Source organism: Giraffa tippelskirchi, chromosome 2, assembly GCF_054371585.1.
Source record: "Giraffa tippelskirchi isolate mGirTip1 chromosome 2, T2T-mGirTip1v1.2.pri, whole genome shotgun sequence".
In the NCBI taxonomy this organism is placed as follows: domain Eukaryota; kingdom Metazoa; phylum Chordata; class Mammalia; order Artiodactyla; family Giraffidae; genus Giraffa; species Giraffa tippelskirchi.
In genome coordinates, this window is record NC_137276.1 from 159,464,115 (window position 1) to 159,608,293 (window position 144,179).

The following is a 144,179-nucleotide window of genomic DNA, read 5'->3' on the forward strand; positions in this document are numbered from 1 at the left end:
CTTTCCAAGTGTTTGTTGAATCCTGAAGCTTGGATTTTTACACTACAGGAATAAACAAAGATTTCTTGTTGGCAAAAATACGTTGATTGTAATGGTTCCTATTTTGATTAATAAAGATGTGTTTAAGCCTAGTTATAATGATTTAAAACTCATGGTCTAAAACTGCAATTACTTTTGTACCAATCTAATATCATCCTATCTTAAGAAATATCAAGTTTATATAGATTCTGTGTTGCCTGAGGATATGTAAAGATTGCTTTGGAGGGGCCTGTTGAAAATTTTTACAGAGAAAGAGAATAGAATGTACAGAATTCCTCTGAAAATAGTTTAATTTGTAACAGAAAAAAATAGAAAATTATTTGATCTCAGAATAATGCATGAGGATCTAGAATTATATAGATTAGGAGCAGTGTCAAAAAGAATAGTTTGAGATTAAAGGACAACTAAATTATATACAGAAAAGAAATGAATGGAATAGAGAAGAATTTCAAAGAAACTAAACAAACACAGCAGAGATGATTCAGCACTGGACACGGTGAAAATCAGAATTTATTCTTGGAGTATATGCACCAGTGATATGAAGTACAAACTTTGAAATTTTTTCTAAAATATTCTAGGAAAACAGAATAATAAAATTATGAGAAATAAGATAATTGCAGGAAATTTACACTGAAATGCTCACACATAGATTTGGGCATTTTTGAATGAAAGCCTCTAATAAATGGATCAGAAGCAATAGCAGAAGACCATTTCTTTGACATAAGACCTGACAATGTGAACCAAAAGAACATAATACCTTCAAAGCTAAACAATAGACAAGATATTAGCACCAGGACATCCTTAGACAAATCTTTTTATTTACATTGATAATTTTAAAAGTATAAAACATGAAACATAAATATACACTTTGATTTTTAGCAATACTAAATACTAGGGGGAACTATCATCCATTTTGAGGGAAAATATTGACATACCAGACTTTTATATGTTGCCAAGTTTTTCTATATAAAAAAAAACAGAAGGCCCTCAAATATTTGCTGGCTCAGAAAAGATGCCACTTGCAAATCCTTCTTTTTATTCTTAAAAAAAAAAAAGCTTGAAAAATTACTCCAAATAACTGATCAAGCAAACTTAAGAGTCCAGTATAGGGACACTTCTGGCATAAATTCTGATTATAATGGTGAAGATACAGGCAAAGTTTAGAATAAGTACAGGAACAAAATTTGTAATACAATTTAAAAAAACCACAGTATTTTAGCAAATAATTAAAACCCAGTGAGGGAAAGGAGATGGGAACATTGTAGCCAACTCTTTGCTGAAATAAAGGAGAGCTAAAAACAAACTCTTAAGCTTATTCCTGTTAGATTTACTGTCATCTAGCAAATGCATATGTTAATACTAATTATTTGTTAAATTTTGTCTCCTGTGTTTTTTCACATATTAACTCATTTTATAAAAAGATTATTTAGATACTATTTTTAGAAAAATTGAAACAAATATTTAGTGAAATAAATAGGATGTATAACTTTCAAAACTCTAGGGGAAATAACTACAAAGAGAAAGATACAAAAGAAAGTAAAAATATGTAACAAATATGAGAAAGAGAACATGATGTCATAAAGGAAAGCTAAATATTTTACTTCAAAAGGTAAATGAAAATGAAATTAATCCTAAAATAAAAGCATAGACTAATTGGATTAAAATTATTTGTGGTTATGAATCATGCTAAAATAGTTATGAATACAAGTTATGCATGCAAGGGATAATGAATACTGTTAACAGAAAGAAGGATTCAAAGCAAAAGATAGTCAAATGATCTCAAAGATAGTCATATCAACAAAACATAAAAGTAGCAATGAAGATTTATTCAAACTTAACATCTCACATTTGACAAAGGCAAGTGCTCTTTCTACAAGAGGTCAAAGCCCTGGCAACACATTTGCCTGTGGTTTCTCTGCAGTTGTTCTAGGACTTCTTGAAACTATAAGTAATCTAGACCCTGACTGACTTCCTGAGAGTCCTCAGCCTTATCCATGGGCCAGGAATTTGCTGATGTTAAATTTTGGCACCTGTCTAATCAGTTAAGCCTATCATGCTATAACTAGTTTTCTTCTGTGCAGTATTCTCATCACCATCATATTCAAGCTTCTTTTAAGACCTTTGATTCAAACACTCACTACACTTTTAATCTTTCAGGCATTACAACTGTATTCTCTGGGCCATGTGTTTTAGGTAACCAATTCTGCTACTTCTTGCCCTTTACTGAAAATATACTCTCTTCTAAGAACACTATTTCCATTGCATCTGTCTTAAACATATGTTGCTCATTTCTCTCACACCCCTTAGTAACCAGGGTAAGGGAGTGGTACCTGCCTTTTCCTATAAGCATAGTGGTATTTCTAGGGCATTGCTATTTAACTCATTTAAAAACTCTGTTCCTTTCAGGCATTTGACCTTCGAGCATTGTTTTTTTCCTCTTATTACTACTACCTTGTCAAAGCCAAATTTGACCAAGTCAGTGGATCATTGTTCAGCCTAGATTCCAACGCTAATCATTTCAACCATTTCTTGGCCCCAATTCTCATCTTTGTGTCCTTCTATGTGCTTTTACCTAAACATATTTACTCCAGATTCATCCATATGTCATTTTCTTACTGCTATATTCTAAACTAGATTGAGACCTTTACAGGCACTAAAGTTAAAATACTTCTGCTTTCCCTCATACTTCACCATATGCAATTCAAAATAAACAGAATTCAAATCATAAAATAAATGTAAAGCATCCAAAAATTCTGACCTTTTCATCAAAACTGCTTCCATGATTTTTCTCAAAACATGTGCCAAGTATCCACGTTGGATAATTCAGTACTGATTAGATAAAAATTCCTGGATAATGTAGAGAAAAATCATACCTCCTTCAAAGTGGTGCTTATTACAATTCCTGTTGCTGTATAACAAATTATAACAGTTCAGAATCCTAATACCACTATTTTATTATATTCATAAATTCTGTAGACCAAGCATCCAGACAGGGCACAGCAAGAATGGCTTATCTCTACAGTTTCAGCAGGAAAGACTTAACAGAAGAGGAATCATTTGACTGTTGGGTAATGAAATCATATGGAGATACTTCCACTTATTTGTCTGGCTATTGACTTGGACCTCAGTTTGGACTGTCAATCAAAGCATATGATCTTTCATGTAGTCTGGGATTCCTCACAATATGGAAGCCTCCATGAAATTGGACTTCTTCTCTAGTAGAAGATCAAGACTTCAAAAGTAAGTACCCTAGCCAAAAAAGCAAAATCTAATCTTTGTTCTGGCTTAGAGACCTGGAAGTCACTAAGAACCATATGACAAGTTCTACTGATTACAAGTGAGTCTTCAGCTTATTCAGATTCAAGGAAAGGGGCATAGGCCCCATCTTTTGATGGAAGGATTTGCACCATTCAAAAAAAAAAAAAGGCAAAAACCCACAACATTTCGGTGCCGTTTTAAATATAGGCGGTCTCCTTTCTTAGATGAACCTATAACAATGACCCAAAATAATACTAAATGGTTAATCCTCCCTAACATTCTTTGCAGTGACTGACTGATTCAAAATCTTTACCCTTGTCTTAAAACTCCAGGGCTTCTCTCATTGTTCAGTAGTTAAGAATCCAGCTTATACTGCAGGGGACATGGGTTTTGTTCCTGGTTAGGGAACTAAGATCCCACATGCTGTGTAGCAACTAAGTTCATGCCACAGCTACTGAGACCAAGCACCTTGGAGTCTACATGCCACAACTAGAGAGCCCACATGCTCCAACTACTGAAGCCCACATGCTCTGGAGCCTGTGTGCCACAACTTCTAAGCCTGCATGCCGCAACTAGAGAGTCTGGGCACCACAATGAAAGATCCCACATGATGCAACCAGGACTCAACACAGCTAAATAAATAAATAACAACCAAAAAAACCCCCTCCTATACTGCTTTTAGTGGCCAGAATATTGAGATGATCCCTATAATGATCTTATATAATCTATCCCTCTGAGTGTAGGTAGCACCTGTAACTTGTTTCTAACCAATAAGATATAGCCAAGATGAAGGACTTTTCTAGGCCTGATTAAAATCTATAATCAGTTGACTCTAAGTTAACCAAAGAAAAATCCTGAATGAGCCTGACCTAATCAGGTGGGCCATAAAAAGAGCCTAGAAATCAAAGAGATTTTCCTGATTGCCATGAAGAAGTCTCCAAGAGTTATACAGATGTAATAAGATGTATTTGACTAATCACTTGAATGAGATTAGAAGACAGTTCTTCCCCAGGAAATCCTGAAAATGGCTAGGACCTTGATTTAAGCCTTGTAAAATCATGAATGGAAGATCCAGCTAAATCACATTCAGATTTCTAGCCCACAGAAACTTCAGGATACTAAACATGTGTTTTTTAAATTGTTAAATTTGTGGTAATTTGTTAGAGAGAAATAGATAACTAATACACTGCCATAACTTAATGACTCTCAGACAATGTTTTTGCTTCCTATTTTCCCCATAAAATTGAAATCATCCAGTGGAAACTGATAAATCTCTGACTACATCCAAAATGTACTTTTCCACCATGATAAAATTTTGTTTCTTTTCCTTCTGTGAAGGTGAAAATACTTCCTTTCTTCATGATTTGACAGTTCCCTGAGGTAGAATTTGTAGCAGTCCTAATTCTTGAACATAATAAAATAATACTAGAAATTATAACAAAACATTTACCAAAACAGCAAAAAGCTTATCCTCTTGGGATTTATAAGATTCCCAATAATACTGGGGATTTTAGTGATTCCTAATATGTAATTCAGAAAAAAGTGAAATATGTAATTTGGGAATATCTTCTTCTTCCTATGACAAAACATTTTGCAACTGACCAACACTCACACTGAGAACAAGTAGAAAAACAACATCAGCAACACTTCTGTGCACAGATTGGATAGTTTCAGAGGCACCAGGGCTTGAAGGGACATGAGTCCTTTAAAAAAGGAATTCCACTAATGTGAGCTCTGTCACCAGTTACACCTTAAATTCTAGACAGTGACAGCCTATAAAGCTGTAGAGAAGGAGTCTGATAAGGGACTAAGGAAATAAGAGAGATGTATGTGATTTTATTAAACTGGAGACAATTAATATTGGCAGTTAGAATTTGAGGAACAAAGACTTTGGAGAGAAAGAAGTATATAGAAGTAAGTCTACAGCTCTGAGCTCTATTTTTCTTTGGAGCTTTTGAAAATTCTTAAACTGTACTGGATACTAAAGTCATAGGAAAATAGAAAACTCAGAAGGACTTTTGGAAGCCTTAAAGTGTCAGTGAGTTCTGGCTCTCCTAAAGTTGAGAATCATGATAAAAACCCCACCCATTCACTCTCACAATCCTAGGAAAACTAATCATTAAAAGTAGAGGATAAATCAAAGGTATTTAGAATCTTAAAAACTAGAAGAAATACTTAAAGATGCTCCTGTTACAGCAACCTGCCAGAGGACAAGAGAAACTGACCATGGAGGAAGCCTGTACAAATTTTATACCTATTGTCTGGAATTCAGTAAAAAGTCACCAGGTATACCCAAAAGTGATGAAAATGGAAAGAAGAAATAGATCTGCAGGTGACCTGTAGAAGTTTTTGGATAACTATTTCAGAACAGCTGTGATAAATATGTTCAAGGAGGCTCTACTACAAAGCCACAGGCATCAAGACAGTATGGTACTGGCACAAAGATAGAAACATAGATCAATGGAACAAAATAGAAAGCCCAGAGATAAATCCACGCACCTATGGACACCTTATCTTCGACAAAGGAGGCAAGAATATACAATGGAGAAAAGACAATCTCTTTAACAACTGATACTGGGAAAACTGGTCAACCACTTGTAAAAGAATGAAACTAGAACACTTCCTAACACCATACACAAAAATAAACTCAAAATGGATTAAAGATCTAAACGTAAGACCAGAAACTATAAAACTCCTAGAGGAAAACATAGGCAAAACACTCTCCGACATAAATCACAGCAGGATCCTCCATGACCCACCTCCCAGAATATTGGAAATAAAAGCAAAAATAAACAAAGGGGACCTAATTAAAATTAAAAGCTTTTGCACAACAAAGGAAACTATAAGCAAGGTGAAAAGACAGCCTTCAGAATGGGAGAAAATAATAGCAAACGAAGCAACAAACAATTAATCTCAAAAATATACAAGCAACTCCTGCAGCTGAATTCCAGAAAAATAAACGACCCAATCAAAAAATGGGCCAAAGAACTAAACAGACATTTCTCCAAAGAAGAAATACAGATGGCTAACAAACACATGAAAAGATGCTCAACATCACTCATTATTAGAGAAATGCAAATCAAAACCACAATGAGGTACCATTTCACACCAGTCAGAATGACTGCTATCCAAAAGTCTACAAGCAATAAATGCTGGAGAGGGTGTGGAGAAAAGGGAAGCCTCTTACACTGTTGGTGGGAATGCAAACTAGTACAGCCACTATGGAGAACAGTGTGGAGATTCCTTAAAAAACTGGAAATAGAACTGCCATATGACCCAGCAATCCCACTGCTGGGCATACACACTGAGGAAACCAGAATTGAAAGAGACACATGTACCCCAATGTTCATCGCAGCACTGTTTACAATAGCCAGGACATGGAAGCAACCTAGGTGTCCATCAGCAGACGAATGGATAAGGAAGCTGTGGTACATATACACAATGGAATATTACTCAGCCATTAAAAAGAATACATTTGAATCAGTTCTATTGAGATGGATGAAACTGGAGCCCATTATACACAGTGAAGTAAGCCAGAAAGAAAAACACCAATACAGTATACTAACGCATATATATGGAATTTGAAAGACGGTAACAATAACCCTATATGCGAGACAGAATAAGAAACACAGATGCATAGAACAGTCTTATGGATTCTGAGGGAGAAGGTGAGGGTGGGATGTTCTGAGAGAATAGCATTGAAACATGTATATTATCATATGTGAAACAGAACACCATTCCATGTTCGATGCATGAGACAAATGCTCAGGGCTGGGGCAATGGGATGACCCAGAGGGATGGGGTGGGGAGGGAGGTGGGAGGGGGGTTCAGGATGGGGAACACATGCAAACCCATGGCTGATTCATGTCAATGTATGGCAAAAACCACTACAATATTGTAAAGTAATTAGCCCCCAACTAAAATAAATAAATTTATTAAAAAAATAAAATAACATAAAATAAAAAAAGACTGAAAACTGAACTGAAAAAAAAAATATGTTCAAGGAAATAGATGGTTAGAACTTTTACCAGAAAACTGGAAGCTCTTAAAAGAATGAAATGGAAATCATAAATGTAAAAATGCAATCATTGAAAGTAACAATTCAATAGTAGATAAATTCTTAGTAAGACAATTCCTATTCTAGACCAGTACTACCAAAACATTAGACACGTTCGAGTTAGAGACGTGACTACTTAGCCCTTGGAAAGTGGCTATTTCAATTTGAGATGTGCTGTGAATAGAAAGTACACATTGGATTTCAAAGGCTTCATACAAAAAATAATGAAAAGACCTCATTAGTATTGTTATATTCATTGAATATTAAAATTCAACTGTGGTTAAATACAATGATTTTTTAAATTAACTTTAGCTGCTTCTCTTTTGCTTTTTAAAATATAGCTGAAAGAGGATTTGAAATTATATATGTGGTTTGAATTATATTTCTTTTGGACAACACATTTAAAAGGTAGAGTTACAGAAAATAATTAGATTGATGTATACAGAGAGAAAAGAATGGAAAACCTACGAGTTTAAGATACATATAGGACATGAGATAATGTCAAAATGTGTGTAATTGGAAATCCCAGAATGGTAAGTAAAAGAGAGAAAAAAAAATGGTGCAGAAACAATACTTGAACAGATAATGACTAAGAATTTTCCAAAACTAGTGAAAGAAATTTATAGAATCAAGAGTTACAGGAAACCCCTAGAGAGAAATAAATTACTTAGGTGCATCATAGAAAAACTATTTGTGACTGAAAATAAAGAAAAAAATTTTAAAGCAAGTAGAATTAAAATACTTTTAGAGGAGCTACAGTGGACTGATGGCTCACTTTTCAGTAGAGATAATGGAAGCTAGAAAACAATAAAATCATATCTTTAAAAATTGCTGAAAAGGTAACTGCAAACCAGAATTTTATATCAAGCAAAAATATTCTTTAAAAAAAGAGGGCAAAGTAAGGACATTTTAGCAACAGTTGTAAGCCAAGTTGTATTAAAAGAAGTACTATGGGGAACATTTCAAGTAACAGAAAATCACAGAAATGTAGAAAGTAATAAAGATCAACATAAAAGGAAAAAATATGAAAAAACTAAACATTGACAGTTGAAAAAAAACAAGCAGACTAGCTTATGTGATTTAGTTTCAATATATGCAAAATTAAAATTCATGACTATAGTGATATGAAAAATGAAAGCTGGTAAACAGAATTAGAAAGTATGAAAAGTCCTAGCATTGTTTGCAAAGCGTATTATAAATTAATACTAAATGATCAGACCTTGATAAGTCAAGGATGAGATTGTTATCGCTTGGACAGTTGCAAAAAGTACAGCAAAATAATGTATAATTAACAATATTATCTAAAGTGAGATAATAAACAATACTTGATTAGCCCATCAGATGGCAAGAAAAGAAAACACAATGAAGAATATGTATGGTTAAAAGAAAAGTAATAAAATATTAGATATAAAATTAACATAGATCAGTAAATTCATTAAATGTTAATGGAATGCATACCTTAATTAAAAGGCAAGAATTGTCAGATTAATTTTAAAAGTAGTCTGTGTATTTTTTCTTATAAGAGTAAACAAAAAGATTGGAATGAACAGATAGAAAAGATATATTTTAGGAACACCAACCTCAAGGAATCTGGTGGAGCTATACTAATATATAGGGCTTCTATGATGGCTCAGGCAGTAAAGAATCCACCTGCAATGCAGGAGACCTGAGTTCAATCGCTGGGTCAGGAAGATCCTCTGGACAAGGGCATGGCTACCCACTGCAGTATTCTTGCCTGGAGAATCCCATGGACAGAAGAGCCTGGCGGCCTACAGTCCATGGGGTCACAAAGAGTCGGACTTGACTGAGAGACTAACACTTTCACTTTCTTTATGGTAACAGTACAAGGTAGCCTTTAGCAAAAAAGCGTTAACTGGAATAAATAGAATGCTTCATAATGAAAGAATTTTAAATACATAAGAATGATGTAAAATTTTATTTACTTAAAATGATGGCTGCTTAAAATGAACAGGAATAAAAGTTGAAATAGACATACCATCCATCAGTGGAAAATGCTAAGACCCCTAATTGCAGACAAAGAAGAAGGGGACGGCAGACGATGAGATGGTTAGATAGCATCATTGACTCAATGGACATGAATTTCAGCAAACTCCAAAAGATAGTGGACAGAGGACCCTGGTGTGCTACAGTCCATGAGGTTCCAAAGAGTCGGCCATGACCTTGTGACTGAATAACAACAACAAATTGCAGAAAATATATAAATCCTAAAAAAGGTATAGCATCATCATGCTATTTTCAAGTTTCAATCTTTAAAAAACTGAATTTGACCACTTATTAAAGTTCTGATAGGAATTTTGGGTGCAAAATCAAAATGATTATCTCCAGCAAAAAATTTCTGCTTACTAAACTCCACTTCACCTTTTATAAAATTTTCTCAAAAATTTACATATAGGTACAAGAAATGAAGAAACTAATTTCCATGAGTTAGGTACATGATTCCAGCTTCTTGGCAAAATTAACACAAAATATGAAGCAGGTAGATCTTGAAAATTCCTAGTAGAGCTTTAATAATATTTGGGTAATGACTAACTTTAGATATATTTTTACTTTTTAGAATTAAATTGTGGTATACAGATTTTTTTGTAATTTTTCACCATTATTACATGGTTACCTTTATTATTAAAATTTCTCTGGATGCTTATATTGTATTGGCTGACTTGAAATTAATGTTCTTTTCTAAAATTCTTTCTCCTGCCTATCGGTCTACAAAGATTGACTTTCTTGACGCAAGTATTGCAATCCTCTGAATCATCTCCTTCTTCATTGTTTAGCATAATGCCTAAAAATGGCAGATATTTCAGAGCTTTTTGAAGAATAAATGAATTATATGTTGTAATGATTAAGTGTGAAATAATTCATTGTTTTGATATTATAGTGAAGTCGCTCAGTCGTGTCCGACTCTTGGTGACTCCATGGACTGTAGCCTACCAGGCTCCTCTGTCCATGGGATTTTCCAGGCAAGAGTACTGGAGTGGGTTGCAATTTCCTTCTCTAGGAGATCTTCCCAACCCAGGGATTGAACCCGGGTCTCCCGCATTGTAGGCAGATGCTTTACCGTTTGAGCCACCAGGGAAGTCTTATTATTATATTATATTGTATTATGATATTATAAGTATCTTAGTAAGTTGTTGTTTAGTCTCTAAGTCGTGTTTGACTTTTTCTGACCCCATGGACTGTGGTCTACCAGGGTCCTCTGTCCATGGGGTTTCCCAGGCAAGAATACTGAAGTGGGTTGCCATTTTCTTCTCCAGGGGATCTTCCCTACACAGGGATTGAACCCACATCTGAGCTACATTAATGCCATGGGCCCTTCCCAGGTGACTCCATGGTTGAGAATCCACCTGCCAATGCAGGAGACATGGGTTCAATCCCTGCATTGGGAAAATCCCCTGCAGAAGGAAATAGTAACCCGCTCCAGGATTCTTGCCTTGGAAATCCCATGGACTGAGGAGCTTGATGGGTTACAGTCCGTGGGGTTGCAAAGAGTGGGACACGACTTACAACTAAACAAAAACAGTGTTAATGACATATAACTTTTTGAAAAATTCTGATCCACTGGCATTAGTGTTACAAAAGAATTTTGGTCAATCTGTGAATTGCTGATATTAGGATTAAACCTCAAATAATTGGTTTTTATTGATAGTCTTTGTTTTTCATTTAAAGGCCTTTTAAGAAAGCACATTGATATCAAGAGGGAGAAAACTCACAAATTCCAAAACATTGGTCAAGACCAAAGCAACTGGCTGCTTTGATATTAATGTTTTATGGCAATTATCTTAGTGGTAGCCTATTGTCATATTTTAGACTCTTTTCAGGGAAAACATCATTTAATTTACTCAGAAGAGAATCTTTGCAGATACCAACAGATGTTTAAGTGCTAACAGAAAAAAAAAATGTTTGGAATATTTTTAGATGTAATTAACACAGCAAATGTTACAACTAATTTGTACCTTTAAAAATTGCTTGCAGCAGTTTTCTTTTTTATAAATAATTTGACCTTGAATAACACAATTTCAGGGGTATAAAAACTTATAAATTAATGGAAGATTTAACATTGGGTTTCTCTATGCATTTTTTTGTTTGTTTTCTTTGCTGTACAAAACAGCTACTCTCAAAAATGATGACAATTCATCACAAGAGCAATTTACAGCCAAGGAAAAGTTTCAGATCTTTTAGGTAATTAAAGTTGATAGATTATTATTGCTGCTGTTCAGTTGCTAAGTCGTGTCTCACTCTTTGCAACCCCCTGAACTATAGCCTGCCAGGCTCCTCCATCTATGACATTGCCCAGGCAAGAATACTGAAGTGGGTTGCCATTTCCTTCTCCAGGGGATCTTCCCAACCCAGGGGTTGAGCCCATGTCTCCTGTATTGGCAGGCGTGTTCTTTACCACTACTCCACCTGGGAGGCTCCCAATTAATTATTAGTTTTAACCAAAGTAAGCATTCAAACTCTCACTGTTGCTCTAGTACATTGAAAAAAAAACTAAACCGGTGTCAGACACTGTGCTCTTATATATGCCAAAAAGGCACAAGAGGAATACACAATCCCTGATAATAAAGAGCTGTTTTGGCTGAAAGATGGATTTTGAAATACTTGTTTTAACTTTAAAAATATCTTTAATGGGATGCTATGACTTTCGCCCCTTACACAAAATGCTATGTCTCAATTCATGAGTAATCATAAAATACAAATTCACCTTCAGAAGGAACATACTGATGTTCAGTTATCAGTCTAAATTGTATTGAAAGTTTTATTACATTTTGTATTTGTAGACAATCTTTGAATCATTTGTGATACCTGAAATATATTTCTATAGGTCAAAAGTATTTACTGCTGCTAGTAAACACAGTAAAGACTAATATGTGTGTTCTCTTTACCTACTTTCTCACTCAAAATATTTTTTAGGAAAAATAATAAAGATACAAATTTAGTCATGCTCTGGACAATTCTGTTCATGATACTGATGCAAGTCAAACTCTGGAAAAATATGTCTTTCTAGAATTGCCTGTTTGTTTTTGGATCTAGTTCTCAATATACCAGTTTTTAATATTCTAGTTGTTCCTAGTAATTGAGCAATCAGGGATGCAATCTCAACCTGCTTATTTTACAGATGTCTTTGAAGTACAAAGGGATTGTGGACATTTGGGGTGAAAATATTTAATCAATAAGTTAAAAATCACTAAGATGTATTGAATTAATTTGGCTTATCTGCTGAGTAAAAGTTAATTTAATTCCCATAATAACTTAATCAGTCAGAAAGAGCACTACAAATTATTTAAGAAAACTTAAAATCATAATTTATTGTTGAGAAATACAAGCTTTGGTGACAATTTTTAAGTAATAGATGTCTCCGGGTCAAACAGCTAGATAAAGGAAAATAACAACTTGAAACCATGTTTCTCTTTTATAGGTCATGTGTTTTGAAGGTTGACCTAAAGTGAATAGACTACCAGTTACTTCTCTAGCAAAAAATGGGTTTATTCAAGATCAACAAAGAACTGCATCATAGGGTCTGCCACCAAGTTGAACCACATGAAAGTCTTCCTGCATGGCAAGGGAAGGAGAACTCTTCTACAGAGGGGAAAAATAAGTTGAGAGGGCTGTAGTAAACCAAGAATCTGTGACTTCATTGACTGAGTTGTTGCCAGGAAGAAGAGGTCTTTCTGTTGGGTTTGGCTGTCCTTGCTTGGTGAGGCTTGTGAGGCTTTTCCTTCTGGTCTCCCAATTCTCTTTTTACTAAGGTTTCTGCTTATCAATTTTTTGTGAAGTATAACTTAAATGCAGTTAAATTAACCCTTCTTTAGATATAAATGTTCAGTTCAGAGTTTTGACAAGTGTATTCAGTTATGTAGCCATCACCACCATTCAAGATACAGACTATTTACATCACTGCATAGTTCCATAATGCCACTTTAAATCAGTACTCTATCCCTCCATCCTCTCCTCTAGGCAATCTCTGATCTTATTTCTGTGTCTGCATTTTTGCCTTTTTCAGAATGCCATGTAAATGGAATCACACATTATAGCCTTTCATGTCTAACTTTTTTTATTAAGCATAATTATTTTGTTATGAATGAATGTGTTGTTGCATGTATAAATATTCTTTTTTTTGATAATGAATATTATTCCATTGTGAGGATGTACCACAATTTCTGTATCCATTTACCAGTTGATAGACCTTCCCTTTTTTTGCTCCTGTGAATAAAACTTCTATAAACACTGTGTGGAAGTACCTTTGTATGGACATATGTTTTTATGTCTCCTGAATTCATATTGAGGTTTGTGATTGCTGTATTTTAGGATTTAACTTTATTAAAATAACTGCCAAATGGCTTTCCAAACTGGCTTTTATATGTTGCATCCTCACAAGCATGTATGAAATATTCAGCTGTCCTACATCTTTGCTAGTGCTTTGTATTGTCTTTTCTTTTTCAGCTTTAGCCACTCCACTAAATGTGTATCTTGGTTCACTTTTAGTTTCACTTGTATTTTTTCTGATGGCAAATGACATTATATCTTCATATGTTGTTGTCTTACATATCAATCTTTTTAAAGTACTTATTTAAATCTTAATCTGTGATCCACTTGTTTATTGGGTAATTTGTAACTTTATAATTGAGTTGCCGAAGAATTGATGCTTTTGAAGTGTGGTGTTGGAGAAGACTCTTGAGAGTCCCCTGGACTACAAGGAGATCCAACCAGTCCATCCTAGAGGAGATCAGCCCTGGGTGTTCATTGGAAGGACTGATGTTGAAGCTGAAATTCCAATATTTTGGCCACCTCATGTGAAGAGCTGACTCACTGGAAAAGACCCTGATGCTGGGAAGGATAGGAGGTAGGAGGAGAAGGGGACGACAGAGGATGAGATGGCTGGATGGCATCACCGACTCGATGGACATGAGTTTGGGTAAACTCTAGGAGTTGGTGATGGACAGGGAGGCCTGGTGTGCTGTGATTGATGGGGTCGTAAAGAATCAGACACAACTGAGCAACTGAACTAAACTGAACTGAACTGAAGAATCCTTTAAAATATACGTATACAAGCTCATTATTAAATACATGTCTTGCAGATACTCTTCTCCAGTATGTAGATTGTCCTTATGTTTCTATATGTGTTTGGAGAACATTTAATTTTAATGAAGCCAAATTCATCGATTTCTTTTTGCATGGTTATTACTTTTTATGTCCTAAGATATTTTGCCTAAACCTGTTTCATAAATATTTTCTTCTCTCTTTTCTTCAGGAATTTTATAACTTTAGGTCTTACATTTAGACATAATATAGTTCAAGTTGTTTTTAATGTGGTGAGAGAAATGGTTCAAAAATATTTTATGATGTTGAATATGATGTCCAATTCTTCCAGAATCTTTTATTGAAATGTTATCTTTTTTCTATTTAATTATTTGGACACATCTGTCAAAAAAATCAGTTGACCACATATGTATGGGTTTATTTTTATGCTCTCTATTCTGTTTCATTGATACGTATTTTACAATAATATCACATCTTGTTTATGACTGTAGTTTTGACTACAGTAAATCTTTTCAAGAGGCAATATGAATTTGCCAACTATGTTCTTCAGTTTCAATATATTTTGCTTATTCAAGATAATTAGTATTTTCATATAAATTTTAGACTAAACTTGTCAAATTTTACCAAAGAGAAAAGAGTGAAATTATGATTTGGAAAAACCAAGTTTTGACTGTATGGACCTTTGTAGGCAAAGTGATGTCTCTACTTTAGAATACGCTGTCTAGGTTGGTCATAGCTTTTCTTCCAAGGAGCAAGTATCTTTTAATTTCATGGCCACATTCACCATCTGCAGTGATTTTGGAGTCCAAGAAAAAGTCTCTCACTGTTTTACATTTTTTCCACATTTACTTGCCATGAGATGATGGGACAAGATGCCATGATCTTCTTTTTTTGAATGTTGAGTTTTAAGCCAGCTTTTTCACTCTTTTCTTTCACCTTCATCAAGAGGCTTTTTAGTTCCTCTTCTCTTTCTGCCATTTGTGTGGTATCATCTGCATATCTGAGGTTATTAATATTTCTCCCAGAAACTTTGATTGCAATTTGTGCTTCATCCAGCTTGACATTTCACCTAACGTGCTCTGCATATAAGTTAAATAAGCAGGGTGACAATATACAGCCTTGAGATACTCCTTTCCGAATTTGGAACCAGTCCATTGTTCCATGTCTGGTTCTAATTGTTGCTTCTTGATCTGCATACAGGTTTCTCAGGAGGCAGGTAAGGTGGTCTGGTATTCCCATCTCTTTAAGAATTTTCCACAGCTTGCTTTGATCCACACAGTCAAGGGCTGTAGCGTAGTCAATGAAGCAGAAGTAGATGTTTTTATGGAATTCCCTTCCTTTGTCTATGATCCAACAGATGTTGGCAATTTGATCTCTGGTTCCTCTGCGTTTTCTAAATCCAGCTTGAACATCTGGAAGTTCTTGATTCTTATATTATTGAAGCCTAGCTTGTAGGATTTTGAGCATGAATTTGCTAGCATTTGAAATGGCTGTGATTGCGCAGTAGTTTGAACATTCTTTGGCATTGCTCTTCTTTGGGATTGGAATGAAATCTGACCTTTTCCAGTCCTGTGGCCACTGCTGAGTTTTCCAAATTTGCTGGCATATTGAGTACAGCACTTTTACAGCATCATCTTTTAGGATTTGAAATAGCTCCACTGGAATTCCATCACCTCCACTAGCTTTGTTCATAGTGATGCTTCCTAAAGCCCACTTGGCTTCACATTCCAGGATGTCTAGCTCTAGGTGAGTGATCAGACCATCATGGTTACCCGGGTGATTGAGACCTTCAGGTACTCTATCAGATCTAATTCCTTGAATCTATTTGTCACTTGCACTGTATAATCATAAAGGATTTGATTTAGGTCATGGCTCAATGGCCTAGTGGTTTTCCCTACTTTCTTCAATTTAAGTCTGAATTTTTCAATAAAGAGTTCATGATCTGAGCCACAGTCAGCTCCCAATCTTGTTTTTGCTGACTATATAGAGCTTTTCCATCTTCAGCTGCAAAGAATATAATCAGTTCGATTTTGGTGTTGACCATCTGGTGATGTCCTTGTATAGGGTCATCTCTTGTGTTGTTGAAAGAGGGTGTTTACTTTGACTCTTGGCAAAACTATGTTAGATTTTGCCCTGCTTCATTTTGTACTGCAATGACAAACTTGCCTGTTACTCCAGGTATCTCTTTACTTTCTACTCTTGCCTTCCAGTCCCCTATGATGAAAAGGACCTTTTTTGCGGGTGTTAGTTCTACAAGGTCTTATATGTTTTCATATTGTAAATAGAATTTTAAATTTATTCTAATTTTTCAATGCTAATAATTAGAAAGAAAATAGAAGTTAGTATACTGATTTTATTCCACCAACTACTAAAGTCAGTTATTGGATCTAATAGGTGTTTTGGTGGAGATTCCTTAGAGGTTAATCATATGATTTATGAATAAATGAAGTTCTATTTTTGTCTTATCTATCTATATACTACATTTATTTATTTATGACTTATTACTCTGGCTAAGATCCAAACTGTGATACCAAGTAGAAATGATGAGAAGATATTGCCAGTCTTAGAAAGCATTCAGTCTTTTGTAATTAGGTATGATATTAGTTGCAGGTTTTTAGTAGATACTTTTTATCATGGAGGCAGTTTTCTTATATTCCTAACTTGCTAAGAGTTTTTATCAGTAATAAATAGTGCATTTTAACAAATGCTTTTTTTGCATCTATTGATATGATCATGTGATTTTCTCTGAAGGCTTGTTAATATGGTGAATTTCATTTTATGTTCTTGAAATTATGGGTTGGATAAATGCAAAAGAATTCTGTCATCTTGATGAATTGACTTCTTTATAATATTAATATATCTGATAATAGTCCTACTTTGTCTGACATTAATGTAATCTCTTCAGCCTTCTTTCATTAGTATTTGCATGGTATATAGTTTCCAACCCCTTTCCTTGAAACCTATTTATATCTTTATATTTAAAGTAATATAGGTTTACTGTATATAGTATAGACTTGAATTTTGGTTTTTTTGGTACACTCTGATAATCGCTGTCTTCTAATTGAAGTGTATATGCACCATTTACAGTGAGAATTATTATTTAGTATGTTGGATGTATGTATTTATCTTCTATTTATTTATCTTGCTAGTTGCTTTCTATTTGTCCTATTTTTCATTATTTTTAAAAAATCTGTTCCTACCTTTTGCTAAATTGAGTATTATTTATGGTAAATTTTATCTACACTATTGATCTATTTGTTTATGTCTTTTATAAAAGTGTTTTAGAAGTTGCTCTCAGGTTTATGATATATTTCTTTAATATATCATAATCTAAACTAAAGCAGTATTTTTATTTTTTGAATAGTGTACGTACTTTACAAGAAATGGTATGTCACTTCTACCATTCTATGTATGATTACTGTTATACCTTTATTTCTATAAAGAAAGTTGATGGTGCAGTGTAAGAATTTTTACCTTATACACAAATATCTCTTAAAACAATTAGAACAATTTTTACTATTTCTGGTTGTCTTCCTTTGTGTAGATCAAAATTTCTGTTGCTACTATGTCAATACTTCTGACTGGATAACTTTCTTTACCATTTTCTTTTCTTAAGGACTGCTGGTAATGAATAATCTCAGGTTTTGTTTTCCTGAACTTTCTCTGTTTTGCCAATTCCTGAAAAATATTTTGCCTGTTTATAAAATTGATTTATTATTATTTTTTTCTTTCAATAATTTAAATATGTTGAACCATTGTCTTCTGGATTTCATAGCTTTTATGAAATGTCTATTTTAATTCTTGACTGTTCTTTTATATATAAAGTTAGAGAATATTAATCTGAGGATCCCTAGGATCTGATTTTATAAGTTTTGTTCATTGTAAGAAAAAATTCTGTAGCATAATTTAACCACTGTTCTGACTACCTTGCAGTAGTGACAGATTAGACTCTGAATGTTAAAAGCATTGTATGAATTCTATAATACAGGAAAGGGAAGGTCTAGTAATCATGATTCATATGCAGTTTCTGCTGTCAAGACTACACTTATAATGGGGGGGGTGGAAGGAAGTGTAAGGTAAATTAATCAGAGAACACGAGTAAAACATATAGCAGTTAAGTTGTAGGTTGATTCATGTTCTTTGTGGAAGAGCAGAAGAAAGAAGAAATCCTTTCTTAAGGTTAAGGAATAATTCCCATGAGTGGACTTTGCAGGAGCATTAGGAGAGCAATCTGAGGTGAAGCTCTATCAAGCCACAGGAGAAATGTATGCTTTTCTAATGTTTGCTCTTGTTTTCTTTAACCATTTTTCCTCTGCTCTTAAACATTTGTCTCCTTATACTGAGACTCCTTTTCTCTATCACATCGTGCTTTCAGAGTGGTTCGTACTCACCTATTGCTATAGCTTCAGTTATTCAAATGACAAATTCGTATCTTCAAGATAAATTTCTCCTTTGAATACCTGTTCTCTATATCCAAATATCTATAAAAGAGTTTCACAACAAAGTGTCACAGGCACTCCAAACAACTCAAGCTCAGTAAGTTACAAACTGACCTAATTATCTCTCTAATAGTTTGTATTTCCATGAATGACATCACCATTCACCCAGTTTTGCAGGCCAGAAATATGAGCATCTTGTTAGTCTCCTCTATCATTTATTTCTCACCACCCAAATTCAGTCAGTCATGAAATCTGAATCCCCCCTGAATCTTCCTCAATCTCTCTCCTCACCTTCCATTAGCATTTACCGCAGTTACTGTTTTCATCACCTCTCACAAAAATTATGCAGCAGGCTCCCAACTAGTTTCTCTAGTTCTATTTTTGTTGCTTCTAATGTGTTCTTCACTTTCTAGGTGACTTCTTAAAAACTGCAAAACCAATTGTGATGAGATAAATGTGAACAGTTCATATATGGCCCTAGTCTTTTAACAAGCTAATAAAGAGAATTCAAGCTTAAACACCCAGACTATATCTTTCTTCCATCCTCTGTATTTAGAAATAAATGTTACTGATTTTTAGATTATCAATTAAAACTTTAATCTGTAAAGACATTCCGGCAATAAAAGCCAACAATGCAAAGATGGTCCAAATTTTAGAATCATATCAAGCTCCTAGGGAAAAATAAAAGTCTAAAGATTAAAAGTCTCTGAAAGTTAAAGACATCAAAATTTCAAATAAGGTCCTGAAATACAATTATTTTGCCCTACAGAATTAAATGTCCAAAGAGATTTCAGTGCTCTTAAATACGTGATTGAACTCAGTCTCATCTAGAAGTGTTCTTGATGCCTTTTCAAAAAAAAGATGAATGTTTTTCCTTTGCAGCTACATTTAGGATGTGCCTTTCATTAGCTTCAAGGTCTCAGAAGTTGTGCTGATTCAGTGCTTAGTCTCTGATGTGCCTAATTTTTCATAAGTCCTGAGAGTTAATGGGACATCCAATACTAGCAGGGCATTAACTCAGTAACTCTTCCAATCAGGCAGTAAAGGCATTAGTAGTACCATGGCCACTTATCAGGAAAAATTTTCTTCCTAATGTTATGGACCAAGGTTGTTGACTTTCTTACTCTTTAAAAGTTGATCAGAGGCCAGGCAGGAAATTAAGGCAAGGCTTTATTGAGAACCCTTCTACAACATCAGGGAGTGAGAACAAACAACAATCTCCCTTGTCCATTCACTGACTCAGGGGAGGAGCGAGCTGGTTCCTTATATAGAGTGAGAGTAGGTAGGGGTGTGTCCAGGGGTCGGACCAGAGGGGTGGCTTAGGTGGTTTGTCCACCTCTTTGGGGTGCAGGAGGCATGCACAGTACTCTGTTTTTTCTCCCAACCCTTTGCTTTTGCTGGCAGCTCTTCAGAAGTGGCAGTCAGGTTGTTTTGGTCTTTTTGTATCTTGTTGTCCCCAATTTGCCCCAACTGTGAATGCACACAGTTATTTTTAGTTTTATAGTTTCTTTGTATTTTTATTTTATAGTTTCTTTGTATTTTGCTGCTTGAGGAGACTTCTGTCTAAGTGCAAGGACTGCAGCAAAGGGTCTCAGTCTCAGCTTGTCTCACTAGAACCCATTACCTGAAGAAAGAGAGTAGATGAAGAAATTTTGCTTTTAGCTCCATGGATGCTAGTTGACTCCAGTGGTCTGGTAAATATGAACCTCAGAACACAAGCTCATCCAGGATAAATTCACCTAGTCACTTCAGTGTTGATTTAGGAAGACCATCCTGTAATACCACTACTTGGTCTCACCCCTGGAGAAGATTCCTCCACATTAAGAAAGTGTAGTAATCATATTTAACAGCATACCAAAAGAAAAAAATGATTGTCAAATAAAATTTTATTTTTGTCTTGTCCCTGGATTAAAAACTCCAGCAAAGTCATGAATTTTCTGCCACGTGTTTGAAAACAGTCCTGCTGTCCCTTTGAACCACAGACATCCTCACTTGTGTTAAGTCTTCCCCCTTTTCCAGTTGAAGGCACTGCAGACTGTGGTGGGAAATTAGAACACAGTAGGCATCTCTTAGTCCTCTGTGCTCACCTCCTTCCCTACTCACTCCCTGCTGTTTAGCTCTCCCATCAAGGTTAAAGTGGGGAAAGGTAGAGGAGACAGTTCTTACTTGAGCTTGTGCTTTTGCATGCAGCTTTGAGTTCTATGTGAGTGCCAGATGTTTACAGATGATTCTTTCTCTCCTGAAGCCTTTTAGTGGCTTTCCACAGGTTTCCTGCTGAGCTCTTTTGCCTTCAGTACCTTGACGCTTCTTTCTTCACAGCAGTAGCTTGTAGTGGTTCCCTCTGAAATTGGGTACATAATGGGGAATAATTTCAGTTACTTTCTTCTTACATTTCCTAGACTCCCCCAGCCAACCCATTGGATAGGACTCTAAGGCAATGAAGATTTGGAGACAGCCCCCGAATCTTCATTCCTTACTCAACAACCTCTGGTGTGAAGAGCAGTCCCTACATAATCACACTTTCCTGCTCTGCCTCCAAAGCAGGAAGTTAGCCTTTCTCTTGCCCTCAAGATTCTCCCAAAAATGTTACAGCCCAGGCTGTATTCTGTTTTAGCTTTTTCTTACTTAACTTCCATACAACTCATTTGTCTGTATTATGAGTTTAGGGACTCAAAGTCCTTGCCTTCTGCCAAATGTCCACATAGATTGTCAAATGGCAGATTGTCCTTAAGTACCAAGTTTCTGTGGAGAAAACCCATACCCAAGAACAATTCTGAGTTCCTTCTATCTTTTTCCTCATACTACCAAGTCTAATCTTGTACTGCTCGCTGAATGACAGGGCAGTAAATCAAGAGACAAGTTGTTGGAGCAAAGAATAGTGATTTTATTTGGAAAGCCAGCAGATGAAGAAGATGGTGGACTAGTGTCTCAAAAAAGCATCTTACCCAAGTTAGAATTCAAGCTTCCTTTATACTAAAAGGGGAGGGGGTATGATTGGTAGTTGCAAATTTCTTGATGTCAGAAACCTTTGTTCTTGCAGCTGTTCTGGTAGGTCAAGTTTTAATGTTCCTGTAAACCTCCAACAAGACAAATATTATTCTCTGTTCTGCAAATTTTTATCTCTGTATGAATGGCAGAATATTATACATTGAGAATGGGCTATACTGTATATTTCAGGTATAGGCAACACTCTTAACTTGTGGCAAAAGCAACAGAATCCAAAGGTAAAAGTAAAAGAAATAGATCTATATGGAATCAGATTTGTTCTTTCCTTTTACGCTCTTTACCCAGGCCATCTTCTAATTTCCACTTGTCAATAAAAGGTACACTTCACTTCTCTCTCCTTTCCTCTAGTTCCAGGCTTATATGGAACATTCCTTTTAGGAAATTATATATATATATATATATATACACATATATATATATATACAGATATATTTACAGATATATATACAGATATATATATATGCATGTATGTTATAAGCAGGATTCTTCATTGTCACTTAGATGTTTATAGTTGAGGTGAGGGATTAGTTCTTTGAAGTTCTGTTTTTGCTTTCCAGTGACTTAAAGAATAGAGAAGGCTCTTCACTGAAGAAGAGAGAAAGAAAGAAGGGAATGTGCAGAGAAAAACTAGATCTATATTTTGAGTTATAACCTTGTTACATAATCTCCCATTCTAAATTTTGCATCCTTCCAAAGAAAGTTCCTTTCTATCTAGGAGCTTTTCCTCTCCCAAGAATGTAGGAGTCAGGGTGCTCTGGACTATGTTTTAATAAGAGTAATTTCTAAGTGACTCTTTGCAAGCCAATGAGCTGTGTGGGTGACAAACTTTCTCCTGACTTCCCAGGCAAATTCACACACCAAAATTCCTATTTTTTTGAAAAAACAAAAAAAAACCTTATTGAAATATAGTTGATTTACTATGTGTGTTAGTTTCAGGTGTACAGCAAAGTGATTATATATAGATAGATAGATATAGATAGATATATTCTTCTTTAGATTCTTTTCCATTATACGTTATTACAAGATATTGAGTATAGTTCCCTGTGCTATACAATAGGTCCTTGTTAACTTTCTATATGATATATATATATAGTATATATATATATTTTAATTCCAAACTCCTACTTTATCCCTCCCCTCCTTTCCCCTTTTATATCCATAAATTTGTTTTCTATGACTGTGAGTCTATTTCTGTTCATTCGTTTCATGGATGTTTATGTTTAAACCTGCCTTCTCTCACAGGAAGGGCACAGTTACCTATTTTGCCAGGTAGAGTCCCTTCCGAAAGAATTGGGATCATTCACCTTTCTGACTCCCACCCCACCTCTACTTCTTACACACACTTGTAACTTCCAAAATGTCATCTTCTTTTTCTTTAAGTGAAAAATCCAACCATACAAAATTTCCTTGATTCTAAGGTACACTTAATTATTTAGCTCCTAATATCTCTAAGGTTGGAATGTAGCTCACAGTTGATGATGATCATAGTTTAATTCTTGCCTGTTCTTTAGTGGTGCATTGGCTAGCATCTAAGATTTGATAGTGTACAACACATAAAATTAGAGAGAATAGACTATGTTCAATAATGATCCTCTATGTTTAACAAGTATCAGTGTCTCATTGTGTCAGTTCAGTTCAGTTCAGTCACTCAGTCGTGTCCGACTCTTTGCGACCCCATGAACTGCAGCACACCAGGCCTCCCTGTCCATCACCAACTCCCTGAGTCCACCCAAACCCATGTCCATCGAGTCCTTGATGACATCCAACCATCTCATCCTCTGTCGTCCCCTACTCCTCCTCCCCTCAATCTTTCCCAGCATCAGGGTCTTTTCAAATGAGTCAGCTCTTCGCATCAGGTGGCCAAAGTATTGGAGTTTCAGCTTCAACATCAGTCCTTCCAATGAACACCCAGGACTGATCTCCTTTAGGATGGACTGGTTGGATCTTCTTGCAGTCCAAGGGACTCTCAAGAGCCTTCTCCATCACCACAGTTCAAAAGCATCAGTTCTTCGGCGCTCAGCTTTCTTTATAGTCCAACTCTCACATCCATACATGACCACTGGAAAAACCATAGCCTTGACTAGACAGACCTTTGTTGGCAAAGTAATGTCTCTGCTTTTTAATATGCTGTCTAGGTTGGTCACAACTTTCCTTCCAAGGAGTAAGCGTCTTTTAATTTCATTGCTCTACCTTTGTGTACCTTTGTCTTTTTAAACTCTTTTTATTACTGTGAAAATTTTTAATAACTATCTTACTAATTTCACTGCATGTTGACCCTAAATACTATAGTTTTATCTTTAAAAATCTGAGTACAGTTTATTATGTAGCACCTTTATTATAACACCAGCAAAACTTATTTTTTAACATATTTTTATGTGTTAATGTATTCTAATGCTAAATGCTTTTTAAATTTTTCTCAGTTGACCTCAAAAAAGTTTTTATATGTAGTTTGTTTGAATCAAATTTCAAATAAAGTCTCTTTTATTTATGTTCACTGCTGCCATTCATTTTTTTCTGTCATTGACTTTTGAGGAAACCACATCATTTGACAGAACGCCCCAATTCAAGATTTGTCTGATTACCTCCTTATGGTACAATTACTATTCTGTCCACTCTGTTTCCTGTGAATTAGAAATTAGAGATAAAAGCCTGATGATACTCAGTTCCAATATTTTTGGCCAGTATACTTCAGAACTAGTACTGTGTACTTTGTATTGTAGCATGTCAGGGGGAACACCATGCCTGGTTGTACCACATTTAGAGATGATAAATTTTAGAATTGATCTTTCCTTAGCAGTCTATTTTTGTTTTCAATGAATGAAATTGACTCTCAAATCTTTCCAAGGATATGAGACACATGTTAATGTTCATCTCTTTCTTTCTTTGAGTTCTCTTTCAAACTCTTTTTCACAAATCATGGCCATCCATCCACATAATGTATGAATGCCTATTCTACAGAACGATAGGTCAATAGCAAAGGACTTCTTCCTTAAACAGAAAGACTGATTAGAATTCCTGTATAAATGTGTGGGTTATGGTCATATATATGTTTCTATTTTAGGTCCACAAAGGCAAACTGGAATATGCTAATGTCAAAATGAACCTGGGAGTGGAGCACTTTAAAATATTTCCTCCAAGCTGGAGATGTTCTTTATCTTTCCTCGTATGAGGAAGAACGAGGAAATGACTCTGGCCTGAGATATCTAGATAAATTACTTCAATGAATATAACCAGAAATTACACAGAAAGAAATTTATTTAATCTTTTCTGAAATTAAATAGGAAGTTACTTGATATTTGGAATTTTCTGCATTCATAGTAACTTTCTTAATTCCACATTTCTTAAATAATAACAAGCTAAAATATATTTCCTATCTTTAAAAGCTAAGTGCCTTTTTTTTCTTTCATAGAAATATCTAATTTTGTTTGCTTACTTGTTCTTGTTTATATTTTAGAAGTTTGAGTTAGAGAGGCACCCAGAAGAATTAATATTCATAATTCATATGCATGGTCCCCAAAGCATTATAAACAGCAAAAAAATAAAGTTTCAGAGGAACATAATGTTCTCCCTGGTAGGAGGAAGTAATAATGAAATTAGGCATGAAGATGCAAAATAGAGCAGTTAGTAGCTCTCTGAGGAACCCTTGTTTAAAATTCAATGATCATTTTATTTTAAATGTGATTAACATTGTATCACTAATGTAGTACTCTGTGGTGTTTAACATTTTGGAAAGTTCAGATACATTTCAGAGATATAAACACAAAATCTTTGGGTTAGAAATTAATAAGCGAAACAGAAAATATGTAGGAAATTTTGGTACTTTTTGATAGAAATGATTCAGTAGATGTGCCCATGATAGGAAACTCTAAAGACAGGGTCACCCATTTGCATATGATGTTTCTGGGAGTATGCTGCTAACTTGATATATTTTAAAATATTTTTTGGAGAGACACTGCAAACTTACATCTTTTACTAAAACATATTACCCAACTAACATGATTATTATACGTTTTAATTTGTGAGAGCTTTGTTCTCAAAGTATTCTTCAGAATATTAAGTTTCCCTGATGATTTTTTTTAATCATGAAATAAGTTTGGGAAATACTGAATTAAACAACATTAAGCAGATTTCTGTAAACTTCAGAGAGTTTTCAGCATGTTTTACACATTATGATTCCTCAAAAATGGAGTATAGCATGTGGTGATTTTGAAAGTTATTTGATCACTTTCCTCCAGATTTTTCTTATTCCTCACATAAATAGTAGTTTTTTATTGTATGCTGGGCATTGTGAGTGGTAAAGTGTAGGCACTGAATTCTGTTTATTAAAGGTATTGTGTTTTATAAGTTTTACTCCAACAAACAGTTAAATGACTGGCATATCATATTGTTCTTGTGGAAGACTGGCTTTAGACATTATTGTAGTAAATCTATTCTTGTTAGTGTTTTTTAACCACTTGTCCTTATGTTTTTAACCCCTGTGGTATGGTCTTCGTTATTAAAATATGAGTCCTCCATGGAGGACTTTCACTGAAGTTTGAAAGGCTTACCAAGCCCCTATTTCAGGCTTCTAGGCGTTGCTCTCCTTGGAAACATCACTCATGCATAGTATTTTAGACGTTACCTCAATGTGTATCTTACACATATTTTAATGTACACAGTTTATAAAAACTTCCTTTGCTGAATTTCACCACTAAATTTTATAGCCTCACTGGCAACCTTGAACTCAGATCTCTGATTCAGCAGCCCAGTAAAACAGATACTTTCTCCTGAGTTGGTCTCCTATGTGCAACCCTATGGGTTCTAACTCCCTTTTTAATAGTGCTCTTTGTGTTCTATTGAGCACACTTTAGTGATTGCTACTAAATGATGCAATTCATTGAATTTAATCCAAAATACCTGTACCTTATTAAAGATAATGTGAAATTTAAAGAAAGCAAAGAAAAAAGTATATATTTACCTGAGATAAATATCACCAACATTAATATTTTGTTATATTTTCTTCTGGTATATTTCTATATCCATAGCACTTTTAAATACAGGGTTTTTATTACACTTTATGTTAAATATTATAACATGCCCCTCACGCTTAGAAATACTATAAGTAGTTTTCTACATGAAGCAGTAGATTGCTTAATGGTTTCATTAATATTCCAGCAGGTTTATTTGGCCATTCCCTATTTTTTAAATTAGCTTTTTAAAAGTCTAAGTTTCATATTTTTATAAATTCTGAGAAAATTTAGCTCATAAGCATATTTTAAATTAAGTATTTTTTCCATAAGGTATTTTCTGAGAGTTATACTTTCTAGGCCAAAGGATATAAACCTATTTAGGCCTAATAAAAACACATTAAAATAGCAATATATGCAAAACTTCTTCCACAGGACCCTATTATATTTGTGCATTGGTGTTTTGAAAAATAAAAATGCTAACACAATAAGTAATCAGGGTTGTTACAGTGTTTCTATTTACATTTTTGTGGTCGCCAGTAAGTATGCATAGTTTCAGATTTGTTTAATTAGTATAATCTCTTTTCTGTTAATTAAGTATTAATAACTAAAATATTGTGGTGATCACAGTATTATTCTCATTAATTTGTATGAAGTTTTATAAGTTTAAACCTTAGCCATTTATAAATACAAGTATTTTTCCCAGGTTTTTATTGCTGAATCATATATCTAAGCTATTAGAGTAATACATTTTTTATTAAAAAACATCCCTAACTAGTACAATCTTCTGCTTGTGATATTCTTTTTTAATTGGTCTTATTTCTTCTTTCCTCACTTCCTGTCTCACTTGGCATGGGTCTCTATTAAGCAGCTGAGAGAATAATTTTAAAACATAAATCATATCACATCATTTCCTAATCAAAACCGTCCCACCTCAGAGGAAAATCCAGAATCCTTTACATAATTCCTAAGGCCCTGTATGATGTCAAACATCTACTATAACTCTTCTTCTTACTCAATCCACTCAATTCCCTTACTTCAATCCCCTTGAAGGAGGAACCAGACAGACAGGCTGCATCTTGAAAGCAGGACTCCATCTTGGGCTGGACTGTGGACTTTGAGCTATATGCCCAGTATCTATGGAAACGACATACCAACTGGAAAACCAGACCCCCCAGGATGGAAGAGCCCCAGGGCTTGTACCTAGACTCTCCATTGACTAAAATAATACCTTAATTATCTGTGTAACTGAATAGAATCGTAAATTCTATTATGCTTATTGGGGTATTACCGCAGACCTATTGATAATTGTCCACTGTTAAATACCTAGGCTTAAGGCATATGAATCATGGGTTAACTTTGATTGTATCTTTCTTTTCCTTTGTTCAGACTAGTTTCAGAGAATTTGGGGAGGTGGGTTTGACACGTACACTTAGGGTTTATAAGGTTTTCACAAAAACTGGTCAGGATCCTTGGCTAAGAGGAGACTCTGCCTTGGGTCCTCTGGTGTAGTAAACTGCACTCCACTATCTGCACTGTCCTTCTGAGTGAATTTGTTTCCTGGAACACATGGGTATAACACCCTTACCTGACCTTCTTACCTTTCCTGGAACCTCAATACATATTTCTACCTTGGGGCCTTGTATTAATATTCTTTTAAACTAATCAACCTGTCCAAATAGTCATATGGCTCAATTCCTTTCTTTATTTAGATCTCCTCTTAAACAACAAATACTCAGAGAAGTTTTATCTACGATGATAGAGTTCACATCTTTCTTCATCCCAATCTCTTTTTTCAGGAGTCATAGTATATCCTGTATTTTCAGACACACAGACACAGACACACACACACTTTGTTTTGCTCATTAGATTAGAAGCCCTGAGAGGTTGGGTTTTATGTTTGTTTGTTTGTTTCTCTCTCTCCCCCTCCCTCCCTATTTCCTCTTCTTTCTTTCTTCCTTTCTTTCTTTTTAATGTTGAATGCATTGGACCTAGAATAATATCTGCATGAAAAAACTAGAAGAAGCTTAAAAATATATGAAAGAAATGAAATTACAATCATTATTAACATTTGGACATAATTGTGTCTTTAGAATTTATTATAGATCTTATAGAATTTATAATAAATTTTTGAATTTAACATTTAGAGTAACTGTGACTTCCCTGGTGGCTCAGACGGTAAAGTGTCTGCCTTCAATGCAGGTGACCCAGGTTCAATCCCTGGGTTGGGAAGATCTCCTGAAGAAGGAAATGGCAACCCACTCCAGTATTCTTGCCTGGAAAATCCCATGGACAGCGGAGCCTTATAAGATACAGTCCATGGGGTCTCAAAGAGTCCAACATGACTGAACTTTACTTTCACTTTAGAGTAACTATGGAAATATTTATTCAACTTTTTACTTGACTTTCTTCTAAGCATTTTTTATGTCATTACATAGTCCATAGTCTTCATACTGAAGATTATTTCTCAATTATAACTGAATATCACACCAAAATTACACTTTTTAATATCAATAACCTCAGATATACAGATGACACCACCCTTATGGCAGTAAGTGAAGAGGAACTAAAAAGCCTCTTGATGAAAGTGAAAGAGGAGAGTGAAAAAGTTGGCTTAAAGCTCAGCATTCAGAAAACTAAGATCATGGCATCTGGTCCCATCACTTCTTGGGAAAAGGATGGGAAAACAATGGAAACAGTGTTAGACTTTATTTTGGGGGGCTTCAAAATCACTGCAGATGGTGATTGCAGCCATGAAATTAAAAGCTGCTTACTCCTTGGAACAAAAGTTATGACCAACCTAGACAGCATATTAAAAAGCAGAGACAGTACTTTGCCAACAAAGGTTCGTCTAGTCAAGGCTATGGTTTTTCCAGTAGTCATGTATGGATGTGAGAGTTGGACTATAAAGAAAGCTGAGCATTGAAGAATTGATGCTTTTGAACTATGGTGTTGGAGAAGGCTCTTGAGAGTCCCTTGGACTGCAAGGAGATCCAACCAGACCATCCTAAAGGAGATCAGTCCTGGGTGTTCATTGGAAGGACTGATGTTGAAGCTGAAACTCCAATACTTTGGCCACCTCATGCGAAGAGTTGACTCATTGAAAAAGACCCTGGTGCTGGGAAGGATTGGGGGCAGGAGGAGAAGGGAACGACAGAGGATGAGATGGTTGGATGTCATCACCAACTCCATGGACATGAGTCTGGGTAAACTCCAGTAGTTGGTGATGGACAGGGAGGCCTGGCGTGCTGCGATTAATGGGGTAGCAAAGAGTCAGACACGACTGAGTGACTGAACTGAAATGAATTAAAAATTTAGCTTAAATATTTTGTTAATTAATAAGTTTTATCATCTAAATTAATTAGTAAAGTTATGCCATTTTAAGTTAGTTTAAAGTAAATTCACATTTTCTTTTTCTTTAAAACTTTACATTTTTGAAAGCCATTTGTTTTTAAAAATTATTAAAAGTAAACTGTTCCTAATGTGTATTAAATTTGCTCAAATCCAATATATTGCTACCATTTCTTTTTCTTACAAAAGCTTATTTCTGTGAACATTTTTCTTGACTGAGTTTTCCAATTATTTTTTAGTGTTACTTTAAAACAATACAACCTCTATATTTTTGAGTGCTGCTATTTTTCAGCTTGTTAACTTACTTAGATTACTTTTTTCCTCTTCCATTTGATTTATTCAACTCAGCTAATTTTTTCCTTTTTATTTTCAAATAATGAGAGCATTTAGATTTATAATGTTATCTTTGTTCAAATTCAATTAATTTTTGTCTGTGTTTATTTTTAAATATTGACTTAACAGTATATTAAATTCCACCTTGATACAATATTTAATAAAAGGATGCTTTTAAATATTCAAAGAGTAGAAAATTTTTAATTATTTATTTGATGAAAGTTTTAATTAGAAACTTTCTAATTAAAACTACTCTAGAAACTAAAAAGTAGCTTCTAAAAACTATTCAGTTTTAATTAGAAAGTACACCTAATAAATTCCCTTTTACTGTTTTCTAAGTATTTATGGAGATAAATCTGATCATTTTTATTAAGTTTCCTTTGGTATAATTATTTTTGTTCTAGTACTATTTTATTGTCTTTATTAATGCTAGAACGGTTATTTTTAAATCGTCTGTTTCTGTACCATAAAGTGAAACTTTATATCTTTTTTGTTTTCCTCTTTAAATTTTACATATAGATCTATTACTTGTTTGTGTCTCCATGACTATTTATTTTCTTTTTGTTTTAACCTTACTATGTCATATTGTCTTAAAACACATAGGCAAATTACGGATTTTTTTTAAATACAAAAATTTTAAAAATGACTTTTCATAGAGAGGTATAATTAATGTCATACATTTTCTTGACTACTATGATTTTATATATATACATACATATATATATATGTATGTATATATATGTATGTATAAAGCTTTTTGAAACCAGAAAAATAAGTGTGGTACCCATTTATCAATGATGAAGAAGGATATTTGTTTTGCTAGTCAGTTTTTTGGCTGCGAATCTAAGATTTTAACTTCCAGAGTTAATGTGTGTATATATACATACATATTTAATTAAAAATTGTATACTGTCATTTTTCCATCTATTGTGATCACAGTTTCAATAGTTATTTAGACACATCCCCACACATTCAATGATTTCATTGATCACAAATACTAGTACCTTTCTATCTTGTTTTTCATACTTTTTGGTTTACTCATTAAGAGTCATTCATATGCCTTATGTATTTGAATAATTTTTTCTGAAATAATACACATTAATGATATGTTTTTATAGACCCTGAATGTATAAAAAGTTATTCCTAATTAGTCTCTTTTAGCTACAACTTGATAGAGAAGAGAATTCTTAGTTATGGCCTCTATCCCTTAATTCACATATTGCACTAGTAGTCTCTTATATTTGTGTGTGTGTGTTAGTCGCTCAGTCATGTCCAACTCTTTGGGACCCCATGGACTATAGTCTGCCAAACTCCTCTGTCCATGGAATTTTCCAGGCAAGAATAGTGGAATGGATTACCATTTCCTACTCCAGGGGACCTTCCCCACCCAGGCATCTAATCCATGTCTCTTGCGTCTCCTGCCTTGGCAGGCAGATTCTTTACCGCTGCACCACCAAGGTCCACTTTCTGAGATAAAGCATACTCTCTTCATCTAGGCTGATGGTTCCCAAACCCAAAGTAGTGAAACACAATGAGGTGACCCACGATGATCCAAGCCTTCATGTAATTCTTTCCCCTGGCCTGTGGGTAGAGTTCATGATTTGCTTCTAACTAGTTTTTATGTAATATATGGCAATGTAATGGGATGCTCCCCACAAAATTATATTTTGTTGTGCTAAGACTCTGTCTGAGGAGACTGGAAAAAGAAATTCTACTGGTCCTGATGAAATACATAACAACGTTATGAACGTTATACCTGTGAAGACAGTCATACACTGGGGATCTTGTGAGCAAAATTTAGAGACCTAAATGGGCCTCCAGCTATCACCCAACAAAATGTTGGGTATTTCAGTAGACAGCTGAATGGATGAGGATTCTACCAGTAATCTAGATGTACTTGAGAACAGATTCTTTCCTACTTGAACCTTTAGATGAGAATAAAGCACAACCGAAAAATTGAGTACAGCCTTGTGAGATCTTGAGCTCATAATCCAGCTAAATCATGGCTGGACTCCTGACCCATATAAATTGTGAGATAATCCTGTATTTTTACAACTACTAAATTTATGATAATTTGTTATGCAGCAGTTCAGTTCAGTTCCGTCACTTAGTCGTGTCCGACTCTTTGTGACCCCATGAATTGCAGCACGCCAGGCCTCTCTGTCCATCATCAACTCCCGGAGTCTACCCAAACCCATGTCCATTGAGTCAGTGGTGCCATCCAACCATCTCATCCTCTATTGTCCCTTTCTCCTCCTACCCCCAATCCTACCCAGCATTAGGGTCTTTTCCAATGAGTCAACTCTTCGCATGAGGTGGCCAAAGTATTGGAGCTTCAGCTTCAACATCAGTGCTTCCAATAAATACCCAGGATTGATCTCTTTAGGATGGATTGATTGGATCTCCTTGCAGTCCAAGGGACTCTCAGCAGTAGAAAACTAATATACATGATATTTACATAATTAACCTAAGGAATGTGGTTAAAGACACATATTCTGTACACTTTTAAAGTATTTTTAAAATCGATCATGATATCTTGAGATAGGAACATGCTTAGAAAATTTTTTTTTTCATAGAGCATGCTCGAGAATAACTCTCAGAATAGTATTTGAAAATGAATGCTCTAGACACTATAAAAAAGAAAATATCTTTTAGTAAATCACAAGTTAGAATGTGGGGTATAGGAAAAATCTGAAGTTTATTCATGTGAATGGCTTAAATCTGAGCCTCTATCTGTGGGGCAAATACATCTAAAGGGATAAACTTTTTCATTCTGAGCTAAATAAACTGAAAGAAGTAGAAGGCAAGACAAGACTGGAAGTCTGAGAAATTTATTGAAGGAAATGCTTGCAAATCATAAAAGAAGCTGGAGCTGTCAGTGAAAGGCTTTAGACAGTGAAGACAGTAATCTTAACATTAGGGAAAGAAAAAGAAGTGAACTCAGGTAAAGGAAAGGAAATTTGGTGCTCATCCTATCTTCTCAGGCCTCAGCCCGATACTAAGGATGCCTCAGTCTATGATAATACTCAAGCAAATTTTCTTATTCATGCAGGAGAGGCCCAGCAACAAAGGCCACCATGTTATTATCTGGGAATAACCTGAGTGCGGCTTCCATGTTCCTATCTAGGTGAATCCAGTGATAAAGCAATGGTATGGTCAGTCAGCTCTGATCCTTAGAGCAATCCATTTTAAGAGTATCTGAAAGACACACTTTCATGGCCACATTTTAAATTAAGTTCTGTCACATCATCCTTAGATATGTGTAGCCCAACATACCTAGATTAAGATTTTTTTTCTTTTGCCTATAATCTACTGAGAAACATGATTCCTCTCTCCAGCAAAAGAATAAAATGAATGTTCTGTTCAAGTAAAATCACCTGCATATTCCAAATGGAAATTTTCCAAATTAGCTTTATCAGTTCAGACTTTAGATGACTACACCATTTGCAAAGAAACATTGACACACACTCATATTGATAAGTTTGTGATAATATTGTACACCATTCAATTCATTTCACATCAATTAAAACAGGTTCTATCACCTTGTTCTTGCAGAGTTTTGTTAGTTCTTACCTTCTCCTTTCCATGCTAATTTCTTCCTCCACATTTTTGTTCACATCTGTTTCTGTGTTTAAGGTAAAATCACAAGTAAAATCATCAAGTAAAATCATGAAATTATAACATTTTAGGAATTCCAAAAGATAATGTTTAATCCATAGTAGGACCAAGTTTTATTTTCAAATGAAATTACACTAATAGAATTTTAAAATAGAACTATCTATTCTCATGAACAGACATTTTGTAATTTCTATGTTACTTGAAGAACTTCTTAATTTGCTCTGCATTAGACACATATCAGATGCCTTGATGATATCAATTTAGCAATGTATATAAAACATATTTTGGGGTCAAAGAACTTGAAATCTTGTAGAATGAGATGATACATATAACTATAGTGTGTTAAAAGTAGTGATATATTTAAAATTGTGGCATAGAAAGTGTTAAAGAAGTTCAAAGAAAGATTTCCCCTTATTCTGAGAAAATCAAGAATGGCATTCAGAAGTTGATGTTTGAACTGTGCCTTAAAAAATGGGCTACATTTGAGATACGAGAAGTGGTTAGGATGTGTAGTGCTTGCAATCTGGGAAAAAAGAAAACTTATCAGGTTAAGTATTATTTCCATTCAAAGAGATCTATATTCCCCTTTTAATGTTCTCATTTAGGGCTCAGATTAGCCAGTTAATAGAGTAGTAGCCATCTCAGACTTTGCAGTCTTGGTAAACGCTGTATTCAAATCCAATCCCCAGAACAGCACAGTATATTTAGTTGAAAATATGGTAATTCTGGGTTATTTTGCTTCAGATTTTAGAAGATTTTTAAAAGGTAAAACCCTTTAGACTAGTTGCGTTATATCAAAGAAAAAAAAGAGGGGTTTTATGAAACATATTGCCCCTTAGGCGAAGCTAAATTCCTCTCTCACAGCACTCATGAGGGTGGTTATTTGAGCTTTCAGAACTCTATCTCAGTATTAATTTTGAACTGAATGCTTCAGCTAATTCTGTGTGCTGTTTGAGCTTTGCTGAAAGTATGAATTTGCAAATGTGAACACAGAGAATGCTCTTTATTTTATGGTTTTTAAAAAGCTTAGATTGATGATGTCTTTTTAACTTATTTTGTCTGCCAAGTGGAGATTTTCAGAATGGCTGTTAAAGTTTTGTCTGCATCATAAAGGGGCTACTAGCTTGAATATTTCTTTGTTACTGAATCTTTTTAGGAAAGCATTTGCTTTAGAGTTACTTCCATGTATGGCTGTTTTCCCCTTTATATTTAAAGTTCCTATGATACAGATTTTTGTCTGATTCATCTTTGTAGCTGAGTAATGTTTAGAATATACTAAGAGTTCAAAAATCCCTTCTGTATCCCACCTGCTATCAATATCTCTCAGTGAAGCATAAAATAGCTCTGCTGCTGCTGCTGCTAAGTCGCTTCAGTCATGTCCGACTCTTTGCGACCCCAGAGATGGCAGCCCACCAGGCTCCCCCGTCCCTGGGATTCTCCAGGCAAGAACACTGGAGTGGGTTGCCATTTCCTTCTCCAATGCATGAAAATGAAAAGTGAAAGTGAAGTCGCTCAGTCGTGTCCGACTCTTAGCGACCCAGGGGACTGCAGCCTACAAGCCTCCTCCCTCCATGGGATCTTCCAGGCAAGAGTACTGGAGTGGGTTGCCATTGCCTTCTCCGAAAATAACATGGAATGACCCTTAAAAATATTTGTTGTGAGAGATTAGAGACTCTTTCTTTAGGTTGTTTCATATCAGTATCATGATTATGTAGGCATGTGGTTCAACTCTTATAATAAATGACCCTTGTGAGATTTTCATTTTAATAATCCTTGCTTAGAGAGAGCAGACTTTCAGTGGGGGAACGGGGCTCTATCTGTCAATAAGCACATTGATTCTATTTATACAAACTGTAAAGATAGTGAGAGAGCAGATAAGTGGTTGCTTACTGATGTAACAGAGGCAAGGGAAATTACTATGTTAGTGTATACATATGTCAAAATGGTCAAATTGCACACCTTAAATTATACACATTTTCAATCAATGAGACCTCAATAAAGCTGTTTAAAATATTTTTAAAAAATTCTGCTCCCTTGTTGCCTTACTTTATATGTTGGTTTTGAAAATTCTGCCAATCTTCTTTTGACTTTTTACTTTACTTTCCTGGAAGCCTTGAAAAAAAAAAATTTTATTAAAATACGTTTCAGAGCTAATTATTCTGGTTTAATTTTTCCAGGTAATTTGAGAGTCTTTTCAATGTGCAGATTCATATATTTTTCTGTTTCTGGTTGGCATAAGAGTTTTAAAGATTTAGAACTTTAAAATCTTTGAAATTGGTCCATTGTTTGCTTTTTCTTCATCAAAAATTTCAATAATATGAAAATTATTCCTTTTCTCTGTCTTCAATTTCCACTATTTTCCCAATCATTTAATTTTTTCTTTATGTTATTTTCATTTTCTTTTTTTTAAATTGCATTTTCATTAGAGCCTACTTTCATTTTTCCTGAACTTTAGTCTCTCCTTGTCTCAGATCCAGTTGCTAGCACTGAATTCCTCTTTGCTGCACTGGGTTCTGTTAAATGTTCAGAAACCCAGAACATTTGTGAGGCTAAATTGTTTATTTTTCTTCTTTTTTGGTTGCATTGTTTTGCACTTCCTCTTGTATGATGTCTGAAATAATTTTTTTTTGGTATAGTTTTTCAATTCTTTTTTCATAAGAGTGCAATGATAATGTTTTTATAATACAACAAAAAAAGACTTTGTTGATAATTTCCCAAGGTGTGGCTTATTAAATCTTCTCTAATATATTTTCCAGTGATTATAATACTTTTGATTTCGCTTCCTTATTGATAATTGGGGGTGCATCCTCAGTCTATTTATTATTTATAAATGGTATGTGTTCTAACATTCAAATATACTGCCTCCATTGTGGCAATGTGCCTTCACATTCAATTGAATTCACCAAAGAATATAATAAACACATAAAGTCCTCTGGTTTTTATTTAAGGAGTAGCGAGCTGGGAAGAGTGTGACTTTTATCATTAAAACAATAAAAAATTCAGATAACTTTTCTTGCACATATCAGAAATCTAAGGGTAATTAAACTAGCCTAAAAATCTAATGAAAAAAGGATTCTCAAAGGAGAGATATGCCAAAGAAAGCATTGCACTAGTCAAAGTTAAACAAGCAAGAAAGATTTTAATCAAGGCTATTCCAACAGGAGAGAGAGTCTAGAGCTCAACTCCATAGGAGCAAAGGGCAAGGATTTTTAAGTCCTGGGGTGAGCTAGTAGAAAATTAGTGAGAGTGATGAGAGCAGTCATGGGCTATCTGTATTTGCTAACTGACACTATCTGGTGGTTCAGAAGGTAAAGAATCTTACTGCAATGTGGGAGATCCCTGTGTCAGGAAATTCCCCTGGAGAAGGGGGTGGCTACCTACTCATCTTTTTGCCTGGAGAATTCCATGGACAGAGGAAAATCTCATGGACCCTAATCCATGGAGCTGCAGAGTCAGACTTACTACTGAGTGACTAACACTTTCACTTTCACAAAGGAAAAATAAACTTCACATCGTTTTATGATAGGAAGTAATTTTGCAACTTGGGGCAAAACATCCACTGAATATAGTCTAACTCCTACTCTTCCACAGAGATTGGAGAACAGGGACACTATCTTTCAAGATGAATACATTTCAGAAGCAGCACTCTGATTTCCTTGAGAAAGACATTCCTGGGTTGTAAAACTGACAAGAGGCTTTTTAAAAGATTTGCATCTCAAAGGGATGGAATAGTTTATAGTTACAAGTTTTCTAAAGTAAACACTATAAGAAATGCAAGGTCAGGGACCTAGAGTCACCAGAAAGCCTGCCTTAGTTTGGTCATGCTGGTCAGATGGGATATAAGCACTTGTTTACCTGGGGCAGATACAGTGTTACAAAAACTAGGAAGAATTCAGATCAGATTTCCTGTAAGTTGATGGAAGTCAAGTAGGGTAAGGTCTAGAATGAAGATAATACTGCCGGGAGCCACAGATAGAGTGGAAATTATCATCAATTAGCAGTCTCTTCTCCACAAATCTCAACAGATATACATGGGAAGGATTGAGGGCATAGCAGGGGACCACAGATAACCTCCTTGTGTCCAGGCTTAAGGCAGAGAAGCCACGGTGCTATGCACAAGGCAGCATAGTGCCAGGATCCTTTGCCCTTTCTTACCTATGGGACAAAAGCTATAAACCACTGAGGAAAGGCAGCAAGATCTCCTTCTCTTAGGCCCAGAAGACCCAGTATAGCTGTAGAAAAAGATCAGAAAATTAACTGTCTTCTTCCAGGGGAGGGGCAAGTTATCATCCTGGACCTGTATCATTGGAAATCCCCCTCCTGCTAGAAAAGGGACAGGAGCTTTGTGAAGACCCCACTTCTGAGAGCTAGTAATTCAAACTTTGTATCATCTCTTCTGACTGTCTGAATCTCTCCCATTTTAAGAATTTATTTGTGTATGATTTTCATTTTCTTCCTCAAAACAGCCTAATATATGTGAAGAATCTACTATACAGAGCATCTTGTGTGTGCTCAGTCACGTCCAACTCTGCAACCCCGTGGGCTATGGCCTGCCAGGCTCCTGTTGTCCATGAGATTTCCCAGGCAAAAATACTGGAGTGGATTGCCATGTCTTTCTCCAGGGGATCTTCTGGACACAGGGATTGAACCTGCATCTCTTGTGTCTCCTGCACAGGCAGATTCTTTACCACTACGTTTTACCAGTAAGTATATTTTGGGAGAAAAAAACCTAGCAAATGTTGCAGATATGAAAGACTTGGGTATTCTGTTTCTTTTCCTGACCCTACTTCTGAGTAAGGGATGTGAAAAACAATGATATAGAATCCTATTATTCCAGTTTTGTTGAAATTTCTTAGTCCATGAAGCCACCCCCACAGCATGGCCCCAGGATCATTTTTGTGCTGTTGACAATGATTGATATTGCTTAGCAGATGTTATTGTCCCATCACATAACTTCAGTTTAATTTCTTCTTGCACAATTGCGTTGTTCTGTATGTTTTAATGTTGCTTATTATTAAAATATGAAAAGGGGCTTTGTTAGTATGAGTGTACCATAGAGATCCAGCAAGAATTTTCTAATCATTTGGTTTAGAGATGTTCAAAATTAGTAAGTTGTGCCCTTGGGCCCTGGTAATTTAGAGACACCATTGTAAGCACTTCAGGGAGGATAATAATAATGATTACAATGACAAAAACAACTAGAATAGCTAAAACGTTAATCCCTACCACACTTGCATTAGTTACAATGATGATCATTTTACGGATGAAATTTCTGAGACAATAAGTTTTAATAACTTATTCAAGATCACACAGTAAATAAGATGTTGGAGTTGTTAAAATTCACATACAGACTGATGTAAAAAGACATGACCTTAAGTGTTTTTTTTGGGGGGGAGGGGCAAATGTTGTTCCTCATATGAGCTAAGAAAAATAATATAAATGTTTTGATTAGCTATTCTATTTCAAAATTTCATGGATAATTTATTAAAAGATACAGATTTCTAGGTTTCATACTTCCCCTCCCCCTAGACCTTCTAAACCAGAATTTCTCAGGGTGTACCTGGAATATGTATTTTTAACAGGTAATCTTAGATAATTTTTATGCATAGAAAGTTGGTGAGCCCCACTGCCTCTACCTAACTCTCCAGCACTTCATTAATAAGCTTGTTGGACAGTAGGTTTGGGCTAGCTTCTGAGGTTCTCTGTGAACTTCCAAGGTGGCACAGTGGTAAAGAATCAGCCTGGCAATGCAGGAGATGCAAGAATAGCTAGTACAGGGAACTTCTCCAGCAGATTGTTGCAAGCTCAGCCATATCACATCAGTGTTGTAGCATCTGCTACCCTTGTTTGGCCTTGAATCATCTCATCTGTTAGGAAGGCTTTCTGCAGCAGGACACCTCTAGGCAAATATAAAACGAAAGTCCTGTATTGCCAAAGGGCAAACAAGGAAGAATATGGATGAAGGAAGAAGTGATAAATAGGAATTACTTTGATTTCCTAGAGAAAAATTTTATGCTTAAAAAGAAATGAAATATAATGCATGTATTTACTTATGTGGTCAATCTTTTGAGCATCTGTTATATGATTTGCTCTCTCCTGGATGATGTAGGTATACAAACTATATATAAGAACCTACACAAATAATTTTAATAATTCATGTTTGAATAGAATTTCTTACTTTATTATAAATATTTTGGCTTAGGTAATTTCATTTGACTCTCAAAATACTCTTGATAATAGGCTAATAGTATTTTTTTCCATTTTAGCACATAGTTGGTGTTCATTGAATATACTTTTGATGCATTCAGAGATAACTAAACTTGATTAAAGAGTAAAGATTCTTACTCCATAATCACTCTGCCTTTAGATCATATAAGCACTATATCTGTATCAATAGGTTTTTTGTGTTCTTCAAATTTGTCTGAACTTCTTCCAATTCTTCCAAATATTATTCATTATACTTTCTTGACAACCTATTTATCTCTGTATCCTTAGCTCTAAAATAATGCCAGTTAATGAAATAATAAAGCATGTTATTCTTGTGCTTAGGAGTTTCCTGTTTTATTGGAAACATATCTCCTTAAAAAAATACATCAGAACACAGGGCAATGTATAAGCAAGCCACATGAGTAAATCCATCAATCATTTAAATATATGGAAAATTAAAGAAGCAATTGAATAGTTGTAGTAGGCAGAATTTCTAAAATGAGCCACCAGATATGTCCCACTGTGGAGGTTTAGTCACTAAGTTTGTGTCTGACTCTTGTGACCCCAAGGACTATACCGTGCCTGGCCCCTCTGTCCCTGTGATTCTCCAGACAAGAATACTGGAGTGGGTTGCCATTTCCTTCTCCAGGGGATCTCCCTGACCCAGGAATAAAACCCATATCTCCTGCATTGCAGGCAGACTCTTTACCATCTGAGCTACAGGGAAGCCCTTATGTCCCACTATGATCTCCCAAAACCTGCGAATATGGTGTGATATCACTCCCATTATATTATGTGACTGTAAAACAGGGAGATTATCCAAATGGATCTGACTTAATCACAGGAGACATTACTTTCTCCAGGTGATGACAGAGGGGAAGTGAGAGAGATTTGAAACATGAAAAGGATTTGAAGTGCCATTACTAGACTGAAGTGGGCCATATAAGAAGTGTAGGAAGTCTTAGTTGCTGAGAGAGGCCAGCAAGGAAATGGATACCCCAGCCTGCTGCAGCAAGGAAGAAGTATGCCTGCTGAGAAGCTGAAATGTATCTCACTTGGAGAAGAATCTTCCTGCAACACAGGAGACCACCTGAAATGCAGAAGACCCGAGTTCAACCCCTGAGTTGGATCAGGAAGATCCCCTGGAAAACGAAATAGCAACCCACTCCATACTATTGCCTGGAAAATTCCATGGGCAGAGGAGCCTGGCAGGCTACAGTTCATGGGATGTCAGAGAGTTGGACATGACTTAGTGACTAAACCACCGCACCACAGATTATTTCTCAGAATTTCCAGATAAGGACCCAGGCTGACCAACCCTTAATTTTGGCCATGTGAGATCCTGACCATAGAACCCAGTGAAGCCTGCCCATGTGTCTGAGCTACAAAACCATGCCATAATGAGTGGGTGTTGTTTTAAGCCACCACAGTTGCAGTAAATTGAGGAATAGAAAACTCTAACAGAGGTGGCTGAGGTTTTCAATAAAGACTCATGGAACTTGCTTTTCTGAGGATGAAATGTGTTCACTGTAATAGTTTCCTATTCCTGTTGTAACACACAGCAACATATTTTAAAGCAAAAACAACACAAATTTATTATCTTAACAGTTCAGAAGTCAGAAGTCAAAATTCAGTCTCACTGAGCTAAAATCAGGCAGAGCTACTTACTTTCTGAAAGCTCCACAGGAGAATTCACTTCTTTGCCTTTCCTAGTTCTAGAGATGACTGTGTTCTTTGCCTTGTGTACCCTGCCTCCATCTTCAAAGTCAGAAATGGTCCTTTAAATATTTTGACACTGTATTGTAACATTCTGACTCTGACATTTCTGTCTCCCTCTCCTACGTTTAAGGTCCCAAGTGATTCTACTGGTCCCACCTAGATAGATAACAAACAATAAGCTCTACATCTCAGTTCAGTTCAGTTCAGTTCACTCGCTCAGTTGTGTCCAAATATGAGACCCCATGACTGCAGCACACCAGGCCTCCCTGTCCATCACCAACTCCTGGAGTTTACTCAAACTCATGTCCATTGAGTTGGTGATGTCATCCAACCATCTCATCCTCTGTTGTCCCCTTCTCCTCCCGTCTTCAATCTTTGCCAGCATCCGGGTCTTTTCCAATGAGTCAGTTCTTCGCATCAGGTAGCCAAAATATTGGAGTTTCAGCTTCAGAATCAGTCCTTCCAAAGAACACTCAGGACTGATTTCCTTTAGGATGGACTGGTTGGATCTCCTTGTAGTCCAAGGGACTCTCAAGAGTCTTCTCCAACACCACAGTTCAAAAGCATCAATTCTTCGGTGCTCAGCTTTCTTCACAGTCCAACTCTCACATTCATACATGACCCCTGGAAAACCCATAGCCTTGAATAGACAGACCTTTGTTGACAAAGTAATGTCTCTGCCTTTAAATATGCTGTCTAGGTTGGTCATAACTTTTCTTCCAAGGGATAAGCGTCTTTTAATTTCATGACTACAGTCACCATCTGCAGTGATTTTGGAGCCCCTCAAAATAAAGTCTGTCACTGTTTCCCCATCTATTTGCCTTGAATTGATGGGACTAGATGCCATGATCTTACTATTCTGAATGTTGAGCTTTAAGCCAACTTTTTTCACTCTCCTCTTTGACTTTCATCAAGAGGCTCTTTAGTTCTTCTTCGCTTTCTGCCATAAGGGTGGTGTCATCTGCATATTTGAGGTTATTGATATTTCTCCCGGAAATCTTGATTCCAGCTTGTGCTTCCTCCAGCCCAGTGTTTCTCATGATGTACCCTGCATACATCTCAAGCAACTCATTAAAATTCCATCTGCTAATTTAATTATTCTTTGCCATGTAACCTGTCATATTCGTAGGTTACTGGGATTAGAATGTGGACATATTTAGGAGGGCATTATTTTACCTACTGATGACATTTTAAAAAAATGGTATGCTGGTCTGGCAATGAGTTGTGCAAAAATTACCCTTGGTAAATTGTTGACTGTACTTATTTTCACTTATGGGTGAGATGTTTACTTATAAGTAGACTTTTTTTTTCTTCAAAAGAAATGTTTGAAAAGATAGTAAGCCTTGGCAGTCCATGAAATATTTGAATGCTTATGGCTCCAAAGTTCTATCATGCTGTGAAATGTCCTCTTTATTGAGAATTGAGATGGCAGAATTTATAATAATAATTTATTAAATAGTATAAGTCTTTAATGTTAAGAAGGTACTTTTCCAGATATTATTCCATTTATTTATAATGACATCTTTGAAACTTTTGCTGACTTGTCTGGCCTGTGTTTCTCTCCTTTCTCAGAAGCAATTAAAAAATACCCCTGTCATAATCTTCATCAGAGTGTATTTTGATAAGTCATTTAATATTTGTCATTGTGTTTAGTCACTCAGTTGTGTCCGACTCTGTGACACCATGGATTGTAGCACACCAGGCTCCTCTGTCCATGGGGATTCTCCAGGCAAGAATACTAGAGTGAGTTGCCATACCCTCCTCCAAGGATCTTCCCAACCCAGGGATCGTATCTGCATCTCATGTCTCCTGCATTGCAGGATGACTCTTCACCATCTGAGCCACCAGGGAAGCCCAATATTTGTCATTAAGTACACAGATATCTCTATATCACCAGTGTTTGGGTCGTACGTGCCACCTACCTATGCTGGTGTACATTTACTGATAAGGAATGCATGTTGAATAAATCATTATTGCATAGAGAAGGAATAAATAGACTAGTAATGGTTTAGTCAGCATTACAGAACACTTTCCTCTGATTATGGTCCTAATATCTAAACTGAATATATTTGATTGAGATTTAGCTAAAGTTTAACATAAATTATCAAGTAGGACAGTCTCTCCCATGATAACATTTGTGAGAAAATCTTAATTTGTTCAACCAAAGATAATGCTTAGCTATATGATATGTGTGTTATACATTACAGCTTTTTATCTTATATTAATTAATATTATGGATAAGCAAATATCTCTGCACATGTATGAATGAATAAACGTATGTCTTGATATGTTTAGTTTGTTAGGGCCACATATAAGTCCATTTTAGCAAATAACACTAAAACTTTTAAGATATGGACTTAAGGAATCACTTCATTTTTGTTTGCATCAGCATAAAGGTTGTGTTTTTTACATGAATCTTTCTGTTACCTAGGCATTAAAAATCTCTCCACATAATGACATGGAAGTCCTTTGCTTAAATATGTCTTTTCTTATTTTTATTTTATTTATCAAATATCTTTTTTACCTATGTGTCCCTTATTACTTCTTTCTGCTCCCACAAGCTCCTGACAGTTCAGATTTTCATAGATTTAGCTGTTTCATTCTCCTTACAATATCCAGGCACCAGAATATGCTTATGAATGCTCTTTTATCTCTTTTACATATATTTTGCTAAGTAGGCACTTTAATGCTTTATGGTAACAAAAATTTAACATCTTTCTGTGATCTCATATACAAGTAGTTTCTTACTTTCTTTTTGTTTTTAAAATTCAAATGAAAACAGTGGTGTAAACAAACCAGAAGGACCAGAAGAAAGAAGGTTTAGGTCCTAGGTGAATTTTCTATTCACTAGTTATGTGACATTGGGAAAACTTCAAAGCCTTTCTGAAGCTACATTTTTCATATCTTTAAATTAATATACTAGCTCCTACATACATTAGAGATATGTCAAAAATAAACAAGTTTTTTTCCCCTCTCCTCTTTCACTTTCATCAGAGGCTCTTTAGTTCCTCTTCACTTTGAGAATAATATAATAGGTACCAATTTACTTACTTAAGAATTAAGAACTCACAAATACTGGAGATTCTATATCATCTTCCCCAGTCACATGCTCACTCATTTTTCCCTAAGGATAATCTTTAAAACTTCTTTTTATGAAGATCATTCCCATATGTGTGTTTTTAAGTTTTATGACTTGTGTTTAAATATATTGTTTATTCTGAATGTTGCATTTTATCTTAAATTTGTTATTACAATGTGGAATTAAACATTTTTGTACATCTTATCTCCCTGTGAACATGTACAAAAATTTTGACAGGGAATATCATTAGAAGTGGAATTGATGGACCCCAGGGTATGCATGACTTGCAACTTTAGTGAAATTTGCCAGATTGCTTTCCACATTTGCTGCAACAATTTCTACTCCCCCTGTAATATATGAGAACTCCCATTGCTCCACATACCACCAATACTTGTTTGGGGTTTAAACTGATCCCTCAATATTGTGCTTTACATTTTTAACATACTTACTGAGTATTAATGACTTGTAGTAAACTGCATTTATTTAAAGGATACAATTTGATAAGTTTTGACAAATATATATATATATATTCCTCACTCTTAAAGATTTCCTTATGCCTCTTTGTAAGCCCTTCCTCCTTATTTCCCTGCCCCTCACGTTTGTCCCCAGGCACCTTCTGATCTGTTTTATGCCACAAACAGATTCTAAATTCTAAAAAATTAGTTAGAAATATCTAAAATTTTAAATAACTGGAATAACACTGCACGCAGTTGGTGGCAGTTGAGGGGGGGGTGGTGGGAAAGCTTTTTTCACTGTTTGATTATTTGAAGATTCACCCATGTTATAATCTGAATAATTTACTTATCTTTGTTACTGAAAGATATCCCATTGCATGGGGAGACTACAATTTGTTTATGCATTCAACTTTTGATGGACATTTGGGTTATTTCGAGTTTGGAGTTATTATATTAAATTAGTGATAAACTTTCATTTACAAATCTTTGTATGGGTACATACTTGCCATTTGCTTTACTTCTCTATTTCATTTCTCAGAAGTTAAATGGCTGAATAATATGGTTGATGTCTGTTTACCTTCCTTTTCCAAAGCCTTTTTACCATTTTACAACCTAATCAGGAGTGAATGAGAGTTTTTAAGTTTCCTTATATATTCTAAATACAAGTTCTTTATTAATTGCATGATTTGAAGATTACTTTGTCCCTGTCTTTCACTTGCTCTATCATTCACTTAATAGTGACTTTCAGAGAGGAAGAGTTTTTAATTTTGATAAAATCAAATTCTTTAGTTTGCATCTTTATGAAGCTTGCTTCTCATTTTTCAGGTTAAAAATTATCTTTTCTAGCAGAAAATTGCCACGTTTTCTCAAATATTTTCTTGTAGTTATCTTACATTTTTAGAATTGACATTTATATCTGTGATTCATTTTAGATTAGCTTTTGTATGATCTGAAAAGTAGATCAAGGTTTCTTTTCTTAGATATAGACACCTAGTGGTTGTAACACTATTGTTGAACAGATTCTTTTTTCTCCATTGAATTACTTTTGCACCTTTATGAAAATTAAGATGTATATATATATATATATATATATATACATATGAGTCTATTTATGGGCTTTCTTTTTAGTTTAATAGTCCTATTAGTCTATTTTTAAACCAATATCAAACTGTATTTATTATTATAACTTAATAATAAGCATTAAAATGAGGAAGTAATAGTACAATTTCATGCTTTTTCAAGGGCTTTTTTTAGGGTGGTATGATAAATCCTTTGCATTTCTTCATACATTTAAAAAGAGTTTGTAAATTCACATGTAACTTTTAAAAAAGACTATTGGCATCTTAATAGAGAATGTATTTAATCTAAAAGTAAATTTTAGGAGAATTGATATTTAACAGTAGTAAATATTTCAGCTTATGCCTGAGGTTCATTTCTTCATTTATTTAGTTCTTTAATTTTTCTCAGCACTAGTTTGTAGTTTTCCATGTACAGGTTTTGCCTATTTTATCAGATTTTATTTTTTAGTGTTTTATAATATTTATATTATTATAAATTGAATTTTCAAATTTCAGTTTTCGATTGTTGCTGGTACTTTGAAAAACAATTGATTCATATATATATAATATATATATTCATTCATTCCTGGAATGTGAAGTCAAGTGGGCTTTAGAAAGCATCACTACAAACAAAGCTAGTGGAGGTGTTGGAATTCCAGTTGAGCTATTTCAAATCCTGAAAGATGATGCTGTGAAAGTGCTGTACTCAATATGCCAGCAGATTTGGAAAACTCAGCAGTGGCCACAGGACTGGAAAAGGTCAGTTTTCATTCCAACCCAAAGAAAGGCAATGCCAAAGAATGCTCAAACTACCGCACAATTGCACTCATCTCACATGCTAGTAAAGTAATGCTCAAAATTCTCCAAGCCAGGCTTCAGCAATACGTGAACCGTGAACTTCCAGATGTTCAAGCTGGTTTTAGAAAAGGCAGAGGAACCAGAGATCAAATTGCCAATATCCGCTGGATCATCGAAAAAGCAAGAGAGTTCCAGAAAAACATCTATTTCTGCTTTATTGACTATGCCAAAGCCTTTGACTGTGTGGGTCACAATAAACTGGAAAATTCTGAAAGAGATGGGAATACCAGATCATTTGACCTGTCTCTTGAGAAACCTGTATGCAGGTCAGGAAGCAACAGTTAGAACTGTACATGGAACGACAGACTGGTTCCAAATAGGAAAAGGAGTACGTCAAGGCTGCATATTGTCACCCTGCTTATTTAACTTATATGCAGAGTACATCATGAGAAATGCTGGGCTGGAAGAAACACAAGCTGGAATCAAGATTGCTGGGAGAAATATCAATAACCTCAGATATGTGGATGACACCACCCTTATGGCAGAAAGCGAAGAAGAACTAAGGAGCCTCTTGATGAAAGTGAAAGAGGAGAGTGAAAAACTTGGCTTAAATCTCAATGTTCAGAAAACTAAGATCATGGCATCTGGTCCCATCACTTCATGGGAAATAGATGGGGAAACAGTGGAAACTGTGTCAGACTTTATTTTTGGGGGCTCCAAAATCACTGCTGATGGTGATTGCAGCCATGAAATTAAAAGACGCTTACTCCTTGGAAGAAAGTTTATGGCCAACCTAGATAGCACATTTAAAAGCAGAGACATTATTTTGCCAACAAAAGTCCGTCTAGTCAAGGTTATGGTTTTTCCAGTGGTCATGTATGGATGTGAGAGTTGGATGGTGAAGAAAGCTGAGCGCCAAAGAATTGATGCTTTTGAACTGTGGTGTTGGAGAAGACTCTTGAGAGTCCCTTGGACTGCAAGGAGATCCAGCCAGTCCATCCTAAAGGAGATCAGTCCTGGGTGTTCATTGGAAGGACTGATGTTGAAGCTGAAACTCCAATAGTTTGGCCACCTGATGCGAAGAGTTGACTCATTGGAAAAGACCCTAATGCTGGGTAGGACTGGGGGCAGGAGGAGAAGGGGACGACAGAGGATGAGATGGTTGGATGGCATCACTGACTCAATGGACGTAGGTTTGGGTAGACTCCGGGCGTTGGTGATGGACAGAGAGGCCTGGCATGCTGCCATTCATGGGGTCGCAAAGAGTCGGACACGACTGAGCAACTGAACTGAACTGAACTGATATATATATATAATCTTGCAAAACTCACTTACTAGTTCTAATAGCTTTTTTGGATAGATTATATTGTGTTCTAAACAGACAATCATGCCTGTGAATTAAGAAATTTTTTACTTCTTTTACAACCTAGAAAGAAAAAGAGGGAAAGTCACTCAATCATGTCTGACTCTTTGAGACCCCATGGACTATTCAGTCCATGGAATTCTCCAGGCCAGAATACTGGAGTGGGTATCTGTTCCCTTCTCCAGGGCATCTTCCCAACTTAGGGATCGAACCCAGGTCTCCTATATTGCAGGTGGATTCTTTACCTGCTGAGCCACTAGGGAAGCCTTTTACAACCTAACTGTTGTAAATTACTTTTTCCTGCCTTATTGCACTAGCCAGAATTTCCTTTAAACTTTTGACTCAACGAGTCTTGTATCTGATCTTAGGGATAGATTGCCCAGTTTTTCATCATTTGGTCCAGTGTTAGCTATAAGGTTTTCATCAGGTTGTGTTTCTTACTCTTTGTGTCAGGAGTCCTCAAGACTACTCCTAGGATCAGTGACTGACTGAGTAGTCATTATACTCACTATTACAAATTATCACAGTATACTAGCTAGTCTAGATACTTTGTCCAAACAATGTGATTTATGTGAACACCTGCTTTTCTCCTAGGGGTCACACAGAAAAATCATCAGAGAGAAAAGACATATAGAAAAGTCTGAAGGAAACCAGATAGAGCTTCCGAGAGTCCTCTACCAGTAAACCTTCATAGGACACATTTAGTTCCTCCAGCAAGGAGTTGTGATAACACACAGGAAGTGCCATTGAATAGGGATGCTTGCCTGAGCCCAAGTGTCTGGAGTTTTTATTGGGGATCTGAGGTGTAGGCACATAACCACATGACTGATTGCAGTTAATGGAATTCCAGACCCCTAGAAGAAAAGCAGGTGATCACATAAATAACATCATTTGCACAAAGTTTCTAGACTAGCTAGTATATTATGTTTCTAGGCTGTAAACATTCAAAACACTCTTATCAGTTAGATCATTCCAAGAGTTCGATTTCCAAGAATTGGTCAAGTGCCAGTCATAAAAACTGTAAAATGCAAGACTTGAGGAGTGGCGGCTGCACAGCGCAGGAGCGGCCAAGAGGAGCTACACTAGTTCCGAGGTCAGGGGCCATGGCCAAGAGGAGCTACCCCACGTCCAGGGTAAGAGAAACCCAAGTAAGATGGTAGGCTCTGAGAGCGGGCATCAGAGGGCAGACAGACTGAAACCACAATCACAGACAACTAGCCAATCTGATCACACGGACCACAGCTTGTCTAACTCAGTGAAACTAAGCCATGCCGTGTGGGGCTACCCAAGACGGATGGGTTATAGTGGAGAGGTCTGACAGATGTGGTCCACTGCAGAAGGGAATGGAAAACCACTTCAGTGTTCTTGCCTTGAGAACCCCATGAACAGTATGAAAAGGGAAAAATATAGGACACTGAAAGATGAACTCCCCAGGTCGGTAGGTGCCCAATATGCTACTGGAGATCAGTGGAGAAATAACTATAGAAAGAATGAACAGACGGAGCCAAAGAAAAAACAACACCCAGTTGTGGATGTGATTGGTGATAGAAACAAGGTCCAATGCTGTAAAGAGCAATATTTCATAGGAACCTGGAATGTTAGGTCCATGAATCAAGGCAAATTGGAAGTGGTCAAACAGGAGATGGTAAGAGTGAATGTCGACATTCTAGGAATCAGTGAACTAAGATGGACTGGAATGGGTGAATTTAACTCAGATGACCATTATATCTACTACTGTGGACAGGAATCCCTTAGAAGAAATGGAGTAGCCATCATGGTCAACAAAAGAGTCCGAAATGCAGTACTTGGATGCAATCTCAAAAATGACAGAATGATCTCTGTTCGTTTCCGAGGCAAACCATTCAATATCACTGTTCCAAGTCTATGTCCTGACCAGTAATGCTAAAGAAGCTGAAGTTGAACGGTTCTATGAAGACCTACAACACCTTTTTGAACTAACACCCCAAAAAGATGTCCTTTTCAATATAGGGGACTGGAATGCAAAAGTAGGAAGTCAAGAAACAGGATTAACAGGAAAATTTGCTGGAGTAACAGGCAAATTTGGCCTTGGAGTACAGAATGAAGCAGGGCAAAGGCTAATAGAGTTCTGCCAAGAGAACGCACTGGTCATAGCAAACACCCACTTCTAGCAACACAAGAGAAGACTCTACACATGGACATTACCAGATGGTCAACATCGAAATCAGATTGATGATATTCTTTGCAGCCAAAGATGGAGAAGCTCTATACAGTCAGCAAAAACAAGACTGGGAGCTGACTGTGGCTCAGATCATGAACTCCTTATTACCAAATTCAGACTTAAATTGAAAAAAGTGGGGAAAACCACTAGACCATTCAGGGATGATCTGAACAAAATCCCTTATGATTATACAGTGGAAGTGAGAAATAGATTTAAGGGACTAGATCTGATAGACAGAGTGCCTGATGAACTATGGACAGAAGTTCATGACATTGTACAGGAGACAGGGATCAAGACCATCCCCAAGAAAAAGAAATGCAAAAAAGCAAAAAGGCTGTCTGAGGAGGCCTTAAAATAGCTGAGAGAAGAAGAGAAGAGAAAAGCAAAGGAGAAAAGGAACTAAATACTCATTTGAATGCAGAGTTCCAAAGAATAGCAAGGAGAGGTTAGAAAGCCTTCCTCAGTGATCAATGCAAAGAAATAGAGGAAAGCAATAGAATGGGAAAGACTAGAGATCTCTTCGAGAAAATTAGAGATACCAAAGGAACATTTCATGCAAAGATGGGCTCAATAAAGGACAGAAATGGTATGGACCTAACAGAAGCAGAAGATATTAAGAAGAGATGGCAAGAATTCACAGAAGAACTGTCCAAAAAAGATCTTCATGACCCAGATAATCACGATGGTGTGATCACTCACCTAGAGCCAGACATCCTGGACTGTGAAGTCAAGTGGGCCTTAGGAAGCATCACTACTAACAAAGCTAGTGGAGGTAATGGAATTTCAGTTAAGCTATTTCAAATCCTAAAGGATGATGCTATGAAAGTGCTGTACTCAGTATGCCAGCAGATTTGGAAAACTCAGCAGTGGCCACAGGACTGGAAAAGGTCCGTTTTCATTCCAATCCCAAAGAAGAGAAATGCCAAAGAATGTTCAAACTACTGCACAATCACAGCCATTTCAAACGCTAGCAAGTTCGTGCTCAAAATCCTATAAGCCAGGCTTCAATAATACAAGAATCAAGAACTTCCAGATGTTCAAGCTGGATTTAGAAAAGGCAGAGGAACCAGAGATCAAATGCCAACATCTGGGGGTCATTGAAAAAGCAAGGGAGTTCCAGAAAGACATCTATTTCTGCTTTATTGACTATGCCAGAGCCTTTGACTGTGTGGATCACAATAAACTGTGGAAAACTCTGAAAGAGATGGGCATACCAGACCACCTGACCTGCCTATTGAGAAACCTATATGCAGGTCATGAAGCAACAGTTAGACCTGGACATGGAACAACAGACTGGCTCCAAATAGGAAAAGGAGTACGTCAAGGCTGCATATTGTCACCCTGCTTATTTAACTTATATGCAGAGTACATCATGAGGAATGGTGGGCTGGATGAAGCACAAGCTGGAATCAAGATTGCTGGGAGAAATATCAATAACCTCAGATATGCAGATGACACCACCCTTATGGCAGAAAGTGAAGAAGACCTAAAGAGCCTCTTGATGAAAGTGAAAGAGGAGAGTGAAAAAGTTGGCTTAAAGCTCAACATCCAAAACACTAAGATCATGGCATCTGATCCCATCACTTCATGGGAAATAGATGGGGAAACAGTGGAAACAGTGGCTGACTTAATTTTCTTTTTTGGCCTCCAAGATCACTGTAGATGGTTGTTGCAAGCATGAAATTAAAAGACGCTTACTCCTTGGAAGGAAAGTTAGGACCAACCTGGACAGCATTTTAAAAAGCAGAGACATTACTTTGTCAACAAAGGTCCATCTAGTCAAGGCTTTGGTTTTTCCAATGGTCATGTATGGATATGAGAGATGGACTATAAAAAAGCTGAGCACCGAAAAATTGATGCTTTTGAACTGTGGTGTTGGAGAAGACTCTTGAAAGTCCTTTGGACTGCTAGGAGATCTAACCAGTCCATCCTAAAGGAGATCAGTCCTGGGTGTTAATTTGAAGGAGTGATGTTGAAGCTGAAACTCCAAATCTTTGGCCACATGATGCGAAGAGCTGGCTGATTTGAAAAGACCCTGAAGCTGGGAAAGATTGAGGGCAGGAGAAGAAGGGGACGACAGAGGGTGAGATGGTTGGGTGGCATCACAGACTCAGTGGACATGAGTTTGGGTAGATTCCTTGAGTTGATGATGGACAGGGAGGCCTGGTGTTCTGCAATTCATGCGGTCGCAAAGAGTCAGACACGAATGAGCGACTGAACTGAACTTAACTGAGCTGAGCAACTAAGGCCTGTTGAGTTAGCTCTTTGCGCTATACTTTTATTCCAAAATTGTAGAATGATATTTGATTTTGTTAGACACTTTTTCTGCATTTTTTGAGATTATTAAGAGTGTTTTACTCTTTAGGCTACAAATATGGTTTAAAACAGATTCATTTTCAAATATTAAACAAACTGCATTTTGGCAGAAAACCATTTTATTGTTATGTGTTTTAACTTATATTTGTTTTGGATTTGATTTGCTAAAAGTTTGTTTCAAATTTTTAGTCAAGTAGTTTGAAGAACTTTTTTTGACCTTCTATATGATTATTTGTTCCGTTGTATTTGTGAGTTATTCAGAGGGGTATTGAAATCTTAAACTGTAACTCTGGATTTTTATGTTTCTCCTTGTAATTCTGTCATATGCTTCCTTTATCTGGAAGCTCTATTAGTGGAGTTCAGATTTATTATCTTGATAAATTTGCTTACGTATTATTATTGAATAATTTTCTCTTCCTGGTAATATACCTTTATATATAATCCAGTTTTATATTAATATAGTCATCCCAGCTTTCTCTTGATTAGTGCCAGCATATCTTTTTCTAACTTTTTGCTTATGTCTTTAAATGTGACATGTATTTCTTGTAGGCAGTTTATGGTTGGATTCTGCTTTTTCTTCCAATCTGACAGTTTTTGCCTTTTAGTTGAGGTGTTTAGTCCATTTTCATTTAATGTGTTCATTTATATATTTACAGTTAAATCAATAAACTGATCCTTGTTTTCTGTCTGTGCCATCTTTTTTTTTTTTTAGCATTTTCTCATTTCAGACTTCTTTTCAATTAATTATTTCTTGTAATTCATTTTCCTCTCCACTTTCTTATATATTCTGCATCTCTTAAATTAGTGATTGCTTATGGATTCACAGTTTACATCTTTAACCTATCACTGTCTAACTTCAAGTGATATTATACCACTCTGAGCAGTGCTCATTTTAGCTATTAATTACCCATTATTAAAGTAAGATCCACCTGTATATTCTACCTAATGTCCTGTAGAATTTCCATTCTAGCTGGTGAGAGATAGCAGTATTCACAGCTGTGTTGAACGCTGGATATTATTCCCTTCAATCCTGTGGCTGTTTCCTCAACCTCAAATATTTTTCTTAAATATATGCACAGATCAATTCTCAGCTGAATGCATAAGGGGACTCTCTGCAGAGATCTGTAAATCTCTGTGTGTGCAGCTTTCTCCTATTTAGGAAGTTTAGCTACCTTGGTCTTCCTAGACTCTCAGGAAGTCTGAGAGGCTCCTTCTGGCTTATTAATTTCCTGTTGCTACCATGGGCTTCCCAGGCTCTAGTGGTAAAGAACCTGCCTGCCAATGCAGGCGACATGAGAGTCAGTTCAATCCCTGGGTCAGGAAGATCCCCTGGAAGAGGGTGCAGCAGTCTACTCCAATATTCTTGTCTGGAGAATCCCATGGACAGAGGAGCCTGGCAGGCTACAGTCCACAGGGTAGCAAAGAGTTGGACACGACTAAAGCGACTTAGCAAAAAAAGAAAAAAAAAAAATGCTACTAAAGCGAATATCCACAAACTTGGTAACTTAAAGCAACACAAATTTATAATCTAACAGTTCTGTAGGTTATAAGTTCAACATGAGTGTTACTGTGCTAAAACCAAGGAGTCAGTAAGGCTGAGTTCCTTTCAGGTTGCTCCAGGGGAGAACCCTCTCCCTGACTTCCAGTTTGTAGGGAATGCCCAAATTCCTTGGATTATGTCCCGTTCTTCCATCTTTAAAGCTAACAGTATTATATCTCTATTTCTTTAGCCATTTTTCCATAGTTACATCTCCTTCTATCTCAGAACAGAACTGGGAAAATTTCTCTGATTTTAAGACTCACGTGATTAGATTTGGCTCATCTAGATAATCCAGGATTATCTTCCCATATTAAAGTTCTTTATTTAATCAACATCTACAAAGATCCTTTGCTTGTAAGTTAATATATCCACACAGATTCAGTGGATTAGGAAATGGACATCTTTGAGGACAACTATTCTACTGCTACACCTAGGTTTTTCATCACTACAAGAAGACCTAGAAACTTTCTCAAGTCAATACACTTGAGAAGTAGCTCCCGTGGCTCCCATCTCAAAGGGTTTAATGTCCTTCATTGGCTTATATTCAGTCCTTATACTGAAGTATCATATGTTTTGTCTGTTTTTTTCACTTGTTGCATGAGAAAGTAAACCCAACCTTTATTATTCCATCTTGAGTAGAAGCAGAAGTCCTTCATACCTTACTGTTTTAAACTAAATTTTCTTGATTTCTCATAAACTTGGGCATTTTTTAGTTCTCTTTTGTTTATTTGCTTTAGCTAACTCAGATTTATTTGCTTTTGAATTGCTTTTCTATTTATTCTTTTGATTTTTCTACTGAGAAGTTTTTCTTTTTTCCTATAGCTTTATAGAAATTATTGATATGCATTGAATACTAGTTTTATCAGTTAAGTGCAATATACATATTTTCTTCCAATATATGATTTATTGTAGCCTTACTTATTTATGGAGAATTTTTATTCATAGAAAGGTTTACTATTATTATAAACATATTTATCTTATTTTGAGGATCTGTGCTTGAGACATCTTTCCTGTCATGCAGTTGCAGAGAAATGCTGCCCCATATTTCTCCTAAAAAATTAAAGATTTTTTTCTCACATTAGGTCTTTAATCATCTGAAATTTATTTCTGTATATGGTCTGAAGTAAAGATTCCCATAAACTTTATGAATAACAAACTACACCATTTATTGACTAATCCATTCTTTTCATAATGATTTATGAATCTTATTGCTTCGTGTAGTCTTTTGGTGTTGAATTCTTGCTTGTTTGAAAATACATTTGATATCACCTTCATTTTTTAAAGGATTTTCCATCAGGTAAATAATTGTAGTTTGGCAGGTATGTTCTTTTAGCCATTAAATATGTCATTCCACTGACTTCTGATTTTCATTGTTATTGTTTAAAATCATTTGTAAAGTTCTGCAGTTCTTTTGATTCCAACTTTCTTGTCCCTGGCTGCTGTAAGGTTTTATTTTTGTATTTAGTTTTCAGAAGTTTTACTATGATATACTTAAGTGTGATTTTCTTTGTATTTATTCTTCTAAGGTTCTACTGCTTACATCTTAAGCTTAATATAATTTTTATTAATTCTGAAAAATTCATGGCCCTACCTACTCTCTATTTTTTTCCTCTCTTTATCTTCAATCTTGTATGAACCTCTTCCCCATGTCCCATTTATCTTTGGATTTGTTCTGTATTTTGCATCATTTCCTTTGTCTCTCCATGCTTTAGTCCAGATATTTCTACAATCTTATCTTCCACATCCCAAATTCTTTTTATCAGCTGAGCATAATACATTAGTATGTTCATGCATGGAGCATCAAATCATTATATTTTAAGTAATGCGTACAACAGAATTTCTGAATAATTCATTTTTTATACTTTTTACTCAACTCTCATGACTAGCTCTTTAATTTATGAAAATTTATAAACATTAATTAACATAAAAGTAATTTTAAAGTATAGTTCTGATTTTCTAAAATCTAAATTTCTCATGCATTTCTTCTCATTGTTATTTTCTCTTGATTTTTAGTCAGTTCTGTGTAGCTGATTATTTTTGATAGAGTGCTAGAAAATGTGGATAAAATTTTAAAAATTAATAAAGCTCTGAATTATGTTATCTTCCTCCAGGTATAATTTACATTTCTTTCTGGAAGACAGTTTAAGCCATTCAGGAATTGAATTGGCTCCTAATTGAGCTTCAATTCCAGTTATTCATTATACAAGAAGATGGCAAAATGCACCCCCCAAAAGTCAGAGTTGAAAGGCAATAAGCATTCACAGGAAATATATACCTATTGGGGCTAATGAACCAAGAAAAAACCTTTTCTTGAAAGAGGTGGGCTCTGAATAAGATCTATATGAGTGGTTAGGAGTTTGACATACATAGCTTAGAACCATAGACGGAGCAAGGGGAAAAGAGATAAATGGTCAGAAAAGTGACTTTAAAAACATACTTATGAGATTAATCTCATTAATGTATTAAATCACATAGAGAAATATAAGCTTTTTATTGTCATCCTCCTTTTTTCTGTAGATAAGCTAAAATCATTCTTAGAAATAGACATGGCTTGCCTTAATCAAGTGAGAAATAAGATGCAGTGATTTTCTTACTATACTGGTTGTCTTTCTATACTGAATATACTGAATACTTTATAATACTGCCATTCTTAATGTGAAGACCGTTGCTACTACTATTCTGCAACACATTATCTCAAAGAGAGAAAATTGTCTTTCTACAGTGAACATGTGATTTTAAACATTAACTATTTTAATCATACCAAACCTTCATCTCAGAAACTGATAATTGTTTTTCTTTAAACAGCACCTAAATCCTGAGAACATGTTAAATAAAAGAACATGGAGCAACTTTTCCTTCATAGCTTAGAATATCATCTGTATAATGGGAATTTAGTGATTTGTCTATTTATTAATTATTAACACAGTATCTTTATGCACCAGATATTTACCTTATAACATAATAGTACTTTCATCATGGGAATGTTGTGAAAAATGAATAATTTTGTATAGGACTTGTCTCAAATGACTAGCATTAAAGACTTCATAAATGTTCAGTTATTTTATTGCTAGCCAATTTTGTATGTAGGGATTTTTTGGATTATTTATTTGTAAAGTACATGGAAGTTCAGGAAAGAGAAATAAAGATGTTTTCTGTATTGATCTTATTGAAGAATTTAGGAATATTAATGTATGAAATTGCATTACTCGGTACCAAATATTTACCATTCATATGTGTACACACACAAGTTTTTTCTCACTTTGTTTCCATCTCTCTCTTTTTTTCTGAATGCCTGAGATGGCAAATATATCATACACTTTGCCATAATAAATGGTACTTTATAGGAAATATCTCTCATGCTCTGCTTAAATATGGAGAAGTATTTTTTTATCAAAAGATACAGTTATGGAGGTTTAATTTACTTAGATCTCTTGTTCTTTAGATGATACTCCGCATCTCAATTCCATGTTATCTACAATGTCTTATTAGCCCAGATTAGCTCCTGAGATATAAGATTAATTTCACGTCTAGAGATGTATGTGCATGCATGCTAAGTCACTTCAGTCATCTCTGACTCTTTCCGACGCTATGGATGGAGCCCACCAGGATCCTCTGTCCATAGGACTCTCCAAGTAAGAATACTGGAGTGGGTGAGTGGGTTGCCATGCCCTCCTCCAGGAGATCTTCCTGACCCAGGAATACAATCCATATCTACTACAACTCCTGTCTTGCAGGCAGATTCTTTACCACTGAGCCAACAGGGAAGCCCGGAAATGTATGCTTAAGATATTTAACCTACTTCATCCCAACTTCTAAATATCTCATTCTTATTTGCTCAGAGTTATTATCTCTATTTCATTTCAGAGACATCTCTTTTATTTTTCCATACCCAGAACAGCTGACATTTTTTCATACTTATAACAGATTGCAGACAACATCAAGAAAAAGGCCTAGTAACACAGTGGAATGCTCTTCTAATCTTTTTCCCCTGGAAAACCAGTGTATCCTTAACACTATGAAAGGTCTATTGTATTTATCTGCAATGGTCTCCTGACTATAACATAACAGAAAATCTAAGTGTAAAATTTCATTAAAAAATCTCAATTCTTTACATAATTTATTTATCACTCTACCTTTTAGTTCTAGAAGGTACTGGATTTTTTAAATTTTACATTTGATATATCTGTGACTCTCAGATAATCAAGAACTTATGTAGATTTCAAATAAAATATTTATTGATTTTCTACTACATGGTAAATACTATGATATGCTCAACAGGAGACATACGGATATCAAGACATGATTTGGTCCTGTGGAAATGCAAAACCTTGTGAAAATGTGTTGGTTTATGCTACTTTGCCTCTCAGTGTCAACCCCACCCTTCTGTGCTTTCTTTGTGATGCTTTCACTGGGCTGTGCAAGTCACATTTCTGCTTTGCCTAAATGCCTTCATGATAGATCTGCTAATGAGGAGTGCTAGAAAAAAATGAGGAGCTGAGTCCCACAGCATGCTGTTCTCTGTTCCTGTCCACACATGCCAGCAGCATCTGTTTAATTCTGGCAGTGGCAGTTGATAGACATTTTCTAGTTTTCTCTCTTCACTCCAGAACTGATCTCATTGTGCTCCCTTAGAAATAGCAGCAGTAGTCAGAGTGTGCCCCTCTTCCCAGGTTTGAGTGGCAGCATCACATTCTCTCCTCTGAGATCTTGAGGTCCCAGCACAACTGAGCAGCAACTTCTCAAAAGAAGACTAGGTCCCACCTCTGAAGAACCTCCTCCAAGTCGTAGAGTTTTAAAAACACCTACCTCTTTCCTTTCTTTAACCTAATTTCCAAGAATGGTTGCTTCTTCCAGAAAGAAATAGCTCTTTATTATCCCAATGTTTTTCGTTTTGTCTTTTTAATCTTCTAATACTCAATAACCAACTTTTTATGTACATTTTTTCTGTTAAAAAATTGATGTGTTTTACATTTTCTTGACTGGACACTGACTGATAGAAAGCCACGGATACTTACATTGTTGCTGTTCAGTCACTCAGTCATGTCCAACTCTGTGACCCCATGAACTGTAGCATGCCAGGCTTTCCTGTCCTTCACTATCTCTTGGAGTTTGCTCAAACTCATGTCCATTGAGTCAGTGACATTTGTATAAATGACTCTAAATCTATTTCTGCTTTATTGACTATGCCAAAGACTTTGACTGTGTGGATCACAATAAACTGTGGAAAATTCTGAAAGAGATGGGAATACCAGACCACCTGACCTGCCTCTTGAGAAATCTGTATGCGGATCAGGAAGCAACAGTTACACCTGGACATGGAACAACAGACTGGTTCCAAATAGGAAAAGGAGTACGTCAAGGCTGTATATTGTCACCCTGCTTATTTAACTTATATGCAGAGTACAACATGAGAAACACTGGGCTGGAGGAAGCACAAGCTGGAATCAAGATTGCCAGGAGAAATATCAATAACCTCAGATATGCAGATGACACCATCCTTATGGCAGAAAGCGAAGAAGAACTAAAGAGCTTCTTGATGAAAGTGAAAGAGGAGAGTGAAAAAGTTGGCTTAAAGCTCAACATTCAGAAAACAAAGATCATGGCATTCAGTCCCATCACTTCATGGCAAATAAATGCAGAAACGATGGAAACAGTGGCTGACTTTATTTTTCTGGGCTCCAAAATCACTGCAGATGGTGATTGCAGCCATGAAATTAAAAGATGCTTACTCCTTGGAAGGAAAGTTATGACCAACCTAGACAGCATATTGACAAGTAGAGACATTACTTTGTCAACAAAGGTGCATCTAGTCAAGGCTATGGTTTTTCCAAGGGTCATGTGTGGATGTGAGAGCTGGAATATAAAGAAAGCTGAGTGCCAAAGAATTGAGGCTTTTGAACTGTGGTGTTGGAGAAGACTCTTGAGAGTCCCTTGGACTGCAAGGAGATTGAACCAGTCCATCCTAAAGGAAATCAGCCCTGAATATTCACTGGTAGGACTGATGCTGAAGCTGAAACTCCAATACGTTGACCACCTGATGAGAAGACCTGACTCATTTGAAAAAACTCTGATGTTGGGAAAGATTGAAGGCAGGAGGAGAAGGGGACGACAGAGGATGAGATGGTTGGATGGCATCACCGACTCATTGGACTTGGGTTTGGGTGGACTTTGGGAGTTGATGATGGACAGGGAGGCCTGGCGTGCTGCGGTTCATGGGGTTGCAGAGTCGGACACGACTGAGCGACTGAGCTAAACTGAGCTGAAAACAAAGTAATCAGTAATAGATTATCTATGATGCTGATTATAACATATAATGGAAATAAAAGGAAGAAAGACGATTTCATGGCTACTTAATGGTCCGTGGACAGCTTACAAGAAGACTTTAGATTTGAATCAAGCTTGATGCATACAGAAGAAATTGGTGAAGCATATATGAAGCTTGTAGTGTGAAAATAGAGGGCTTTCAGAAAAAATATATATTTAAAATAACTATTTAAAATGGGTATTAAGTGCCCTCATATAACTGGACTATGAAGGCATAAGAAGGTGTAAGAAATTACTGGAAGAAAAGATTTTTTAAAGGTACTTGGTACCAACTTGTTGAGCTTAATATTAAGCTAAGGAATTTGGACTTACCTTGTATTTAGTAGGAGCTTTGTATTTAGCAGAAGGGCATTCAAGCTTCTTGGACAAAGTGACATATCCCAGTCTATAATTTAGAATGTTTCTCCAGGCAATTACTCATGGATAGAATATTGAAGGGTTGGTCTTGTTTCTTTAAGAAAGTAGTGCAATAGTTCAGGGGATAGATGATGCTTTAAACTAGGTTAGCAGCAGCAGAAGTTGAAAACTCAGCAGAAGCAGAGCTAGTTGCATAAAAATAAAAATGCTACACAAGCTCCCTGAACTTCTGAAATAAACGTGAGTTAAAAACTTTTTGAAAACGCTGTTTAGTATTATAGAATAACAAAGCAAAGATGATGTCTTTAATCAATATTCTATATATGACAAAGAATTTTTTTGTTGTTGGGAAGTTCCAATTTCCATTTTCTTTAAAAATTTTCTTTCCCTGGACAGTGAAAGTTGTCTTTATTTTTGTTTTCTTTAGTTTGAAGCTTCAGGCCAATAATTCTGAACTCATAGTTTAAAATAACACTAATCAACATAAAAGTCACATTTTTAAGATTCAGCTGCTATGAGGACTCAGAACACCAAAACAGAGTCAGAGGTGAGATATTTTCTCTTTCCTCCACTGACTTGGTGTCTTGCCTTAAGCAAATAGCTTTATGCTTTATATCCTGTCTATAAAGTAGGTATATTAATAACTTCCCTCACCTCGATTTCTTGGGAGTTTTAGAACTAAGTAAATGCCTGTAGGAATATCTCTACTCTCTACAGAAAATATATTTTTTCTCTCTTAAGTAAGGATTAAGCAACAGATTTATAGTGTCTAATGTCATTAAAGTAGGTTGATTTATATTGGATCATCTTTGCACAAACTTTTAAAAAAGTAAAAAGAAAAATCAAACAAAACAAAACACTTGGTCCACAAAAGAGAAATATGACCCAGCACACCTGCATTATTTTTAAGGCCTGCATGAATTTTGTTTTTGTATATTTCTGTCATGAAGTGATAATTTTAAGATTTGAAGGAACCTTAAAGCATTTAAAACTATCTGTACCCTAATATCCATCTCCCCTCTCTGCCTCATTCCTTCCAAATGGTCAACTAGAATTTGCCTGCAATCTTCTGCTTACCGAGAGTGTAAGTTTTCTCCTAAGGCTTCCCTCTATCTTTGAAACACAAAGAGAAGTTTGTTTGTAAAACAACATACTCAATTCCTCTCAATTTCCACTCTTTCTTGGTGGCTCTACCTTTTGTGTTCTAAAGAGCAAATGTAGTTCCTCTTCTACACAAGAGCTTTCAAGTCTTTAAAAACACAATTTGCAGGTTCCCTTCCATTTCACTCATCAGTAACCCACTAGACACCTGGTTTTGTTTCTTACCTCATGATAACTATCTCTTTCATGAGAAGGATGTATGATGTTTTCCATGAACCTCTTACTGTTAGTTGTAAGATACATGCATCATAAAAAAGAGTCATATCCTTTATTTTCATGTCAAACATATCTTGAAAGCACCCTTGGCACAGAGTCATACTAACAAGTTTATTGTATAGTAAAGAATACATTAAACAGCAATTCTCTTATCCAAATATGACCTTCATAAAATTCTTTTGTCTTTGCCTTCAAGTTCCAAACTCTTATTGTCCTTCACTTCTTTTGTAATGGTGAAAATTTAAGATCTCTCTTTTTAGATCTCATTGCCTTTGCAGCATGTGTACATCTTGAAGCTCCCATACAGATGCTCTTTCCAGTTTCATAAAGCCTCAGGTACCTGTACTGCTTCTAGTTCTTTTGAGGTCTGTGCCCACCTGTGGCCCTGGAATTTATTTAGGATTCTTGACTATTTCTCTGCTATTGTGAAATATCACAAAATCTTAGCACAAGCAGAAAAATTTAGGTTTCCTAAAATATGTGAGAAAATCCTAGTACCTTTCTCTTACTGCTATCTTTTCTTCTCTCTGCTACCACCATTGAACTCACTCTTGTCCTTCCACCTATACACACCCTCTACTCAACAACCTCATAGATTTTTGCTGTTGTAAAAAACAGTACTTTTGGCCTATCCTGGAGGCATATGTTTCAACATGACCCTGAGGCAGAGACAGGCATTGGTCTAAATATTGAACTGCATACCGTCCATGGCACCTGTCATTTTCCCACTGGTACTACTCCATGTCCCAGCCTGCCATGTAATCAGGTCATACGCTCTCTAATGAAATGAAAATAGACATTATAGGTACTACGTCCTATCCTGAATGATAAAAGTTCCCTCAAATTTTTCTCCCTGCTCTTTTCCCCTCCCTTTGGCTAGATTGACAATAACGATAACCTGAGAAGACTTAGTTGTCACATACTGAAGAGAGTGGGCTTCCCAGGTGGTGTAGTGGTAAAGAGCCAGCCTGCCAATGAAGACATGGGTTCCATCACTGGGTCAGAAGATCCCCTGGACTAGGAAATCGCAACCCACCTAAGTACTCTTGCCTGGAAAATTCCATAAAAAGAGGAGCCTGGTGGGCTACAGTACCTGTTTTTGCAAAAAGTCGACATGACTAAGTGAACGAGTACACACACATTGAAGACAGCAAAGCTTCAGTTAATTTGGGTCCTGAATGACAGTACTGAATAGAACAGTATTTTTTTTCTCTTTGACCCTGAACAGACATTATAAACTATTAAAAAAGAAGGGGGAGGGAGTTTTATTGTATTGAAATCCTTATACTTTTACTAGATCGTGTTTATTTCTAACAACAATGCCAATCCTGATGGTAATTCTCTGGGCCAGGCTTATTTCAATATGCATCACCGTAGGAAAACACAGTAACGTGAAACTAGAACATTTCATTGTTATCTAATTTGATGCTCATAACATGTCCAAGAAATAGCTGTAGATTGCTGACCTGGAAGGAATTGCCAAGTTTAGTGGTTTCTAAAACTTTTAAGCTGCCGAATCCTCTCTTCGAATGACACTCTGTTGAGCCCTGTATAGAGAATGGATAAAAGTGAAACATTAATGGTTAAGATATTAGAAGAGTGAGAAGTGTATTGGTCTCAAATAAATCAACAAGATTCTTTCCTTGAATAGTGCCCCCCTCTTCCAGTTTCATCTGAGGCCTTTCTTGGACTTTCCAGGCCTCCAAAGAATACTGTTTATAACTCACTTATGGGTGAGATAACTGAAGCTGTGAGATTCAGTTTTATGAGACAAACTGAATTGATTTTGTATCACACTTGAATTATTCTGCCTTTGTGCTATTACCTATCCTCCACCCTCTGCCTGGGATGCTGCCTCTTAATCTCTCTTTTTTTTGTTTGTTATCCTAACCATATATCAAAGTCTATATCCATGAAGCCGGTACTAGTTTTCTGTTCTGCCACAAAAAGTTACAACATATTTAGAGGCTTAAAACCAAGCAAAATTTTAACTTCACAGTTCTATGGGTCCAAAGTCTTGTATAGATCAACTGGATCCTCTGTTCCAGGTTTCATTAGGCCAACATCAAGGAGTTAGCAGTGTTGTGTTTATCACTGCAGTCCTTGAAGAATTCACTTCCAAGTTTGTTCAGGTAGTTGGTAGGATTTATTTCCTTGAGGTGTTGATATTTGCTCCCAGAAGGCACTCAGCTTCATGATTTTCATGTACCCACCCCCAGCAAAGCTGGGTCACACTTTGAATCTATTTGCCTTCCTTTCTGCTTCATTTTTCTGATTTCCTCTCCTGCCCTCATGGGGCAGAGAGCTCCACTTTTAAGAGCACATGTGTTTACAACAGGCCCATCAGAATAACCCAAAATAATCTCCCCAAATTAATGCCAATTGATTAGTAACCTTAATTACATCTACAAAAGTTCCTTATGTTCATATAATATAGCATATTCACATGGCATGACTCAGGGGTGGGGCAGGGGAAAGAAGGTCATGTGGCCAAAATTCTGCCTACTACAAAACTTTTCCTGAAAAACCATTCAAAGTGAGCTTATCTGCATTAGAACTGCATCTCTCTCTCTTAGTACCTCTTGCAGTGCACTTACCTTAATCCACCTCTATTAAAGTCGTTTCTGTAATTGCCTTCATTTTCTTATTCAATTGTAAGATCCGTCTGATGGTGGTTAGTCACAGTTTTACCCCTTTAGTATCTAATATAGTTTGGATACTATGAAAATCGGATGAGTTGAATTGAATAACCCAAGTCATACAGTAAAAGCAGAAATGGGGCTAGAATCAGAGCTAGAAGAGGACTCTGAATACAGTATTTTCTCTTTAATATTAAGCTGTCTCTCAAACTTTGGTGTGCCTTGCTCCTTTATTTCAAGCTTATCTGCATAAGCACTGTATTTTGTCTGCATACATAAATGCTAAACCAAGCACATAGATAAGGAGTGACAAACGAGAAAACATGGCTATGTTGCACCCAACCCTCACCCCCTACTCAAGAATTGGCCGTTATCTATAGACATGGATATTTTTATTACATTTTAGGGAAACTTTTTTTTTTTCAGTAAAAGAAAAAGATATAGGCTTCTGTCATGGCCTTTTATAATCTTGATTTATCTATAATCAGGACTGAGCAATCTGGTACTCTCTTCTATAAAATGCTTCAGTGAGGAATCATGCTCAAGTCCCAACAAATCTCAAAGTGTTTCTTAGATGCCACCTTAATTTTGCAACATGCCTGTGGTCTGAAGGCTTTTTCTCCTTTCCTTTTTAGTTGCTGTCCTGCCAAGATCCTATTTGTACATTCTAGAGGAGAATTTCTCATTTTGGTAGAGTGATTCTGCTCCTATGTGTGGCTGACACTAGACCTTTCAAAATGTAACAAGTTGGTCTTCTGGGACTGAACAGAAACTGTAGAGCGGCTGACAGATGTAAAAACCATGGCTTCGCTGTCTTTCTATGGCAGATAGAGCCTATCTACCACTTTTCCACAGTAGCAACAGCAGCAGTGCGCTATCCTAAGCCTTGAATCAGAGTAGGAAGGTGGGGAATTCAAGTAGTGGCCCTGCAGCCCTCCTCCTTGTTGACCTTTGGTAAATAGCATACTTTCTCAGCCTCAGCTGCCTTAGTCACAGAGGGAAACATACAGGCCTTACTTGTTCAGGCTTGTTTGGAAAATGAAATGAATGTACTTTGTGAGTTATAAAGTACCTAGAGTACTTTTATAGAGTAAGACCCCATTCTCTTTTAAGTGTGCATGGATATATAAGTAGCAGCAGCATCACTCGTTTTCCAGAGAAAATTAAAGAACAGGTAGGTTCCAAGCAGCAGATTAACCAAAGACTGAAGGTGAGACTTCAGCAGGTCCTGATTCCCATTAGATTCATTAATTGCCTCTTGTTTCTGGGGCCAGACTGTTTCTCTACAACATTACTGCCAATAGAATATGATGGGCATCATAACTGTAATTTTTTTGCGTTTTCTCAAAATTAAATAGAGAGCTTTATTTATGAACTCTTCCAAGATATCTTAATTTTTAAAATGCCCTCATCTTGATCACATCTTCATATTTTAACTCTCACCAGTATTTATGACTCCTGATTAATCTGTTGATGAAGTTCACCTCAGTGTTTGCTCTGAGGAGAATTTCTCACATCTGCCAAATTTTTATTTGCTTATTCACTGATTGAAAAAGGACATTTTTGACAACTATTGCCTTAGTCTGGGACAGGTGTTAAACTAGAGCTGATCGCTGTAAAACTATTTTAAGAAACGTATGTATTTTTAAAAAATCTATAAAGATCAGACTTATATAATGTGTGCTTGCATTTGCTGTCATGTCCGACTCTTTGCAACCCCATGGACTGTAGCCCACCCGGCTCCTCTGTCCATGGAATTTTCCTGGCAAGAGTACTGCAGTGAGTTGCCATTTCCTTCTCCAAGAGATATCCCTGATCCAGGGATTTTACATGAGTATCTTGAGTCTCCTTCATTGACAGGCAAGTTCTTTACCACTGCACCACTTGTGAAGCTCATAATAGCCTTACTTAAAAGACAATTTGCTCTTTACAAACAGACAAGCAAAAAATGCTTGAAAGAATTTTCTTCAAAATAATTCAATTGACCAAGTGAGAGGCCAAAGGGAATAGGACAAATAGAAAATGAGTTGTAAGTGAAACAAGATTGCTCAAGGAACTAATAATTGATGAAGCTAGATTTTCTGTCTACTTTTGTACATTTGAAATTTTCCATAATGGATGCCAAGGAAATCTATTTTATAATAAAATTAAAGTTCAGTTCAGTTCAGTTATTCAGTTGTGTCTGACTCTTTGTGAGCTCATGAACTGTAATATGGCATGCTTCCCTGTCCATCACCAACTCCTGGAACTTGCTCAAACTCATGTCCATCAAGTTGGTGATCCCATTCAACTACCTCATCTTCTGTCATCCCCTTCTCCTCCTGCCTTCACTCTTTCTCAGCAACAGGGTCTATTCTAATGAGTCAGCTCATCACATCAGGTGACCAAAGTATTGGAGCTTCAGCATCAGTCCTTCCAATAAATATTCAGGACTGATTTCCTTTAGGATTGACTGGATTGATCTCCTTGCAATCCAAGGGACTCAAGAGTCCTCTCCAATACCACAGTTCAAAACAATCAATTCATCAGTGCTCAGCTTTCTTTATGGCCCAGCTCTCACATACATACATGACTACTGGAAAAACCACAGCTTTGACTAGACGGACATTTGTAAGCAAAGCCATGTCTCTGCTTTTTAATATGCTGTCTAGATTTGTCATAGCTTTTCTTTCAAGGAGCAAACATTCTTTTAATTTCATGACTGCAGTCACCATCTGCAGATGTTGGAGCCCAAGAAAATAAAGTCTGTCACCGTTTTCATTGTTTCTTCATCTATTAACCATGAAGTGATGGCACCAGATGCCATGATCTTCATTTTTTGAATATTGAGTCTTAAGACAGCTTTTTCACTCTCCTCTTTCACTTTCATCAACAGGCTCTTTAGTTATTCTTCGCTTTCTGCCATAAGGATGGTGTCATCTGCATATCTGAGGTTATTGGTATTTCTCGCGGCAATCTTGATTCCAGCTTGTGCTTCATCCAGCCTAGCATTTCTCATGATGTACTCTGCATATAAGTTAAATAAGCAAGGTTTCAATATGCAGCCTTGACGTACCCACAAATAAACATTGATATAATTTGAGAGTATAAATACTTGATCTTAAGAATGCCTGTGCCAGTTTATCAACATGGAAATACTTTTAGCAGTTTTAAATTGCATCCAGATAAAAGAGCCACTTAATTTTTGATAGCATTAATAAATGGCAAAAATCTTCTATACATTAAAAACTTAAAGGTTAGCAACTAATCCTGCCTTTAGATCTTTGAGCTCTGAAACCATCTTGGTTTATGACCTATCTTTGCCCTGGTATCTAGATGTGAATATAATTTTCCTCTTCTACAGTCCACTTTCATGAGGGTTATTTTGTATTACTTGGAGCCTTTGATGCTCAAAGAGTGTCATAATATCATAATTTAAGCTACTAATGGATCAAGATGGCTTGGGGTTGGTTTCTGGGCTTAGAATTTATTAACTTCTTATCTTTATTTTAAGACTGAATTTCTTTTTGCATGGGTGATAAAAAGAGCTCTAAAGTATATATACATATTTAACCAGTTGCAATTTCTTTATTAAAGAAGATGCCGAAAATTTTAACAGGAGTTATTTTCATTGTCTCTCTTTCAGAGCCACATTGATCCATCTTTCTCTGTGCCCTGCCCTCTAACTTTCACATCAATTCTTTTGCAAGATGTTTGATGACAATCAACTGCTCTACATGAGCTGCAGTAAATTCTCAAATATAAGAGTAAGCAGAATTGGAAGTATCACTCTTCCAGATAAATATGAAATGTCAGTGCTTAAAAGTCTTGACAGGGTACATAAAATGTCTTGGGAGACAGTGTCCCCGGAAGGAAATCTCAATTTGATTATCATGTAATGTACTATACAAGGTTACAGCAATATATTTTGTATAAGCATATCAGTAAAATACTGGCCACCACACAGAGACACAGATTAAACATTTTTCAATTGGTATTAATATCAACTCTTTGGCCTGAACTTTTATTTGGGAAGAAACCGTGTAAAAAAAGTCTTAAAGTTTATAAGAGATATCATTTTATGTGAGAAATCTCACATTTTATTGTCCTTTTCAAACAAAAAGCCTAATGATCATAGACTATCGTAGCAGGCAGATGATGGTCTCTTGCATGTTAATTTTTCAAGTTTGATAAGAACAAAAATCATTCAGACTTCTTGAGGCTGAGTCACCACATAATTCAAATGGTTTTTATACACTATAAATTCACGATTTGTACCACAAAGATCAAACACATTTAACACATTGAAGAATCTGTACCTACTAGAAGCAGATGGTCAAGCAGTGACTTAAACCACCTACACAAGCTGATTCTGCAACTGCAGGCAGGTGTGTCTAGAGTCCAATGAGTATGAGTTGTAGTCAAAATTCTGAAAGTGTTCATCTCAAAAGGCTTCACAGCAAGTGGTTTTCCACTACAGGGACTCTGGCAACTGGGGACTTATTACTGGAGATTCAGAATAGGTCGGTGATCTTAAAAGGGAAGACACATACATGACTTGCCACGTTACCATATTTGGGGTAAAAAGACAAACTATCCTGGGACAAAATAAAAAGAGGAAAAGTAAAAGAACTCTTGCTATGAAGTCAAACTTCTGGACCTTCATGGGACTCATTTCTTGAATCATTTATTCACTTATGAATTCAGAATGTAAACTAAAGGGAGAGGCAAAATTTCTGATTTGGATTGCAGGTCAAACATGGAAGGAAAAGAGTGAGCTTTAACTCAGAAAATAATGATAAAAAGAGGGGAAGGCAGGGAGAGAGAGTGAGAAAGAGAAAGATTTAAAAAACAATGAATCTTTAGTGTAGTAAAGAAAGTATATTAACAGTAAAAGAAAAATTACCCTTGTTTAACATAAGTAGTTATACCCAGATTTTGTTATTTAACTCCTCAAAAGAAATATAACATTCATATTATCTATGAATTTAATATGTGAACTGCCTTTAGAGCTTACAGAAGATGCAACTCCACCATGCTACAAGCTGCAAGATGTTTTCAAGCTATTTTTCTGTCCAGCTTTTTAAAAACTCTTTAATAGGTTATCATAATTAATTCATAATGCAGTAACTATTTTAAATAAATTGCACTTATCTACATTAATTACAGCCTTTCAATTCCTGCAAATCTATTAGTTGGATAGAAAATTATAGACTATCTTATGTGGCCTTAGGGAACAGAACTAGCTACAGTAGAATTTGGTTTAATGTAAGAATAGCCTGCTGAAACTTCAGTTGTCTGACACAGTAATGAGCTACCTTGGAAGCTGTGAGATGGCTGCCATTAGAGTTGTTTATACAGACTGAAAATTTGCTCCGTAGGCTATGCTGTAGGTTTTCTACAATATGTACAAGAGATACCTTTCCCCTTAGATCTTACCAATAATTTCAGGGTTGTATAACATTCAAAAAAAATCAGAACTCAACCACAATTACAATGTAAAATTTAGTGCTCCCTGCCCCCACCTCGCCTTACCAGTTTAAAACACCACATTCTGCATTAATGGAAAATGTAGCACTAGACCCTTTAAGCTTTAGCTTTAACCAGTACAACCCATTTTGTTCTAATTTTGGAGATTTAAATCCTGAAAGGGAACTAAAAATATTTGATATTAATTGGAAGGTTGGTCATAGTCTAAGAATTTCTAATGACTAAATAAAGTTAAAGATTCAACCCATTCTGATTTGCCTTCTCAGAAACTCTTTAGTACATGAGACTTTATATGATATACGACAAATGACCATTCTCCACAGCTTACTGCAAACTAGATGCACTGATTACAGAGTCTAAATCCACTGGAGAATGTCCATGAAGACAACACGTAAAATTATATACTGTGTCTTTAAACCAGAACCCAAGGCTCAGAATTGCCCTTGACTTCAAAATTGTCTGAGTGAAAGGGATCAATATTCAATTTCACAAAGATAATGCAATACCTTGGGGATAAAAAGTTTATCAGAAACTTTCCAAAGTATAAGATTTGGGGATATGGAATCAAACCTTGAAAAGTCAAGCAGTTAGAAAGATTTTAGGAGACAGCTAGCTGCTGGATTAAAGACAACTTCATTGAGGCAACGATCACCCTGAATGTTGCCAGGTCATTGTGGGTTCTCTAGTCTCTCCCATAATACAGAAAGCACTAAATATCCAGTTGCAGAATAATGACAGCCAGCCCACAAATAATTGCCTCTTGAAATGACATAGGGCGATTCTTTATTATAGGAAGCCAAGTCCTTCCTTCTGTTATTCCAAATATAAAATTAAAGAAAGGATAATGATTTGGCTGACATTTTAAAATAACTTTAAAACATTTCAAATAAAATGGGACATCTTTATGGTAATGTTAAATAAATGGTACAAGGTAGGGGATAATGTGTTTAAATAATTTTCAGATTTGAAGGGTTGGGAAGATGTGAGTTGCAATCTTCCTTGGTCAAGATTTACAGCAAGAAACAACAGTTTAAAAATCAACCGCAGAATTTAGAATTTCAGGCTTAGAAAAGTCATGAGATTGATTGGTCAAATGTTTTATCTAGTACCACCTTCACAATATAATTTGATGATTAATTCCAACATGCAATAATGTAGAACTTTATAAGCCCCCAAACAGTAGTTCAGCCTTTATAAATCTTTTATTTTTATACAGCTCTAATCAAACCTATCTTTCAGGAATTTTTATCCATTGTTTATAATTTCAGAATTAAAAGCCCCATGTATGAAATCCATAACCTCTTCTATATGTCAGCCTTTCTAGTTTTCTTCTCCCAGTGCTAAGAACCCTCAGTCTGTTCAGCTCTTTATGTTTGTTGTACTTGTGTTTGCCTCTCCTTACCCTGGTAGGTTTCCTCATGGCCCTTTCTGGGTTGTTAGCATCCATCTGAATGGAAAGCTAGCCACAAATTATCAAAATTCTGACCAGTTCAGAGTACAGAATGTTTTAATCCCAAAATTCTATATCTCATTGTTCTATGGACGTGGTCATACTCCACTTGAAACAGAGACCATACGTGAAAGTGAAAGTCACTCAGTCATGTCTGACTCTTTGCAACCCCAGGGGCTATAACAGTTCATGGAATTCTCCAGGCCAGAATACTGGAATGGATAGCCGTTGCCTTCTCCAGGGGATCTTCCCAACCCAGAGATTGAACCCAAGTCTCCCACACTGCAGACAGATTCTTTACCAGCTGAGCCACGGGGGAAGCCCACATGGGTGCAAACAAATCTTTTTACCTTTTCTCTCCTTGCCACATAGCTAAGCTGCATTTCTCAGACTCTTTTGCAGTTAGGTAGACACATATGACTGAGATCTGACCAAAGGAATAAGTATAGAGGTCATATATTAGCTTCTAGCTATGACCTGTTCTCACAGGATTCTTGTGTACTCTCTCTTCTGTCCCTTGTTTCTTCTGCGCGTGTTAGTCACTCAGTTGTGTCTGACTCTTTGCAACCGCAAGGAGTGTAGCCTGCCAGGCTCCTCTGTCCATGGAATTCTCTGGCCAAGAATACCGAAGTGGGTAGCCAGTCCCCACTTGGTTTCTTGGTTTAAGAGAAACCATCCAGCAGAGTCCTCAGAGTCCATCGGGATGGCAAAGATATAAAAAAGAATAACTAAATCTTTGAATTAAGTTTCACAGAAGAGACTCCCACCTCACTGCCTACCGTCATCAGACTATGAAAGAGTGAGAAATACACTTTTATTATGTTAAGCCACTGAGAGTTTGGATATTCTTGTGAAATTTGAACTCAGATGGTCTCAGTACAGAACACATATGTTAATACATTAACCAGGGAGTAATTACCGTGCTTCAAGTGGTGCACTAATTGACAGACCTTTTTTCTTCACCTTTCCTTATTGAGGCTCTTGACAGATAAGAGTAAATTATGCCTTAATCCTAAATGTTAAAAGGCTGATGTCATCAACATTTTGGGTGTCATGACATACTTTCTAATTCTAGAATTTGTGGCAGCACCCACTTGAAGGTGTTAAAGACCCAAGTCAGCAGCAAACAAATTAAGTTATTATGATATAATCACTGTAAAAAATAACAATATCTCTCAGTGTCTACCAAAGCTCTTCAAGCATCACATAACTTACTTATCTGTACTTCCATATTGTGCCTCTGTTTGAATAAATTTCCTTATTATTCTCAAGCTCCCCTTAAAAATGTTCACATCTTTCAGTAAAGTAGTCTATCTTTACCACTAGGGTGTCAGCTTCTACTTGTCTTGTGTTCCTTCCTCATTGGTTGTGAGATACCTTGTGTGACAGGGACTGCAAAGATCGATATTCTGTATGACAGATATTGTCAGTTATAGTGAAAGTGAAAGTTGCTCAGTTGCATGTGACTCTTTGGAACCCATGGGATTCTCCAGGCTAGAATACTGGAGTGGTTAGCCTTTCCCTTCTCCAGGGGATCTTCCCAACTCAGGGATCAAACCCAGGTCTCCCACATTGGAGGCGAATTCTTTACCAGCTGAGCCACAAGGGAAGCCCGAGAATACTGGAGTGGATACCCTATCCCTTCTCTAGCGGATCTTCCCGATCCAGGAATCAAAGCAGGGTCTCCAGCATTGCAGGCGGATTCTTTACCAACTGAGCTATGAGGGAAGCACCCTGTCAGTTATATTAAGTTGAAAAAATAAATTTTGCACATTGATCTAAATTTTACAGAACATTTGTCAAGGGCTTGCCCTACAGTTAAATACCACAGCATACCTGCTAAGGACAAATTGAACTGCTGGGTAACATTTTCTGGGTAATTTTTTCTAAAAATTAAAAAAAAAAAAAAAGTCTCTCTGTTGAATAATCCTTTTTGCACTTTGTAGTAATTTGAAGTAGACTCTGCATATTACCAACATAACAAATTTTGGCAATTACATATATGTAATTTGGGTATGCTTTGTGTATGTACATGTATGTTGCTCAGAGGAGATCAATAGAATGACTAGGAAGTTGTAATTATTTTGTTAAAAGTGATTTCACCTAATTTCAACGTCATTTGGATAAACTTATGGTCTGCCACTTCGGAGAAGGCAACAGCACCCCACTCCAGTACTCTTGCCTGGGAAACCCCATGGACAGAGGAGCCTGGTAGGCTGCAGCCCATGGGGTCGCGAAGAGTCGGACACGACTGAGCGACTTCACTTTCACTTTTCACTTTCATGCACTGGAGGAGGAAATGGCAACCAACTCCAGCATTCTTGCCTGGAGAATCCCAGGGACAGGGGAGCCTGGTGGGCTGCCGTCTATGGGGTCACACAGAGTCGGACACGACTGACGCGACTTAGCAGCAGCAGCAGCATGGTCTGCCACACTCTCACCCAGGAGTGAAATAGTTACTTTCAGCTGGCAACCAGCTCAGCAGTCACTGTGTCTCACCTACACCATTAGTAATATTGCACGTGATTCCATCAAGCTCAAGAATCACTCCAACTGCCTCACATCCTGCAAATGTGTTTGACCTCTTCAGGCAGTTTGTCTGACTTTGATGGATTGATACTAAAATTAAGGTCCTCAAAGATCTTCAATATTATATCACTCTACACTCGGCCACATCTCATCATGCATCTCTTTCCACTGCTTTAATACTCATGCCCAAACCACATCAAACTGTTCACTCTTCTCTTTAGGCTGTCTCTTTTCACCTCTGTGCCTTGGCATCTGCTGATATCTACTTATAATGCCTTCGCCTGCACTGTTTTATACAATTTTGTTGATTTTCCATTATCAGTAGAAATGCCTTCTTTTTTGTGTTCTTATTTCTTCCTTTGTTAGAAATTATTATTTTTGCCCACAGATTTCTTTGTTGTATAGCTCTTATAGCAGCACTTACAGTATTTTTTCATGTGCTGGATTATCATTCTTACTGGATAGTAATATACACAGGAGCAGGAATCACATTTCACTCTTCTTATATGGTCCAAAGAAGTTCTATATAAATGTGCTCAATATATGGATTATGAAACAAGTGAATGCCTAGGCAATTATAAATGTGTCAAAATGTGTGTTTGGAAGAATTTTCAAATTGCATTTTAGACTTATTCTAAAGTCTCAAGGAAAAAATTAATAAGCCTAAACTGATTTCTAAAAATGATTTGGATAATTTAGATGGACTGAAAAAATTCAAATTGTTTTTAATGAAACACAGCCAATTTTATTTAAATTCTCCAAACATTATACTCAATATGTTCATTGTTTCTAAAATGTTTCACTTTTATATAATGGTTTTATTATTTCACCTATATTTTATAGTTTTATCAAGAGAAAATTTGAATTGATTTTTTTGATTCAAGTTCATTCCTTTAAAAAAATTAGATGCACATGTATCTTCATCACTAATCAATAAGATCTCAGTCTTAAATTCCAAAATTAACAGAAATGAAATGTTAATTTCAGTAAACATAAAATGTTTAATGAAATGGTAGAAACTGTAAAATAATCTATAACACTTTTCTCTGGATACTCACATGGATTATTTTCTTGACTTCTGTTTTCTACTCAGCTTTACCTATATAAAATGGTAACTTCTCCTCTCCACAATTCCTAAACCCTATAGGAAATTCTATTTTCGTTATCGCCATTGCATTGATTGTCACCACAAGGCATACATATTTACTTTTATATTTGATTATTATTTGTCTCTCTTTATTAGAATGGATATTCTCGTGAGGAAAGAGAATGTCATTTTATTCATTTTTGTATCCACATTATCTTGAAAAGTACCTGAAACCTAGTAGCACTCAATGTATTTATTTTGAATGACTACATTGATTAATTTAACCCCAGTTCTGGATCACTCTTTAGCTAACATTTACATTATTTCTCAAAAACAGAAATAAATCTAAAAAATCATTGAAGGCATACAAAAGGCCCATTAGATGACTTTAAGCAGAAATATATTGCTTAGCATAGACATTTATAAATGTCATGTCTTTAGAAATATTACTTAGCTTTTGAAGTTTTAAGTTCCCCATCTATCAATACAATGAAAATCAAGAGCCTGAACTTTAAGGTCCAGTATGGAGTTAAATGAGATAATATATGTAAAGCACATAGCTCAGTGCCTGCCACACTATAAGAGCTTTACAAAACTAATTCACACCTCTACCAACTAGGGATTGAGCAGGTACATGGGGACAGATACCACCTGGAAACACTACAAAAGCATATTACTAAGTGCCAAGCATGTATTATATATGGTGACTATTTTGGTGGGAAGAGAGAGAAATTAAGAGAGAGTGAGAGATACAGAGACAGAGAAAGAGAATATAAAGTGAGAAAGGTATGGTATCTTAATCCAAGAACCTTATAATGTAGTAGAGAAATGGACACATGATTTACACTCACTTCAACAAGCCTAAAAATATAGCATAGTATGGGAGAATATATTGGCTTTGGAGGCATAAGACATTACTTTGAATCCCAGTTTCATTAATTACTTCTTGGGTCATTCTGAGTAATATTTTTTTACTTCTCTAAATTTATTTTATCAACTGTAATAATTTAGTTGTTAATAATATCGCATTTGGAAAAGTTGGGAGTATTAAATGAAGATGAGTTCTTGGGGAGTTTTTAGTAAATTGCAAAACTCTCATGAATAAGGTTCAGTATATTTACAAGAAACATTGGTCATCCTTTACATGGTACTTCTGCTGCATTTCCTGTGTGTATATTAGCAGTTATCTCACATGATCACACATTTGTATAAGTCTTGTCAGTGAAGTGAGAGTTCTCCAAGGGCAGAAATTGTTTTATTCATTTCAGTTTTATGATGACTCTTTACTAAATAAATGTTGAAGGAAGGAAGAAAATGTAAGAAAATGAGTAAATGATTATAATAAAGGTATAAGCATGCTGCTGCTGCTGCTGCTAAGTTGCGTCAGTCGTGTCCGACTCTGTACGACCCCATAGACGGCAGCCCACCAGGCTCCTCCATCCATGGGGTTTCCCAGGCAAGAGTACTGGAGTGGGGTGCCATTGCCTTCTCCCGTATAAGCATGAGGGAGGGAAAAACAAATGTCAACTTGCATGGAGGAATAGAAATAGAGAAGACTTCTCAGGGGTGGCATATTTGAATTGAGTGTTGAAAGTTGAACTGGCTTTTGACAAGCCGAGGATAAAAGAACATAACTGGTGCAATAAAGTTTCTTCAGCTGGTTTTAAAGGATACGCTTCTAGGGACTCATAAACTAATTATTTAATTTTATGTGTTTATGCATTTGTTTCCAAGGTTAGGGACTATATTTTTGTTCATATTCTCAAAGGTGTCAGTGTCACAATAAAAAGTTAAGAACGACTAAGGTTGAGGAAATAAGATGAGCAAATACAAGATGTGGGACAGCCAGAACAAAATTAGGGAGTACAAGCTGGAATCAAGATTTCCGGGAGAAGTATCAATAACCTCAAATATGCAGATGACATCACCTTTATGGCAGAAACTGAAGAAGAACTGAAGAGCCTCTTGATGAAAGTGAAAGTGGAGAGTGAAAAGTTAGCTTAAAACTCAACATTCAGAAAACTAAGATCATGGCATCTGGTCCCATCACTTCATGGCAGATAGATGGGGAAATAGTGGAAACAGTGGCTGACTTTATTTTTCTGGGCTCCAAAATCACTGCAGATGGTGTCTGTAGCCATGAAATTAAAAGACGCTTACTCCTTGCAAGGAAAGTTATGACCAACCTAGATAGTATATTAAAAAGCAGAGACATTACTTTGCCAACAAAGGTCCATCTAGTCAAGGCTATGGTTTTTCCAGTGGTCATGTATGGATGTGAGAGTTGGATGGGAAGAAAGCTGAGTGCCGAAGAATTGATGCTTTTGAACTGTGGTGTTGGAGAAGACTCTTGAGAGTTCCTTGGACTGCAAGGAGATCCAGCCAGTCCATCCTAAAGGAGAGCAGTCCTGGGTGTTCATTGGAAGGACTGATGTTGAAACTGAAACTCCAATACTTTGGCCACCTGATGCAAAGAGCTGACTCATTGGAAAAGACCCTGATGCTGGGAAGGATTGGGGGCAGAAGGAGAAGGGGACAACAGAGGATGAGATGGCTGGATGGCATCACCAACTCGACGGACATGGGTTTGGGTAGATTTAGAGAGTTAGTGATGGACAGGGAGGCCTGGCGTGCTGCAATTCATGGGATCGCAAAGAGTCGGACACGACTGAGCGACTGAACTGAACTGAAAAATTTGTTTGTTATAATTAGAGTTGGCTCACTCTAAACTTTAACATCTAAAGACTTTGGAGTTTAAGTTTTCTTCTGAGAAATACATAATGGAAATTTTCTTATGCTTCCAAACTCAGTACAAACTAGTTTTATAAATGCCACTGCCTGATCTGTTATTAAATACAGTGTAAGTATAGTCCAGAGGGAAGGTGGATAAAAACCCATTCATTCAAAATTGTCCATTTATTGATTCACAGCAACTCTTGAAGTTTTCTCGATTCTCTGATTCTCACTTATTTTTAAACAGCAGGATTTTAGTCTCTGATTGTTTCCAACTGAGTCCTGGCCTCCTTCCCTATATTGGAGAACAGCTGGTTGCCTATGGTAATCCCAGCAGTAAATGCTGAGCTAAAGATGAGCTATAGAACACCATGTTTGGAGAAAAAAATTTGATCTTCATTTAAACAGAGTCAAAATTGTTCCTGCTGTTGAGGATGGCAGTGATTACTATGCTAATTGCAATTTAGAATGGCTTTGCTTTTTATTTGTTTTGTTTTCCTTATAGTCAAACACCATTCAGATTTCTCCATTATACAATCCATTAAATCACTCAGAAATTACATATTCTACCCCACATCTTATAAAGAGGACATGATGTCTACTGGGAGCAGCCTCTTGCACATCAAGGTCTCTCCAAGGAATGGTCTGCTGAGTCATCTGGTAGACCCATTATACTCATTATTATTAATATATACTTGTGATAGGTTTATCAGCAGTATTACTTGCATTTTTAGTAATAGTTTCATAAATTGGAAGGTCCAGTTTACTTGGTTAGCAAATTGAGATGTTTCACTTTTAGCCTTAGATAGTCTCCACTCTTAGAAACATGTCTTATCTTAACTTCTTTCTGCTGAGTGAATGAAGATATACTATAGTAAAAGGATAGTCAAAAGGGAAGAAATTATGCATTTGGTATTGAAAACACTATACATTTTTGTAGCAGTTTGCAGTTTACAAAGTACTTTTGCAGAATATGACATACTGCAAAGTGGATAGAATTTGGATTCAGAGAAATCTATATTTTGTTAGTGGATTTAGCTTCCCTGGTTACACCAGTGGTAAAGAATCTGCCTGCCAATGCAGAAGATTCAAGAGACTCAGGTTCAGTCCCTGAACTGGGAAGATCACCTGGAGAAGGAAATGGCAATCCACTCCAGTATTCTTGCGAGAAATTCCATAGACAGAGGAATCTGGTGGGCTACACTCCATGGGGTCACAAAGAGTCAGACATGACTGAGCACACACACATTAGCACTAACACTAGATTTTACTAGTAAAGTTGCAAAATCACTTACTCATAAGCTTCAGTGTCATTGCCTTTATAAAGAGGATCATCCATCTGTCTCTGCCATCTATCAGCCTTATGGGGGAATTGACTGGAATTAAATAAGACATGGAAAGTTAAAGCACCAATAAACTCTGAATACATGTAGAAGTTAAACATTAACATCATCATCATCTTTTCTTTGAAGCTACATAAGTGACTATAATTTCTCATTAAATTAAGGTGGAAGTTAAAAATCATTGCATATTTTTCTTATGATAAGCAAATATTAAATATGCAACTAAATTTTTCATGCAGTTTATTTTAGAAAGGCCATATTTGGAGAAAGTAAGAAAAAGAATCATCAGTGAGATTAGTGTCTTGAAAAAATAAATTAACTCAGTGTGGGAAAAATAAAAACTTACCTTAGGAGTGCAAAAATTATACAAGTCAAGGCCTGAGTTGTAGGAAAAATAAGACAGAGAACTAGAGAGTAGAGAAATAATTTTTACTGCACTGATATCTCTTGATGAGATCAGAGAAAAAAGTTTGGGAAAAGCTCTATCTCTAGCTGTCAAGATTTGTGAGGGATAAAGCTATCAACCATAACTATTTAGAGATTGTTATTTTCTAAGATTGAATTAAATACTTTAAAATGTTAAGGATTGGGAATATATAAAGGGAAGTAGAAAATAGTTGATTTATATGACTATGAAAAAATTTTAAATAGTTGAAAAAATATCCAAAATTTAGAAATAAGGCAAAATATGATTGCATGTCTTTTCATTGTAATACTAGAGCATTGTCTAACAGTCTTTCATAGTAATTTTTTAAATTATCTAGCAGGCTTTCCCTTTGATTAGTGTCCATATTCTGAGAAGTTGCCTATCAATTTTTATGTATCTTTTAATTGAGTAGAGATTCAAATGAGCCTGCCCTGTAGAAAAGATAACTCTGTATATTTTATTACCCCCAGTGGACCCTCTAACTTAGCAAAATTATTCCAGTATGAATTTCCCAACAAATTATATAAATCTTGGTTCCTCAGGTGTTCTTTGAACCATGCTACTAATTCCTCTATTCATGTATTAAACAATCTCTGAATGCACTACTCTATATGCAAATTTTTGAAAAGTTTTTTTTAAATGGCAACTTTATGTTTTGTTTTATTTTTGTACTCAACATTATCTGCATACTTTTTCCCACACTTCAAGCACATGACAACAAATTTGGCAAGTCTATATGATTTTAATAGAACTTGACTTGTACTTTGCATTTATATAGCATTATTTTACCAATTTTTTCACCCTAATCTCATTGACTTGATTTTTGATAATCAGTAAAATTATTCTCACACTTAACTGAATGAAGTGATGCACAAAAGTTTTAAAATTTGGATGATATTAAATTTTAAACATCACAAAGGATATCTACATAAGAAAAGAATTAAGGATTTTTGACAAGATGGTGATTAATGAAATATACAGGCTCCCTTCTCAAATCACAACTTAGGACATACTAACAATTTAAAAGCAGTTGAATATAAATTAATCTAATAAACAAATTCTTTAAATAAGTACCGATACCCTTGGATTGAAAGAAAATTTGTTCTCAGTCAATGCTGGAATGATGCTTGGTAGAAGCCTGAGGTGGTTAGAAAGCTGTCAGGCAGGACGCATCAAAGAAAAGCAAAAGCAAACTAGGGTACTTGTTTTTCTGGAGACAATACAGAGATGGAAATAGAAATTTATAAATGTTTTAATTAAAGTTCTCCTGAGAAATAGAACTTATTCTCTAATATTACGATATCAGTCTCTCTCACTTTCTCACCACTAAATGGTGGGAGAAAGGAGGAATTTTTCAGAAAATAAATTTAGAGATAAAAGCATAAGACAAATAAAACAAAATATAGGCACTTATCCCCATCACCTTAATATGACAGAGAAAATCATCCTAAGAATCCCCAAAATACAAACTGTAAGACACAAAAGAAGGGATTATTATACCAAAATTAAGATCATTCTGTTATTATAGGACAGCACTGATGGTGGAAATACAGAAAAGCACAACCACTCAGAATACTATATGACAGTTTTTTAAAGCCAAGCATAGTCTCAGACTATGATCCAGCAACCACCCACCTAGGTATTTACTCAAATGAGTTGACAACTTATGTCCATATAAAAACCTGCAATGAGTCTTGATTCATAATTTTCAAAAACTGGAAGCAACCAAGATTTTCTTCTAAAGGTGAATGGATAAACAAACTGCTACATCCATAAAATAGAACATTATTCCACAATTTTAAAAAAAATATTATAAAGCCAAGGAAAGAGATGGAGGAACTCTGAATGCATATTGAAGAGTCCATGTCCAATCCAAAATCCTATGTGATATTTAAGTCTTGATCATAAGCAATTACAAAACCTTTATCTTGTTGTCCTCATGAGAGAAAGCTGCCCTCCTATGAGATTTAACATAGTTTAAGGGAGTTGTATTCAAGTACTCAGGGCCTGCCCATCTCCACCCTGGCTGGTCTGCTCTTAGATGCATTCCTGAATTCCTACTCTAAATGCCTCAAGTTAGAGACCTAGTTATCGTGAGCCCTCTGCCAAGGCCTTTCTCAGATACTTCTGCCAAGACCACCTTATTGGAGGGCCTTAAGATATTTTTCTGCACTCTGACTCCGTATTCAGTACTTTTCCATCCCTAGCCTCTTCTCCCCTCTCTGCCCTAGCAGGCTCATAAAACAGCAGGAACTTATTCAGGGCTCCCTTGGGGGATTCTCCCATCTGCACTAATATATCTGACCTTCCTCTAGCACAATTCCATGGGAAAAATTTAACTTTGAGGGAACTGGTGTTTTATCCCTGTTAGCCTCTTGCTTTCAATTGTACTAAATGATTAAAAGCATGACTGTTCCTTTCATTTTGGCTCTTTGCCTTAATTGAGCACCTTAACACCTGGCTGCTCAGCTTTGTCCAGTTCACCTCAGCTCAGTTCTTGACACGCATTGCCTAGTAAAATAATACTTACATACTGTACTGTCATAAAAAGGCTATGTACATTCTGTACAACTCCAACTGTATGGCATTCTGGAAAAGGCAAAACTATAGAGATAGTAATATATCAATGGTTTTCAGACTTGTAATGTGATAGCATGGATAGGTGGAGCTCAGGGGATTTTTAGGGCAGAAAAACTGTTCTATTGGGTTGGCCAAACAGTTCATTTGGGTTTTTCCATAAGGTGTAATGAAAAAACTTGAAGGAACTGTTTGGCCAACCCAATATATAATACTGTAATGATGGATACATAACACTATGTATTTGGCAAAACCACAGAAGAGTATAACACAGAATGAAACTTAATGTAAACTATGAACTTTATTTAATAATAGTGTATCATTATTGGTTCAACAATTGAAACAAATGTACCATGCAAATGCACAGTGTTCATAACAGGGTAAACTGTAAGAGGGTGTTGATGGGTAGGAGAAGAATAGTTATATGGGAACCCTCCTTACTATTTCCTCAATTTCCTATTAAACCTAAAACTGTTCTAAAATTCTTTATTAATTAAAAAAATTATGACTAATTTTCAAATTTTCCCTTAGAGCTGTCATGTAGGGAAACCCTAGTGAGACTATAGTACTAGATAGGCTGCCAGGCCTAGGTTTCTTCTTCCTGAGTCATTGGTCATAAGGGATATCCCCTGAGACCATAGATGCAAATTAATAGAGAGGGGATATGGGGCATGAGCTCAGGCCATTGGCATCTCTGACACTTTTTTTTTTCCATTAAACTTATGCTATTAGAACTTTCTCGTCTATCTCCATTTGATGATGGAATGCTGCTGTACACACTCAACTTTATGATTTGGTAGGTCAGAAGATACTCAATTTGTAATGAGCATCCCAGGTCACATGGTAACATGTGGGCCTATGATCAAGCATTCTGTCCCTAGTAAGCACTGTAGTGATTCAAAAAGCTGTTTTTCAAAAAAATGGTTAAAAGTAGAGGACTATAAAGCTTTTCTCCAAAATTCTGAGGTCTATACCATGATGCACCTATAAACGCCTGTGAAATTATCCATGCCTCATTCATATTTGCCATAGACAGTCCAAGACCATCAAATTTGAACTGTCATGTGGCCCAAGCATCAGAATAACTTGCATGGCAGCCTGGGCCTAGTGCATATATTTCTCTGATTCTGAACCCTACTCAAGACTGGCAGATTTTTGGATTGATTATTTTATCAAAGCCTAAGTAGCATCCCAAATGAGGTATATTTTGACTCTAAAATCCAAAGAAGTTCATTAGATATTGTACCTTTTTTTCTTAGCTTCCAGATGCAAAAACTTCATTTCTTGGATTGAACGGAGGATATCAACATGTCTCAGATCACTAATTTCCTACAAATTTCATCAGCATGGAAGTTTTCTAAATATTTCTTGGATTTCATGGCTCCAAATGGTCAATTAATCTCTTAGAGGAATTAGATAGAGGCTCAATATTGTTTTCTATCATTAACAAGTTGACTATTTAGAAGCAGATGTAGCTAGATGTACTTTATAAGTAGGAGTCCATGCTTTTGGACCTATGTGTAGCTTCTGTTCTGAAACTGTGACCACTCCATTCATGTGACTATCAATCATGGTAGTTCTAGGGTGTACATGTATGTGTGTGTGTGTTCAGTTACTCAGCTGTGTCTGACTCTTTGTGATCCCATGGACTGTAGCCCATCAGGCTTCTTTATCCATGGGATTTTCCCAGCAAGAATACTGGAGCTGGTTGACATTTTCTCCTTCAGGGTATCTTCCCAAGCCAGGGATCAAACCCACATCTACAGTGTCTCCTGCACTGACAGGCAGATTCTTTACCACTGAGCCACCTCAGGAGCCCCTATTTCTGAGCTGGCTGATGATAAATATTGGATAACATCAACCGGGCAAGTCATTTTATCCACTTGATTGTTAAGTGATTCTTTTATGATGGGTGTTAAGAGGTGGTGTGAAAACTTTGTGGTTACCATTTTGAGTCCAACCACATGGCTTTACCTCTGAATTCCTTGTCACAGATTATCTAGTTATTTACCTTCCCACTCTTTAACAGATGACCAGGCCCTTGATCACTGTCATGAACCTATGTACAGTCTCCTTTCAAGCTGCTTTTACTTTTACACAAAGTAGAAGGTACACCACTTGTAGCTCTTCCGCTTGGGAGCCACCATCCATTTTTGGCTTGCACCCAAGTCTTGGGCTAAACCATCTGGAAATTGAGTTCAAGTGCTTTCCTCCACTTTCAGCTGTTCCTACCACACGGCTACTGATTTTCTCCAAGTCCTGCTGCTATTTATGGTTTGGTCATACCTATTTTCATTCAAGGTTTCCATGGGATATTCTGACTCCAAGACTCAATGATGTCACAGATTCTTTTACTATGCTATAATATCTGTACTTCTTGACTTTCAAAAGAAATTTAGCAAAGCTAGTGGAGGTGATGGAATTCCAGTTGAGCTATTTCAAATCCTCAAAGGTGATGCTGTGAAAGTGCTGCACTCAATATACTAGCAAATTTGGAAAACTCAGTAGTGGCCACAGGACTGGAAAAGGTCAGTTTTCATTCCAATCCCAAAGAAAGGCAATGCTAAAGAATGCTCAAACTACTGCACAATTGCACTCATCTCACACGCTAGTAAAGTAATGCTCAAAATTCTCCAAGCAAGGCTTCAGCAATACGTGAACCGTGAACTTCCAGATGCTCAAGCTGGTTTTAGAAAAAGTAGAGGAACCAGAGATCAAATTGCCAACATCCGCTGGATCATCGAAAAAGCAAGAGAGTTCCAGAAAAACATCTATTTCTGCTTTATTGACTCTACCAAAGCCTTTGACTGTGTGGATCACAATAAACTGTGGAAAATTCTGGAAGAGATGGGAATACCAGACCATCTGATCTGCCTCTTGAGAAACCTGTATGCAGGTCAGGAAGCAACAGTTAGAACAGAACGTGGAACAACAGAGTGGTTCCAAATAGGAAAAGGAGTACGTCAAGGCTATATATTGTCACCCTGCTTATTTAACTTATATACAGAGTACATCATGAGAAATGCCGGGCTGGAAGAAACACAAGCTGGAATCAAGATTGCCGGGAGAAATATCAATAACCTCAGATATGCAGATGACACCACCCTTATGGCAGAAAGTGAAGAAGACCTAAAGGGCCTCTTGATGAAAGTGAAAGAGGAGAGTGAAAAAGTTGGCTTAAAGCTCAACATTAAGAAAACTAAGATCATGGCATCTGGTCCCACCACTTCATGGGAAATAGATGGGGAAACAGTGGAAACAGTGGCTGACTTTATTATTTTGAGCTCCAAAATCACTGCAGATGGTGATTGTAGCCATGAAATTAAAAGATGCTTACTCCTTGGAAGGAAAGTTATGACCAACCTAGACAGCATATTTAAAAGCAGAGACATTACTTTGCCATCAAAGGTCCATCTAGTCAAGGCTATGGTTTTTCCAGTAATCATGTATGGATGTGAGAGTTGGATGGTGAAGAAAGCTGAGCGCCGAAGAATTGATGTTTTGAACTGTGGTGTTGGAGAAGACTCTTGAGAGTCCCTTGGACTGCAAGGAGATACAACCAGTTCATCCTAAAGGAGACCAGTCCTTGGTGTTCATTGGGAAGACTGATGTTGAAGCTGAAACTCCAATATTTTGGCCACCTCATGTGAAGAGTTGACTCATTGGAAAAGACCCTAATGCTGGGAAGGATTGGGGGCAGGAGGAGAAGGGGATGACAGAGGATGAGATGGCTGGATGGCATCACCGACTCAATGGACATAAGTTTGGGTAGACTCCGGGAGTTGGTGATGGACAGGGAGGCCTGGCATGCTGCGGTTCTTGGGGTCGCAAAGAGTCAGACATGACTGAGCGACTGAACTGAACTGCAATATTGCACTGATAGTGTAATCATATTGCTATTTTCTTTTTATTTTGTCAGAATCCATAAAGAAAAGAAAGGAGATGGAAATGATTGGGCTCAATTGGTTTATGGTTATATTAAAGGTGATTGTAGTACAAGTGATGGTTTTATAAGGCTAGAATAATTTTACAAATGTTTGTGTCTCCTATGAATTATTATGGAAATTTAGTGTCTCTATTTTTCTATTGAAAATATATAACAAGGAGACAGTACCTAGTATTTCTTCCTTACCACTTAAGGGAGCAAATATAAGTGACTATCACATGAAAATTCTTCATTTAGCACTCTAGACAAGAGTGAAAAATATTGCTGAAGTTTTCAGTTTACCAATTTTATGGTATAGACACTTTGAGAAAGCTTATATATATCTAATACCATTTTATGAAAGAAGAGCATGTTAATGAAATTCAGAAAGCATATAGAAAGATGTTACTTGCCAAATGTCAATATTTAACTTAGCTCTGTCACTGACATTAAAAAAAGAAAGATATACAGTTTCATTTGAAATTGCGTAAGAGCTTTTTATTGTATTCTTACAAGATGAACATTACAGATATATCACCAGGAGCCATTTTTTTTTTTTTAATCATGCTGCTTAGAACAAGTTTTATAGAAATCCTTCTATTCAATCACATGCTCATTCATGCATTCATTCAGTAAAATTTGTACAAGTAAAAAGGTACTGAGACAGCAGAGGCAAGGAGAGTATAGTTTCCTTTTTGAAGCAGTTCAGTTTAGGAGTGAAGTCATTAAACAGTAAACAGTTGAAAGCAATGTGTTAACTACTCCGCTGCAAGTATTTCATTAAGAATGACTATACCGACTAATTCTCCTAATTCATCTCCTACTTCTTTTCTTCTAACACATTACTTCTCACATACTCACCTCAAAGCCAGTCCTTAGACAAGTCAAACATACTCTCACCTCAGGGACTTTGCATAAGCATTTGTACATAAACACTTGAAAGTCAGGAAAGAAGTATGGGCTGGTGTTGGAGATTTGTAGAAGGGGAAAATATATAATAATTAAGATGTTATGTAGAGAAATAAGAATATATTATATAGTATTAAAATAGAGCAATGGTAAAACTATGCTTCAGTATCCCAAGAATAAAATCAAAGGAATCAATTAATAAAACTAGGGAAAGATATCTACAAGACCAGAGACTAACTAGGAGAATGTGTTAGAAGTCAAGGGAAAGAACTGGTGATTAAATACGAATGTAAATGCTAGAAAGCCATTATTGAAAAATATAAACTCTGTTGTGCCAAGAAGAAAGTTGCTAATTACTTTTAGTCAAAATTACAGTGGAGCAGCAGAGGTAGAGTCCATTTTGCAGTGAGTGGAAGAATGAATGAGCTAGAAGGAAGTGAAAACAGAGCATAAGATTTTCCTTTTAGAGGCCTGGCTCTGAACAGAGAGAGGAAAACAAGGCAATGTCAAATGCTGATTCTCCATGAAAGTAATGAGCTTAAGCTTTGGGGGCTATCATTCGATTGGATCCCCCGAGTGCAGGGCATTGCTGAGAGGTATAGAATGTTCTGTGCCCTTTACAAAATGGAATATTTCCATGTTAACACTTTTTATAAATTCCCCAAAAGATCTCAGAATAAAAGGCCTGGATATTCTAGTCCTTGTTCACTTTTAGAAATTTATGTTTTTCATAACAAACATTTATTTGCAACTAATCTTGTGTTTATAATTTTCTGGGTTTTTTTCCTTAAAGAAGCACAAACTATAATAAGTTTCAAAGCTCACAAAATCTAGGTCCATCTAGCAGTGGTAAGTAATAGGAAAGAGTTTTCCTAGAGTTGTTTGTTTTTTTTAAAGCATGGTAGAAATGTGACTGTACTTGCTGAACTAAAAAGAACTAGATGCACCCCAGTGTTCATAGCAGCATTATTTACAGTTGCCAAGACAGGGAAACAATCTATGTACATCAACAGATGAGTGGATGAAGCAGCTCTGGTGTGTGTATATATATATATATATATATATATATATATATATATATGCAATGGAATACTACTCAGCCATGAAAAATGAAATTTTGCCATTTCCAACAAAATGGATAATTGAACTGAAGGGTATTATACTAATTGAAATGTCAGACAAAGTAAGACAAATACTGTATGATGTTACTTACATGTGGAATCTGGAAAATACAATAAGCTAGTGAATATAACAAAGAAGAAACAGACTCACAGAGAACAAATTAGTAGTTACCAGTGAGGAGAGGGATGGGGGGAGATGCAGTATAGGGGTAGGGCAGTAAGAGGTCTAAACTATTAAAAAAATCTTATTTCCAAATGTCACAGTTATAAGATTACATATTCAATGCGAGTTTAAAAAGAAAGGATTAGAAACTTAGAAATTGTTGAAGACTCAAAAGAAGAGGAAATGGCAATGCTTGGATATTTAAGAAGCAAGAGATGGAATATAGAATAAAAACAATGAAAGATACCATTTCCTCCTGACAAAGATTCTTTGAGTGAACAAACTTTAGTTAAGCTCCTTAATTTCCTCCGAGAGCCATCTGTGCAATTATTTTAAAAATACGGTTTTAGCGAGAACCCTGGTAGGAAAGTTTACCCAGAACCCTCCATCTTCAACATGTGATCACTCATTGTATCTGATGGGATTTCTTCTCCTCTACCATCTTTCAGTGATGTCTGATCACCCTGGACCGTCTTCAGCAAAGAATTCTATTAGGTAGGTTTGGATAGAATCTTGCTTCCCCTGATGTTTCCTCTTGGTAATTTTCTAACCTCTGGCTCCAGGCCTGCTCCTTCATTACAAATTGTTCCTTGTCCATGTTGTATTTGGAGTTGAGTCCAATCTCTCTCCATCTTAGTAATGTCCCTATATCTATCATGAGGGTCCTGAATGAAGTCTGTCTTACCATCTTTAATAAATTTCAATGACTATTTCTTTAACATTCTAGATCTCATTAGAAGGAGACAAGGAATTGTTAGGATAAAGGTAAGATATGCTGAGAGGGTTGGGGAAGGGTAGATTGAGTCTTGCCTTGCTCTCTCAAGGATAAATGGAGTGAGAGTGAGTAGGGAGAAGAGAGTAAGAAAGAGTGTAAATTGAGGAAATAAGAGCTAAATATATATCTTAAAGTTCATCCCATCTACTTTTTGTATTTTTTTTATCTGTAATGTGAACCATTTTTGAAGTCTTTATTTAATTTGTTACAATATTGCTTCTGTTTTATGTTTTGATTTTTTGACTTGGAGGCATGTGGGATCTCAGTTCCCCAACCATGAATCAAACCCACACCCCCTTCATTGAAAGGTGAAGCCTTAACCACCGGACCACCAGGGAAGTCCTTACTTTTTATAGCTTCAGAAGATGAAACTTTAACTCTGAATTAGACCTAGCAAACCAAGACCATTGTTAACAACACATACTCTGGAGTTAATCATCTTTTTTTTTTCTTCTCATCTTTACAATCTCTGTTCTATCCATGTTTATTTTCACCAGTCATTTAAATAGTGCCAAATGGAGTTTAAGACATGGACTGTACCTAATACCAAATTTTCATACATTTACTCTCACAATGAATGCTTGCTGCTAAGTATACTAGGAGGCCCTTATAAGTCCGGCTCTCTAAATTAACATCTGTATAGAATATGAGGTTGGTATTTTTTCTGCTTTTATTTTTTTTTTTAGTTAATTTATTTATTTTAGTTGGGGGCTAATTACTTTACGATATTGTAGTGGTTTTTGCCATACACTGATATGAATCAGCCATGGGTTTATATGTGTTCCCCATCCTGAACCCCCCCTCCCACCTCCCTCCCCATCCCATCCCTCTGGGTCATCCCATTGCCCCAGCCCTGAGCATTTGTCTCATGCATCAAACCTGGAATGGTGTTCTGTTTCACATATGATAATATACATGTTTCAATGCTATTCTCTCAGATCGTCCTACCCTCACCTTCTCCCACAGAGTCCATAAGACTGTTCTATGCATCTGTGTCTCTTTTTTTGTCTTGCATATAGGGTTATCGTTAAACTCTTTCAAATTCCATATATATGCATTAGTATACTGTATTGGTGTTTTTCTTTCTGGCTTACTTCACTCTGTATAATTGGCTCCAGTTTCATCCATCTCAATAGAACTGATTCAAATGTATTCTTTTTTTTTGCTGAGTAATATTCCATTGTATATATGTACCACAGCTTCCTTATCCATTCGTCTGATGATGGACATCTAGGTTACTTCCAAGTCCTGGCTATTATAAACAGTGCTACAATGAACATGAAGTTAATCATCTTTGTAACAATCAAAAAAAAGAAAGAATATTTATAGACATAAGCATAATAGAATTCAGGGTGTATTATCATTTAATACCTAAGAGCAAGAAAGGCATTATTGAAAAATATCTTTGTTAGGATTAGTAAGTGTGACTTGGTACTAACTTCATTTTCCTCAAGTGCTTACAGCGTTTTAATTAACAGACATCATTTCAACAACAAACTGAAGTCGACTTCTGTTATTCACAGATATACAGAGGAACTATCCATGTACAGGCTGATGAAACTCCCTGCACTTGTGATGCAGTGGAAGGAATACTGGACTTACAGGCAACTATCCATCTTGGAGTACTGGATCAGCTACATATCTTTATGTGCAGTAAATGCAAGTCTTTTGCTAAATATTTCCACATATTTTAGGTATTAATTAATTATATTCAGGAGATGATTATACTTGCCTCAAATGATATTAACCAATCATTTATTACTTACACTGTGTGAAAAATTAGTGATAGATTTTAGATAAAATTTTAAAGCAACCAGCAGAATTAAAAGAAACAGGCCACTTAAAATATATCAAAAAATTCTACTGCAAGATGTTGTACTGATGTTGTTGATACTTGGAGTCAGCAGACCTAATCTCTAACACCTCTCACATCAAGTGGGCTTTGGCAAATCAAGAAAACACTGTGAGTTTTAATTTATTCTTTGTAAGTGTTTGGTAATAACTGCCTGGCTTAATGCTTAGTAATCAAAAATGAAATTAAACCATTATTATGCATTGTTGCATCAGAAATTTGATATTGGGTGTGTTCTTTGGGGTTAATTTGAGAAACACCATCTATCTATAGTCTCTGCTAGAGCTCACATCCAGTTCTGAAGAGTAATAGTGATTATTGTCTGTTTTATTAATTCAACATCAAGTTGGTCTTGATTGGGCTGTCATATATTCTTCTACACATATCCTGTTTATTCTGCTAGACTGTGAGTAAATTGAGGACAGATTCTTGTTTGATTTATTTGTTTTAAAGTCCTCATGTTTGTATAGGGGTTGGCATATAGTATAAGCTCAATAAATGTATGGAGTTTTGGTCATGATAATGAACGGGAATGGAAAAATATTGCATTGGATCTAATAGCTGCATTTGTCCAGAAAACTGCAATAGCGATTTTTATTATTTTGCAAATTTGAAATGCATGTGGTAGGTTATAGTGCACACCACCACTCATCCATTTGTTCAATGAGCATCTATCAAGCATATTTACAGGTGGTATAGCCAATGCTGCAGTTCAGAGTGTAGAAATAATCAGATGCAACTGATAAAGCTATTCACATATTTTTCTTAACACAAAGAAGACGACATGCATATGTCAGAAGATACTATATATGTCAGAAAGGAAAAGCAGGTATTATAAGTAAGAGACTCAATTTCCAATTTCTGGACATAATGTTATATGTTGAGAGTGATGGAAAAGGGTAGATTGAGTCCTGCCTTACTTTCTCAAGGATAAATAATATTGAGACCTAAAGAAGGGCAATTAAATTTCTCATGATAGTATATGCTAGGCATAAAAGTAGTGATAAAGCACATGATCTACAGGGAATAACAAGTAGACAAAATATGTGATAAGGAACTCAAAAAATAGTGGAAAGAAATTAAGAAAGATGCGTCACAGAGAGTTTTGAGATTCTACTAAAGAAATATTTAAATTGTACATATGAAAGAGCCAGCTTGATTTTTGATTCAGTATAGGCTATGGTAAGAATTATTCAACAGTATCCATTGTCTAAAAAGAAGGCTTGAAGAATTGTGTCCTATTCTGAAGTAGCACAATATTCTTCTTATTTTCATAGAATTCTTTCATGTATAAGGTGCACAGAAACTGATTCTAAATTTAAAAAGAATGGTGAAGAAATAAGAGGAAAGAGGGAAGTGGAACAACACACTGAGTGTTGAAATACCAGTTCATTGTTTTGACAAGATTTTATGTTTTGATGATTTATTTGAAGGGCAAGAGAATCAAGCACTACAAGTATCCAAAATAGAGATGTGATTCACTATCTTTATGGAAGCATTTGTTTTTGAGATTTCCCAATAACCTTGGCTATGTTTCATTTTTCATATCTGCACAATGAAGATTCTTATCAAAACTCTGTTTCACATAAATAAATATCCACCATCAAAAGACAAACTATCTTTCATGTGTTTGAATGTCATTCTGGCAAGTTTTGAAGGATTATCCATATTGATTATTATGAAATAAAAGAAATGAACCAGAAAAATAAATAATAGTGTTGTCCAGAATGGTGAGAAATGCCAGTGTAAACATTCAACCATAAGAAACCATGGTTACTTTGGTCAGCACTAATGACAAATGAACAAGGGCACCAAACGAAGAACTTCTAAAGCTGCTAAAATTTCAGCACATTTAGAATTATATCCTGTGCTATAATGCAAATTAAATGGAAACTTTTGAAATACAACTGTGTAAAATGTTCATTAGATAACAGCCAATGTCTGTGCCTGTATTCCATTAAAAATATTTAAAATATTACTCAAGGACAATGATATTACCTGAAATTTGCAATGTACAGTACCAAAACAAGTACACAGCCAAAACCGCCATATGGTAACTTATTCTAACAAACAGTCAAGCTTGCTTATGAGCATGTTACAAACATAGTCAAGAAGGCTGTTCTTCCTGGCTCCTACTGGTTTTCTCTGACATTTCTATCCCAAGTACCAGGCTTGTTGTTACTCATCCATCAAGTGATCTGTCTTCCAAGACTTGTGTTTTAGATGCCTTCAGTGTCCCTGTTCTCATCTGCAAAGCAGTTCTCTCCTGATAGTGTTTCACAACAAGCACACCTTTACTTACTCCCCTAGAGATGTCCCTCCAAGCTCATTCTGGGAGGGCAAATGCGGCACTGAAGTAGGGAGATTTAAAACTGCTGAGCAGAACCCTTGGCCTGTTATAGACATAAGCTAAGGAATAAGAGATCCTACCTCCTATCACTCAGGCAGATAATTCTGTACCATATATGTTTGTAGATTTCTCAAAAGGTTGGTGGAGAAACAAACCCCTGCTGCCCAGAATGGTGACCTTAATACTAAATCTTTATGTTCTTTTTTCTTCATTTGCTGCCTCACTGTCCCAGGAATTCCACTATGGTTCTCTGGAACCGTCTTGAACAATTCCTCACAAGTCCTTCTCTCAATCTCTGGTCTGGTGGAAAACCAAGCTAACAGAGAATCTTTGAAATGTGTATATGACTTCTGCCTTCCTCAAAGCCTTTAATAGCTCCTAATTACCGAGGGAATATAGTCCAGGCTTCCTGTTTGAGGCATATAAATTCTCTGATGGCGTGGATCTTACCAAGCATGTTTGTGTCTTCCTCCTCAAAGAAGTATTACCTTGGAATATTGGATTGCCAGCAGATGACACTTGATGTCATGATGATTTAAGCATCTACCCTTTATTTGTTACTACTCCTAAGATGTTCTCTTCCACTCTCTGGAAAACTTATACACACATTTTGTTTAGCTTTTCTCTACTCTTTAGACACAATATCTCACTTATTCCTTTGTTTCCAGGAAATTCTGTTGCATTCTTCATGGTGGTGTTTCATGAGCTTGTGTATGTCTCTGTTCCCTATACTTTGCTCAGGTCCACCCAAAATTGATCCTTTATCCCATTTTTAATTCCCATGCACTCTTCCATGTTTGATTCATAAAATGTAGTCATAATCATGTATCATCAGGTAATGGTTGATATATGAGTTTCACTCCCTCTCCTGTTTAGTCAATCAATGTATCACTTTCAGTTGATGTGACTAATCCTCTTTTCAAACTTTAAAAGTAAACCTCTGAACATGTCTCCTTCAGTAACTCCTGAGATTGCAGACATTCTGGATGATTGCAGAATATGGTCACATAGTTTGTGAGGAAATGGAATTTGACTTCTCTTTTATATAATTAAAAGTAAATTGTACATGCCAGTTGCTGCTGCTGCTAAGTCACTTCAGTTGTGTCTGACTCTGTGCGATCCCATAGATGGCAGCCCACCAGGCTCCCCCGTCCCTGGGACTCTCCAGGCAAGTACATCGGAGTGGGTTGCCATTTCCTTCTCCAATGTATGAAAGTGAAAAGTGAAAGTGAAGTCGCTCAGTCGTGTCCGACTCTTAGCGATCCCATGGACTGAAGCCTGCCAGGCTCCTCCGTCCATGGGATTCTCCAGGCAAAAGAGTACTGGAGTGGGGTGCCATTGCTTTCTCCGACATGCCAGTTAATAAGTGATATATTAGTCTGCAACGCTGCTTTTTGAATACAGGCAAGTGGAATGCTCACTTAAGGGAATTAGCGTTAGCATTAGAGTAAACATAATTAACATTTGACTGACTAATGACATTGATGCAATCTTCATTTATTGTTTGAATTTTTGTCATCATAAAGATGTTGTCCATATTTAGAGTAATACAAAGACATTAATTTCAAATTCACAAGATTATAGTTTCTCGTAAAAGGAGATGAATTGGTAGAGAAAGTGGGAGAAAAGATATTTCCTAGAGGTTCAGAAAGTTATTCTAACTGGTGGTGTTTCCTTTCCTTTTTATTTATTACAAGAAGAATGTCTTAAGGAAAGAATGGCATTAATTTCACTGATTTAAGTAACGAACTTGGATGCCAATTAGTGATAAGTGGAAGTGAAACAATTGGAGTCACATCTAAGAATTCACAAAGCTTTGTGAATCACTTTAATCTTAAGACATGAGCCAAACAAATACATCAAAAAACAACAGACAATTCCATTTTAATTTGAGTTTCAATCATAGTACTGCCCCCCAAAAGCTCTTTAGATCTTTAAAAATCAGGTTTACATCTTTCAGCTGCATATGGGCTTAATTTATAATTTAGAATCACTTGAATAATTTTAAAAATTATTAGAGTAGGAAAATTCTTATATAAACTAAAATTGCTAAATTTTGTTTTATAATAGCACTGTTTGTAATAGACTGAAATGAAAACAAATAAAAGGTTCTTAAATATTAGAAGACCATACAAGAATGAAAAAAATGAGTTTCTGTTACAAGCAACAACACAGATTAAGGTCATAGTCATTGTATTGAGTAGAGAAAGGCAGACATGACTATAAATTGTATGATTCTATTTATGTATTTCTCAAAGGAAATATGAAAGTAACAGAATGCAAAACTTAAATATATGACACTTCAAAATATGCACACATATATAATTGGAATCCCAGAAAGAAAAGAAAAAGAGTAACAATAGGACAGGAGTATTTGAGGAAATAATAGTCAAGAATTTTAAAAATCTGATGAAATTCCTTAGCCCATAGATTCAAGAATATTAGAAACCTCAGGCAGCATAATTCAAATAAACCACATCTAGATACATCATAAAATTAGAAATGAGGTAAAATGTTAATATACCAAGAAAAACAGGGAAAAGAAAAAGGATCATAGATTATGACTAATTATTCAACAGAAACCAAAAGAAAATTAACTGCTTAAGGGTAACAAAAATACGCCAATCTAGAATTTTATATTTAGCAAGATCTTATTTATTAGCAAGATTAAAAGCAAAATAATAGTGCCATCACACACACATCCACACATGCACACGATTCAGTTACCAAGAGATATATAGTCTGAGAAATATTAAAAGGATCCTAAAGAAAAATCTCATATTGAACCATGGGACTGATGAAAAGATTGAAGGTTAGAAATGTTAAACATATGGGAATATGAAAATAAATATTACTTGTTTAAAACAATAGTATACTAATAATAGTGATATGTGAATTTTGGACACACATACAATATAAGCAAAATATTATGAAAAAACAAGAACACTAAGTTCACAAAAGTGATGAAACAGTTAAAATAAGGTAATCTTGTTATGGTGAAAAAATGATAAAATACAAATTTAAAGCAGATAGTAATAATGAAAGATGCATATAGTAATTTCTAGAGTAACCCCTAAAGGAAGAAGAAAAAGCAGTATAATTTAAAAGCAAGTTAAGAATGAAAAATGCAAGAGTAAAGTGATTTATAAATTCAAAATATGAAAAAGGAAGAATGCTAAAATAAAAAACAGATAGCCCTATGATGAGCTTAAGTCTAATTACACTGGTAATTACATTAATTGGAAATTATTTATATACTTCAAACAGAAAATAAAGAATATAAAATTCTACAAATGTTTAAGAGAGAACTATATATTGTTTCTTAGAGACATACTTCAAATGTAAGAACAGAGAAAAGCTGATATAAAAAGTGGAGAAAGATGTACCAGCTGTAAGAAAGCTGGTATAACTACATTAAAATCAGAGAAAATTTAAACAATAAATAAGGAAATAAAATATAAAAAGGGACATTTTGTGAAGACAAAGTCAATTCAAAAGGAAGATATAATAATTCTAAATTTGAATGTATCAAATAACATTGTCAATATATTTGTAACAGAACTGAAAGCAAATTTTGATAGAAGTAAAAAAAGAGATGGACAAATCAACAATCTTAGTAAGGGATTTTTCACATATATCCCAGAACAGATAAAGATTTAAATGAAACCACATAGTTACATGTCAAATGACAAAATTCAGTGATGATACAGAAATACAAATTGACTGATTTGAGCTATTTGATGTGTATGGTAAAATTCATCCACCAACTACTGAATACAATTGTTTGCAAATATATATAAAAGCCATTTGTCAAAACAAACCATATTCTGGACCTGAGAGTTAGTCTAAAGGAAAATAAAAGGATATCTTCATGATCTTGGGATGAACAAAATTTTTTTATAAACAAGATACAAAAAGAAAAGATCAATAAATTGAATTTTATTAAATTTACATTAAGTGAGTAAAAGGCAACACAGAGGTGGAAAGAATGTATTTTTAATACACATATCCAACAAAAGATTCTTCAGAATGTACAAAGAATTCCAAACAATCAGTAAAGAAAGGATAAACAACCCAATAAAAAAAAGGCAAAAGCAAAAATAAATAAATAAAAGAAAATAAATGGGCCAAAATTTTTTTAATAAGGCACTTTACAAAATAGGATACTTAAATAGGTCAACTACAGGAAGGGAAATAAAAATTAAAACTACAGGAAGGTACTCTGAGAATGGTTCTGATGAAAAAGACAGAAAATATAAAAAGTGCTAGCACAACAGGACTGTGTTAGATTGCTGAATTGAGTGTAAATTGTAAAACTACTCAAAAAAAGATTTTTGGCAATATTTACTGAAATTAAAAACATGTATGCCTTAGAACACATCAAACTAAAGAGGAAGAAGTGCTTATATCCATCAAAAGACACATGCATGCATAGCAAGATATTACTCACCGTACCCCCAAATTAGGTAAACACAACATGCGTCAGTGATAGAATAGATAAATACACCGTGGTATATTGATTCTATGGAGCAGTGGAAAATGGGGAACTAATCTTATATACAATAACATGAATAAATCTCTTAGACATAACCTTGGGCAAAAGAAACCAGACCCCAAATATTAAGATAATAGTATACATAAGTTCATTTCTATAAAGTTTAAAAGCAGACAAAAATAACCTAAGATAATGGAGGTCACCATAATGATTATCTTTGGATATCAACTGGAATTAAGCATGAGGGACATTTCAGGGTTGTTGGTTATCTTATTATAATTGGCACATAAATAATTTATTGAATTTAATGTGTTTGCATTTTCACCGGATACGTTACATAGAATAACATAGCAAATATATATTAGAGAAAAGGCAATGACAAATGTGTAATATCTTGCTAACAAAACTCAATTATAATGTTTTATATATAAGTAGTTCTTTATATTTTACAATCCTTTCCCAAACTTTACCTGAATAAAATGCCCTTGATAAACAGGTGAGTTTAACAAATTATATTTCTGTCTTTTTTTTTTTTAAGGGTGAAGCTAGGCAGGTGCTGCATGGATGGGAGGAGGCTGAACGTTTACATTTGGGAGGGAAAAAACAGCAATATTTCTGAGTTATAGAGTAGTTTTACACATCAGCAACTGGAACCAGAACTGAAGTTATATCTTTTGACACTAAAGCTTAAATATTGGCCTCTATGCCAAATCTTAATCATAAAACATAGAAGTCCTGAGTCGTATGTTAGCTTGCAAATGCTCATAAAACTTCTCCAGTCTTGAGTTCTAGTACTTGTCATTTGCTTGATGACTCTGAACAAGTCATTTTCTTTCTCTGCTCATCATCAGTAAAACAAAAGTAATTTCTTGTTGATCTCAGATGGAAGTTAATGTTGTAGTAGTATGAATACATGGAGAAGGCAATGGCACCCCACTCCAGTACTCTTGCCTGGAAAATCCCATGGATGGAGGAGCCTGGTAGGCTGCAGTCCATGGGGTCACTAGGAGTCAGACACGACTGAGCGACTTCATTTTCAATCTTCACTTTCATGCATTGGAGAAGTAAATGGCAACCCACTCCAGTGTTCTTGCCTGGAGAATCCCAGGGACGGGGGAGCCTGGTGGGCTGCCGTCTATGGGGTCTCACAGAGCCAGACACGAAGCGATGTAGTAGTAGCAGCAGCAATATGAATACATACTGCATAACATTTAAATCCGAGGGATTTTTCAAAAATCATTTTTTATACATTTGTAAAAAAAAAAAAAATCCACCTATTCCTCCTGTTCAGTTCAGTTCAGTTCAGTCACTCAGTCATGTCCAACTCTTTGCGACCCCATGAACCACAGCATGCCAGGCCTCTCTGTCCATCACCAACTCCTGAAATTCACCCAAGCTCATGTCCATTGAGTCGGTGATGCCATCCAACCATCTCATCCTCTGTCATCCCCTTCTCCTTCTGCCTTCAATCTTTCCCAACATCAGGATCTTTTCAAATGAGTCGGCTCTTAGCATCAGGTGGCCAAAATATTGGAGTTTCAGCTTCAACATCAGTCCTTCCAATGAACACCCAGCACTGATCTCCTTTAGGATGGACTGGTTGGATCGCCTTGCAGTCCAAGGGACTCTGAAGAGTTTTCTCCAACACCACAGTTCAAAAGCATCAATTCTTCTGCACTCAGCTTTCTTTATAGTCCAACTCACATCCATACATGACTGCTGGAAAAATCATACCCGTGACTAGACAGACCTTTGTTGACAAAGTAATGTCTCTGCTTGGCAATATGCTGCCTTTAATTTCATGGCTACAATCACCATCTGCAGTGATTTTGGAGCCCAGAAAAATAAAGTCAGCCACTGTTTCCATCATTTCCGCATTTATTTGCCATGAAGTGATGGGACCGAATGCCATGATCTTTATTTTCTGAATGTTGAGCTTTAAGCCAACTTTTTCACTCTCCTCTTTCACTTTCATCAAGAGGCTCTTTAGTTCTTCTTCACTTTCTGCCATAAGGATGGTGTCATCTGCATATCTGAGGTTATTGATATTTCTCCTGGCAATCTTGATTCCAGCTTGTGCTTCACCCAGCCCAGCATTTCTCATGATGTACTCTGCATGTAAGTTAAATAAGCAGGGTGACAATATACAGCCTTGATGTACTCCTTTTCCTGCTTGGAACCAGTCTGTTGTTCCATGTCCCGTTCTAACTGTTGCTTCCTCTATTCCTCCAATCTATGTTAATAAGATTATCTTTAAAATTAAAGATAAGTGTAAAACTTTTTTATTCATTCCTGAAATAGACATTTAAAATTTTCCAACTAATTGAATTCTTGGCTGCTTAAAACTTATGGTAGCAATAGTTTGGAAGTTTTTGTTTTGCTTGCTTTAATTGCTTTGAGATTAAGATTACCCCTGTGATAGAGGGTGGGATGAACCTCAACTTCTTTTACAGACATTTAAGTAGAGCAGGAGAGAATGTATCTAAAATTTCATCTTTCTATTTACTGCTAACTTCTGATGAATATTAGGAAATCCTTTTATCAATATATTTAATTTATTCATTTTAATAGGGCCATATCAGGAAAATAATATGTAGGTATCATGAGGATCAACTTGATTTTTACCCTGCCAGGCATGTTCATCCATACATATTCATGTTTCTCTCTCATCTAGATCTTCTAATGTTTGGTGTCATATTTAAAAAGTAGATGACTTTACTCACCATCAGCATCTGGTGTTTCTTAAGAGAAATTTTCATCAATGATGATTCATTAGGTTTTCCATGTCCTCATTTTAGTCTTCTAAGTATTTAATGTTCTTATTCTTTGTGTGCCAAGGACTTTCTGGTAAAATAATGAATGACCCCACCCTACTGAAAAGATGTTCATATCCTAAAATCCTGAACCTGTGCATATGTTAATTTAGGTGACAAAAGAGACTTAGCAAATGTGATTACATTAAGAATTTTAAAACAGTGAGATTATCCTGGCTTATCCGAATGAAACGAATCTAATCACATAGATCTTTAAAAGTGAGAATCTTTTCTGGCTGAGATCAGAATTAGAGGGAAATGTGACAATGAAAGGATGGTCAGAAAGATACAACATTGCTGCCCTTGAAGATGGATTAATGGAACCATGTACCAAAGAATATGGGTATCTTCCAGAAGCTGGAGTCCAGGGAAGGGAGTCTCAGATAGAATCACCAGAAAAGTGTGCAGCTCTGCCAGCACTTTGGTTGTTGCCCAGTGAGACCCTGTCAAACTTCTGACCTATAGAACTGTAATATAATAAATTTGTCTCTTATGTCTCCTGAACTGGCAGGCGGATTCTTTACCACTGATGACCACGGATGAAATCTGGTAAGGGATACACAAAGGAGACTGATAGTCATTCTTACCAAGAGTTCTGAGCTAGTTCTTGAAGGATAGGTATGACTTTGCTTTGCTCAAGGCCTTTCTCCTAGAGTCACTAAAATTCTCATCTTTACCCAATTCTTTAGTTAAAAGTCTAGAAAACAGAAGGAGTCTCAGAAGCCTTAGCTTTATTAGGCTGTGAGAATTTGTATCTCACCATGTTCATCCAATCAGGATTGTTCTGTATTAAATTAGACTTAATCAGAACAAGCAGATCTGGTACAGTTGAAAATTAGTTCTACTATGTGTGCATTTATAATTGATCAAAATTTTTAAGGCCCAAAACATTATAATTCTGAATGAGTTTTTAGTTTTAATCACAATTTTTTGTCATATTATAACTAATTTAACTTCCTAAGACCCTCATATCTTCAGCCTGATCCTACTCACTCATCCTGTCCATGTTTATTGAGTAAATTCTATGTGAAGGCACTGGTTTACATGACAAGGATACTTTATAAACAAGGAGACAAGTTCTACCTTTAATAGTATTTACATGTGAGCTTGATCATTAAAATGCAGGTCTATATATGCTACATAATTAAAGTAACTTTTTGTCACTTGAACATTTCTTCAGCATGAAAAGATCTTCAAAGTCACTAGTGTTATGCTTAAGAGTTTCTGATAAAGCTGTCGAGTTAAAGTGAAAAATCAGAAAATACTTTGTGACTTTAAAGTTACCCTATTTTGGTTAATTTGTGCCTACATTGTAAAAAAGTGTGTTCATCACTCAGTTGTGTCCAGCTCTTTGCAACCCCATGGATTATATAGAGACCTTAAACCCCCTGGATTGTACAGAGATCTTCTTAAACATAGTTTCTTACACATTGGCTGAAGATTATTTCTCTTAATATAATAAAATGATGCATCTCTGGAGAATTAAGACATGTGATCTGTTGAAATAAATGTTTTAAAGAGATAAAGGCAAACTAACATCATTTACTTCCTGTCTGCCCAGTGTGTAAATTTTCAGTTAATCTCTTTTCGAGTTTAGACAGGCAAAATATCAAGGTATGGGCTCTTACTGGTCTTTATAGGTTTTTTTTCCCCCCTTATAAGAAAGTAATCGGGCCACTCTTCTGTATGTCCATGTGCTCTCTGCTTTTTGGTAATGGCCCTGTTATTTCAGAGCAGAGCAGTCAGGCTCAAGAATTCTGTCTGTCTTAATAACACAAAGCCATCTTCCATACAAATGGGTATGCTTTAGGATTGGTTTTTCTGGCTAGTGGTTTGTTCCAAGGAGAAAACACTTGGCACAAGTTAGAGAGGATATTGTTTTCAATGGAAAGGAAAATAAAAGTTGAGCCTGTCACCGTCTTTTATATAATGTTTGGTACAGTGTTGAATGGCTTACAGTTGATGGGCCTTCATGAGCTACAAAGCTTGGACAAGTTAGCACGGGAAAGACAGGTCCACTCTGTGATTCTAGCCAGCTGTGAGTTAATGAGAAGGGAATCGGGATGCGATTAAGGTGCTTTGATGTTCTTTTGTTGAATCTGCCTATTGTGCCTTGTGAATCCTTGCATATATCTCATTTTTTGAACCCAAGACTGTCGGGAGCCGTGATAGGCATTACTGACAAAATGGAGGCACTGCCCCACCCCCCTCTCCTCATCCCGCAGGCGCGGTCCCGGGATGAAGGAGTTAGGTCTTGTGATTCTGACTTGTCCTTTCCTTCCTCCGGTTGTGTTGGCTGGAAAGAATGTTATAATCCATAAAGTTGACTATTGACATTTGTTCAAGGATCTTTACAAAGAATGTTCCAGGATGAGCACACAGGCTGCAGCTTGAGGCCATAGGAAACATTGTTATCTGAAACCTGCCTGTAAGGGGAATGTTTATGGCAAAAGAAGTTTGCTGAGTTTAGGGGTTAGGAATAATTAAGAATAGTTAGAAGCTAAAAGTTTAAGGTATGTTGTAGTGTTGGCATATTTTACTATAGCTTAGGGAAACTAGGTATTTTAGAGATACTAATAGCTAAAAGCCTTTTTAGGAGATAATGAGCTTAAGTTACTAGGGGATAAGAGGATTTAAAGAAATAAGGAATAAACTGAGGAATGTGATATACATACAGCCTAGAGACAAACTTGAGTTACAATGTTATCACAAGGACACTTAAGAGGGAACTCTGAAGGACAACAATGATTTATGGAGACAGTAAATATGGGTGAGGGGAAACTGAAGATGTCATACCTCTGACCTAATGCTTTTGTAAAAGTATAAAAGAAAACCTGATGCTTAAAATAAACATGCAGTCCAGTGCTTTGAGCGAGAGACTTCATCATTTTCTCTGCCGAGATGCAGTCCAAATGAGTGAGAGGCTGCATCATTCGCTGACCCAGTTCATCCCTTCAGGGTGATTCCCTGGCTGCCGGAGCTGGACTCCGGCACAAGACCACCTATATAATTTACAGGCCCGGTACAAAATGAAAATGTAGGACTCCATGTTGAAAATGTTTAACAATTTTAAAATGGCAACAACAGTGAAGCCAAACTGAGGTTCCTTTTAAGAGTAGGATCTGTGCAGCTGCAAGATCATATGCCCATGAAGCTGACCGTGCTAAAAAGATACGGTATTTATTTATAAAATCATATTTACAACTGTGTGTACCTATTCTGAGCTAGAATTATTATGAGGCTCATATTGAATGTTGATATATTTTGTAAATTATGAAGAATAAATAAGATGGTATAAAGAGTTGCTAAGTTTTACTAGATAATCCAATGTTGTATATTTCCTTATCTGTGAGTACTAGATTATCTTCAGTCTTTTCTTCTAGATCACAGTCTTATAAAAATTGATTAACAAGTAATCACTATATATTCTGTAACAGATTTTTTTCTTGAAAGCCAAATGTGTTTGGAAACATACAAGGACTGTTGTGAGTGTGTATCTAAAGGGAAAAAAAAAGAGATGTGAATCAGAGGTATAATTTGAAATAGTGAATGAAAAGCTCATATTATGGGAAATATTAAGTGAGATGATTAAGGGATGAATGAGTGAGTACTGACAGGCTGGCTGATGAGCTTGTTCTGCAAGATTAAAGGAGGCTAACAGTAAATAAATGCTAGAGAAACAGAATAAACAGAGAATTGCACCAAAAGCACTTTTGATTTGCTGTGATATATGTTACCATTCTGAAATAATGCTACATCCCTAAATGAGAGGATATGGTCTGAAAAAAAGAGAGAACTGGCAGAGAATCAAACCGTAAATGTAGCAACATTTGTCTTTACTTTTACTACTTTGTTAGTTAGTATGTTTTTCCTCCTGTTTTTAACTACCTAGGGTATTGGAAAGTTCAAGCCTTTGAATCACTGAAATTAAAACAAAAAATAGATAGAAGTTTTTTTTTATCTATCCATTTTTACACATGCTTTCTTTATAACTGACTAAATATCTGATTATTACATTCCAGAATCTTTAAATGTCTCCCCAGTATTCCAACAGTAAACTTAACTCCTGCTTGCCATCTTTTCACTATTTATTGGAGCCTCCAAACTGTCTCCTAAGTAAGCTTTATGGTATCCTGGTCTGTTCAAACCAGACATAATTTAAAGCTTGTTTTACTAGCCTACAGAGAAATTCAAATTATTGTTAAGATTTTCTACAGCTTACCTTTTCTTCATCTTTCAGTATTTTCACTCAATGACTTGATGTCCCAGTCATACAAACCTACTCACAATTCTGCAGACACTTCATGTACCTTCTAGTCCCAAGACATTTTATTAATATCCCTCTGCTTAGAATATTATATTCCATTTCACCATTCAGCAACTACCTTTACTCTAAAGAGCACACAAATATCATCTCCTTTTTAGATACTTCCTTGATGAGTTTTGAAGAAGAGTGAGTCCTGTGTTTTTCATGATAATTGTACTAATATCATCTGTCACTAGTCAACTTTGCTGTGGAAACAAACCACCCAATACTTCTTCCTTTAAAAAAAAAAAGAAAAACAGTTTCCATTCTTGCTCATATTTTGTGAGGGTTGTGAATTGTCTGCAACTCTGCATCAGGCAGCAGTCTGCCACAGACCTACCCTCCTTGTCTTCTTCCTTTAGATTTCAAGGAGTGTTTTGTTTTGTTTTTTTCCGTAAAGAAATGGGAAAATGTCCATTAATGGAAAATTAGAGTTGGTTTACTTTAGAAAGGAAACAGTCAGTAGAGTCCTTTCTAAATGGATGACTTGTAAAGCCAATATCTGAGGAACAAGGATGAGCTATCTTTATGAATATGGATGAAAAACTGTTTTAGGCAGAGATAATAATGACAACAAATATGAGTTCTAAGACAGGAACCAGCCTGGACTGCATCACTGGAGAGGAACAGAATGAGGAGAGTGAGAGATGAACAGGTAATTAAGGGTCATCCTCTCCCTCCCTCCCTCTCTCTCTCACTCCCTCTTAAAATCAGAATAAGGATTTTGTGTGTTATACTAATTGTGATAAAAAGGCATTGGATAGTTTTAAGCCAGTGTGGTGAATGTGATGTATGTTTAAAGAATATGTTCTATATGTTAAAGGAATACTGGCTACTGGGTAGTAAATGTATTATGATGGGGCAAGAGAAAGGCAAACATGTAGAGGCAGGAAGAAAGCAGTTAGTAAGCTATTGCAATTGTCCAGGCAAGAGGTAATCGTGGCTTATACTGAGGTGGTGGCAGTGGACCTACAGCATATGAGGAAGTGTGAACCCTTGACAAGAACAGTTCATCTTCTTCACCGAGAGAAGGGAGTTCTATATATTGGTTGTGACAACATGGGGAACTTCTCTTACCAATTGCTTGTACTTTCTAAATTATGTGACAAAGTCAACAACTAAATGTCAGTCATAGAATTTCTTCAAACTAGAAATCCAAAGAAAGAGAAACATAACATAGTTACCTCGGGGAGAAAGAAAAAAAAATTCAGGAAAGAGTACCAGAACTGCCAGGCAGTGTTGAAGACTCATCTGAGGTTTGTCATCAAGGATCTACAATGAAATAAATCAATGTGGTGTTGTGTCTTTCATCATCAAAGTTCAGTTTTCCTGAAACTGATAATTCCAGGCTTGTATAAAAGAGGAAGGAAAGATGAGAGGGTTAGAAATATTTGCAGAGGAAGGGATTAAGGGAGGTGAATAACAGTGAGGTGCTTTTATCCATTCAGGCTACTGTAATAAAAATAGCATAAACTGGATGGCTTAAAACAGGAAATGTTAGTTTCTCAGAGTTTTGCTGTCTGAGAAGTCCAAGATCATGGAGCTGGCAGATTCAGTGTCGGGTGAAAACCGTGTTCCTCACTGGCTGCTATCTTCCCATCATAACCTCACATGGCGGAAGGGGGCAAGAGAGCTTTCTTGGGCTTCTTTCATAATGGCAATAATCCCACTCATGACTGTTCTGGCTTCATGAGCTAGTCACCTTCCAAAGACTCCATTTCCTCATACCATTAATTTGGGCATTAAGATTTCAACACATGAGTTTTTGAAAGGATACAAACATTTAATCTATGACAAAAGGAAAGGATAGGATTAATTGATTAGCCATCTCAATGGAATTTTTAAAAAGTTGAAAAAATGCTGTACCAGTGAGCTAGAAGACTAGGAGGTACAGGTCACAGTGTTGAAGGTATAAATTTGAGATTTTTCTAGTAGTAAAGCTATTGGGTAAGCCATCAGTCAGTGAAGAAAAGTAGCCAGAGGGTGAGAAGGTGAAAGTGATCATGAGGCAAAGCAGATGGTTAAATCTCACAGTATTGGCTTTAAAAAAGCTAAGAGAAAAGAGTTTGGAAACAAATTTGACGTCAGAGAAGGAAGGCAAGAGAGCGTTGACTGTCTCATCGAGACCCTGAGGCACAGGGAGTTTAAGAAAAGAAATGATCATCCCCGTAAAGAAGTGCATGGAAAATAGTAACAATAGGAGAATGTTTAAGAAAATAAGGGCTGTTGATTATTATAGGTCATGAACTCAAAATAATAGTGGAAATGTTCAGAGGGGGAAAAAAATCTCTGAATAACTGAGTCAGTGAAGTCAATGCCTAAATAATCTTGAGGGTAGTATTATGACACTGATACTTCAAAAGATTTAGATAAAGAAGGATTTGGATGTTTGACAGTGATTAGGGACCTGTGGAATCATAGGAGGTAAAACATCTTTCTAGAGTTCCTAATCTGTAGGTTTATAGAACTGACAAAGATTTAGATTTTTTACCCATTATTTTGGAGAATTCATTTGGTTCTGTAACAGTTGATTATATGTCTAATTTTTCCAAATGTGAAGTTTAGGATGTTTCTTAAAGGGATGTTATGGACTGGGTCATTCTGCATGTTTTCCAGTAAGAATTTCTATTAATTATGGGGTTTTTATTAATATGTTCTAATTAATGCACATATCCTACTAGAATGACTGAATAAAAATTATTTAGGATGGCAGAAATCCTTCACACATCCCAGGGCTTTGCTGTAACTTTCATGATGTGTGAACATAAACTTATTTAAAAGTAAGTCAAGCAGTCAAAACCAATAAGACAGCTGGGTCTACTAAACACTTGCAGTTGCATTTCAATAACTCTCAATATCTAAAACATAGTGTTTCAACAAATTCCAGATGGTTTGCAATCTGTTTTCCTTGTTGAATTATTTTTTTTTAATTTGGAGATATTTTAAACATATAGAGATGCATAGAAAATAACATACAAGAGACATGTGATTGGTTTCTCCCTAGATTTAACAGTTATTAACATTTTGCCCTAGTCACTTGGAGGCTTCTCTTCTTAATAAGGTATTATAGATAAAGCTAAATACTCCCTATTCTTTTTCCCCAGCCTTACTAATATGTGATTGACAACAGCATTGTGTAATCTTAAGGTGTGTAACGTAATGATTTGCTACACATATGTTTTATTTTAAATGTTTAGCACAATAAGGTTAGTTAGCACATCTTCATCTCACATAACTACATTTTCACTGCTGCCATGATGAGAATATTAAAACTTTATTCTCATAGCAATTTTAAGTACACAATATAGTATTATTAATGATAGTCACTATGCTGTAACTTAGATCCCTGAAACTGAATGTATTGATAGACCAAAATCTCCCATTGCCCTAAACCTCAACCTCTGACAACTACTGTTATACTCTCTATTTTTACGAGCTTGGCATTTTTAGATTCTGCATATAAGTGAAATTACACAGTATTTGTCTTTCTCTGATCGACTTATTTCACTGTTTTTCCACACTTTCCTTCCTTTGTTCCTGTACCAAACGCTGTGTGAGGTCCTGGAGCTTTAGAAATATCCAAGTTGCAGTCTCAGCCCTGAATGTACTGCCCAGGGTGTCACTCTGCAGGAATGCAAGAATTGGGCTCATTTGGCTTTAATTGCCTAATCTAACTTCTTATGTTTACTAAGGAGTTACAGCAGTGTCATTTCTTACCCCCACTGCTATTTTCAGTTAGCCATTATTCTTTTTGAAATCTTTACGAAATCAATAGACCTTTCTGAAGGGCCATTCTTCTTGGTATGAAAACAAATGCATCTCCATCCCTCTTGAAATGTTAAGATTTATCTCTAGAAAGTTATTTTAATGTGCTAGAGAGGGCTTTTAAATCAGAAACTATTGGATTTTTCATTCCAAATATTTTATTTGTTAAGCAAAGCAATTCCACAAAGATTTCGGAGAAAAAAAAGAAGTTACAGTTTTATAAATTGCTTAATTCAGGTCCAAAATCATAAAATCATAAATGCAATAGCAGGAAAGTACTTCACATTGTTCACAGATATTAACAAATGTGATGGATAAGACCATCCTTTTTTTATGTGATCAACCATTGTTGTTGTTTAGTCGCTAAGTCGTTTCCAACTCTTTGTGACCCCATGGAGTATAACCTGCCAGGCTCCTCTGTCCATGGGATTTCCCTAAAAGAATACTGGAGTGGGTTGCCATTTCCTTCACCAGGGGATTTTCCCAACCCAGGGATTGAACCCGCATCTCCTGCGTTGCAGGCAGATTCTATACCACTGAGCCACCAGGGAAGCCAGTGATCAACCGTAGTTTGCACATATTTTCCCCTCAAAGCTAATTTTGTGTATATGCACAAGCAAGCATAAGCAAAAGATTCTCTCACAAGTAACTTTATCTGGACATGAATAGACATATTTGGACTGCCTTGGTTTCCCGTCTAACTTCCTTAAACTTACCGACATTGGATTTCAGCTTTCTCTCTTTCACTCCATTCTCCAAGGCAGTATATTTATATTTATATAAATGTACAATCTTTATATTTAAGATGAATGTTAAACATTAATTTCCCACATGACAGGCTCTCTTGATACTACAGGGTTTCTGTTTCACATTATTATCTCCTTCCTCTCCTTTACCTCCAATTGTTCTCTCTACTTTGGGTGTTTTCCTCTGTTCATACCAATCCTCAAGTTTTACCTTCCTCAGCCAAAAATATAAAAATGATCTGTTTTGAATCTGTACTCTTCTCCATCTGTAGTCATCACCTTTGTTCTCTTTCTCTTGCCAGTCATGCTTACACTTTGAATTTCTAGTAATCCTCACTCCTGCCCCAACATTCCACAGCCTGCTTGGTGCTTTACCCGAAATACTCTATTGAACCAAATCATTTTCATTATGTCAACAAAGGCATCTTGTTCTTGTTCAGTTGCCCGGTCTTGTCCGACTCTTTGCGACCCCATGGACTGCAGCAAGCCAGGCCTTTCTGTTCCTCACTATCTCCGGGAGTTTGCCCAAGTTCATGTTCATTGTACTGGTGATGCTGTCCAGCCATCTCATCCTCTGACGCTCTCTTCTCCTTCTGCCCTCGATCCTTCCCAGCATGAGGGACTTTTCCAATGAGTCATCTGTGTGTGCCAGATGACCAAAATACTGGAGCTTCAGCATCAGTCCTTCCATTGAACATTCAGGGTTGAGCTCTCTTAAGATTGACTGATTTGATCTCCTTGCTGTCCAATGGACTCTCAGGAGTCCCATGTACTAAGGCATCCCATGTACTAAATTCAATGAATTCTCTATAATCCTTGTCCACATGGACAGTACTGGACTCTGGTGACCAATTTTTCTCTCCTTAAACTTATTATTCTGTTGAGTTCAATAGCATCCTTTCTTTTCCAATTTCCATTTTAATTATTCACTCTAAGCTTCTGTCATTAAATTTTCTTACTCTGCCTACCCTTGGTATCCTTATGAGCTATTTTCCATCTTCTATGCTTTTCTCACTTCTGTTCCACTTCATAGTTTTAATTAGGATCTATGTATAAATGACTTTAAAATCTGTAAATATATCCCTGACATTCCTCCAAGCTCTATACACACGTACTTTGTCGACAGGATATTCATTTATCGACATTCCAAAGACATACTCATTTCAGAATGTTCAAATTATCAATATACTTCCCTTCCTTATTTTAAAATTAATTTTTCATTATAATTCTCATATGAATGATCGACACCACCTAGTAATCCAAACTCAAGCCTGGAAATGATTATTTACTCTTTTAACCTCTTACCTCCATACTAAAACATTTATTCATTCTGATCAATTTTGTGTCCCCAGTTTTTAAAAATATATTTATTCTTGCCATTTTCACTGCCACTTCGTTGTCACAATTGCTCTAGAAATTTGTCTATATCTTGTTTTAACATATCGCAATTTTGTGTTTAAGTGCCTTTATCACTCTGCCTTCCTTGACCCTTTTGAGCTATCATCAAAGACTTATTTCTCTAGTCCCTGGAGAACTTCCTCTATGTTTTCTGTAACAAATATTGTTAAAGTCTTGTACTTATTGACAGAATCTTCTCCTTTTTATGATGTAATAACAAATAATAATTTAAAATACATGTTAAGATCCATGTTACGCAAAGGCCTATGTTAAACTGCTCAGCCTTTTGCCTTGAGCTGTGTTGTGCCTGGTTGTGTCCGACTCTTTGCGGCCCCATGGGCTGTAAGCCCACGGGGCTTCTCTGCCCATGGAAATTTCCAGACAAGAATACTGGAGTGGGTTGTCATCTCCTCTTCCAGGGTATTTTCCTGACTCAGAGATCGAACCTGAACCTCTTTTGCCTCATGCATTGGCAGGCAGATTCCTTACCACTAACGCCACGTGGGACGCCCCTAAAGACCTATAAGATATAAATGTACATGAAGTTGCAAGATTTTTAAAATCTTATATTCACACCTGTTAAATTCACAATTCTAATTACCACTGCATTAATATTTGGGCAATTTATTTATATTCAGCTTGTGTTGTTCTTTTTTAGGCATAATTAAAGAATGGTTAGGAATTTTAATTGCTTTCTACCTAAGAAATAGGTCTCCCTGATCATGTTTGTGGGTACATTTTGACGTTGCTTCTGCAAAGGGTGTAGCAACAGAGTGACAGGAGAGCCGCCACCCATTGCAGAAGACGAATCTTCTGCTGGTTTCTGAGATGCATATTCTTCGGAACAATTCGCTGTGGCTCTGACACAGACAATCCCATATTATCATTTATTCAGAAAAATACTATCCACGGCAGGAAGAAACTAGAAAGAACTAATTATAGTTGTGAGGCCACATTCTAGAGGCAATTAGCATATCACAGAGGTGGAGGGGGCATATATTGTACACCAAATGCCTCATGGGGTAATGTGAGAAGCCTTGCATTTACGAATGCTTGAGAAAGTTTGAGAAAGGTAAAGTAAAGTTTATCTTTTTATTAGCTGTATTATCTCAAAGGTAAAGTTTAATAAAATGGCAGAAGTCTTAAGAGTTAGAAATGGTCACTTAAAGTGGCCTTGCTTTAAAAGAAATCTTTTTTTTTTTTTTTTAATAAATTTATTTATTTTAGTTGGGGGCTAACTACTTTACAATATTGTAATAGTTTTTGCCATACATTGACATGAATCAGCCATGGGTTTACATGTGTTCCCCTTCCTGGACCCCACACCCACCTTCCTCCCCATCCCATCCCTCTGGGTCATCCCATTGCCCCGGCCCTGAGCCCTTGTCTCATGCATCCAACATGGAATGGTGTTCTGTTTCACATATGATAATATACATGTTTCAATGCTATTCTCCCAGAACGTCCCACCCTCACCTTCTCCCTCAGAGTCCATAAAATTGTTCTATGCATCTGTGTCTCTTATTCTGTCTCACATATAGGGTTATTGTTACCATCTTTCAAATTCCATATATATGCATTAGTATACTGTATTGTTGTTTTTCTTTCTGGCTTACTTCACTCTGTATAATGGGCTCCAGTTTCATCCATCTCAGTAGAACCGATTCAAATGCATTTTTTTAATGGCTGAGTAATATTCCATTGTGTATATGTACCACAGCTTCCTTATCCATTCGTCTGCTGATGGACATCTAGGTTGCTTCCATGTCCTGGCTATTGTAAACAGTGCTGCGATGAACATTGGGGTACATGCATCTCTTTCAATTCTGGTTTCCTCGGTGTGTATGCCCAGCAGTGGGATTGCTGGGTCATATGGCAGTTCTATTCCCAGTTTTTTAAGGAATCTCCACACTGTTCTCCATAGTGGCTGTACTAGTTTGCATTCCCACCAACAGTGTAAGAGGCTTCCCTTTTCTCCACAACCTCTCCAGCATTTATTGCTTGTAGACTTTTGGATAGCAGCCATTCTGACTGGTGTGAAATGACACCTCATTGTGGTTTTGATTTGCATTTCTCTAATAATGAGTGATGTTGAGCATCTTTTCATGTGTTTGTTAGCCATCTGTATGTCTTCTTTGGAGAAGTGTCTGTTTAGTTCTTTGGCCCATTTTTTGATTGGGTCGTTTATTTTTCTGGAATTCAGCTGCAGAAGTTGCTTGTATATTTTTGGGATTAATTGTTTGTCTGTTGCTTCATTTGCTATTATTTTCTCCCATTCTGAAGGCTGTCTTTTCACCTTGCTTATAGTTTCCTTTGTTGTGCAAAAGCTTTTAATTTTAATTAGGTCCCATTTGTTTATTTTTGCTTTTATTTCCAATGTTCTGGGAGGTGGGTCATGGAGGATCCTGCTGTGATTTATGTCGGAGAGTGTTTTGCCTATGTTTTCCTCTAGGAGTTTTATAGTTTCTGGTCTTACGTTTAGATCTTTAATCCATAATCCATTTTGAGTTTATTTTTGTGTATGGTGTTAGAAAGTGTTCTAGTTTCATTCTTTTACAAGTGGTTGACCAGCACTACTTGTAGAAATGAAAATGGAGAGATCACAACAGACTCCACAGAAATACAAAGGATCATAAGAGACTACTACCAACAGCTATATGCCAATAAAATGGACAACTTGGAAGAAATGGACAAATTCTTAGAAAAGTATAACTTTCCAAAACTGAACCAGGAAGAAATAGAAGATCTTAACAGACCCATCACAAGCACGGAAATCGAAACTGTAATCAGAAATCTTCCAGCAAACAAAAGCCCAGGACTAGACGGCTTCACAGTGGAATTCTACCAAAAATTTAGAGAAGAGCTAACACCTATCCTACTCAAACTCTTCCAGAAAATTGCAGAAGATGGTAAACTTCCAAACTCATTCTATGAGGCCACCATCACCCTAATTCCAAAACCAGACAAAGATGTCACAAAAAAGGAAAACTACAGGCCAATATCACTGATGAACATAGATGCAAAAATCCTTAATAAAATTCTAGCAAACAGAATCCAACATCATATTAAAAAGATCATACATCATGACCAAGTGGGCTTTATCCCAGGAATGCAAGGTTTCTTTAACATCCGCAAATCAATCAATGGAATACACCACATTAACAAATTGAAAGAAAAAAACCATATGGTTATCTCAATAGATGCAGAAAAAGCCTTTGACAAAATTCAACATCCATTTATGATAAAAACCCTCCAGAAAGCAGGAATAGAAGGAACATATCTCGACATAATAAAAGCTGTATATGACAAACCCACAGCAAACATTATCCTCAATGGTGAAAAATTGAAAGCATTTCCCCTAAAGTCAGGAACAAGGCAAGGATGCCCACTTTCACCACTACTATTCAACATAGTTTTGGAAGTTTTGGCCACAGCAATCAGAGCTGAAAAAGAAATAAAAGGAATACAGATAGGAAAAGAAGAAGTAAAACTCTCACTGTTTGCAGATGACATGATCCTCTACATAAAAGAAATCTTAATAACAACAAAAAAACGAAACATGAATATAAGAAAGGAAAATCTTATGAGATCTTTGGATAGAAAATCTTAATATATAGTAAAAATTGAAACACGAGAAAACTCCTGCTTTATTCCAACCTAGTAATAGCACTCTTCATTTTACTGAGGTTTCAACTATAAAAGTAACAATAATATGAATTGATGATTATATATGTTATATAAATCACCTTTTACCTTTTCTCATCATCCTCATAGCAAACCTGGAGATTAAGGTAAATAGATAGATAATAGATAGAGCAGATATTAGTTACCTGTATTATAAGGATTTGAAGGGAGAAAGACAGCCTCAGAGAGACTGAATATTTTTGTCAAAGTCTAGTAGCTTATAAGTGATAGAACTACAACTTGATTTCAGCCCTCTGACCCCCAATTCCATGCCCTTGTTCTTACTATTAAGTGACAGAGCCTGACTAACAGTTACCTTCAAGGCTTTGTACTCTAAGAGAAAATTTAGCCTCATAAATATTTCTCACTCCAAGGAATAGCAAATGTCAGCTGATTCAGTGTGTTCTGTTGATCTGACCTATCAGCATATTACCTGAGTGCTTCCAAATTTGAGGAAGCTTGACCATAAATAAATAACATCCTAAACAAAGCTTACCCAAAGATGGCTTCTCTAGAACTCTAATGATGCTGATGCAGCCAGTTATGGAAGAGACTCCTGCTCCAATGAAATGATGTTCTTCTTTATTATTATTAAGATAAAGCTACATAATTGATGCTTCATGGCACTAGTGGTGAACAGATTACATGCTGCTCTAAAAAAAATTCACAGCAACTGTTTCTTTTTCTTTCTTTTTTATATATGCTGCTTATTTAGTGTGTTTGTTTAATTTTTGGTTGGATGACATTATGGATGAACCATATTGAATTTGATCCTTGTTTCAAGTGCTCATTATTTTACCAGAAATCAAATGCTGCAAAATTAGTCAGTGGCAAATATTACTCTGTTTTTAACAGGGTATGTGGCCCTGAAAGGCAAGGGGAAAAACTCTCAAATCAAGAGGGGCCTCCTGGATTGTTGAATTTATTATACTAAATAGTTATATCCTACTGGTTAGTTTTTTCCAATTTCTCTAAGATTCTCTTCTCCTATTTCAAATGCTACCACGCAAGTAAAAATCATTGGCCCTGCTGCCTTCCTTGTGAAGCACTCCCATATTGTCCCTGCTATGAGTCATCATTCTCTGTTCTACCCCTTCACCTGCACATACCATGCAGACTTTTTGTATACGAGAATATGTTCATTATCACTTGTGTCTGCATTTTCTCTACTACATTGATTGATTGAATTATGTTTGTACCTTTGTATCTTCAATACCTTCTATGGTAACCAGTCCAGCATCATGCAAATTGTCGATCCTCAATAAGTGTCAATTGTGTGCATTAATATGAGAAATGGTGTCATACTTCTAGAATAGGTGACTATTACTTGAATCTCAACTAGCCTGATTTATATCTCTGTTTTTATTGATGAGATTTATGAAGGATTTCTCAGTCCTTTCTTGAGGTCCTGTTGTTTTCCACTCAGTTCTTAATGTGTGCACATCCATTAGGGTGAGCCTTTAGAAAGGCAAGAATAAGAGGCAAAAGGATACGAATGAACTTATTTACAAAACAGAAACAGACTCAGACCTAGAAAGCAAATTTATGGCTGGCAAACAGGAAGTGGGAGGAGGGATAAATTAAGACTTTGAGATTAACAGGTATACACTGCTATATATAAAATAGATGGGAAAAAAAACAAACAAGGACCTACTGTATCACACAGGGAACTATATGCAGTATCTTGTACTAACCTATAATGGAAAAGAATCTGAACAATATTCTTTTACATATAACTTAATCACTTTGCTATACAGCTGAAACTAACATTGTAAATCAACTGTACTTCAATAAAAAAATTGTTTAAAAAAGAATAATAGGCACATGTATTTGACTAACTAGTTCAGGAGACACAAATTCATATTCTGTAACTCTCCTTGGTATATAGTACCCTACAGTAAATACACTACTTATTGTTTTTGCCATCTACCATAACAACCTGCAACTCTGTAATTTGTACATGCCATTAACTCTTGAATTAAGCAGTTTTTTTCCTCTTCTTTCAGTGATTTTTCTATTTCAAAACAGATCAGATATTACCTCCTATGCAAAATCTTCCCTAATTCCTAAGAATTAAGGAGTTATACTACTCTTAGTGCTGTCAGAGCATTCTGGAGGTGTGTCTATTATAAAATTATTTTATACTTTTTGTTTTGCATGCATACCTGTGTCCTCCCTAGACTGAGTTCCTCTGGGACATATATTCTTTCTGTCTATAATGCCAGGCTCTTCCATTGGACCTAACACAAAGTTAATACTCAGTAACTACTTATTAATAATAAATTGGTTAGTTTTAATAACATAAATTTCTTATCATCTTTATGCACAAAGCATCTTCAGTCAGTTCAGTCGCTCAGTCGTGTCCAACTCTTTGCGACCCCATGAATCGCAGCACGCCAGCCCTCCCTGCCCATCACCAACTCCCGAAGTTTACTCAAACCCATGTCCATCGAGTCGGTGATGCCATCCAACTATCTCATTTTCTGTCATCCCCTTCTCCTCCTGCCCCCAATCCTTCCCAGCATTAGGGTCTTTTCCAATGAGTCAACTCTTCGCATGAGGTGGCCAAAGTATTGGAGTTTCAGCTTCAACATCAGTCCTTCCAATGAACACCCAGGATTGATCTCCTTTCGGATGGACTGGTTGGATCTTCTTGCAGTCCAAGGGACTCTCAAGAGTCTTCTCCAACACCACAGTTCAAAAGCATCAATTCTTCAGCGCTCAGCTTTCTTCACCGTCCAACTCTCACATCCATACATGACCACTGGAAAAACCATAGCCTTGACTAGACGGGCTTTTGTTGGCTAAGTAGTGCCTCTGCTTTTTAATATGCTATCTAGGTTGGCCATAACCTTCCTTCCAAGGAGTAAGCGTCTTTTAATTTCATGGCTGCAATCACCATCAGCAGTGATTTTGGAGCTCAAAAAAATAAAGTCTGACATTGTTTCCACTGTTTCCCCATCTATTTCCCATGAAGTGATGGGACCAGATGCCATGATCTTAGTTTTCTGAATGTTGAGCTTTAAGCCAAGTTTTACACTCTCCTCTTTCACTTTCATCAAGAGGCTCTTTAGTTCTTCTTCACTTTCTGCCATAAGGGTGGTGTCATCTGCATATCTGAGGTTATTGATATTTCTCCCGGCAATCTTGATTACAGCTTGTGTTTCTTCCAGCCCAGGGTTTCTCATGATGTGCTCTGCACATAAGTTAAATAAGCAGGGTGACAATATACAGCCTGGACGTACTCCCTTTCCTATCTGGAACCAGTCTGTTGTTCCATGTCCAGTTCTAACTGTTGCTTCCTGACCTGCATACAGGTTTCTCAAGAGACAAGTCAGATGGTCTGGTATTCCCATCTCTTTCAGAATTTTCCACAGTTTATTGTGATCCACACAGTCAAAGGCTTTGGCGTAGTCAATAAAGCAGAAATAGATGTTTATCTGGAACTCTCTTGCTTTTTCAGTGTTCCAGCAGATGTTGGCAATTTGATCTCTGGTTCTGCCTTTTCTAAAACCAACTTGAACATCTGGAAGTTCATGGTTCACATATTACTGAAGCCTGGCTTGGAGAATTTTGAGCGTTACTTTACTGGCGTGTGAGATGAGTGCAGTTGTGTGGTAGTTTGAGCATTCTTTGGCATTGCCTTTCCTTACCAAGTACTAATGGAAAATAAAAATGACTCAAACAAAGCCAAATTCTGGGAAAACTTTCATTAGGGGGACAAGGGAGATGAAGATGGAAAGAATAATCAGAACCTGACGTGTGCCTTAAAATATGACAATTTCCATAGACAGAGAAGGAGTGAGGAGAGAGAGGAATGGCAGAGACAAGGCCATTCCGGAATGAGCAAGCAGCAGGTTACCACAAGAAAGTTTCCTAAAGTGAATTAAAGATAAACTCTATTAAATGTAAATAAAGCTGCATGCCTTAAAAGAAACAATGCATAAAGGATTAAAGTAGATTAAAATTAGAGACTACCCTCTGAGAGCCCAAATGTGCTTAGTGTAGTTAGAAATTAACTTAATGTACAAAAATTGAAATACGTGTCAAGGAAAAGAGAGTAGCATTTGGCTGGCATGCCTTAGCTTCTCTCACTTAAAAAAAGCAAGTAGCTGGGCATACAGTCACCCTGTAGCCTGAATTTGTGTTATTAATTGTACCCATAATTCGGAGTTATGATTAGAGCTTGAATTGAATGTCTGCAGTAGAATTATGATGCACACTTGACCTCATGTTTTAAGCAGTCTGTAGGGTGGAGACCTCAGTGAAGGGCAGGATGAAGTCTCTTCCTTCCTTTGAACTTCAGAATGGTACAGTGAATAACTTTCTGATTTTCTGGAGTAGTATAAGTGCTTGCCGAGGCCAGGAGGCATCAGAAGATGTAGGTTACTGACATGTGGAAGTATCAAAAAATGATCAGCACACTGTGTATCAGTGACCCAGTAGAGAAACTGCAGAGAAGGCCCCAGAACATACAGAAAGTCACAGTAGAACTTAAAACATTCTGCATATGGAGACTATAATGAGGTAGAAAAGCAGGAGTCAGAGAGTGACTTCAGAGAACAGTGGATCTAGAAAAGATTGAGACGTTGGATAAAACAGCAAGTTAAGGAGGAGCAACTAGAAACTGTTCTATTGGGGAGCTTTTCCAGAAGCCAGTCTCAACTGCTGTGTTCGGGTACACTTGGGGTATGCCAAAAATTGTTATCAGTAAAATATCAAACTTATTGTTATTTATTTTGTAAATAAAGTGTGTGTGTGTGTGTGTGTGTGTGTGTGTGTGTGTGTGTGTGTGTTTATGCTTAAAATAACATCACACTCAAAGATTTGCCTTCTAGTAGTGTCTTAGTGGGCTTCCCTGGTAGCTCAGCTGGTCAAGAATCCACTGTGCAGGAGACCCCAGTTCGATTCCTAGGTTGGGAAAATCTACTGGAGAAGAGATAGGCTACCCACTCCAGTATTCTTGGGCTTTCCTGGTGGCTCAGATGGTAAAGAATCTGCCTGCAGTGTGGGAGACCTGGGTTCAGTCCCTGGATTGGGAAGATCCCCTGGATGAGGGCATGGCAACCCACTCTGGTATTCTTGCCTGCAGAATCACCATGGACAGAGGAGCCTGGTGGGCTACAGTCTATGGGGTCACAAAGAGTTGGACAAGACTAAGCACAGCACAAGGTATAAGGGATAGAGAAAATGCTGCCAAATTATACCTGGAACACTGCTTTTAACTGTATCGGTGGTTCTCAGCGTGAGGTATTCAGACAAGGAGCACCTCCATCGTTACCCACCAAGGTCCTTGGACTCCTTAATCAATAGAAATTGATAAGAGGCCATACAAAGAATTCAGGCAAAGCTTTACTGGGACTCTTGCTGCAATGCTGCAGCATGAAGGAGAAACAAATACCCTTGCTCTCTCCTAGAGACAAGGTGACCTGGTCCCTTAAATGGGGTGAGAGGGTGGGGTTGATTGGTGAGCTGGGCAGGAGGGGTGGCTTACGTGGTCTGGCCACCCCATTGACATACTATGTACAGGGATCATGCTCTGTACCCTATTTTTGCTCTCAGCACCTCAGAAGTGGCAGTTGCATTTTGGTCTTTTTGTATCTCGTTGTTCATAATTCACCCCAACTGCTCATACATGCAGTTATTTTTAGTCCCTTATAGTTTCTTTATATTCTGTTCTTGAGGAGATGTTTGTCCAGGTACAAGTAGGGCAGTAAAGGGCCCAGGTCCCAGGTCCTAGCCTGCCTTACTATCACCTGGAAACTTGTTAAAAATGCAAATTCTCAGGCAAATATTATGAATCAGAAAATTCAGGAGTGGGGATCAGCAATCTAGGCACTAATAAACCCTCCTGGTGATCCAGATGCAATAAAATGTTTGAGAACCATTGATTTACAAGTCTGTAGTCACTGCCTAATGTAGATGTACATTGACATACCTGTAAAGCAAAGTGTTTTTGAATTCATACCCCAAATTTAAACATATAATAATATTAGTTTTATTTCTCTGAAGAATTCACTTGTGCTTCTTAAAACTCTGGATAAACCCATGTAGACACCAGCCTCTTTTGTGTCTGTAACTGAAGTTCACTATTCTTTTCTTTGATGAAGTGACCCACTGGAGAACAAGAGGAGGAACACAGCAGTCATGATTTTCTGATAAAATTATCTCACTGAACACAAGGACAATTTGCCATTAATAAACCTAATGGCATTAGAGCCCCAGGATTTATGAGTGGGCTCCTCAGCCAATTCCAGAGTTCCAGCACTTAGACGTGCAAAGCAAAACGTGATTAATAAAAGGGGTTTTATAATATTTTAATGAAAATCTTCCAGTGAAAAGTTTCTTAAAACTTTCTGATTAGAAAAAAAAAATAGTTTCCATAAAACTTGAGGCATACTTCAAATATAAAATCAATTTTTTCCTTTATCCAAGCAACCACATAAAGCCAAATTCTGATGATGAAAACCTAAAACTATTATGGCCTAAAAAATTGAGCGTATAAGCATAGCTCTGTTTGTGTGAGCAGTAACACAGGATAGCAAACACATTTAAAATTCCATAAAAGTTTCCTGTGGGTACACTGTGCTAAATGAAGTCAAATGCTAAATGACTCTAGTCCCCAAGAGTTCCATATAACTGGAAAACCTACAGTGTATCACTGCAGTCAGAAAATTGTTATTTTAAAATTTGCCTATTGAAACTTTCCTGACTGTGTGCATGTAAATCCCATTAAAGTTCATAGACGCTGCACATACAATCAGTGAGAGACACGCAACCCCCTAATGTTTTCTGTAATGAACTTGGACTCAGCAGGTAGGGGCTAATAATTACACAGCACAAAATCTGTATTAGATTGCTTGCTCAGTTTATGACTATCTGGTAATGGTGTGACACAGTGTACACCTTCTGTTTGAAAATGAGGGCAGGAATAATTTTGCAGATTGAAATTCAAACATGAAGTTAAATTTGTAGTCTCTTTGTAGTCAGAGGATATGACTAGATAATACTTCCAAAGGAAAAGAACAAGGTAAGTCAATATTTAAAGATGAGACAAAATTTTAAAAATATAATCAGTTCAGTTCAGTTCAGTTCAGTCGCTCAGTTGTGTCCGACTCTTTGCATCCCCATGAGTCACAGGACGCCAGGCCTCCCTGTCCATCACCAACTTCTGGAGTCCACCCAAACCCATGTCCATTGAGTCAGTGATGCCATCCAACCATCTCATCCTCTGTCGTCCCCTTCTTCTCCTGCCCTCAATCTTTCCCAGCATCAGGGTCTTTTCAAATGAGTCAGCACTTCGCATCAGGTGGCCAAAGTATTGGAGTTTCAGCTTCAACATCAGTCCTTCCAATGAATACCCAGGACTGATCTCTTTTAGCATGGACTGGTTGGATCTCCTTGCAGTCCAAGGGACTCTAAAGAGTCTTCTCCAACACCACAATTCAAAAGCATCAATTCTTCAGCGCTCAGCTTTACTTATAGTCCAACTCTCACATCCATACATGACCACTAGAAAAACCATAGCCTTGACTAGATGGACTTTGTTGGCAAAGTAATGTCTCTGCTTTTTAATATGCTGTCTAGGTTGGTCATAACTTTCCTTCCAAGGAGTAAGTGTCTTTTAATTTCATGGCTGCAATCACCATCTGCAGTGATTTTGGAGCCCAGAAAAATAAAGTCAGCCACTGTTTCCCCATCTATTTGCCATGAAATGATGGGACCGGATTTAGTTTTCTGAATGTTGAGCTTTAAGCCAACTTTTTCATGTTTTAATTACAGTAAAATGTGATAAAATAATATTAATATAGTTAAGGCTATAGGAATACCACATTTTTTTCCTATGTAAGTTTGATAGAAATTTGGCTTTCTTTATGAGAAAAGTTCTGACAATATTGCATTAAAAACTGCCAAGTATTTTACATCTTTCATCTAGAAATTCACTACCAGTAAATTATCCTAAATAAATAATTGAAAAATTTTTTTATAATAAATGGATAAATGTATGCATTATATTGACATTTTGACCATATCTTCTTAATGCAGCCAGATCAGTTTTTATTCTATACTTTTATTGAAGTTTAATAGAAATGGAAAGATAAAGAATATAAAGTGCACTTAATTTCTTATAAACTGAGCACACACATATAATCAACACCTATAGTAAGACACACAAGACACACAACGTTACAAGTCCCTGAGAATCTCCCCTCATTGCACAAGATTAACAAGTATCTTGACCTACAACACACATAGATTTCCAGTTGTTTGCAACCTGAGAAAAAAATTAATATTATTTACTTTTTAAAATGAATTCATTTTGTCAGTTACGTGGTGGTACTACATTTTGGCTTTAAATTGCATTTCTTTTATGACTAAATATTGAACATATTTTCATTTGGCTATCTTCTTTTGTAAAATGTCTTTCAAGTCTTTGCTTATCATTTTCCTTTTGACTTGTCTATCATTTTACCATTGTTTTGTTTTATATATTCTAAATCTTATATAAGGTCTTTATTAGTCTTATATGTTTTGCAAATATTTCTCTCTATTTTTCCCTCTCTCATTATCTTCGAGTTGCCTTTTAGTGAATGCGTGCTTGGTTAAGTTTTCTCCAACTCTTTGCAACCCCATGGGCTGTAGCCAGCCAGTCTTCTCAGTCCATGAGGTTTTCCATGCAAGAATACTGACGGAGATAGGTTATCCATTTCCTCCTCTAGGGAATCTTCCTGACCCTGGGATTGAACCCATGTGTACTGCATCATATGCCTTTAATTTTAATTTGTCTAATTCATCTATTTTTGTTCACCAATTTTTGTGTGTCCTATTTATGAAAGCATATCTCAATTCATTAAAAAAATCACCTACTTTCTTCTAAAATTCTTTTTATATTATATTTATATCTTTAATTTATCTATAATGTTAGTATTTGTATATGATTTGGAGTAGCCAATTGTTCCAGAACTATTTAGTGACTGAAAATCACCTTTCCTCACTATACTGTAATGTTACTTTGTCATAACTTAGGTGACCATGTATATTCTGGACTTTATATTTTTTGCCATTTATCAGTTCTTGTACCAGGAAAACACTACTAATATAGCTTTGTAGTAATTATTGATATTCATTTATATAAATATCCAAAAATTTTTGTTTTTAAAATTGCCTTTAATATTGCTGTTTGTTTTTCCACATAAACTCAGAATCAACTTTTAGTCATTCCACACTAAAAATAACTTTTGGGAGTTTTAGTTTCTGATTGACATTGAATTTTTAATCTATATAGCAATTTGTTGTAAGTTGACAGTTTTATACATTGTGCCTTTCAATCCATGAACATAGTATTTCATTACATTTCTTTAGGTTTTCTTTTATTTTTGCTTATAAAAGTTTGTAGTTTTCTGGTAAAAGTTTTGCATATCCTTTGTTAAATGTACCCCTGAGTATTTTTATGCTATTGAAAATCATATTCATTTAACACTTTTAACATTGCCACTGTATTTCAACATAATTAACTTTAATAGACTTTGTGTCAAACAATCTTACTACAATTTGCTTATAAAGTTTTAGTTTGTAGAATGTTTATATTTCTTATATACAAAAATGTATTTTTATGTTATCCTTAAATGACAACAGCTGTTTTTTTTCTCCTTTTCCATTTGTATGTCTCTTATTTTCTTTTCCAGTTGTAATCACTAGGATCTATAGTAAACTGTTGAACAGCAGTGTTTATAGCTGACATTATTGCCTATGGGAAGCTTTTAATAATCCATCACTGATATGACACCTGTATATATTTTTAATATTTTCTTTATCAGATCAAAGTAACTGTTTTGTTTTTAATTTTTTAAAAAATATTTATCACGTTTACATAAAATTGACTTCAACTTTACTACATATAGAAGTTTAGAGAATGCAATGTGTCATGGTACTTCTCCTTTGAGAGGTTTCTAGGTGTGCAAAAAATAAAAGCAAAACTAAAGGGAACAAAATGTATGAATTTATGACATTAAAAAGGTAAGATGGCATCTGGTCCCATCACTTCATGGCAAATAGATGGGGAAACAATGGAAACAGTGACAGACTTTATTTTGGAGGGCTCCAAAATCACTGCAGATGGTGACTGCAGCCATGAAATTAAAAGATGCTTACTCCTTGGAAGAAGAGTTATGACCAACCTAGACAGCATATTAAAAAAACAGAGGCATTACTTTGCCATCAAAGAACTGTCTAGTCAAGGCTATGATTTTTCCAGTAGTCATGTATGGATGTGAGAGTTGGACTATAAAAAAAGCTGAGCACCGGAGAATTGATGCTTTTGAACTGTGGTGTTGGAGACGACTCTTGAGAGTCCCTTGGACTGCAAGGAGATCCAGTCAGTCCATCCTAAAGGAAATCAGTCCTGAATATTCATTGTAAAGACTGATGCTGAAGCTGAAACTCTGATACTTTGGCCACCTGATATGAAGAACTGACTCATTTGAAAAGACCCTGATGCTGGGGAAGATTGAAGGCGGGAGGAGAAGGGGACGACAGAGGATGAGATGGTTGGATGGCATCACCAACTCAATGGACATGAGTTTGAGCAAGCTCTGGGAGTTGGTGATGGGCATGGAAGTCTGATGTGCTGAAGTCCATGGGGTCACAAAGAGTCAGATACGACTGAGAGACTGAACTGACTGAAAGGTAAGATTGCTAGACAGTAGTCTAGCAAATTAATGTTCTTATTTATTCCTATGGAGATAATTTAAAGTAATTTTGCCAAAGTGTTATTTTTCTAATTTTTTCCTAATTTTTATTACTGAAAGAGTTTAGGTATTTTTTTTCCTCAATGTGTTCATTTTTATCAGCATTGAAACAAGGGTCCTCACTGACTATGTTTTCGGTAGAGTAAACTGGCAAAATTTATTTTTCCTAGGTTTGTGTGTGCTCAATCGTGTCTAAGTCTGCGAGCCCCATAGACAGCATCCCCGATCCAGCTCTTCTGTCTTTGGGGTTTTCCAGGCAAGAATACTGAAGTGGGTTGCATGCCCTTCTTTAGGGGATCTTACTGATCCAGGTATCAGACCTGGGTCTCTTGTGTCTTCTGCATTGGCAGGCAGATTCTTAACCACTAGCTCCACCTGGGAAGTTTTGTTTTGTTTCTTCCTGTAAGTATAGTAAATCTATTTAAAGAAGGTAAGAGAAGATCAATCCATGCAAAACATAAAGTCAGATTTTTGGAGTCATGGAAACAAACTTTTGCATTATAGACTTTTATTTAAGTTGATTTAAATAAGCAGACAATTTTTGTATCACAGATGTAAACTGAATTAATTGTTGCCATGAGATTTAAGATTTTGCTCTAAAGTAATTCAAAACCGAGAATTCATCAGCATATAAGCTTGCTATGTTGGTTCCTTTTTGCCTGCTTTATAATACATAATTCAAAGCAAATTACTTGAATGTCAATGAAATTCCAATTTGCTGTGACCTTACCCTGGTGATTTTCAAAATTACCTTGGCCTCATGCCAGCCTAAAAGTGCTTATTAAGTGGCAGACATTCCTGCTCAGCAACACTGAGAGTAAAAAGAATCATTTGTTGATAGATTTTTGATGAAGAAAAAGCTAGATCTTTATCTTGTTTGGATTCTTTTATGTTTTCTAATTTTATAGATGAAGTAACAAGGTAGCAGAGAGACAAACTGACCTCTGCAAGGTCACAAAACCTGTAACTTTCACTTAATTTATTGAAGTAATATCACTGAGATTTTTTTTGCAAATCTGAGAATCCTGATATTTCAAGATATAAAACAGTTCGAATGTTTATTATAATCCCAAACTCAGGACTTGAACTGTAGCTATTGCTTCTACTGAAGCAATGCATCCAGTTACTTATAAACATACACATATTCAATTAAAATCATGTAGGAGATAGGGCCAAAGGGAAGACGGAAATGTGGAGAGAAATGATGGATGTTAAATATATTGAAATAAATTTTAGTATCTAAACATCTAATCCTCATTTCTATTCTAACTCAATGACATAACTATAAAATTATCTTCCTAGCTTATAGTCTTCTCTTAATTGGCTTTTGCAAGATACTTATATGTCTGTGCTAACAGAAGAATGAATATTCACTCTATAACAGCCAACATTTTACTTATGTAGATTTCAAAGACATACTATCTCAATTGAAAGAAAAAATAAGATCCTTGAAATCTTAATTATTCAGGATCAAAGTGAAGTGTTTTGTGGAGAAGAATGAGACTTGATGGGATATAAGATAATCACCTGATCAAAAATTAATAAGTATTTGAATATTTTATTGCACATTACAGTGAAACACTGCAATGGGAACCTTTCTGCTATTCTTCCAATTTAAGGAGGGTAAGTTAGTTGAAAACTGAAAACACATTTTCCTACTGAAGTAGTTCCAACATTATGAAACAGGAGCTTGCATTACATAACACTGATTACATACTATAGAAACATTTCAGAACAAGTCTCACACAACCAGATTATCTGTATGAGTTTCCTCCATCTACCCTTGCTTTAAAAAAAGTGAATATTATATGTATAAGAATTAAATATAAATAAAAATAATTAAAAGTAGATGATAAGGTGAATTGGTTAACAACCCAAATACTCAAAATAAGAGCTTAACCAGTTTATGTGTTATAAAATGTATGAAAATATCTCAATAGAATTCTCACGCAAACAATAAATCTAACCCAAGAAGTGCTGCTGCTAAAGTACAAATGGTATAATTTAGAATCCCCATTATGCGTTTCTTTTTAATAGGAGGTAAATCTATGATTCTCCTTTAGCTTGGCAGAAATTCTCAATTAAAAAAAATAAAATTGTCCCTAAGAATAGATCCTGTTGATCTGTTACAGTTGGCCCAAAATGAAGTGCATTTAGTTTTTCACTGATGCCAACTAGGAAGTAAATGTTTATTCTAATTTTCAAACCCATTCAAACTGAACACATTCAGCTAAGTACTAAGAGCCAATCAGATTATGGTCAAATTGATTTAAAGGGCTGTCAGATGGAGTCAACCAAGATGACAACAAAGGAGTGTCCTGAGTTTTTCTCCTACAAGGATACACTGATTGCATAGCTACACATGGAACAATTTCCTCTAAAATAAATCAAGAGATTTGCTGAGACAATCGTACACATAGAAAGAAAGAGAAAATAACCACATTAAACATGTAGGCAAGATTGAATCATGAAGAGGTAGAAAATCTGAATAGACCAATTCTAGTAAGGAGATTGAATCAGTAATCAAAAGCCTCCTAATAAACACAGGTCCAGGACCAGATGGTTCCACTGGTGTGAAAGTGTTAGTCACTCAGTTATGTCAGACTTTTCGCAAACTCATGGACCATAGCCACCAGGCTTTTCTGTCCATGGAATTCTCCAGGCAAGAACACTTGAGTGGGTTGCCACTTCCTTTTCCAGGGGATCTTCCCAACCCAGGGATTGAACCCTGGTCTCCTGCTTTGCAGGCAGATGCTTTACTGCCTGGTGAATTCTGCCAAATATTCATAGAAGAATTAGTATGCCCTTCTTAAACTCTCCCAAAAAACAGAAGAGAAGGTAATATTTCAAACTCATTTTATGAGGCAAGCATTACCTTGATACCAATGCCATTAAGGACACTATAAGAAAAGAAAATTATAGATAAATATTCCTAATGAACATAGATGTAAGATTCCTTAAGAAAATATTAGCAAACTGAATTTAACAACACATTAAAAGGATCAGACATCATGATTCAATGGGATTTATGCCAGTGATGTAATGATGGTTCAACATCCATAAATCAATTAATGTGATACACCACATTAACAAAAATAATAATAATAATAATAAGCATCATATGTTCATCTCAATAGTGCAGAAAAAGTATTTAACAAGATTCAGCATTCACTCTTGATTAAAAAAATAAAAAAAACTGAGTATAGAGAAAATGTATCCCACAAAATAAAGGCCATATATGACAAGCCAATACCTAATATAATAACCCGGTATAGACACTTTTCCTCCAAGATCAGAAGACAAAGATGCTCACTCTTACAAGTTTTACTTCACATAGTACTAGACATCTTAGCCAGAGAATTTAAGCAAGGAAAAGAAATAAAAGACATTTAAATCAGAAAGAAAGAAGTATTGATAGAATTGTCTATGTTTGCAGATGACATAATACTATATATGGGCTTCCCTGATGGTTCAGACCTTAAAGAATGTGCCTGCAATGTAAGAGACCTGGGTTCGATCCCTATGTTGGGAAGATCCACTGGAGAAAGGAATGGATACCCACTCCAGTGTTCTTGCCTGGAGAATCCTGTGAAGAGAGGTACCTGGCAGGCTACAGTCCACATGGTCACAGAGAGTCTGAGGTGACTGAGCGACTAACACTTTCTCTTAATTCTGTATATATAGAAAATCCTAAAAACTCCACCAAAAACTATTAGAATACACAAATTCAGGATACAAAATTGTAGGATATAAAATCTATATACAAAAATCATTTTCATGTCTATGCATAAACGATGAGCTATCAGAAGGAGAAATTCTAAAACAAATCCACCAACTATTTGCAGTGGTATCAAAAAGAATAAAATACTTAGGAATAAATTTAATCAAGGAGATGGAAGATCTATACACTACTATAAAGATGGATGAGAAAAAATGAAAAGGACACAAATATGTGAAAAGATGTTCAATGCTCATGAACTGAATACATGCAATCAAACACACATCTCACTAGAAAGTTGTTGCTAATCACGGGGAACAGATATTATAGTCAATTATTTTCTGCTTTTCTAAGTATGGGAGATGCATGAAATCATTAAAATTTCTCCTGAAAATATCTAACTATCTGAGAGACTGTTCTGTCAGTTTCCCCAGAGCATGGAGCACTTCCTTCCTAATCATTGCCCTGAATCTCTCCAAGGTGTACAGTAGGTCAGGGACTGCAGTGGCTAAAAACTCAATTCTGGTAGAACCAGCTGGTGAGTGACATTCCATAGTTGGCATTTGTCAAAGGGTACAAACTTTCATTCGTAAGATGGATAGTGTCTGAGAGTTTAATATATATCATGGTCACTATAGTTTAATAACAGCATATTTCATAATTGAAATTTGCTAACAGAGTAGAAGCTAAATGTTCTTATACACATGCACAAAAGGTAAACATGTGAGGTGATGTATGTGTTAGTTAACTTCATGGGGAAAATCCTTTCAGAATACATCCTTTTTTGTGTGTTTGTAGCAAAAGTTTTATTACAATGAAAAAGGACAAAGAAGGCTTCTGACATAGACATCAGAAGGGAGGTGAAGAGTGCCCCACTCGCTAGTCTTATCAAGGCCTTATATATTTACGTATATATACATACATATTTCATACCATCACACTGTACACTTTAAAAATCTTACAATCTTATTGATCAATTATATATCAGTAAGGCTGGGGTAAGCAAAGAAAAGCCAAAATAATTTAAGGCTTTCTACAGATTTTTACATATGTATGAATTTGTAGTAAATGTTGATGAATTTTGCAGCAATTTACTTTTGTAATACACTAAATCGGCTGTGGTATGATGGTTCCATACCAATTTTTATGCAGGATTTTCTCCTACACTCCTGGAGTTGTAAGAGGCTAATGATACCCAGAGACACCAGCATGTAGCACTGTGGCTTGGTACAAGACGTAGGCATCCTCCCCACCCTTGACAAAGCATCCAGACTCTGACATTGTGGAAAATTTGAAATATTCCTTACAGAAAGAGCTGTTACTTACCAATACTTTTACTATTCAACCTCCGCATTGTCACCTGAAACATTTTTTCTGGAGTACAAATCTGATCATTGCAGAATAAATGTAGAACAGATCAAATCCAGAGGTGATTATCAGCTGTATTGTTTTCAGTTCTTACTGCTTGTGTAGCTACACTAAGAGCCCTGTATTCTTGTGTGCTTAGTTGCTTCAGTCATGTCTGACTCTTTGTGACCCTATGAACTGTAGCTCACCAGGCTCCTCCGTCCATGGATTCTCCAGGCAAGAATACTGGAATGGGTTGCCATGCCCTTCTCCAGGGGATCTTCCTGATCCAAGATTGAACCCATGTCTCCTGAGTCTCCTGCACTGCAGGCAAATTCTTTACTGCTGAGCCATCAGGAAAACCCCACAGAAGGTTTACCATCTCCATATTATCTGAAAGAACCATTTTTTCTACAAATAATTTTGCCTTGTTAATGAAAGTTATTACTTTTAGCATTTATTATAAGTGTTATGAAAATTTGTGCATCAAGAATAAATCAAAGCATAGAAGCAAAACTAAAGCAAGCAAAATTAGATTACTTTTATGAGTAGCAATACTCCTACAGCAAAAAAGAAAAAAAAAAAACTACACCCTTTCTAATTCAGTTTCTATTTATTAACATGATAGATTAATAAATCTTTTGATTTAATACTTCAAATAATCTTCATTTTCACTAAAGGACAAAGATGACAAATTCTTCTCAGCAATGAGTCTAGGAATGATAGAAAGTCATGAATCAATTATTTTAGTCCCATCTCTCTTGCTGAGTTGGTCTGTGACTTTCAAATATTTTTTTCAATGACCTGATTTATCCACTTATAAAACAGATAATTGTTTCTTTTACAGTCACTGAATTTTAGATTTTGTTATATTATGCAAAAAGATGAAAATATCATTATGTAAAATATATCTTTTTCTTTTTTTTAATTTATTTATTTTAATTGGAGGCTAATTACTTTACAATATTATGCTGGAAAGTAATTTTTTAAGACACTCAATTCAAAGGAAAATTGGGTCCTATGTAAACTTGGGTTCTGTTCTTTTTCTGAGCAACATTAATAAAAAGATGTGAATTGATTCCTATCACTGTATTTCCATATTATTCATTCTGCATTTCTTCACTCCCTTTTGAAAATGATTGGGCTCAGCAGCTCATCTTATGCCATCCCCTATATGCACCTCAAGAAATGAACAGTTTTCTCTTGGCATTGTATCTTCAATAGTTTATGATAGTGTCTACTATGTTAGGGAATTCACTAATAAATATAAATATTAGTGGAATCCTTTGCTTAACCTTCACTGTTTTTCCAGAGAATGTTTATCTGAGAATTGTAGACTGAGAACTCAATACTTATTTGATGAATTGAATCACATTCAGATTAATGGATTTAAATACTGGAAACTTTGAATTAATATGGAGCCAGATTTTTTCTCTTAAATCTCCTCAGTTAGCTGGTGAAGCAAATAAATTTATTTGCTATTCAAAAATACTTCATTCTGTTGATTGTAAATCACCTAAGTCATCGCAAGTACAGAATCCTCTCAGATTTATTGATGTCTGTGAATAGAAAATGGAACATGTAGGACAGGATAAGGAGAGCCATTTACCCTCAAAATTGAAAGCCATGAAAATAAAGAGAAAAGAATCTTCAGTTCAGTTCAGTTGCTCTGTCATGTCCGACTCTTTGCGACCCCATGGACTGCAGCATGCCAGGCCTCCCTGTCCTTCACCAACTCCCGGAGTTTACTCAAACTCATATCCATTGGGTTGGTGATGCCATCCAACCTTCTCATCCTCTGTTGTTCCCTTCTCCTACTGCCTTCAATCTTTCCCAGCATCGGGGTCTTTTCCAATGAGTCAGTTGTTCGCATCAAGTGGCCAAAGTTTTGGAGTTTCAGCTTCAGCCTCCGTCCTTCCAATGAATATTCAGGACTGATTTCCTTTAGGATGGACTGGTTAGATCTCCTTGCAGTCCAAGAGACTCTCAAGAGTCCTCTCCAGCACCACAATTCAAAAGCATCAATTCTTCAGCTCTCCGCTTCCTTTATAGTCCAACTCTCACATCCATACATGACTACTGGAACAACCATAGCTTTGACTAGACCGAGCTTTGTTGACAAAGTAATGTGTCTGCTTTTTAATATGCTGTCTAGATTGGTCATAACTTTCCTTCTAAGGAGCAAGCTTCTTTTAATTTCATGGCTGCAGTCACCATCTGCAGTGATTTTGGAGTCCAAGAAAATAAAGTCTGTCACTGTTTCCACTGTTTCCCCGTCTATTTCCCATGAACTGATGGGACCGGATGCAATGATCTTAGTTTTCTGAGTGTTGAGTTTTCAGCCAACTTTTTCACTCTCCTCTTTCACTTTCGTCAAGAGGATCTTTAGTTCTTCTTCGCTTTATGCCATAAGGGTGGTGTCACCTCCATATCTGAGGTTATTGATATTTCTCCCGGAAATCTTGATGCCAGCTTGTGCTTCATCCAGCCCAGTGTTTCTCATGATGTACCCTGCATGTAAGTTAAATAAGCAGGGTGACAATATACAGCCTTGACATACTCCTTTCCCTATTTGGAACCCATCTGTTGTTCCATGTCCAGTTCTAACTGTTGCTTCCTGATCTGCATACAGGTTTCTCAAGAGGCAGGTAAGGTGGTCTGGTATTCCCATCTCTTTCAGAATTTTCCAGTTTGTTGTGGTCCACATAGTCAAAGGCTTTGTCATAGTCAACAAAGCAGAAGTAGATGTTTTTCTGGGTCTCTCTTGCTTTTTTGATTATCCAACGGATGTTGGCAATTTGATGTCTGGTTCCTCTACTTTTTCTAAATCCACTTGAACATCTGGACGTTCATGGTTCGCGTACTGTTGAAGCTTGCCTTGGAGAATTTTGAGCATTACTTTACTAGCGTGTGAGATGAGAGCAATTGCGCAGTAGTTTGAGCATTCTTTGGCATTGTCTTTCATTGGTATTTGAATGAAAACTGACCTTTCCCAGTCCTGTGGCCACTGCTGAGTTGTCCAAATTTTCTGGCATATTGGCGTTTCCTAAAACAGAAACCAACTATCATATTTTTAGTGATCCATTTTTGGATTTCTTAAATCAGTATTTCTCAAAGTGTAGAACCTGTAACATCAGCATAAGCCCCTCTCCCCAGTGCGATTGAATCAGACACTGAGAGAAAAATCCAGACATTTGTGTCTGAAGCCCATCAGATGGCTCTGATATAATTGAAGTTTAAGGTTTAGGACAAGAATCCTTGTCCTAAATCATACAGGTAACCAGTTAAGAGAGTTAGAACTTGAACCTAGATGTCCAAGGTCAAGAAATTTAAATAAATAGAGCAAAAAATATACTATAAAATGTTACAAGCCAACTAACCTTGTGCTTTTTAAGTAATACCCCCTCCTTGAGTCATTCCTGAAGCTATTCATTTTAGAAAGGCAATTTTGAAAAATATAATACTCTAGTCACTATGCATGTGTGTGTGCTAAGTCTCTTCAATCATGTCCGACTCTCTGCAACTCCATGGACTATAGCCCATCAGGCTCCTCTGTCCCTGGGATTTTCCAGGCAGGAATACTGGAATGGGTTGCCATGTACTTCTCCAGAGGATGTTCCTGAGCCAGGAATCGAACCCACATCTCATGCAGCTCCTGAACTGCAGGAGGATTCCTTACCTCTGACCCACCTTAGAAACCCTCTAGTCACTATACTCCCTGTGTCATTGGGATACTAGTCATTTCCCAGAATAAATTATTGACCCCATTGCCTATGGCTCACTACATCCAAACTCATCCTATAGCCTCACTGTAGACAGAGAGTACTTCTCTGCCCCTTGACTGTTGCCTTGGCCACATGACTTACTTTCTTTTGCTAAGATAAATGCAAAAGCATACTATTTGTGAGCATAGGCCTTAGGAGACATGTATGGCTTTTCTTGACCTTTCCTGCTTCTGCCTTTCTTATGAGACCATGTTCAGTTAGCCTGTTTGTCAAATTAGAGGCAGGAAGCTGGTTGTTCTGCTGACCTCCTGACAGTGAATAAGCATAGCCAGGATACTTGCCCAGTGTGAAGCAGAACTGGGTCAGCCAAGCTTCAACCAACCCAGAGGTCTGAGTGTTATATCCTACTGGGATTTCATAATTATTATGCAGAAAATGCTATCCAATAAGCCCAGTTAGAGAAATTAGAGGGATAATGGTTTTCCAAATGCCTCTGAGCTCTAGCTTTTAATAATTTGTTAAATACTCTTTAAATGGTGAATTTAGATATTCTATTAGAAGGTAAATAAAATAACCATCCTGTAAGAAAAATATATAATGATACATCAAACTCCACAGTTACTGTCAAAACATGTTTTAAAATTGTCTATGTTTCCAAGAGTAAAAAAATACTTATTAATATGGACTCTTCTTTCTAATTCAGGTGAATCAGAATATCTGAAAGTGTATACTGGGATCTTTTAAGATGAAAAATATATATACACTAATGACAGTAATAGAAAATGTCAGCATTGACCTCTATCTACAATCATTGAGTCCAGATTTAGAATTTCATGGTATATGCTCAACATAATCAGTACATTACTGTATCAGGGAAAACATTGTTATGCTAGCAAGTTCTCTAATTCAGCACTTGTTAGTTTCTCTGAACATAACCACTGTTATTTGCTGCCTGTATTTAAATCAAATAAATTTCTTGTACTTTCATATAGAAGGATGAAAAAGAATAGTTTTTCTAGCTTTGTGGCTCTAGGGCTTTTAGTTGATCATGAAAATATTTTAAAAATAAGGTAAGGCCTACAATTTTCTGGAATTTGACTACTTTTCTTCTCTTCCTTATTTTTGTCTTCATTTATTAAGATTATTATACAATTACTCTTCTTTGCTCAGTTACTGTGTAGATTGCATTGTTTGATTATCTAATGTTGCATCAATTTTACATTCCTGTCATAAATTACATATGGTTACAATGTGTTGCAGTTTTTAATTATTTACTGAATTCAAATTTACAGTATTTTATTGAGGAATTTAATGTTTAGATTCCTAAGCATTATTGACTAGCATTTCTCTTTTTTTGAAATGCTTGAATCATGTTAGATTGCATTAAACCCTGAATTTTTTTAGTGTTTTTTTTTTTTAACTTTAATATAATTTAGTCTCAATAATGTTGTATTTAATATAGAAAAAAGATGTACTGGCATATTTTTACTTTCAATAGATTTTCTGTTAATAAAGCAATGCTATTATTTGAAAATAATAATTTCCAGAAATGATTTCTGGATGTAACTTTACCCATTTACCAGCTTTGCAGTTGAATCATTAGTTTGCAGTGCTATGCAGAGCTACCATAGTATCCTATTTGACTCAGATTATTGATTTTTTTTTTTTAAATCCCAATCTGTTGAGTTTGTATGCTGGCTGATTGATTTGTTGACTGGTTGGTATTCCTTGACAGAAAAACATATTATTTTTCAATCTTATGTAGTCGAGCTCTATGGAAAGACAAATCAGAATAAGAAACCATTTTATTTATGAGACAGACTCACTGTATCAGAAAATGACAGTGATCAGAATCCTTCTGATCAATGGAATTACTGAGTGCAGACATACGAGAAGCACATTCTTTTCAGAAGTTATGTTGATGAGCAGGAAATCAGAAAAGTGTCAGTTTGGTACACTGAATTTGGAATATTTCATTGTTGATATGTTCTTGCAAGGGATTAGAAATATTTAAAAATTTTTGCATCAACTCTGGTAGCCACAGCTAAATCTGCTTAACCGGTGGCTCAGCAGTAAAGAATCTGCCTGCAATGCAGGAAACACAGGAGACGCAGGTTCGATCTCTGTGTCAGGAAGATCCCCTGAAGGAGGGTATGGCAACCCACTCCAGTATTCTTGCCTGGAGAATCCCATGGACTAAGGAGCCTGGAGGGCTACAGTCCATGGAATCACGAAGAGTCAGACACAACTGAAGCAACTGAGCATGAGCACAAGAGAAAATACAGCCTCACCCTCAGGAGCAGAGATGTGTTTAGTCCAGTGACCAAAGTCTCCTGGTCTCTGAACAGTACTTGGATAGAAATCGCTTATGTTTGCTTCAGAGACTGGTTTTGCTAGATTCTGTGGTGAAGAAAGCCTCCTTCTGAATCACAATTTTTATTTATACATACTTAATCCATTAAAGAAGACTATATGCAGTCTATTGATCTGAGAAAAATCTTGTCTCTTGTAGATGGCTTTACATTTTAATGGACCTATAGTCAGATTCATTAGATAGTACAGTTTTTGTTTGATTGTTAGAGACTGTATTTATTTCCACATCTTCAAGTTTGCAGGAGTATAACATCATAAGACCAAATTCTGAGGATAGCTATCAGTAGTCTATTACGGTTAAATATTTTATAGCATAAGAAAAATTACTGTGGCATAAAGAAGTATTTAATAAACAGTGGTGAGAATAAATGTTTATCTACTTGAAAATATGAATCAGAGCCTCAATTCACAGCATTCACTTCTGTTCCAAATGAATTAAAAAGATAAGCAGAAACAAAATATACACCTACACAAACAAACAAAACATGTAGATAGACTTATTTTGTTGCAAGTAATTCAATCAATTCTAGGTAACATAAAAGTATTTCTCAGATACTGCCAAATTTGGGGAAAAATAGATTACCAAGATCTTAGGTAGAGTTGAAACCTACAGAGTGCAAATATCTCAGTCAAGGACTCTTGAATGATCTCTTTGGAAAACTGCAGCAAAAATCAATCAACACCTCTCTCCTTTTGTTCCTGTTTGTTCCTCAAGGTCATATTCCAAGAGAAGTATGTTTGGTTTTGTTCTGGATATTCTTTTTGAGGAGCCAGCATGTTTACCGAATAAATGCACTCTTTGCTCCTCCATGTTCTAAGTTTAGCAATGTTAGAGAAAATGCAGGTTCTCCAATGGGAAAGATTAAAGACTTATAAGTTTGTACAGTTCTGGAAAGTGTTTGTCACAGATTTAATGTCACATTTTCCAGTCTATTTTTTTTTTTTTTTACCAGTAGTAAATCTAGTCATTTCATTTACATTTGCTTAATTGCTATGCCTTCTTGCTCAGTTGATTCTGAACTCAGAGGAAAAGAGAAATATCATTTAATAGCTCCCTAAAACCCAAACTAAACCAAAAGTCTGTGTGGATATTAGGAATATGGGAAATGAGACCAATTCTTGTGAACCAACCAGTAGTGCTTAAGAATCCTAGTGTGACCTCCGTATGCACGTATTGACCCTTAAGCATTAATAAGATGACCAATTTACTTATGTTTGACAAATTATGTGATTGGTAGTGTCTACAACTTGCTGATGCCCTTTACAATTTAATGGTTGCCTTTTCACTGTTGAATGTCACATGAAGACACAATGCAAATTTACTGCTGACTTGTGTGTGAATTTCCTGTCTACCTTGATCCAAACTAGACTAGCTTTTACCTCAGCAGACTTAGCTTAAGTTCACTAAAATTACTTTTCATAAGGCTTACCTCAAAATAGGCATGCTATATACAAACTTTACAACACTGCCAACTGGCATAATTTGGATGGAACTGTGATCATTAGGCACACCCAAAAGTTGCAGCTTTAAAGTTCAAGCATAGCAAAGTTCTCTGCCACTACAGAGCAACAGTACATTAACCAGGTACTACTTATTAGTAGCCATGGCCACAGATTTATTTCTCTCTGTGCTATTTTTATTTGCCTTCATGTCCAAGGATGCAGAAAAAAACACGAAACAGTGGATGGAATAGTCATTTAAGCACAATAATTATGCTGCTCTTCCAATATGGCTTCCAGTTGGTTTTGGCTTTTTTAGTTACAGAAGATTTATCTAAGTGAAGTTGCCTTTAGATTTTGGAGACTAGTATGTAGCATCTCCTTGCAGAAGGGACAAGATCTAAATGAGGCAAACTACAAAAATCTGGTGAACAAAATCAAAGAAAAACAAGATAAATGAAGAGATATTCCAAGTTCATGGATAGGAAGACCCAATATTGTCTTTATGTCAGTTCTATCCAACTTGATCTATATATTCAGTGTAATCCCAGTCAAAATCACAATGAGGTATTTGGTGGATATCAAAATACTAATTATGTAGTTCATATTAAGAGGTAAAAAAAAAAACAAAAAACCCAGAGTAGCTAACACAGTATTGAAGGAGAAAAACAAAGTTGGAAGACTGAAGCTACCCAACTTCAAGACTTACTAAAAAGCTACAGTAATCAAGAGAGTATAGGATTATGAAAGAATTAACACATATACCCATGGACAGAATAGAAAACCCAGAAATGGACTATACAAATATGGTCAACTGATTTTGACAAAGTACCAAAGGCAGTACACTGAAGCAAAGATAATCTCTTTGATAAGTGGTGTTGGAACAACTGGATGATCACATGCGAAAACAATGAATCTAGACAAAGACCTTCTATCCTTTACAAAGATTAATTCAAATGGATCACAGGCCTACATGTAAATCATAAAACCGTAAAACTCCTAGAAGATAACACAGGAGAAAATCTACATGATCTTGTGTGGTGATAAATTTTTAGACACAATACCAAAGGCAAAATGTATGAAAGAAAAAAAAATAAGCTTTATTAAACTTAAAATCTTCTGTTCTGTGAAAGACAAATGTCAATAAAATGGGAAGACAGGCCATAGATTAGGAGAGAATATTTGCAAAAGATACTTCTGATAAAGAACTGCTATTCAAAATATAAAAATAATTCTTAAAACTCAACAACAAGAAAAAAAACAACTGGATTTAAAAATTAGTTAAAGGCCTTAATAAACACCTCACCAAAAAGATATGCAGATGGAAAATAAGCATGTGTGAAAAAAAAAATGTTCCACATCATATGTCATCTGGGAAATGCAAATTAAAATGAGATACCATTACATACCAGATAGAATGGTCAAAATTTGGAACACAGAAACACCAAGTGCTGGCAAGGATGTGTGTTAACAGGAACTCTCATTCATTGCCGTTGGGAATGTAAAAGGGTACAGCCAGTTTGGAAGACAATTTGGTAGTTTCTTATAAAACAAAACATACTTTTACCAAAATTAAGCAGTTATGTTCCTTGGTATTTTCCTGAAGGAGTTGAAAACTTATGTCCACACAAAAACCTGAACATGAATGTTTTTATTAGCTTTGTTCACAATTGCTAAAATTTGAAAGTAATGAAGATGCCCTTTAGTAGGTGGATGGGTAAATAAACTGTGGTGCATCCAGACAGAGAATGTCATTCATTGCTAAAAGGAAATGAACTATTAAGCCATGAAAAGATATGGCAGAAGCTTAAATGCATATTACTAGGTTCAAGAAGCCAATCTGAGAAGATTCTTCACTGTATTATTTGGCAATCTGGGAAAAGCAAAACTATGGAGGCAATAAAAAGATCAATGGTAGACAAGGATTGATGGGTGAGTGGAAGGATGAATAGGCAGAACACTGAGGATTTGGGGGCCAATGAAAAAATTCTTTATGATAACATAATGATGGATAAATATCATTATCCATATACAACAACAAGAATGAGCTATAAATTTACACAATGGACTTTGGGTAATTAAGGTATATCAAAGTAGGCTCATCAATTGTAACAAATACACCACTCTGATGTGAATGTTGATAAGGAGGGAGGCTACGAGGTGGAAGAGATGGGAAATATCTGTACCATTTCCTCAATTTGCTGTGAACTTATAACTGCTCCCAATATTATCTGTAATAAAAGAGTTCAGTCTTCTCTCATGAACAACAAGAATAATAAATTCATATTCTGAATGTTTCATTCCACTCACAATGCTTTATTCTCCCTTGTTTTGTGCTGTTAATTTTCTATACAAAAAATGACCTATTCTGACATTTTTTGTGTTAGATACTAGGATCACTGAAGCTAGAAAATCTCTGTAATTTGGCTGAGACACGAGGGACACACTTAAGTCCCCATCACTTGAAAGGTTACCCACCTAAAAGCTATTGTTTTTGAACTATGACCTCAACTTCATTATTTTTATAGGCTGAAATGAGGTTTTTATGAATACTCCATCCTTAAGAATAAAAACTGTCCCTGCAAGAGCTCAGGAAACATGTATTACTATTTTATAAAAATATTTTAATTATTTATGGAGAATAAAGAAATACATATAAGTGAAAATATGATAAGATCCTTGGGAAATTTTCTAAAATTTTGTAATTTCTCCATTTACCTAAGTAGTATTTATATACCTAAGTATATTTATATAATTAACTACAGCCATAACCTTATAGGAACTGAACTACAGGGAAGAATTAAATATATGATATAACTGGTTATGGGAATCATGCTCCGCTATTAATGAGAAAACTCTTCTGATTCCTTCAGTTACAAATAGCATGTTGGCTAACTTGGCTCATTAAGGTCTAAGCATCAGGCCACTGGAATTAGAGATGGTCTTGGAATTCCTCATTTAAGACCATTCCACCTTTGAGTTTTCTAAGCTAACACCAAACTTAGTATAAGCGGTTACTTAATGCACAATACAAAATTCGTTGTGATAAAAATCATAATACAATTTTAAAAAGAGTATCACTGGCTGATATTGATTCATCTCTAAGAAAGTTACAGGAACTATGCTAAGAATTTTGTTGTTGTTCAGTTGCTCAGTCGTGTCCGACTCTCTGCAGCCCCATGGACTATAGCAGGCCAGGCTTTCCTGCCCTTCACTATCTCCAGGAGTTTTCTCAGTCATCTCATCCTCTGTCGTCCCCATCTCCTCCAGCTCTCAACCCTTCCCAGCGTCACATCTTTTCCAGTGACTCAGTTCTTCACATCAGGTGGCCAAAGTATTGGAGCTTCAGCTTCAGCATCAGTCCTTCCAATGAATATTCAGGACTGATTTCTTTTAGAATGAACTGGTAGGATCTCCTTGCTGTCCAAGGAACTCTCAGGAGTCTTCCCCAGCACCACAGTTCAAAAGCATCAATTCTTCAGTACTCAGCCTTCTTTATGGTCGAACTCTCACATTCATACATGACTACTGGAAAAACCATAGCCTTGACAATACAAACTTTTGTGGGCAAAGTGAAGTCTCTGCTTATTAATACTCTATCCAGGTTTGCCATAGCTTTTCTTCCAAGGAGCAATGTAATACTCAAAACCCTTCAAACTAGGCTTCAACAGTGCATGAACCAAGAACTTCCAGATGTACAGGCTGAATTTGGAAAAGAAGAGGAACCAGTGATCAAATTGCCAACATCCATTGGATCATAGAAAAAGCAAGTGAATCCCAGGAAAACATCGACTTCTGCTTCATTTAACTATGCTAAAGCCTTAGTCTGTGTGGATCACAACAAACTGTGGAAAATTCTTAAAGAGATGGGAATACCACACCATCTTACCTGCCTCCTGAGAAACCTGTATGCAGATCAAGAAGCAACAGTTAGAATTGGACATGGAACAATGGACTGGTTCAAAATTGGAAAAAGAGTATGACAAGGCTGTATATTGTCACTCTGCTTATTTAACTTCATGCAGAGTATATTATGCAAAATGCTAGGCTGGATGAAGCTTAAGTTGGAATCAAGATTGCCAGGAGAAATATCAATAACTCAGATATGCAGATGACACCACCCTTATGGCAGAAAGCGAAGAAGAACTAAAGAGGCTCTTGATGAAAGTGAAAGAGGAGAGTGAAAAAGCTGGCTTGAAACTCAACATTCAAAAAATGAAGATCATGGCATCAGGTCCCATCACTCCATGGCAAATAGATGGGGAAACAATGGAAACAGTGACAGACTTTATTTTCTTGAGCTCCAAAATCATTGCAGATGGTGACTGCAGCCATGAAATTAAAAGACGCTTGCTCCTTAGAAGAAAAGTTATGACTAACCTAGACGGCATATTGAAAAGCAGAGACATTACTTTGCCAACAAAGGTCTGTCTAGTGAAAGCTCTGGTTTGTCCAATAGTCATGTATGGATGTGACAGTTGGACTATAAAGAAAGCTGAGCACCGGAGAATTGATGCTTTTGAACTGTGGTGTTGCAGACGACTCTTGAGAGTCCCTTGGACTGCAAGGAGATCCAACCAGTCCATCCTAAAGGAAATCAGTCCTGAATATTCACTGGAAAGACTGAGGCTGAAGTTGAAACTCTAATACTTTGGCCACCTGATGCGAGGATTGATTCATTGGAAAAGACTCTGATGCTGGGAAAGATTGAAGGTGGGAGGAGAGGGGGTCGACAGAGGATGAGATGGTTGGATGGTATCACCGACTCAATGGACATGAGTTTGAGCAAGCTCTGGGAGTTGGTGATGGACAGGGAAGCCTGGCATGCTGCGGTCTATGGGGTTGCAAAGAGTCGGACACAACTGAGTGACTGAACTGAACTGAACTGCAATACTAGTAAGAGCATAGACTTCAAAGACAGACACAACTCAGTCCAAATTCCTTGCTGTCTTACCCAGAACATGCCATTTTATCATTTTACAAGTGTAGGAGATAATCATTTTATGTTGTTGTGAGACTTAAATGATATATAAAAATTGAACTATAATGAAAAGGATCACCTTAGCTCTGTTTCTTGAATATACTTGTACTTCTCCAGTTTTAGGTCTTTTCTAACCCTTTTTCTTCTGCCTGGAAGATCTTTCAAATTAAGTAATTTCTTAAAATATTCTCTATGTGGAATACATTTTAAGCTATCTAAATTCAAACCATCTTTCAAGTTCCAACTTATATTTCACTCCCTGTGTGACTCCATGACCCATCTCTTCCCTGAGGAATAAGCTTGCCTTCTGAATCCACAGGTATTATTCTTAATACTTACCATAGTCTGCCTAGTATGAAATGGATGGGAGTGTGAAGGGCCAAGACCATAGATTT

The 144,179-nt window shown here is 36.1% G+C and overlaps 1 long non-coding RNA gene across 1 annotated transcript; it reads right to left on the minus strand.

Moving 5' to 3' along the window:
- Positions 1–20,719: 20,719 nt before the first annotated feature.
- LOC145524680 (uncharacterized) lies at positions 20,720–72,457 on the minus strand. The gene is made up of 6 exons (XR_014067762.1): positions 72,407–72,457; positions 68,386–68,541; positions 64,363–64,443; positions 34,059–34,110; positions 21,016–21,190; positions 20,720–20,884 (listed from the first exon to the last, which is right to left on the minus strand). It is a non-coding gene; the product is annotated as an uncharacterized LOC145524680 (long non-coding RNA).
- Between the last annotated feature and the right edge of the window lie 71,722 nt (positions 72,458–144,179).